This window comes from Rattus rattus, chromosome 11 (assembly GCF_011064425.1).
Source record: "Rattus rattus isolate New Zealand chromosome 11, Rrattus_CSIRO_v1, whole genome shotgun sequence".
Lineage (NCBI taxonomy): Eukaryota > Metazoa > Chordata > Mammalia > Rodentia > Muridae > Rattus > Rattus rattus.
This window is the reverse complement of record NC_046164.1, coordinates 29,045,524-29,189,702: the sequence shown is the minus strand read 5'-3', so window position 1 is coordinate 29,189,702 and position 144,179 is coordinate 29,045,524. Positions and strand designations below refer to the sequence as shown.

The 144,179-nt window shown below is 41.9% G+C and overlaps 2 protein-coding genes across 3 annotated transcripts in view; one reads left to right on the top strand and one right to left on the bottom strand.

The window, feature by feature from the left end:
- Window positions 1-73,039, top strand: part of Corin (corin, serine peptidase) — a 227,266-nt gene extending 154,227 nt beyond the window's left edge. The window contains exons 6-22 of one of the 2 annotated variants that reach the window (XM_032916299.1): window positions 2,694-2,807; window positions 13,894-14,001; window positions 16,193-16,303; window positions 18,232-18,348; window positions 21,853-21,960; window positions 30,454-30,685; window positions 33,525-33,670; window positions 34,388-34,495; window positions 41,224-41,337; window positions 43,040-43,150; window positions 44,160-44,289; window positions 54,368-54,481; window positions 57,190-57,239; window positions 57,386-57,560; window positions 69,407-69,678; window positions 71,334-71,467; window positions 72,562-73,039. In XM_032916299.1, coding sequence (XP_032772190.1) covers window positions 2,694-2,807; window positions 13,894-14,001; window positions 16,193-16,303; window positions 18,232-18,348; window positions 21,853-21,960; window positions 30,454-30,685; window positions 33,525-33,670; window positions 34,388-34,495; window positions 41,224-41,337; window positions 43,040-43,150; window positions 44,160-44,289; window positions 54,368-54,481; window positions 57,190-57,239; window positions 57,386-57,560; window positions 69,407-69,678; window positions 71,334-71,467; window positions 72,562-72,756 — 2,339 coding nt within the window. In that variant the 3' untranslated portion in view covers window positions 72,757-73,039. The remainder of the gene's footprint in view (window positions 1-2,693; window positions 2,808-13,893; window positions 14,002-16,192; window positions 16,304-18,231; window positions 18,349-21,852; window positions 21,961-30,453; window positions 30,686-33,524; window positions 33,671-34,387; window positions 34,496-41,223; window positions 41,338-43,039; window positions 43,151-44,159; window positions 44,290-54,367; window positions 54,482-57,189; window positions 57,240-57,385; window positions 57,561-69,406; window positions 69,679-71,333; window positions 71,468-72,561) is intronic. The other variant, XM_032916300.1, reaches the window with a different exon arrangement.
- A 2,224-nt stretch (window positions 73,040-75,263) lies between these two features.
- Atp10d (ATPase phospholipid transporting 10D (putative)) lies at window positions 75,264-137,446 on the bottom strand. The gene is made up of 22 exons (XM_032916654.1): window positions 137,120-137,446; window positions 134,730-134,924; window positions 129,233-129,437; window positions 126,706-126,791; window positions 123,602-123,708; window positions 123,202-123,333; window positions 122,554-122,681; window positions 122,192-122,444; window positions 114,009-114,244; window positions 109,450-109,638; window positions 106,113-106,722; window positions 105,496-105,602; window positions 103,711-103,837; window positions 101,846-102,030; window positions 94,416-94,722; window positions 93,167-93,243; window positions 92,285-92,410; window positions 89,918-90,118; window positions 82,804-82,884; window positions 81,396-81,500; window positions 78,042-78,229; window positions 75,264-76,967 (listed from the first exon to the last, which is right to left on the bottom strand). Exons 1-22 carry the CDS (start codon window positions 137,407-137,409, stop codon window positions 76,649-76,651), a joined length of 4,254 nt encoding a protein of 1,417 aa, XP_032772545.1. The 5' UTR covers window positions 137,410-137,446; the 3' UTR covers window positions 75,264-76,648.
- Window positions 137,447-144,179: the final 6,733 nt, after the last annotated feature.

Here is a 144,179-nt window from a genome sequence, read left to right as displayed (position 1 = left end):
CTCTCTAGACAAATCTGCCTTTACTTTCATATCGGATATGCACACATTACTCTACATATTAATGTAAATTGTATCAGATATACACACGTTACTCTATGTATTAATATAAATCATGTAAGCCACAAATGAGAGGCAATGGGCACTATTTGTCTTTTTGAGACTGACTCAAGCATGCACTTTCAAAGAAAGAAGGGCAGGGTTTTCAGTGTCTCAAAACCTTCTTGACTGTCCCACCCCTTTCGAATGTGGTGCCATTCAGAAGTCACCTTCTGCTGAATCAGCCATGACAAGAGAGGTCAATAACAAGGCAGCACCGGCAGTGCTAGGGTTTAAATTTGATCAAGATTTGAGATGCCCACATCCAAGTAACGGCTTCACTAAAGCCATATTTACATGAGGTCTGGAGATGTGCTCTGGACGTCGGGAACTAGTTCTTGTTGAGCTTTCAGCTCCATTTCCTGAGGACTCGTCAGAGCCATAGGTGGGAATACAGTGCTCACCAAGACGCCACAGAAAGGCGGGCATGGACTTTCCGCACTCCGTGGTTTTGTACTCCCACAGTGGGGAACCAATCTCAGAGTAGGATAGGCACCCCTTAACAATTTTGTCTCATCTCTGGAGGGAAGATATTGCATAGACCAGCTGGGAAACTCCTAGCATATTGTTTCATTTTATATCTGGTTCCCTGTGTGCCCATTAGGAGTCTGTACTTATAGTTATAGGACTACAGGCACATGCTCAATCCTCCCACCCTGTACACATCAGACATGTTGAGTACTTTGGCCGTTGAGATTCACTATGTAGTTAATTAGATTGATTCTGAAACTATAAGATGCAGTGAAAACCATATTTTTATTATTGATATTGTGAGATTATCAGATCATCTAGGACTTCGCTTCCAGCAAATCAAAACACCGATTTTCCATGAGAGCTTTGGGGGAAAATCATGGATATGACGTTACTTCTTTCCTTTGGGCTTTGTGATGTTGTATGGCCCTGTTGGAGATTTATGTGACTTTTCCCATCAAATGCTAATCTAGAACCCTCTGAGTGCTGGCCACTGAACATCTGGGGACCGTGACAGTGGGATTCCCCAACTGCAGCTCTCTCTGTGTGCCTTTCTTCATTTCCATTTTTGCATCAAAGAGTTATCCAGTTCTCAAGTCTCATTATTAAGGGTTCCAGAGTCACGTGATCAGGGAAGACGAACTTCAGGAGAACGGGAGCAGGCAACCATCCCTGTGACTGGCATGCACAGTCGCTTAGATGACTTTATTTTCTACTATTCTAAAACTGGAGCACCCCCTCCAAAGCATAGCATTTTCCTCTGGCTAGAGAAATAGACATGATCACTATATTTGTAAAATTCAGAGTAAAACAAAATAAAGATTGCCCTTATCCTTTTGACTGAGGATAATTACAGTAGCTGACCTTGATCTGTGCTGAGTTGGAATATGCCTTTTAGCACCAATTGCTGTCTTTTCACTTGAAGTACCTTGAACTTCTCCCCAGGATGTTGAGATTTTTCTGTGGTGTGCATTTTCAGTGACAATAACAGTACTCTTTACTACGGAGTTACCAAATTGATTCAGGCAGCCCCTGTGTTTTATGTAATTGCTACCTTATGGTTTCCTCATCATAAACAAGATGGTATGAATAGCCTTAAAGTTAAGCTTGTCTGTATTAATATTAATTTCCTCTGCACGAAGTCCAAGAAATCAGATTTTTTTTTTAGCCAAAAGCTCTCTAGTTTAAAGGGTACCCAGTACACATAAGCACATATGGAAGATTATTTGTATCTGCTTTGCTGAAGTTTCCTTTTTATTAATGACCCTTTTGGATCATATTTCTGACTTCCTATCTGAAATTTGTTACATATTGTAATTCTCAAGTCGTCAAATAGCTGTTGAAATTTAAAGAAGGGAATATCATGATAACAGCAAAAGAGTAATCAAACCCAACTGTTCACAGGCAGTGACAAAATGATAGAAAATATTATTAGTTAATAATTAGTTTCATGTTTCCTATGCCCAAACAGACCCTTACACTTTAACTGGCCAATTGTTAAGGCAAACAAATATATTTCAAATGCAGGGCATCGGGTCTCTGCTCCAGTATCCCAGAGCACATCAACTGGCGGACTCTGTTTTTTTTTTTTTTTTTTTCCGGGGCTGGGAATCGAACCCAGGACCTTGCGCTTCCTAGGCAAGCGCTCTACCACTGAGCCAAATCCTCAACCCCGGACTCTGTTTTTATAGGAACCGTCTCTGGGCTGCACACAGTAGCACTTTAAGAGGGATCTGTTTGTTCAGTCAATAATACTCCACTTTCACATTGTTTGCAGTCGCTTAGAAAAACATCTTCCCGTTGGGCGTTTTCTCCACATAAACTGTACAGTTGTTGGGGCTGAGTGCTCTATTGTTTCCGAACACACAAACCCCCTGGGCAAGCCGGCTGGTAAATTGTAACCTGGCTGTCTCCAGCAAGCACTGTTTGGGTGACTTCTAGATAATTCTACCGTAAGCGTTCCCAAGTCTGAAGGGAAGCTGGTGACAATTGACAACGAGGGGACCTGGGAGCAAATCTGTCAAATCTCAAAGGAACTTTTTGTTATTATTTTTTATTTGTTTTCACTCTCTGACATTTAAAAGAATAGAGAAACATATTCTGATCCCGCCCGCTTTCTTTTCCAGCGCTCTGTGGAGGGGGTGAGAGCTTCCTGTGTACCAGCGGGCTCTGCATCTCCAAGAAGCTGCAGTGTAACGGCTACAATGACTGTGATGACTGGAGCGACGAAGCTCACTGCAGTAGGTGACAGGCCCGGTGGGGCTTGTCTGGGTGGGAAGGGATTCTACGCAAGAGCCTAGACACCTAAGCCCCTGCACTGTCGGATACTGACTGCCAGCTAGGCCATTAGTAGACAGCCATTGGTTTGCCATTCTTTTTTCTTCTTCTTTTTTTCCCCCCATTTTTTCTTTTATTGGATATTTTCTTTATTTAGGTTTCAAATGCTATCCCCTTTCCCGTTTCCCTTCTTGAAACCCTCTATCTCATCCCTCCTCCCCCTGCTTCTATGAGGGTGCCCCCCCACTCTGTTCTGCCTCCCCACCCTGGCATTCCCCTATAGCGGGGCATCGAGCCTTCACATGACCAAGGGCCTCTCCTCCCATTGATGCCGGACAAGGCCATCCTCTGCTACATGTGCGGTTGGAGCCATGGGTCGCTCCATGTATATTCTTCGGTTGGTGGGGCTCCCTGGGAGCCCTGGGGCATCTGGTTGGTTGATATTGCTGTTCTTCCTATGGGGTTGCAAACCCCTTCAGCTCCTTCAGTCCTTTCTCTAACTCCTCCATTGGCGACGCCATGCTCAGTCCAGTGGTTGGCTGTGAGCATCCACATCTGTATTTGTCATACTCTTAAGTGAGCCAGTAGGTTTTTCTCCCCCAGAGCTACCATGCTGGGTTTGCGCCCTGCTCAAAGGCTTGGGTTTATAAGTACTCCTGCAGCTAGGTGCACAAAGGAACAGCTCAGAAAGTAAACGATCTGTCGAGCGGTCCTACCGTTGGGAGGAGGGGCTGAGTTTATTTTCTTTGGGTGAGGAATTTTGTTTTTGTTTTGGAAACATTATGAGTATAACGCTTAACTGTTTAAAGGTGGTTTTTTGTTTTTTGTTTTAAAGAAAATAAGAAAGCCTTTTACATTAGTGATCGTTTGCACTCGTGGCTCGGCAGAGTCCAAGCCTCTTGCTGGTTTATGGTTCCCCTTCGCTGGAGAAAGAGTGGTGCTGATAGTTTTTGGCCCTCTAGTCAGCATAATAACCCTTCTACTGCTTGGTTTAATTTATTTGGCCAATTTGACTCGAGAAGCCGGTGGTTTGTCCAATGTAGATTCCGATTTCGGATTGTTTGCCCTTACCAAGCAGAAGGGAGGCACGAACCTTGAGCATTACACTGCGTCCTCTAGACTCAGGGCAGAGCTTAGCCGCTGTGTTCCGGCTGCTGTTACCCATGTACAATTAATCACAACCAGCACGGGTAGAGTTGTGTTTCCTTCCCAGGAGGTTCATCCAGCCATGGTGGGAGCTTGAGGTTGCCGCCTCAGTTGAGAGAGTCCTGTTTCCCAGGTACCAACCGTTCAACCTGTGGGGAGGATGGTTAGGATGCTCATCTGCTGGAAGTCTGGGCAGGCGGCATATCGTAGGATCAGCAAAATGTGGTTTCATCGTGCACAAGCTTTTAAAAAAAATGGCTGACAGCAGCAAACCACTGAACTGAGAATAGGACCCCCGTTGAAGGAATCAGAGAAAGAACTGGAAGAGCTTGAAGGGGCTCGTGACCCCATATGTACAACAATGCCAAGCAACCAGAGCTTCCAGGGACTAAGCCACTACCTAAAGACTATACATGGACTGACCCTGGACTCTGACCTCATAGGTAGCAATGAATAACCTAGTAAGAGCACCAGGGGAAGGGGAAGCCCTGGGTCCTGCTAAGACTGAACCCCCGGTGAACTAGACTGTGGTGGGGAGGGCGGCAATGGGGGGGGGTGGGAGGGGAACACCCATAAGGAAGGGGGGGGGGGGGATGTTTGCCCGGAAACCGGAAAGGAAGAACACTGAAATGTATATAAGAAATACTCAAGTTAATAAAAAAAAAAAAATGGCTGAGTGAAAAAAAAGATAAATGGTTAGGAGAGGCTTTGTGTCAACTTCTTAGAGTGTTCCAACACATGTTGATATATTAAAGGTTTGAGAAATATTGCGGTTTAAATCAATCAATGCTATTTGTCTTCAAACTTTTTCTCCCGCGAACTCTCACCCTTATTTATTTGTAGATTTATTTATTTTGTATATTACATACCAGTAGGCAGGAATTAAGTAGTGTTACATACATGTATTTTGAAAACTGTTATTTTTAGTAAAGTGTTGATTTTTTTTTTTTTTTTTACAACACGAAAAACTCTTCTCAGCCTGTAGTTACATTGAGGACTAGGGCTGTTACATCAGCAGAAAACACTATTCAAAATGGCTGCCGGAAGGAATTCTGAAAGGTTCAATTGGATTATGTCCATCTTATGGGGGTGCAGTAGAATCTCTCGTTTACTTCCTGCTGCTGTGGCCAGTACTGGGGCATTATTTGGGGTCAGCTCGTGCCTTTAGCCCTGCGCAGCCAGCTCTGGCTTCCTCATTTTGTTCTCTGTGATGCTGAGCACTGATTGTCAATGCCGTTAGTGCTTTGCACGACAGTCTTTAAGATATAATCTGAAGGAGTCGATTTTTCTAGTTACCAGCTGAATAAGGAGGTCTTACTGTTCTGGGAGGTGCATATCAATGTCTTGGGAGCCATTTATTAAAGAAGATGGCTACTAGCTGGCATTATATTCATACCCCAAAATGACATGATCTGGCCCATTGAAAAAAATGCATCCCTATGAAACCCCATAGTGAAACATGTAAACCTTGGTATACTATTGTTTCTGATCATTGGAGGGCATCTCCTGAGCCTGAACATTCATTCAATGTGTGCAGCATTCCAACAGGAGCTTCTCTCGGCTGGCCTCTACTCTCCTATTGTTACTGCCCTGCCGTGAGAACCATGTGTGTCTGAAGTAGGGTTTGTGTGCAGATCGGAGTGTCACCACAATCCCAGGTACAGAGGAGGAGAGAAGCTTGGTTGAACATTCCCTGTGGAAGGCAGGAGAAAATACCCAGCTCCTCTCACCTAGCAAGACCATGGTGGCCAGAAGAGACAGGAAGCTAAACCTTCCTCTTACCCTGCACTCATTTTCCTTTTAAAAGCAAGTTGGGTCGTTTGTGGAGTTTCTTGCATTGTTCAATTCAGTGGAAGCAGGGAAAAGGACTTCCCTCTGGTGAATTATCCATCAGCTGTGCTAGAAATGTTTACCTTCAGGATTTGATGGAACTCTCCTTTCTTCAAAGGCAGCAAAGGCTTGGGGCAATGAAGACATTTACCAGTAATCAAATTGATGGATTTGCCGTCAGTTGCGAAACGTTTCAAATTTAACATGTTTTCGTCCTATGTGCTGCTTCTGAGTTGGCCTTATCCACACAAGTTCAGATTTGGTGAATTACATGATGGTCTCATCACTCAGGTGACAAGAAAATGGTTTGTTCTGGTTGCTCTAGCACTCCCTGGGTGGTAACTGACCATCATGGCGGCATTGTGAATACCCCTGGCTGCTCGCTGCTTTCCTTCTCTACTAACTAATCTGGTCTTATATGTCAGCTATTCTTCAGAATTTATTGGATAAAATTATTCCCAACCTCTTGGAGCAATCTTAGTTTCACAACAGAAAGGTTTTTGTAAAAGTGAGGAAAACTTAAAAAACATTATTTTTCATTCTGGTATCAAGGAAGGCTGTGTCTATAACCTGGGCTTTCCTCAGCATGTGCGGACTGTGTTAGCATCTCCAGGAAGCAACCCCTCTCTCTGAAGTGATGGTCATATGCTTGGCTTGGAGATGAGTTTAGGTGGGAGGGCTTTTGCACTACTGCCTGGTAATCTGATTCGTAGACCCTGGACCAGAAGTAGCGCATCTCTTCTGATGCTAATGTACTGTAGACTTTTGACTGGGTAACCATCCCAAGAGCAGTTCAAGCAGGGGTGCTAATACTGCCACACAACAGGTGTTTATAGGAACATATTGTTTAAAAGCCCCTCAGCTCTGAGGAGGTGACTTAGCAGTAGAGAGTACTTGCTGTTCTTGGAGAGGACCCAGATTTCATTCCCATCATGCACATGGCTCACGAACACCCATCACTTTAGTTCCAGGGGATTTCATGCCCTTTCCTGAGTTCCAAGGCACCAAACATGCACGTGCTACACAGACACACGTGTAAACGGACCACTCAGACCCATAAAATAAGAGAAGCAAATCTAAAAACAAAAACAAGTCCCAAAGAAAATAGTTCACATACTTTGGTTCAAAAAGTTCTCCCATCCAAAAACTAATCAGCTAAAACTAATCCACTAGCTTCCAAGACCGGATTCGATTGGGCTTGTTCACGGTGTGCGACTTTATACTTGTTGGCACACAAAATCGACCAAATACTTTTGGAAACCATTTGCTCTGAACTTCGGGTAAAATGGGTGAACTTGTTTTTGTTTATTTTTGTTGTGGCTGTTTGTTTTTGACGAGAGTGTTTACCCAATGTAAAGAGCGCCATACAACATGGCGACCAATACTGGAAGTACTCAATTCAGGCTGTCTAGCTTCCTATATTTCTATTACCTTCCCTGTTTCTGGATACAACTCTGCCTCTCTTTGCCTCCATTTCCTCATGAGTGGAAATAGGACCCTCTCTCGGGTTGAGTTTTGGACATATAACCTATAGGATTGAGTTGTTGGATTTAAACCCAAGTAGGCATGGCACAACTGCGTAAGAACACTGAGGTTTATGGCCATGGTGCTGGTTGTCACTAAGGTTAGGTTAATCTCTGCCACCTCCATTGTGTCATTCAGGACCGAGACAAATACCCTAGAGAGAGACAATTTTAAAGGAGGAAGGATTTTGTTTCTATGTGGTGGGTGGTGGGTGGTGGGTGGTGGGTGGTGGGTGGTGGGTGGTGGGTGGGTGGGTGGGGAGTGTTGTGCTTTGTTTGGGTGTTGGTTTCTTTGTCTCAGAGGCGACAGCATATGATTGGTTGCTGGTGTCTTTTTGGGCCTGAGGTAAGGCAGAATAGCAAGGAGGGGAGAGTGCAGTGGAGCACAGTGGCTCCCCATCATGGCCAAGGAGATAATGAGGAGATAATGAGGAGATAATGATGAAAGGCCCACTACCACCACATCTCTCATAACCTCTTTTCTGGAAGCCTAATCCCCTAAAATAAGGATGCATGTAAATACTAGAAATGTTCCAACTGATTAATAAGTGTCTCATTTGACAAGTAACGAAAGAGTCTCAGATGTTTGCAGAAATTCCCTTAGTGTAGTGGCTCTGGGAAAATGCTGACACAGTCAAACGGTTGCAGATTCTTGGATTTCATCTATGTGTGAACCAGTAGTTGATACGTTTTTGTAGAAACCCAATGAGTAGATACATTATATTTTGATTGCTTTCCGTATAGCTTTTTTTTTTAGTCTAATCAGAGGAGTAACACACAAACACAACCTTCTTTTTCCTTTTAATTAGTGAAATTGCCTTTGGCATTCCTTTCATGTATAAAACGCAATCTAATTACCCTCATCTTCTGCCCCTGTCAAACCCCTCCCTCTCACAAGTCCCCCTTTCACATTATTGACTCTTTGCTTGGTCTTGTAATGCACTGAGTGGAACTGGTGGCATCTGTGTGACCATAGCTTTTGGCACTGTCCATCAGAATTTGGCAAGATCGACGTTGGAAACACAACTGAAGACAATGACTGCCACCCTTCCAGAACCTTTTAGCACTCAGTCATTTGTCAGGGATGAGTGGAACTCTATGATTCCCCTCCCTCATTCATGACTGATTGTTGACAGACCCAGTGCAGGCAATTGATGTGATTTCTTTGCTATTTTTGTCTTTTTTTTCTGGGGTAGAGGACCAAACCCAGGGTGCTAGGCAATCATTCTACCACTGAGCTGAATTCCCAACCCCTGATGTGATTTCAAGATTACAGTTGCTGCACCAAACCTAGAAGAGAACATTTATAGTCTTTCTCCAACGCCATTAAACCTTAGCGATTAAATCAGGTACTAAATATGACATTTCGAATATGTTATTTGAAAAGAATACTGTAAGAGGTATAATAAAAAACAAACAAGATGGTGTAAACGCAGTGACAACTTAGAAAACAGGGTCACTTTGAACAAAGATATGGAGAGAGGCTGATGGGAAAAGGAAGGTTTGGGCTAGGCCTAGAGGGCTAGACCCATAGACTGTGTTTATGAGCTAGGATGGTGGTTCTCTAACCAGTGGGTGACATTTGCAATATGTGGACACATTGTCATTGCTACAGCTGAGAGCATGATGGGAATTCTACCCATGTCTAGATTGTCATGTCTAGATGTCAAACCCATGGTTTGCAATCAAGGCCACTGTTTAACAGCCATTCCTGAGCAACTGTGAATTACTCCAGCTGAAGCTCCAGTAGGATGGCAGGGAGGACTCTCCTCCAGGGGGAGTCAGTGGGAGAAAAAAAATCCAGGTATTCACCAAGGCCAGCCTCTTCTTACAGGTCTGTTAAGAGATGAGGCGGTGCCATGGTAAGTCTTTTAACCTCCCTGGTCATCTCACAGTGAGAAGATTGTGTGAAAATAACCTTTACTCTCTAAAATTCTATGAATGTAACCTCAGCTTCTCGAATTGAGGCAAATCAGCTTGTGTTTATAGAGTGGGGCACTGGACGAACTAAAGGAAGTCCTTGTTAAAAAGGCTTTCTGTTTCTTAGCGTTAAGCTTTAATTTAATGGTAATTTTGAGGGACAAAGGTCTATAGTGTATTTATCAGATGCCAACCTGAAGTAAATATTTACGTGAAAGAACTTCAGAAGAAACATTTTTCCATCAAGTTCTCTGTTAATAAAAAAAAAAAAAAAAGAGAGAGCTGGAGGTACAAAACACCTAACTTAAGTCCAGGCAAAAATTATGCTTGAACTAAGAAAATAGCACCAAGCACCTTTTGAAAATTATGATTCCTTGGCCCCAAATTACGATGACCACATCTCCTTTCAGCACAAATAAACATTTACTCAAATAAAAGGAACCACTGTGATCTTTGCTGTTTGCCGTGGGTTCCTGGCTGCCTGAGGTGTTGGTTTAGGTTTTGAGTGATTCCTGATTCCTGAGGCAGTACGGAAGTAACAGCCCCGTTTTCTAAGTGCAGCTGATTTGGTATCTAACTTCTGAAAAGGTCCTTCTCACCAGCAGGTCCTGACAATGGAAGCTGAACTTGGAACTCTGTAAATCTTAATTTAAAAAAGAACCCTATGGTCTCTCCATTTCTGAAGTAGTTTAGGCGACCCAAAGCTAATCTTAAAAATATCTCTGATAAGGTGCTTTAGTATGGATTACCAAACATCCAGAATGGGTTTCAAAGAACTCACAGAAACTTCTGGAAATTTTTGGTGTGCTCTTAGGTCAATGAGATTCTAAATGGAGTATTTGATTCCCTAATGTTCCTACCATCAGAAAAACAAAAACATGCTGTAGAAAAGAATTTTATTCATGATTTCTAATTTTTCCCTCTTCTCTCTGGGGAATGCATGGATTCATACACTTGATTGTTAAACGGAAAAGCCTATTTCCCTGGCTAATGCGTGTTCTTCTAAATTAATTCAAGACTTCCTAAGAACAATTGATTAAAACAAAAGAAAAATGAAAAGTCCCTTGAAACGTTTTCAAAGAACTATATGCATCTAAGAGCCCACTCTCTCATGTGCCCTGTGGATATCAAAGGCAAGGTCTTAGCTTCCTGTGCTCAGTTGTCCTACACCTCACTCAGCAGAGGGGTGCATGTGGATAGGGGATGCCCTCTGTCACACAGTATGAAGCAGGACTGTCCTTCTGTCACACAGTACGAAGCAGGACTATCCATTGAAGACTGGCACCTCTTCTTAGTTCTTGTATTTATTTTCCTTTATTATTCCATCCTTCTTTGAAAATTATTCAGGCTGGAAGAAATGAAAGTATGCAATACACACACACACACACATACACACACACATACTTAAAATTGCTATAGAGGATCTTCAAGACCCATATTATTCTTGAAATGAGGTGATTCTAAAAGTTAAGATGCTTCTGCACAGAAGAAAATTTTCTTGAAATAGATGTGTATGAACTGTTTAGCTCAATGGCAAAGACCTCCTTTTTGATTGACATAGGAGTGACAAATACTTATTGAATATGTGTGTAACTCAATAATGAATGTACTATATAATGATCAATGTTACTATTTGATACCATTTCATAATGTTTATTCTTCCGTCTCCTTTATGGTTTTCATAGACTCTAGTTATCCTCTTTGGCTTTAGAACTCAGAGAGAGATTGGAAATCAGGTGGCAAAGACTTTGGGTAATAATTATTGTTATCAAGCTTAGCCTGTGATACTAAAGACATGCTTGCTCCTCACATCCTGTATGAGGTGAAGGGTTCTAGGCGATCATGTGGAGTTCAGAGGACTTGGGGTCTGAGCACTGAGTCCCTAACCTTCATCGGCTCCTCTCACTGCTTCCGTTTGTTCTGTATTTCCTTTACTTGAAGTATGCTAAATTTACCGTTGTAGCCACTCCTCTGAGATCCTGTTCATGTACCACAGGCCTTCTCAACAACCTGAGGAAACCTAATTTTGTTCTTTTATTTTGAATTTTAAATGGGGGGGGAAGACAACCTTCCTATCATAACCTATTTTTACACTTAATTTAGTCTTAGTAAGGAAAAAACGATGATACATGCCTGGAACCCGGTTATTAAACATGGGATGGAATGTTTCACAGAGGTTGTTTGAGGTATAATGTATATACTGTAAATTTTACCCACTGGAATCTAGTGAACTTACATACTTTACAAACATCATCACAATTCAGTCATTAAGTTCTTCAGCTTGTTCCAATCTTCCCTCCCACCCATCTTCTGTCGGTCCCCACTCTAAGCCTCCAGACACTGGAAACCACTGCTCTGAAATCCATCTTTATAAATGTGCTATCTCCTGGGAATTCTATAGATGGGTCATGTAGTATGAAGACTTTGATTCTGTTTTCTTTCGCTAAGTAGAACATTATGAGGCTAATCAACTTAGTCATATATGTCAGGTATTTGGTTTCTCTAACCTCTGGATAGCGTTCCATGGTAATCATGCGCTCTATTTTGTTGTCCGTTCATCAGTTGGTGAACATTTGGACTTCTTCCAGCTGTGGGCTATGATGAATAAGGCTGCTGTGAGTATTCACATGCAAGTCTTTGTATGAATCACGTTTAAATGCTCTTGGGTAAAAATCTTATGAATAGAAAATATGAATTAGTTGTATGACAGGTTGCAGTTTCTTCATAAGAAGGTACCAAACTCTTAGAATAGTGGAGTCCTTTTATATCTTCTCCAACAATGTGTGAGAGTTTCTGTTTTACAAAATCTTTACCATTATTTGGATTTCCTCATTGAATGTATCATAGAATCCTTTTGTGGTTCCAATTTGCCTTTCTTTGACACCTAGGAATGTTGGGCTCCTTTAATGTACTTAGACACTTGTTTATATGCAAAGGCTTTTAATTCAAGTCTTCTTCCTTCAATGGAGTTGTTGGATTACACTGGTGTGTGTGTGTGTGTGTGTGTGTGTGTGTGTGTGTGTGTGTGTTCATGCTGGATGTGAAACCTAAGGATGGTTTACAGCTACTTTTTTATAATTTTGCTTGTCTCTTCATTTTGTCAGTGATATCTTTGAATAACTTACACTTTTGATGTCTTATCTAAGCACTATTTGCCTACTCTAAATCACAAAGACTTCCCCTTATGTTTTCTTTTAGAAGCTTTATAATATTTACTCATTCCCTTAGGTATGTGATTTATTTTGAGTTAATGTTTACATATGGTTTAAGATGGTGGTCAGAGATCATAAATTCTACATTGGTTTCTGATATTCCAGTGCTAGGCTTGACACAAGCACCCCTTTCCTTTTTGAATTGGCTTGGTATCTTTCACACTTCGTTTTTATTGAACTATCCTCCAAAACATTATTTATTATTATTTTATCCCAGTTTCAGAGACCAACTTAGAGATTTGTTGAGTTGGATGACAGAACTAATATAAGAGTTCTAGACCACCCAAGGGCAAATCTTGTGTTCCTAGTAATATTGATAAACTGTCAACAAAAGAATCAGCTTTCACCTTAAAGTGTCACAAGAGATGTTTTGTTCTATAGCCAAATATCAAGAAACACAGACTCGCTTTACTGAAGTACTATGTTCCAGAATGGTAGCAGTTCCATGAAGTTTTATAGTAACAAAAGATTAAAAATTTAAGTAAAGACACTTCAAATACATTGATGGAAAACATCAGACAGTTGGGTTACAGAAAAGCAGGGGAACTTCAGTTATAGGTCTTAGATGCTAACTGACAACGTTTGGTTGGTGGAAACTAATAGTCTATTTGAACATTCCAAAAGATTTTTCTAGTGGTCACCAAGATGCTAGGTCACATGAAGAGGGTAATAAGTATCAAGTAATGGTGCTAAAGGTGGCCCAAGGGAGCCTGGCTCTGGGCTTTTGACATTCAACTTCCTCACATCTTTGAGGTCTAATCAGCCAGTCTTACTAGTCAGAGCTCACAAAATCCTTTCCGTGCATGCATTTTATTTCCATATTAACTCTAAGCTTCCTAAGTTTTCCATGTTATCTAGTCTCATTTTGCCACCATGATCTTGGGAACGTGCTTACTTACTTGACGATGGTGGTATAAGACAGCCACTGACAGAGGCAATGGTATTTGTGTGGTAAGAAATGTCAACCCTCCCATGCCTATGGCTTATGGCCACTGCATTTACACCAGCCTAGACTTTCCCTGTAAAGGAGATGTGTATAGAGAAGAACTACATTCCTTCCACCAAAGCCCACCATTCCAGGTAAACGTGAACTACATTACTTACTATGGTGTCCCAAGAAGGTCTTTTTTTGTCATTTTTATTTGTCAAAGTAAATTAAGTTCAAGCAACATGAAGTAAAAGTCAGATGAAGACTTTTAGAAAGAGACAAGAGTACTTGACCTGGGAACCGGTGGCTTGGTCCTGGTTCTCGGCGACTCTGCCAGCTGGTGAGCGTCTCTAACTCCTTACCTGTAAGACAACAGGCATGGGTCAGGTCAACATCAAGGTTTCCCTCACATCCTAGCCTGTGTTCAGTTAGATACTCCTGTGTATCTACTCTGCTCTGATGACACATCTGTAGCTTCCCTTGTTTGCAGACTGCAGCGAGGATCTGTTTCACTGTGGAACAGGCAAGTGCCTCCACCATAGCCTTGTGTGCGATGGGTATGATGACTGTGGGGACCTGAGCGACGAGCAAAACTGTGGTAAGTGATTTTGAGTTCTTAAGGGTTTCACTAAAAACCACATATGACCAAGAATGAATATCTGTCTGATTCTTGAATGACTAGAAGGTTCAGTTGTAAAATTAAGCAAAACAAAACAAAATAAAACAAAACAAAATAACAACAACAAACCTCCTCCTTATTTAGAAAGAAAAGTGTCCAAACACTGCTCTCAGTTGTGCCTTATGGACCAGCATCCTCCTTGCTTAACAGTCACACAAGGGCAGATTAAGGAAGTATAGTAGAGGGGTTGGGGATTTAGCTCAGCGGTAGAGCGCTTGCCTAGCAGGCGCAAGGCCCTGGGTTCGAACCCCAACTACAAAAAAAAAAAAAGAAAAGAAAAGAAAAAAAAAAAAGGAAGTATAGTAGAAAGATAATATGGTTGTTACAGTGCTGGTGTTTTTTTGTGTTGTGTTCTGTTTCTCTTCTGGCTAGAGCTATCTCATATTTGGATTTTGAGCTCCTGAGCAAAACTGTGCTCAGAGAAATTATAAAGCCCAGCACGTGACCGAAGACTCCCACCCCCCAGAGCAGCTGACTTCCAGGCACTGTAGCAACTTCTTGCACAGTATGGTCACCAAGGATTAGGATGACAGATTGGCTTTATGTCCAAATGCTGGTTTCTTGCCTTCCCAAGCACAAACCTTCCTCTGAAGCAACATACTCAATTCTGCATCATGTCTTTTGAATCTAAAGCAGAAAAAATAACTCGTGCCGATTGATCTTTATAGCTTCTCGATAAGCTTTATATTTTATGCATCGTATTGTTGACAGTAGGAACTTGGCAGTGGGTACCAGAGAGCAAGCTTGAATGAAGACAGACGCTGAACAGGGACCAGCATTGGTGACTCTCAAGAGGGATGCTAGAAAGAATAGAAATGTGAGGCAAACGAAGTCTTGGAGTGGAGATGGTCATACAAGAGCCCAAGCTAGGAAATTTGGTAGTTTCTACACGTATTGTCTAACTTCCCCTCACCAAATCCATAAAATATTGAAAATTCTAGGTGTACAAACCACCCTCTAGTGATTCGTAGAGACGGGACTGTCTATATTTGGGGCAAAAGATGTGAGACTACTGGAATCTTGTTTATCACAGAATCTAGTGTGAAGAATGCTTACAGGCCATCTAATCCACACCCTCCATTGTCCTGAGGACAAGCAGATGTCAGAGAGTCTATGCTTTCAAGATGCCTTCATTAAATAGCAGAAATTATAGTTTTCTTTGAACCAGTCATTGCCCTGCTCTGCCTTTGGTGGACCAAACATGGCTAGGTTTCTTCTGGTTCTGCCTGAGCTCCTCTCTACTTCATTTCTACTTCTTTTCTTTCTATGGAAGCACCATGGCTTCCATAATTTCTACTTTATTTATCTAAAATATGCTTTATGGTCCATTGTTGCTCAGGAGATTGTGACCAAGGCCGTGTTCATGGATACACATGAAACTTTCTCATTTTTCCATCTGCTATTTGTAGATCCACACCTTTTACGGAGCCGTTCTATTTATGTCACAACATCCATCAGAATAAAGCAGTGTATAAATTCTTCCCTTTAAGACAAGAAACTTGTCACTTAGTGAACCCCTCACTTGCCAAATTCCAGGAATGGGTGGGTTGGGACAGAGTATGTATCCGGATGCAAAGAAATCATAAAAACAATAATGGTTTGCCTTTCTTGCTTAGCAATTCTTTCAAACATGAGCTATAGATTAAGATAATCCAGTAGAAACCCTGGGCTTAGCATCAGGAGGGATGACGCAAGAAGACGCTCATCTTTCCAGCTTGCCAGAGAGATGCTGTCATTCTTAGGAACACAGCAGACTTGGGTCAGACGCATCGTTCAGCCATCTGCATCTTGAAGCTCAAAGATTCACTCTGTTCACTTGACTCAGTGTAAAAGTCATAGATTTATTTTTTTCCTTAAATAAAGGAAACAAGACATTCAATATTAGAGCACCTGTCCTGGGAAACAGGTGACTCTTTGCCCTCAGGGATGTAGCAGTGGAGCCTGACCCTGATGGAAGGTAGCATTTGAACTTAGTCAGATCTATCTGTCCTAGGAACATTAGCGATGGAGCTGAATGAGAGTGAGTGTCTTCAGCTAGAACTGAGCAGCACAAATCTAGGGGTTTCCTGTACATTTTTTCCCCATCTTCATGATATATCCTTTTCTCCAGATTGCAATCTCACAAAAGAGCATCGCTGTGGAGACGGGCACTGCATCATGGCTGAGTGGGTGTGTGATGGGGACCATGACTGTGTGGACAAGTCTGACGAGGTCAACTGCTGTGAGTTCCCCCGAGATGTGTCATTTTGCTTGTTTTTCTCTTTTCTTTCTCTCTTCAGACTGTACATTGAAATCAAAGTCCATTATGTAAACAGCACTGTGGGAGGAGGGTTCTTAGGCCATCGCTCTATCTGATTCTGTCTTCTGTCTATGAGTAGAGCATCCAAGAGGTGTGAGAACAGTAAGCTTGTAGCTGTGACTTCAAGCCCCTCCCCTCCAAAGTCCACGGTTAAATTGGCTGATCTGGCCCAGCAGAGTCTGCTTTTTGTCTGTCTACTCATGGATTCTTCAAACATCTGTGACTTTTCCAAGAACAATTCTCTTCCCAGAGACCAAGCAGCCCCCAGCCCTTTCTCTGAAAATCATATATGAGCAGCTTAGCCTCATGCTCTCAGGGGCCATTTGTGGGAGAACATGGGAGGAGTGCAGAGAGAAGGGAGCCTGTTACAGTCCTGTGTAACACAGAAAGTGTGTGAGAGCAATTATCATTTTATATCAGGCTATGTTTCTGGATAAACAAGAACTTGTTTTGGCCTCAATCATGACAAGTATGACTGTTAACCATGTTTTTCCCCTTGGGAGATTTGCTATCCCTTCAGAAAACAGAAATGGGAAAAAACGTTAATACTGCCAGTTACATATTGAAATAGTATAACTGACCTGAAATGATTAAAATGACGTATCTCACATATTTTAGCACTAAACCTTTTAGTACAATAGGTAGAAAGGGTTGGTACACAGTTTCCCTGTCGTATCTGCATGGATTACAGAGATCTGGGTGGATATCACCATCTAAGGATGCTCGAGTTTTTTATAGGAAAAGGCGTATGTTTGATCTCACTTCTCCTGTACACTTTAAAATCATCTCTAGTTCCCTTGTACTCCACAATGCAATGTAAATGCTCTGTGGACAGTTTTTATACTGAGTTGTTTAAGAAATAATAATGAGAAAATACTCTGCCCGTGTTTAGTATGAATATCTTGCCTCAACATTTCTGATTTGTTATTAGATGAATCTGTAAGCCCAGAACCCATAGAAGTTGCATATGAAGTTGAATGTTTACTTGGCTTATACTTTGAGGCTTTGAAGTGTCAATAGCGTAGTTTGTATTTTGACATAAAAGCTGTATAAATGTCCCATAAATATGATAGTTGACTTTCTCTTTCCCTACATAATTTGAAGTCCTTACTTTTTCGCCGTATTAAAGTTCTGGGGAGAGCAAGCCCATGATAGCCAAATAAAACACATCTGGTGAGGAGCCTCGATTCAAGAAGTGGGTCTTAATGTTAGAGGCCAATTCAGTGAAGACTGAGACCACGTGAAACTTGGGTTTTTGATGCTTCCAAACATGGGAAGTATAAAACTTTGAGAAATCGCAAGAATCAGAACTCTAAAGGTAATCAGGCACTCTCCTTTTAAATACTAGTCATAAATACGTCAGACAATAAAGTGTTCACTGTGTAGTAGGTACTATGGGAGTTCTTTAAAGCACAGTATCTCATTAGCTCATTAGATTAGGAAGCCATGGAGTGGAAAGCTTGGGTGTAAAGTCAGACAAGGTTGTTTTCATATTCTTGCTCTCCCTCAGTTCCCTCATTTTTAAAAAAATTGAGGGCTATAACATCTGTCATTCATATATATGACACACACCCCAGTTCTTGCCACAAAACATACCCCTCATAAGTGCAGATTTATCATTGCTGATGTCACTGAAAAGCACTCAGTTCTTCATAAGTGTTCTTTCACAGTGAAGAGGAATTCTTAGAAGGAGGGAAACTGTCCACTCCAGAAATTCTTGGAATTAAAAAAGAAAAGTAGCGCTACCTCCATTTGTGTATGTACAGCACATCCTTGGCTGGTGATGGTGATTTGTATGAACGGTAAGAAGAACCAATGACTAAGGTGACTATTCTCCTGGCCTCCCCTAGCTTGTCCCAGCCAGGGCCTGGTGGAATGCAGAAGTGGACAGTGCATCCCTAGCACCTTCCAGTGTGATGGGGACGAAGACTGTAAGGACGGGAGTGATGAGGAGAACTGCAGTGACCGTGAGTGTCCCCAGTGTCCCCAGTGACCTCAGTGTCCCCAGTGTCCCCAGTGTCCCCAGTGACCTCAGTGTCCCCAGTGACCTCAGTGTCCCCAGTGACCTCAGTGTCCCCAGTGTCCTCAGTGTCCCCAGTGTCCCAGTCAGTGTCCCCAGTGTCCTCAGTGACCTCAGTGTCCCCAGTGTTCCCAGTGTCCCCAGTGAGTGTGTGTCCCCAGTGTCCCCAGTGACCTCAGTGTCCCCACCTCAGTGTCCCCAGTGTCCTCAGTGTCCTCAGTGTCCCCAGTGTCCCCAGTGTGTGTCCCCAGTGTCCCCAGTGTCCCCAGTGTCCTCAGTGTCCCCAGTGTCCCCAGTGTCCCCAGTGTCCCCAGTGGCCCCAGTGTCCCCAGTGTCCCCAGTGTCCCCAGTGTCCTCAGTGTCCCCAGTGTCCCCAGTGTCCCCAGTGACCTCAGTGTCCCCAGTGTCCCCAGTGTCCACAGTGTCCCCAGTGACCCCAGTGTCCCCAGTGTCCCCAGTGTCCCCAGTGTCCCCAGTGTCCCCAGTGTCCCCAGTGGCCCCAGTGTCCCCAGTGTCCCCAGTGTCCCCAGTGTCCCAGTGTCCCAGTGTCCCCAGTGTGTCCTCAGTGTCCTCAGTGTGTCCCCAGTGACCTCGGTGTCCCAGTGTCCTCAGTGTCCCAGTGTGTGTCCCCAGTGTCCCCCCTCAGTGACCTCAGTGTCCCCAGTGTTCCCAGTGGTCTCAGTGACCTCAGTGTCCCCAGTGTCCCCAGTGACCTCAGTGTCCCCAGTGTCCCCAGTGTCCTCAGTGTCCCCAGTGTCCCCAGTGACCTCAGTGTCCCCAGTGTCCTCAGTGTCCCCAGTGTCCTCAGTGTCCCCAGTGTCCCCAGTGTCCTCAGTGTCCCCAGTGTCCCCAGTGTCCTCAGTGTCCTCAGTGACCCCAGTCCCCAGAGCACTCCTGTATTGGTGGATCTCTTTGGGGAACCAACCAGATCATTTGGGAGTTGCTTAAGCAGGATTTCTGTACACACGAGTCCATCTTTCTCTAGTCACCTTTTCTCTTGGTAAATATATAATGCCTCAACAGCACAGGCTGGAAACCCGTTCCCAAGGACACAGGTTTGAGATGACACCACACGCTCAGACTCTGAGGTGACGTCACAGGCTCAGACTCTGAGGTGACGCCACACGCTCAGACTCTGAGGTGACGCCACAGGCTCAGACTCTGAGGTGACGTCACAGGCTCAGACTCTGAGGTGACGTCACAGGCTCAGACTCTGAGGTGATGCCACAGGCTTAGACTGTTGCACTGCTATGGAACCTTCTCTTCACTAGGCTTAATAAAGAGAAAACTTCAGCTTGTAGCATGCAGCTAAATGTGATTAGATTCCAAATAGAAGGAATTGGCTCATGAAATTAAATGTAACTGCATCAGGATTTGGCCACATTCAGAGAAACAGTTTAATGTTTCACATTGCCAAGCAACAGATTTAAATATACTTTAAAAGGGACACAATATCTATGCATGAAACTTAAACAGAAAGGAGAAATTAAAACATGTTGGGTCTTAAACGTGATCATCTCTGTTTTTTTTTTTTTTTTTTAAAGTTCCGCACTGATTATTTTAAGACCTAATTTCTATAAAAACCTTCTAGCATGGGTCTTGTGGAATATCCCCCAACTTAATAACCCCCCATGTGGGTTCATATAGCATCAGCATTGCACAGTGGGAATGCACGTGGCCATTACATGCTTGGCGCTGAGCTTCAAGCCCTGTGCTACTACTACTTGCTATCTGGGTGGCTGTAGGTGAGTCACCCTACTTTCTAGGTCACAGTTTGCACATCAGCTCAGATGACAATGACTGCTGTGCCGGGCAAGTGCCTGGGGAAAGCTGAATAAATAGTTCCTGTTGTTAAACAGCTAATATGGGGTCATTTTCTCCTCCTGGGAAATCAGTCTAACAAAACAACTGATGGGGCTCTCTGTCTCATGAGAGAGAGCTTACATTCAATGTCCAGCCATGCAGCTCAGGCTGCAAAGAGTTCAGGATGCTGTGCACACCTGGCAAAGAGCTCTTGTCAAAAGCTTATGATGGAGATGTTCTAAAACATCTGGCTGAAGATTGAGACAAGCTCTTTCAGAAGTGGGGAGTTTAGATGAGCATGGCAGACCCACGCACCACATGGCCAAGGTTTTGAGATAGGAAGGGAAGGTGTTATAAGCTACATACAGAGCAAAGACCATGATGTGTCATATACAGACCTTTTCCTGTTGCTTTTCTGCCTAGAAAGCCGTTCTCCCCTTCTCCTGAGAATTTACTCCATCTGTCTGGAACACTTCCTTGGGCAGCTCTGCCCTCCAGCCCTAGTCTGCTTGAGCTGTTCTTGATAAACACCTCTGGTAAAGTCGTGTTTTCATAGCCTCATGAGGTGTAGGTCAGGACTGTGTTAGACTTAGAGATGCTGCACAGAGAGGGTGTGGCCTTTGCCATTCAGAATTCACAAAGCAGGTACTTCATATTTGCTGAACTATTGAATACATGATGTCTGAAAATGTCATGAAGAGCTTACAATTATTAAAAATGTTTAAGGTTGCCTTGAGGGAGGAAAAAATAAATCTGATGGCTTTGAATGACAATGGTGACATCTTTTATGCAAGATGACACAAGAGGGGCTGGAAGGAGGATTCCAGTATAATATCCATTGGCTTAGAATTGTGGAGAAGCATGATTTAGTATGTACATATATGGCTATGGTGCCTTGCAAGATATTCTGGATCCCATATGGCATGTCTGAAAATAATTGACCATAGTAATGGGGGAGACATGGAAAGAGAATAGCTAGCAATTTAATACTGTATCCACTTAATCTACAAATAACCGGGAATCCACATACCTTAAGAAAAAGCTATCAGGGCAAAGACTTCTGCTGCTGCTATTCATTTTGGAAAGAAGAAACCCCAATGTTAGGTCGTCAGAGATTAGTGATACTATCTAGGGATACTGGAAGTCTGGGTAGCAGCAGTGAAAGACTTACACTATGATAGAGGATCCTTAAAATAGGGCCTTTGCCTTGATGCCCTGTTGGTTACCAGGGAAAGTATTCTCCTTAAACTGGAGAGTTGGAAGGTGGGGGCAAACCAGAATGGCAATGTCTTTGTATGACCCTCTTGGCCTCACATCACTTGCATTTTATTTTGTTAAAAATACACAACTATGTAAAAACCAGTATAGTTTTCCCCATTGGAAGCAACCGTCTGTCTTTTTCCTTTAGTGTGGTTTGCCTTGGTTTTGTTCATTTGTACGGAGTTCTTTTGGATGCTCGCCTGCACTTAGTGGATAGGAAGATGAACCCAGAGCATATCGATTCCATATGTGTTCAATATTGGGAGGGAGATTGGAAGGGAATTAAAGCTGTGTCATCCTTCAGCTTCAGCAGACATTCTTAGACCTTCAGATGGAGGGTTGGGGACTGGCAGGTGATGAAAGCTAACGGGCTTTTCCCCTTCCACAGGTCCGACACCGTGTCCTGGAGGAGATCGGGGCTGCCTTGACAGTTCCTGTGTCGAATCCTGTGGTGGTAGCTCTCTGTGTGATTCAGACAGCAGCCTGAGTAACTGCAGTAAGTACAACAGTCGACACGGGCAATTTCTGCGACAGACCGAACATCCAGCCTCTTCCTACCCCACTGCCATAAACTCCTGAAGTTGGAGATTCTCTGAAAGAGCACATATATTTGCTTTTGCTTTTGTCCAGAGTTTGCATGTGGTAGCGGAAAGGAACCAAAATGGTCTTCATTAACTAAATAAGAAGCAAATGTGTGGTTGTCGATGGGTCATCCATCCACATTGCTCAATGCCATTACCACTGCATTCTCCTCAACATCAGCTCCTATAAATTATTCCCGTGCACTCGTCTGCAGGCAGATGTTATCTTCCTTCTTTTTTTTAAAGCACAGCTTCTAAACTGGAGACTTCATCCAAGAAACAGATAGGAGATTCATCCCAACTGTCACATAAAATCTGGTCATTTTATGCTTCTGATAGATGCCTCCTTATCATTCCAAACATGATGGTGGACTATTATGGTCTGGGAGTCATTGCATTAATTTGTCTCATTGACAGTGTGGTGGCTCCAATGGTGAGAGCAGGTGGCTGTCTCTAAATTAGTTTTCAGTAGATTAGCTGAGGGGAGACAGAATGGCCAGGAGTGGAGAATATCAAATAAACTCCTGTGGGAAATTTTAACTGAACTAGAAAATTTCCAAAGACTGACTTTTAGAAATGATTTGTTCCTCCCAGATTCAGTTATTATATCATTTCTCTCATTTGGAGTAATTAATTGTTCCATTCTCAGCTTTGGATTAAGAGTTACTCCCTACTACATACCCTCTCCCTCAAGGCTTTGGCTAGTAGACTAAGTGGGGAAGGACTTTCAGTGGCCTTGTAACGTTTGAGGTGAATTATATCCCAGGATATCAATGCTCACAGACGCTAAGAAACTCTTTTCCATATACCACAAACATTGAAAGATCATAGCCCCTGGGTGTTTGACATTGGCTTATGCATTGGTCCTTCCATTATTGAAAGCAGTTTCCATACCTGACTTCCAGCCGTCTCTCAAGGAGTCTCTGGGTAGATATCTGTGCCTGATTCTCTACATAGATGGCTAATAGCATATCCCCTTGTCAGTCTGTTCCTATACATGGGAATGTGATTATTTTATAATGCTTAACACCATTAGCATCGATAGTGTTTAGCTTCTTGACCTCCACCCCCTCTATGATATTTGTTTTTTCCAATTGGAATTCACAGAGAGAACAGGTAAGAAGTTATTTAAGGAAAAGTCACTCATTTGTTCCTCTTTTCACCTTCACATCCTCATACTCTCTCTCTCTCTTTCTTTCTTTCTTCCTTTCTTCCTTTCTTTCTTTCTTTCTTCCTTCCTTCCTTCCTTCCTTCCTTCCTTCCTTCCTTCTTTCCTTCATTTCTTCTTTCCTTCTCTCCCTTCCTCTTTCCCCTTAACTCCTCCTCCTCCTCCTCTTCCTCCTCTTCCTCCTTCTCCTCCTTCTGTAACAGGGTTTCACTATGTTTCTCCAACTGGGCTGGAACTCTATGTACACCTGGCTGGCCTTGCACTCATAGAGATATGCTGGGTTTTGCCTCCTGAGTCCTGGGATTAAAGACACGTGTCAACCATATTTCTTTCTCTTCTTCAGTGCAAAATTAAACAGAATACAGAGGGAAAATGAATGAATAAACACATAGACTGTGGAATATATTAGTAAAGCTGCTTACTTAGCACAAGTTAACAGTACTGTGTCTGGTTTGATGCCCTTGACATTGTGAATGAAGAAAGTTGATATTCATTGGGCTGAGCCAGCACTTCACCAAACCTCCTTGGATGCTAGTCTCTGAAGACACTAGTTCTTGCCATCTCATAAAAATTACACCATTTCCTGTGCTCTCTGAAGATGCACTGAGTAGGACTCAGGTCTCAGGATGTCTTATATGTCCTCGGTGACTCCTGTGTGAAGCCATGGTTGACAAAGCCATGGTCTGCTTGTGACTACATGAATGTGTGTCGCCTTTGATACTGGATGAAGACAGTTTTCGTATTTCTCTATAATTTTTATTTTCACTAGAACAGTGGTTTTCAATATTCCTAATGCTGTGACCCTTTAATACAGTTTCTCACATTGGGGTGACCCCAACCATAAAACTATTTTTATTGCTACTTGATAACTCAATTTTGTTGCTGTTATGGGTTGTAATATAAATATCTGAGTTTTCTGATGGTCTTAGGTGACTCCTGTGAATGGATCATTTGACTCCCAAAGGAGTTGTGGCCCACTGATTGAGAATCACTAATCTAGCGATAGTCCATAGTTTACTTTCCATTACTACAAATGGAAGAAAGGAGCAAGCACCATTCCAACCCAAAACCTCGTGTTTACATCTCCGCAAGTGAGAGAATGTACTAAAATGCTTACAGCATCACAGGGGAGGCTTTGAATAGCCTTGGCTATTCTGTCCAGTGCCTGCCTGGCATCTTGACATCTCCATGCCTTGCAGGGAGCAAATTTCAGACATAGCCTTGCACTAGGGGTTAGAGGTCAAGATGATGTTCTCGTGGCACAGAGAAACCTATCACTTTTCTCTCAGAGGAGACAGCACAGGCAATGGGGGAGGGGGGACAAGTTGGAAAGAGTTATTCCCACATTTCCTCTTTCTCACATTCATTGAGACCCTATGAAGCCTGGGTGGCTGTCATGTGTGTTCCCGGTGTTCTATTTGCCTAGACTTCAATATGGCACCTCACCTGTTCTCTTACTCCACTTTCTAAGGCTCTAATTGAACAGCGAGGAAGAGAAAGGGATGAATAACTTTGCACTAGTTATAACTCCTTTCTCACCTACCATTTCCTATCTGATCTTTACCAACTCCACTTGGAAGAAACAAATAGCCAGGGTGGTTGGGGGGGCATGATCAAAGCATCAAAATAGTGAAACACTTCAGTTCCTGGTAGAAAACCAGTAGATAGGTAGAAAATGCTGTTCTACAAGTATTCTCATCTGCTGAGTGAGATGTAGATGGCATATTAGTGCTGGGTGACAATTGATTGATGAATCAAGGCATAGGACATCTACAGCTCTTGACATCACAACAAGGAAGAATCAGATCTCATGTGGCTGCTGAAGAGAAAACACAGCAGCTGTCCACAGTCCTGTCAAGGCACGAAAAGCCTAGGCAACCCTCCTGGTTCTGTTGCCAAAGTTCAGGTAGCTCACAGACTATGCTCAATAATAGTGATAGATAGGGGTCTAGAACCTGCAGCAGAGAGTGTCTGGTCGGTGTGACTAGATGTTGAAAGTGTCACCTTTTCCTGTAAATGGTCATCACTTTAGAACCCAGTTTCCAGTGGCTTTGAAAATATGTACCATGTATAGCTCATAATCCCATCTTCAGGTGGAATATACCCACTCTTGTTGCAGACTTTGAAAATGAGATGCTGTTGACAGAAACCAGGCTTTTAAAAACAGGCATTTTATTAAACCCGATCTACAGGACACAGTGAGCACATGTACAGAGCTTGACCAGTCGATCTACATTAAGCATCCTTGCATTTGTGACATGATCGCCCTCTAGTGACTATTTCACACTCAGTTCGATGTTCATGCTTAAGCTGTAAAAGAGAAAGGAGGGCCCAGGGAGTTTAGAGGTCTGGTGGGTTGGGGGGTGGGCTGTGAGGGGTGGAGTGGGGAGATCCTCGTGGAGACAGGGGTGGGGAGGAAGTATGGGATGTGGGATAGTTAGAAGGTAGACTGGGAGGGGAATAAAATCTGGAGTGTAAAAAAAAAGGATTAAATAAAAAGGATATTACATATATATGAAACTTACTGATCAAAGCCACCAAATTTGGATTGGATGAGTATCTAAGAGTTTAACTTATTCAGCAATGTGTAAAGAATGTCTTTTAAGAGGAAAAAGCCCATAAGCTCCAATCCTTACTTTATTCAATAAAGATCTCCAGGATAATGCATGCTCATTGAATAATGTTTCCATCACCCTTGGCTTCGAAACACTGAACGTTAGGCTTTGACAAATCAGAAATGACTCTTTCTCTATATGTCAGAACAGAAAGGAATTATCTATATGCTACTATCTGTCAACCACCTAATTGGAACACATTGATAAAAGTTAAACCCTGGTAGTGCGGTAAAGGAAGAGAGGGAAAGAAAAGATGTGTAGGAAAGAAGGATTGCCTCAAACATCTCTGTAAATAACTCCATTTTGTAAAATTATAGGTATATTAGGAGCAGAGGAAAAAGGCCTCTTTTCCTCCCCGTCTCTGGCATTGAAGGTGCTTGTGATAAGCCAAGAAGCCTGTTACGAAAGCAACAGGGAGAATAGTGGTTCTGTCTTATACTTCATTGGCAAACACATTTCTGGCAATGTCTGTGTGTATCAGTGTGAGTAGGGAAAGGCATGGGAGTGGCTTTAAAGTCTTCTAAAGACTCTGGGAGAGGAAGAGAGAAAAAAGTATGGGAGAAAATGAACTACTTATGAATTTTTGTATTATTTCTAGAAAGGGAAATCTTTTAACAATCTGACCTCAAAATTTGAAAGTTCTTATTGGTTTCACTCTCAGCAGATATAAGTTACTATTAATTAGGTGGCTTAAATAGTAGACATTTATGTCATAGTCTTGGAGTCTAGAAACTTGAGGTCAGTGGTGTCAGAATAGCCCATATAATGCCCCTTCTCAGCCACAGAAAACCAACTTCTTTTTGTATCTGATATGTAATGAGAGAGGGAGATTTCTCTGGGGTCCCATGTGTAGGGACAATGACCTAATTCTCAAAGACTGCTCTCATGACCTAGTCACCTCATGCAGGCCCTATCCCCCAATACCATTACACAGAAGGGGAGGAGTTAAGCTTATGACCTTGAGAGAATACAAAGGGTCCTTCACACCCTTTCTTCATAAGTACAAGAGACAATAAGGACAAAACGTTTACTTTCTCTGCCCTCTTGTTTTTCCACCTGTATTTGCCCCACTATGACGCCAGTTCCCTGGTGTCATAGCTTCCCCAGGAAACAGAGTATGTCTTGTTGATGACATCTTTAATCTAGTCAATTCCTTATGAATATTGTATCATGAAGCTCTCATCATCTCTAGATTAATAAGTGTCCTGAGGCTTATTTCGCCCCAGTCCATAATACTCATTTATTTGTATCATACTGTAACCTTTCAGACAAACAAGAATTATTTCAGTACCTGCTTACAATAGGGCATGGAATCGTCAGTGCACCTAGGTCGATTTTATAACACGTCTGATTGACTCTATTACTCTGGGTGTCAATGATCCCCTTCTGGGATCACTAAGGGAACAGAAACTCTCTACTCCCTTCTCTCAAACCTGCCCAAACTCACCAGAGGCTTGGATTGCCCTGGGTTATTTTATGCTGTCCCTTTGAGCTCCCAGCATTTTGATCAATGTCCCCATGTTAGGTAATCCAGGCTACAATGGCAGAGAACCATAGGCTTCAAGGTATGAACAACAAATATGTGTGCCTCACAGTTCAAGAGGTTGGAAATCCAGAATCGAGGTCCTGGAAGATTCCTCTCTAGGAAGGGCTTGCTCCCTGCATAGCTGCCAAGAGCTGCAGTCTTGCTATGTTTTCATACGATAGCTTTAAGAATGCTAGTCTACAACGAGTTTTCTCTTGTCTTTTACACTGTATCTAATTACCTTCCAAAGCCCCGCCTCCAGATGCAATACCAATGGGGGTTAAAGGTCCTGCCTATGATTTTGACGGTGAGTGAGACACGGTCCATGCAAACTTCACCCTAGCCTGTTTACATGCTCTGCAGTCAGTGCATGTGTTTTTTCTTCCAGTTTGAAAACGAGTTTGAAAACGGCAGGGACATGATTTCTTTTTCAGTGCTTAGAATAGTCCCTGACACACTGCCCCTCTTTTTCTTCTTCCATTCTATCAGGTGTAGAGCTAAGGGTCATTTCTTTAAAATCTCTGGCTGATGTGGAGCGGGCAGGAGTAGGAGCTCCGCGTGCCTAGAACACAAGCGCCCTCGCACTCTTCAGTAGGCAGAGGAAGAGCCCTCAGTCAGGAGGTGGTGTTGTGCTAAGATCACATGCTGAAGAGGAGATGATTTACTGAGGAAGATGGAAAAGGCTTAGGCCGGGACTAAGTTCTAGAAGCAGCTGGAGGCATGGTCCACTTGAGTGAATGATGTCAGGGAAAGAAGAGGGAAGAGAGCAAACAGGCTGCGTGAGGACAGATCCTTCTGGAAATACTGTTGTTTCTGACCACAGCACAGTTGATGCCATAGATGGGAACATTAGGCTGTTGTTCAAGAGTAAAGTAGCCTTAGACTCCAAGGTAGCATTTGCATTAGCAAGAAGCATCCAGGAGATCACAGCCTCTTCTTAGGCTAATATATTATAGCCTTATCTTTAACTCCATTGGTCAGTAAGAGAGCATAGGCTCAGAAATTGTCTAATTACCCATTTAATAAGCCTCATTGATTTTTTTTAAATGTCTGTTGAAGATAATAGGGCCTATGCTATTTTAGAAGCAAAAAATAAATGAGAAGAAAAAAGGGACTGACTGAACAAAAGCATGATAAAAAGAGTCATTTTCAGATAAAGTTGAGTCAACTTCTAAAAAATGAGGAAGGGCTTTTTAAAATGCATGTGCTGGCCACAGCACACATGGAAATGAACACGGGTTTGTCATGGCTCTTCTGGAGCAGGGTCTCAGGTTTTGACGTCCATAGACAAATGTCATGTACTATTAGCAGTCTAGTTTTTGCCTCCCAGTCTCCAGGCTTCTTAAAATTTGCCCTCCCAATCCCTTTTTGTTCTAATTCCAGCTTCAGGGACACAGGTGTAGAAAATAGTGTTACCATGTGGCCCATGCATATACAGCCATCCAATTAGACAAGATGGATGAAGCAAAGAAGTGCAGGCCGATAGGAGCTGGATGTAGATCTCTCCCGAGAGACACAGCCAGAATACAGCAAACACAGAGGCGTATGCCAGCAGCAAACCACTGATTTGAGAATAGGACCCCCGTTGAAGGAATCAGAGAAAGAACTGGAAGAGCTTGAAGGGGCTCGTGACCCCATATGTACAACAATGCCAAGCAACCAGAGCTTTAGGGACTAAGCCACTACCTAAAGACTATACATGGACTGACCCTGGACTCTGACCTCATAGGTAGCAAATGAATATCCTAGTAAGATCACCAGTGGAAGGGGAAGCCCTGGGTCCTGCTAAGACTGAACCCCAGTGAACTAGATTGTTGGGGGAGGGCGGCAAGGGGGGGAGGATGGGGATGGGAACACCCATAAGGAAGGGGAGGGGGGAGGGGGATGTTTGCCTGGAAACCGGGAAAGGGAATAACACTCGAAATGTATATAAGAAATACTCAAGTTAATAAAAAAATATATATCAAATAAAGAAAAAAAAAGAAAGAAAAAGAAAGAAAGAAAAAAGAAAATAGTGTTACAACTGCTTACCAATAACAACTCATAAAGTAATTTACTTTCAAACAAATCTTTGGCATACACATAATTTTACCATTTATTAGAGATAAAGAGCAAATTTGCATACTAATGAGATGAATGGGTTTATTTTTTTACATAAAAATTAAATACTCATTGAATATTTGATATGAAACTGGGTGTTGTACCTCATACTTGTAATTCCAGAACTTAGAATGCTAAGGCATAAAGATAGCCTTGGCTTTCTGTCTAACCTGAGCTATACAGTGACTTCCAGGGCAACCTCAGCTAGAACAGAAACAAAAATAAACAGCGGCAAAACACGGAACCAAAACCCAAAACCACAATAATCACAATAATCAATGCTGTAAGACACGATGTCATTAACGGTTTCCAAAGTTGGTCTAAGTTTAATTCTGTAATTCTCTACCTGGGGAATGCTGCCTTCACTCATGTAAATACATAGTTTAGGACTCTCAGAAACTGTGGGAAATACTGTCCTGATCTCAAGACAGATTTCATAGAACCAGTTTTCATTAAAACTCGTCATCCATTCAAGCATTCTAATACAGTATGATCTGAAAATATACTAATTTGATACATGCTGAAGAAAGGTGGAAAATATTGTCTTTATCTCCTGCAATTAAATCAGTTCGTTTCTATAGGAGCTGAAAACGTATTATACACTGGAAAAACACGGTAACTCATAATAGGCCATAGTCTGGGACCTGAGTGGAGGCGTTTCGTGTTTCATGCAGGGTTTGTTGCTGCCACACAGGATGTGATGGGATGTATACTGCAGAATGCATATGTCCTGTGATCAAAGCTACAGTGATGTCACATGATGCAGCATTGCAAGTGTCAGAGATATCTCTGACACACGACACACTTTGTTTTGAATTCAGCTTTCGCTGCTGTACGCTCAGACGCTGTTGTGTCTTGCCAGTTATTTCACAGGCCGTAGGCATGATTGTGTAACTGGGACCCAGAGTTGTGGAAGCTGTGATCTAAATAGAGTAGACTTTGAGAGTGGGAAGCTTAAAGAGGCCGTTTCTAATATTCAGATCTGTGTGTTTTTTGTTAGGTCACTGTGAGCCCATCACTTTGGAACTCTGCATGAATTTGCCCTACAACCTTACACATTATCCAAATTACCTTGGCCACAGAACTCAAAAGGAAGCGTCCATCAGCTGGGAGTCAGCTCTCTTCCCTGCCCTTGTACAAACCAACTGTTACAAATACCTCATGTTTTTCGCTTGCACCATTTTGGTTCCAAAGTGTGATGTGAATACAGGCCAGCGCGTCCCGCCTTGCAGGTAAAATAGTGGGCTCTGTGCCAGGGATCCTCGTGCTACCTCAGAAAGAACTAAAGGAACACACAAAGTTGAGTTTACCCAAGTAAATATTGCCAAGGATTCTGAAAAGTTAATAAATTCCAGAGATAAGGAAGCGGGAATAAAAGGAGTGCTTGAGAAAGCATTCATCGTTCAAGCACCAGGTGGGGAAGGGCATGGATTTCCTTCCGTCACAGGCCATGCACTTTCATCTGTGTTCCATGTTGGTGGATTGTGAAGCATCCTTTGGAATGTAAGTTAGGGATGGGATGCTGTTCAGTGGTAGCGCATCTTTGAGAATGCGTGAGGCCCTGGGTTGGACAACTAGCATCCCAAAGCAAAGCAAGGCAAAGCAGAAGAGAGGGGGAAGAGCGGAGGAAGGGCTGTGTCTGCCATTTGTTTGATATGCTTGCTCTTTTGACATTAATTAAAGGCGCTCTTCACCAGTGTGTTGAAGATGCTGTACTTGGATAGTGTTTCTGGGTTAGTGCGATTACACAGGGAGACAGGAAAGCTGTCCACGGTGGAACAGCCATACACGTCATGACATCTTGCTGCCTGTCTGAATGAAAGAAAGACATCTCAGGAGCAGAGCGTGGACCTTGAGTCTCAGTAATATCCTGAGGGCCAGGACCGTCACGTCTTCTCTAGCCACTTTGTGCTCTTGAGACAAATGACTCTGTCTCTTTGGACCTCAAGTCCTTTGAATGGTGAAATAAGTATTTTGTTTGTTGAGTTTTGTTGTATCGAGAACTCAAGAAGGGATTGTGGACTTAAATAAATTCCAGGGCCCCTGCATTGGCTGCATGCTCTATGGTAACTGACAGATTAATGAAGAAAACACATGCTTCAGTTGTGGCAGCTGTGTCCCCTTCTGGGCCACACAGAAGAGGCTGTAGTTAGAGAATGTGCATATCTGAGATGACTGTCCCAGAAGTCACTGTTCCTACTGTCTGCAATGCTGTCTCGCAACCAAGGCTATGCAGATGCGCTTGGCCTGACTGTGAGTGGTAACTATAGAAACCATATGTTGGGATCAGAAGTCACACAGAGCTTTAAGAAAAAGAAATGATACCAATATAGGGGGCAGATGGGAAAACGATAAATTTAAGGCTGTATATCAAGTGGAAGATGAAGTAGGGGCAGGAAACAATAAGGTTTCAGAATGGCTTGGGCAGCTGAACAAGTCATACGCCATGAGGAGAGTAAAGTTTAGTGTCTGTTTGGGCTACGGTAATTCTGAAAGTTTTATTCTATGCCCTTTGGGGGTATTGTTGGGGTATCTACTCATTTCATATTGAAATTATTTGTGAATTTTATTCTCTTTTGGCTAAGGAAGGTTGATGATGGTAGTGAATTGTTACTTTGATTAAGACCTCCCCAACTGTGTCTGACTTTCTTTTTATATCTACATAAAATTCCCCCAATGCATCAACTTGCTGTAGTTATAAGTATATATCCGCACTGAATCACGTGGTTTAAGGTTTATAACCTAAAGGGACTAGATCATAAACAGTTCCAAGGTGCTGTGGAGTGGACATGTTGACGAACCTGTCTGGGTGACTTTAACTCTGTTCCTTAGCTTTAATAATGCCTTTCAATTTCAGTGCCAGCAATAGGAACATTCTGTTATTTAGGCATAAAGCTATCTTATTATACCATCCTAATATGCTCCTGAACTTATGGATTAATGCATAGCTGGTTCTACTGAGTCCGTTTACTAACCTTAACCTTTATTTTGTTTTAGAGAACCAGCTCTAATTTTTATTGATTTACATAAAAATACTATTCACAATTATCAAATTGGATTCCCTCCAGGAATGCGAGGGTGCTTAAACATGAACAAAACAACAAACGTAATATATCGCATTGACATTTATTTTTTTTAAGTTGCACATCAGAAGTTAACCAGCCTTACTGAGCCTCCCAATGTGGAAAAAAGTTGAGGATTATTACGTCTCGTGTTAAAAATCCCCTTTGACCGAAGTTGCACCATCATGGCAAGCGCCTACCACTGAGCCCCACACAGATCTTGACAAGAGCTAACTTCCTTAAGCTTTTGGTGGGGCTGTTAGTACTATTTACATTTTATGGTAAAGTTCCAAAGTGATAGAGAAAATGGTTTCTTTAAGAGCACAGCTATGACTGAGTTCCTATACTCGTTGTAATATCCACAGCAGAACTCGAATGCAGCAGTAGCGATGGAATAATATTGAACCTACCACTTCTTCAAGCTGAACGTGAGAACGGCCCACATTCATCTTTGTTGAAAATTCCAAACCTAAGCTAGAAACTGAGTTTTATCTTTAGAACAAACAAATAAGCAATATTGATGACAGCTGAAGAGGGGGAAACAGAGGCAGGGCCCCAGATAAGCCAGCATAACATGTGGCCCTCCCCCTCATCAGAGGACATTCGGCTGGAGTCTCTTGTCCTTAGTCCATGGTGACAGACTGTGGGGAATGCTGGGCATTCCTTCGCTTAGAACCAAAGGCTAGAGAATGTTTACCCAAAAGACAGATAAGTAGAGAGCCAAAGGGAAGGGGGTCTGAGCTTGGAGAATATTTAATTTTGTGTCTGCCGTATTCTATTGTAGTGAAGGCAGCTGGGTCCTCTTGTCAAGATATTGTGTGTGTGTATATATATATATATATATACATATATATATATATACACATTGTGTGTATTACATATATATATATATATATATGTGTGTAATGCTCATGCCTGTATGTTTCTACATGCAGTCCTGCATAGAATTTAAACCGAAATGCATGCTGAGCATACATTGGCTTCTGACACATTCTCTTTCTGCTCGCAGAGTCCTGTGTGAGCACTCCAAAGAGCGCTGTGAGTCTGTTCTGGGGATCGTAGGCCTCCAGTGGCCTGAAGACACAGATTGCAGTCAATTTCCAGAGCAAAGTTCAGACAATCAAACTTGCCTCCTGCCCAATGAAGACGTGGAAGGTTAATGTTCTGGTTTATTCCAGTAGGGCATCTAGCATTGTGTCAGCCGCTCTTTGCAGTCTGCGTTGGGGAGGGCTGATGTTGGTTTTCTATGTAGTTGTCAATTAGACCGTGTAGGGGAATGAGGTTAAAAACTACTTGATTGTTCTAGAAGGCTCTGGCGCCTACTGGTTTGCTGCTGTCATTACTATCATGTGTAAAATAATTTTAAGCAATAAAAATGAACTCTGAGGTGAGCTTAGTCATACCTCACCGGCTAGTTGTGGATGCTGCTTGTTTTAGGGGCCAGGAAGCTAATGATGAGCACCAACCCTTGGTTCTTCTAAGTGAGACGGCAGTGAATTATTAGCAGGAGGATTATTAATAGAAAAGTAGACTTTAGGACTGATCCATCAAGGGAAAGGCTAGAACTTCCAGGAAATTAGGATCATGGATTGCACAAGGAATTTTTTAGTTGGGGCTGTTGTTTAGTGTCTATTTAGAAAGGTGCTTAGTTTTATAAGGCACAGATATTTTGAAGAGATAGCACCGAGAATGAAGGAGAAGGGTGGAGATTAGCAGAGAGACGAAAGCCGCGTGAACTTCAGGCATTTCCGCTGTGAGGAGAACCGTTCTTTCTTTAGTACTTGCCCATAGGCAACACCCCAAATGCAAACACGGGTGTAGGCTGACCCCTTTACAATTCTGTCCACTGAGGGAAGCACTTCTTTTTGACAGAATGCTCTCCCAGTCACTTCAAGTGCCGCTCGGGACGATGCGTTCTGGGTTCCAGAAGATGCGACGGCCAGGCTGACTGTGATGACGACAGTGACGAAGAGAACTGTGGTACGTGTGTGAGGTGGCATTGTCTTTAATGTGCAGTAGTGACTGTCAAGAATAAGGGACTATGTTGGAATATGTAACTCTTTGCTTCCTCTCGGAAGCGGTGTCCGACCTCACGCTAATGCATTTACCTCTGAAGGCAGCAGACCATAAGGCATGACTTGATGTGACTTTTCTCTGAAATTACATTTTAATTTATAATAAAATTACATTTCAGTTTATAGCCTTAAATATATAAATAGTAAAAGGAAAAGGAAACAGTTCATGCATGTGAGGAACCATTTTTGTTATTACACTGCAAAGCAGTGCTTATCTGGTTTATGGGAAGATGCTGATGTCTCGGCAGAGCCTTCCTCGGCCACTAATCAGGCATCTCCATCCATGAAGATGGTTCAGGCATCCGCGCTCACACTTAATTCATTCTCATGAATTCTCATGCCCCTCTCCCCTTGCCTCTGTTGAGAAGGATAAACTCCCCTTGATACTTGTGCCATTGAGCCCCGACATCACCAGTGGGAAGGCTGGAGAGTTCAGTGCCAACTTGAACACAGCCATTCTCAGTTTATTTCCCTGAAAACTGTAGTTCTTGTATGCTGAGATGTGCCAGGGAGCATAAAACAGACAACGCTTTTCAACAGACCATGGCTGGCATAGAGAGGAATGATTGAAGTGCTATCTAAAAGCTAGCTTGCCTGTGATTAGTTAGCTTGTCATACCCCAAAATAAGATTGGCACCTTATTTCGCTGGGAACACATAAGGCAATATACATCTTGAGATCATTTTATTCTGTTGGCCTTTGAAGTATGAAATATTGCCTTCCCCCTCAAAATGAATTTTTGTAGTAAACACTGTCCTCCTGGTCAAGACAAAATGCCATAAGCAATCAACTGAACCACTATCAGCTACTATAAAAAGGACACACGCATCTTCTAGAAGATTACATCTGTCAGGGTGATGGTACAGAGGTCAGTGTAATTTTGCTGTGGAACAATATTTAATAATTTGAGAACTTACTATAGTTTGCCTGTTCCTTTTGGCAGTTTTTTGTAAAATAAAAATAAAAAAATAAAAATAATCACTCACTGTCATTTGAGTGGTGTGTCCAGAACATACTAGATTGTTTATGCAAGAACATTGGTATGCTAAGGTACGGTAGTTTAAGGTCTGATTTAAAATGGATTAACTTAAGAGTATTCAAATGGTCCTATGACTCTATCGAGGAGACTAGCTCTAGATTTTTGGCAGGTGACAAAATATTTGGCAAGTTCTCAGTTGTAAAAAAAAAAATAACGGCTTGTGATGCTTGGGGGTACACACATGAGATCCCAGCACTTGGAGGTAGATATAAGAAGTTGAGAATTCAAGGTCACCTTCAATCAACTACACAAGGAGATTGAAGCTAACCTGGGCTGCTACTTGAGGCTTTGAGTCAAGAAAACCACAACAAAACTAATAAAATACATCTTGCCAAGAATAAATGGTCTTCATTCTAAAGTACATTATGAGGCATTAATTCATAGTACTGTTATAAAGTCCTTAAATGGACCTGAAATATCAAAATTATAGTTAGATAATGAGTTTTCATTAAAGCTTTTCTCTTAGAAGAGAAAAGATAAAATAAATGTCCTAGTCAGGGTTTCTATTCCTGTACAAACATCATGGCCAAGAAGCAAGTTGGGGAGGAAAGGGTTTATTCAGCTTACACTTCCACATTGCTGTTCATCACCAAAGGAAGTCAGGACAGGAATTCAAGCAGGTCAGGTAGCAAGAGTGATGCAGAGGCCATGGAGGGATGCTGCTTACTGGCTTGCTTCCCCTGGCTTGCTCAGCTTGCTTTCTTATAGAACCCACCAGCCCAGGGATGGCACCACCCACAATGGGCCGTGCCCCCTTGATCACTAGTTGAGAAAAAGCCTTACAGCTGGATCTCATGGAGGCATTTCCCCAAGGGAGGCCCCTTTCTGTAATAACCCCAGCTTGTGACACATCAACACAAAACCAGCCACTACAATAAACTAACCTTTATTTCATTTTCAAAATATCGTGTCCACCATTTTTTTATTTATTTATTTTTTTATTAACTTGAATATTTCTTATATACATTTCGAGTGTTATTCCTTTCCGGTTTCGGGCAAACATCCCTTCCTCCCCCCTTCCTTATGGGTGTTCCCTCCCCACCCCTCCCCCATTGCTGCCCTCCCCGACAGTCTAGTTCACTGGGGGTTCAGTCTTAGCAGGACCCAGGGCTTCCCCCTTCCACTGGTGCTCTTACTAGGATATTCATTGCTACCTATGAGGTCAGAGTCCAGGGTCAGTCCATGTATAGTCTTTAGGTAGTGGCTTAGTCCCTGGAAGCTCTGGTGGCTTGGCATTGTTGTACATATAGGGTCTCGAGGCCCCTTCAAGCTCTTCCAGTTCTTTTTCTCTGATTCCTTCAACGGGGGGTCCTATTCTCAGTTCAGAGGTTTGCTGCTGACATTCGCCTCTGTATTTGCTGTATTCTGGCTGTGTCTCTCAGGAGCGATCTACACTTCTGCACTTCTTTGCTTCATCCATCTTGTCTAATTGGGTGGCTGTATATATATGGGCCACATGTGGGGCAGGCTCTGAATGGATGTTCCTTCAGTCTCTGTTTTAATCTTTGCCTCTCTCTTCCCTGCCAAGGGTAGTGTCCACCATTAATAGCTTGGATGTAGGAAGTTAAGAATTGATAAGAAATTAGTTTATTTGGAGTTAAACCGATTGCTTTAATAGTAATAATTTACATGAGAATTTTGCACTGAGTTTTCCAAAGTGACCAGTGATGGACAAGTTCTCCTTTGGCATGCATGAATGTACTCAGATGGGCTGTCCACTGTGCTGGGAAGACACATTGCTGGTGAATAGATACAGGAGTGAGGTTGACAGGCTGCACTCTGGGTAGATCATTCAGTTCATGCTCTGCCGTTGTCTTTTGTTGTCATGTGCATCAATGCCTATGTGGCAATGGAGACAGGGAGGCTGGTGCATTCCACCTTTCTCGTCACTCTGAGGAATTCTATGTCCCCTGCATTGAAGGCACTCAGTGCTTGGGGCTGCCTGTCATGAATCTACAGCTCACATAGAAGTTTTAACAACACACTTAGGGGTTCCCTTCAAAACAACACTTACTTCAGTTAGGAAGCATTCGATGTGTTGGAAATTAAATTGATCGTGTACTTCTTTAGCCATTTAGTATCTGGAAACGGGATTACCAAAGCACATTAAGTTATAGATGTGCTTTCAAAATGAAAGCGGGCTCCTGCTCTTGTGATAAATTTCTCACTGATGCAATTGCTAATGTAAGCAAGCATTTTAAGGTTTGTTAATAGTATGTTTTCAACAAATGCTTAGAACTATGCAAGCCTGAAGGCAGGACTGAAGAACTCACTCGCCAGCAGGAAGCCTTGGAGACGTGGGAGGGATTAGCAGAGTCAGCACTTCCTCATCTTACACATTGATAGCTGTCACTGACAAAGCATCTGACATTCCCATATACAGTTAAACTAGCAACTTGATAAAATCAGTTTATCTCCAGCATAGCACTGTGTGGAGAAGCAAACATGAGAGACATAAAGAAGACAGCAGCAGGATTCTATATCTGATTTTTGCTGCCAAGCTTTAACATGGACTGTGTAAGACTGAAGTTTTGTGACCACAGTCTGGGCGAGCTGGTATATAAATGCGGTGATACCTGTGCTCTGATGCGGACAGTAGGTCTTCTCAGTGGGACCATTAAATAAAAATATGGTTTAAGCAAATTCTTTATATCGAATGTAAAAATAGAATCCCTAATTACCTGAATACAGCATCCACAATCAATAACAGATCACTCTTCTGAGTATTGAACAATGAAATCCCCTTGTGCAGAGAAAGATTGACAGCAGTACAAACCGTTGCATAGCTTTTCAATCACCTTCACTCTAACAAACAGCACATTTCTCAACTATGCTTGGTCCTTTATAAAACTCAGGTAAAAAACAAAAAAACAAAAAAAACAAAAACCTTTAGATGTTAATGAGCATTGGTTCTCAGAGTCTGATCCTCTGGGGATCCTCAGAGGTTGATTGCTGCGATCCTTTGAAGTTTTATGGAAGGCTTTCTGTATTTATGTCCTCTTTAAGAGCACTGAGATAACTTACCACACAAAAGCTTTGCTTGTGGATGGGACCATTCTGCTTGGTGGCCATCAGAAAAGAAACTCATTGTGACTATACGGGGAGCATACCCCTAACCGTGCTTTTGGGATGAATCTGTGGGCTTGATTTGTGGTCTCTGAACAGACTCCCACTGAAGGAGTTCCCTTTGGTACACTGCTGCTCGGTTCACTGGTCACCGTCTTATATTGAGTATTGGATTGGCTTCTCAGAATGGTAGAGTGCTGGGTGGAGACTTAAGTTTGGCGTCCGGACTCTACATTTAGAGGACCTGTCATTATTAGCTTGCTGTTACGTGATCGAGCTAGGAGAGTTCTGGGCAGATCAGGACTTGATACCCTGCTTAGCATTGCCCTCCTTTGGCATGCCTTGCTGATTTTTCCCACGCTGGAGGCTTGTTCTACCAACCACTGCTATTTGGTCTCATTATCGAAAGCTGCATGGAGTATCCTATCTCATCCATATTTGTTTGAACACCCACTTACATGAGAAATGTCACTTTATAGACGAAGTGAGTTATTCATAAATAATACTGCCTTCCACAAATGCCATGACCTCCCCTCGCTTTATTTCATCTGTTCTTACCCTCCTTATTTCCAAGAGATGTTTACTTGTACAGACTTTTCTAACAAAAAAATACATAAAGGAAATATTAATGTCCCAGAATACTCATTTAAGGTAGGTGACTGCAGGTACACAGTGGATAACGAGCGCCATTGCCTCTTGTTCTTAGTATGAGTATACACTGCAGAATGCCTTACGTCGTGACCTGTTCCTCTTTTTGTTTTTGTATCAGTCTCTTCCAAGTGTACAAATTCTTCATTGTTTCAAGGGCCTCCTGTCACTGGGCCTCTTTCTCTCATTTCCCCACTAACGTAGTGGTTTTTTATCGCTACCACCACCACCACCACTGCACTGACACCACCATCACCGCCACCACCACCGCACTGATACCACCACCACCGCCACCACCACCGCACTGACACCACCACCACCACCACCACCATCAACAACAACAACAACAATTTTCTGCGTTTGCACTGCTTTCTGACGGGATGAGAAAGTTAGGCTGTTGGACAGGAACTGGCACACATGGGAAGACTTCAGGGTTCCTTTCCAGTCTCTAGAAGACATCACCATCATGGCATTGTAGTTAGGGCTGGCAGCCTCTGCCAGCTGGAAACTCTGACTTCCACTCAATGATCTCATTCATTGAATCAATGTCTAGACCTAAGGTCACTCCAGGTGAATGGCCAGCGCAGGTCTCTCACCATTTATCTCTCACATATTTGGGTGATAAAACACTGTAAACCTAATTTTAGCTCGGTAAAATTTCTATTCTGGGGAAGAATTTTGATCCTTGTTTTGAATAACCATTTTTAACAGCGAGATGTTTTTCCAATAAATTCCAAGAATCCTGAGTTAATCATCCGTGAGAGCTCTCTGAATTCTTTGGGGTAGGTCTGAGGAGACATAGCTTTTAAGAGGATCCTTGTTTGGTCACTGCTTTGAGATTTAGATATCTTAAATTATATTTTCCTGAGAGCCAGAGATTTTTGTTCCTCAGGTGAAGTGAAGTTGTTGCCTTCGAGTTAACTGTGTATTGAGGGTCTAGCCTGAGCTAATCACTATCTCAAGAGAAATTACTGACATCAGAAAGGTCAAGGGAGCACTTGACTATAATCAGATAGGCGGGTCTTGAGGTCAAGGACAGCCTAGACTACAGGTGAAACCATCTCAAAACCTAAAGGTAAAAATGTAAAGCTATGAAATCTTTTCTTTCATACCCTCACAGTATGGTCAGGACCCTGGATCTTCTGGGGCATCTAGTTAGAGGAGAATCTTGGCATATTTCAGAAGACCTTCGAACACACTGCACTTAACCAGACGATGTGTAGTAAATGTAGTCTAAGTGCTTGCTCCTCAAAGGGAAATTGAAGTTCAAGTTGTAAACCCACAATCCTTATCTTTTCCAAATCATTTCCATTTTCCATACTAACTGATGAGGTTTCCAACCTTGGATCTCTGCCCCAGAAAAAGTAATGAATTTTGCACCTGGCTCTTAAGCGAATTTTGTAAGTGCTTAACATATGAGGGGCCTCTTTCATGAACACAGATGGTCCCTCGGTTTGTGGACTGAAATTACATTTTAAGATTGCACGGATACACATCTCTAGATTTTGGCATCTGTGCTTAAAAGCATGACTCGCTTTACAGATGAGCTGTGCATGCTGGCATGCATACTCAGAAGGCAAAAGGGACAGCTCAGGAAGGATGCTAATGCGTCGCTGCCTTCTCACTTTTTTCCATTTTCCGTATGTCGATTTGGATCTTCTGTTAGGCGTGCTGTTCTGTTCACAGGGCAGAATGGGGACTACTGTTTGTGCCTACTTTCAGAATCACGTGATTAATAGTAATCATAGATTCCCAAAGTCTCCAAGAAGAAACCAGGCCTTTACGCTGGAGGGTTTCTTTTTTTAACCTTAATTCAATTAAATTCCTCCATCATTTTCAACTGTGCATATATCACTAATAGCTTTTTCTTCTGTTTCCAGGTTGTAAAGAGAGAGATCTTTGGGAATGTCCACTCAATAAGCAATGTCTGAAGCATACATTAATCTGTGATGGGTTTCCAGACTGTCCAGATAGTATGGATGAAAAAAACTGCTGTAAGTGCCTTTATGAATTTGCTAACAGTGTTTTATATTTTAAATACCCATTGCTTCTCTTTAAATGTAAGCTAGAAATTTGGAAATACATATGAAAAGCTTTTAGTTTGTTTAGTTCTTTTGACCAAACTAATTTTTAAAAAATATATACAAATATTATCTAGCAATATGAAAACATTAAAGTACCTCCTGTCAGTATCCAGAATGGAAGGCATAAAATATAGCCATAAGGTGAAGCACATTGTCAACATTAAACTCACACTACTGAATTATTTGGCCTGGGTTTGTCATATGTCTTTGGTTGATGTGTTAGTTGGTTTCCCATTAGTCAACAGGATTCCGAAGAGAATCAATGGAAGAAGTTGGGTTTATTTTGCTTAGAGTTTGGGATTTTCCAGTCCATGATTTAGAGAAGAAACAACAGAGAAGCATATTAACTTCAAGGCTGTGCATTAGAAAAGAAAAGGAAAAGGTTGTGGTCCCACCATGTCCTTCAAGGATTCGCCTTCATGGCTGCAAGATGTTCCTTACATCTTCCCTTTATAAAAAACAGTTCTTCAGTTTTCCAATACTATTGTGGGCTTGAGACTAAACCCCTAAGAAATGGACTTCAAAGAACACTTATCTCAAAGACAGCAGTTGAATAATAGGAACTATAGAGGAGTATGTACACTGTTGTCCTGAGTTTCAGAAGTAAATATACATCGGTTAAGAAAAACATCAGAAGGTCATGAAAGGTCACTTACCTATGGTGGTGGTTTTAAGTTTTGTGTGCTTTTGAAATCTTTTCTGTCTAAATGCTATACAGCCGTCATCTTTAGTACTGGTTTAAAAATGTCTTAAGGTATTTTACTTACAACGAACAGAAAGCTCAACTCAAATCTAACAAAAAAATGAAGACATTTATTATTATGTATATTATACATGTCTTATATTATTACAGCAAAAGCCATGGTAGGATGAATTCACAAAGCTACGGTGAAGTAGAGAAATACATCGTCTTATCTGTGACTCCTTCATTTCAACTTGACCTAAGGGAGATGAGCTGCCTTGATCATATTCAGCAGGAAGAAGGGAGGATGCTGCCCCATTCTCTGGAATATCAATCACTAAGGGATTCCCCATGGGTCAACACTGGGCAGAGGGACAGCCTGTAGCAAGGGGCTTCTGTGTGGATTAGAAAAGACATTTTTTACAAACACTCAAAGCACAGCTCCAGGCAGGGATTAGGAAAAGCTGCCTGTTCCAGTCTGGTCTGGTTCCAGGCTAAGGCTCAGTAGAGTTTAGGTGCACGCTCTTTTGCAATGCATAAACCATAAAATAATAGAGCAAGGGTCTTCTGTGGAATTGCATTTAATCCTGCACTGATAATTACTCTCAGATAAGAATAGTCAGAAAAATGCCATGCCAATGTTAAACTAATCAACGTCTTCCTCTGGGATGTGGGTTGGTATGAAGCCCTGGACCAAATCAGGTTTCCTTTTCATGGAAGGAAGAAGGGAAATGGATGCTAAGTAGGCAATCAAGGAGATTTACTATAATTTTAAAAACCAAAACGAGATTTATATGTGACTCAGAGAGTTAGTAGTAGGATCCCTAAAAAGCGATCTGTCTACACGAACAGAGCTTGCTTTCTTCCTGCGCTGTCTTCAGTCTGCTTTCTCAAACATTTCCATCTTCTTGCTCTTGGTCTCCCTGCCAGCATTTTGCCAGGACGATGAGCTGGAATGTGCCAACCATGAGTGTGTGCCACGTGACCTATGGTGTGATGGATGGACAGATTGCTCAGACAGTTCAGATGAATGGGGCTGTGGTAAGTTTCTGGTCCTTGCCACCTGCCCTGCCTCCACATGCCTGTCAGTCATCTAAGCCAATGAATCCTAAATTACTTCCTGGGTTTTACCAATCAAGTTCGTCTATTTCGTTTTACTGCTATAAAAGCTGACAGTGGTGATTCATGAGTGTTATTTCTAAGTAACAGAAAATCCCCCTCCCCAAGTTACTTCTTGATTTTAAATATCTATATTATATATACACATTATTTATGCATTCAAATGTTTGGAGGCATGCCATTTTTGGACTTAAGTTTTATTTATCACCCAAGTTCGAGAGTGGTGAATAATCAGTCATTCTTGGATTGTTTACATCCTCAAGAAGAGGATGCAGAAGTGACTTCTTCATCTGACCTATGCCCTGCTCCTCATCCTAATGAGATTTCTAACTGTCTAGTTCCTGCCATGGGCAGGACTCGAAGGCATCTCAGACAATGCGACAGTCTGCCATCTTGATTATCTGATGAATTCCCTCATTGTGCACACATCACTCCCCCAACTCACTCAGCCCCTACCTTAGTCTTCTGCATCCTCTGGCCACATAAGGAGTTTACTGGTCCACAAATGACCTGTGGCTGATCTAGTGCGGAGACTGGGGATTTGCACATACACCAATCATAAATGTCCACCACCCTCATGTACCCCCACTTTCAAATGCTGGGAAAAAAAAGGGTGGAATTTCAAAGCTTGCAATAATTTGGCTAATCCCTGTGTAAGTTCAAGTTCTCATAAAGAAAAGTCAAGATCTGCCTGTCTCTTTCGTAAGAATCTGCAGTGTTTTGAAAGCACTGCACATAACTAATTTGGTTTTTTTTCAGTCTCCTGTCACATTGAGAGAGCACTGATTTTCACATAAAGGGTCGACCCCAAATGGTTCCCAACTAAAATAAATACGAATGAATGTATGCAGGCAGAGCAAAGACTTACAAACTTATGGTCTCTGGAGAAGAAGTGTTTTTAATTAGGCTTTCTCGAATTTTTCCCCCTCAGTGACCCTCTCTAAAAATGGGAACTCCTCCTCATTCCTGACTGTTCACAGATCTGCAAGAGATCACCACGTGTGTGCTGATGGCTGGCAGGAGACGTTGAGTCAGCTGGCCTGCAGGCAGATGGGTTTAGGGTAAGGTCAGTAGTGTGTAGTACTGATGAGGTTTTCAGAGGGCTCTGTGGATGTTAACAGTAATATCTTCCTTGTGAATGATGGAGAACTGGAAAATAAGAGCTCTCCAAAGCCCTTGAAATAAATCCTGTGTGAGGAACTTAATTTAATTCTAGGCACCTGCTCTAAAGAGTGTGGGCTGCAAACCTGTTATGACGAAGTCTCAAAAGTAAAGGAACTAATTGTATTTTTAGGCACTTGTGAAATGGAATACGTTCACTATTTATAAATGCATTAAGATGGTCTCCTTTGCGAGACCTGGATGAAACACTCTTCATACCCCTTCCCTGGGGTTGTTGGGAATTTCTTTTTAAGCAATATACATTAATTAAAAATAAGACAAATTGGGGTTGGGGATTTAGCTCAGTGGTGTAGCGCTTGCCTAACAAGCAAAAGGCCCTGGGTTCGGTCCTCAGCTAAAAAAAAAAAAAAAAAAAAAGAAAGAAAGAAAGAAAGAAAGAAAGAAAATGAAAAAAATAAAACCAGTTGAGAAACAGAAGTCAAAGCTGCTGGTATTTCTATTTATCCTAAGTAACACAGGAAATACACACCAAGGAGTAGCTCAGCGTTTTGCTTTTTAGTGGAATTAGACCCACCCATTTACATACCCAGAATGGAATGGAGCGTACACACGCTGTTTTGTGAGGTGTTCTGTTTCAGGTCATCGGACCATAGAGAGTAATCCACACACAGGATGATGTATACACATGTATCTGTTACATTATTATAGGGCATTTTGATTTATTATGCTAATGGTATATGTGAGAATGGAGTATACGTATAGAAATGAGAAAAAGAAGAGATCAGGGAGCCATGCGATTCTAAAACCCAGAGCTGATGGCATTCCCAGGGTCCACTGAGCAAATGAAGATGTTTACAATAACGAGCCATTTGACTCAGCAACAAGCTGCATATTTTTGTTGCCCAAGTTTGAAGAATCATATCACCGTTAGCATCTTGTGCCCTTTACTTCCGTGTAAAGACCCTCATCTTTAGAAATTTGAGTAACTCCTACTAATTTATAGTAGAAGAACTTTAATCTTTTCCAGCATTAGAAAAAAATTGTAACTGTCATGATCCATTAAATTATTGTCCATTTTCATAATTTCTCTATTGTGTCTAAATGAAAGGGGATATGATTTTGATTCAATAAATGAAAACCCCTTGAAAGTGCTTATCTTGGTTCTCTCACCAAGACATAGGGGCATTGCTTAATAGGAGAATTCAATTACATACTGAGACTTCGCTCTGTCGAGGGTTCTGAGGGTAAGTCAGACCTGAAAAGATTTACAAGGACAAAAGTTTGGACAAGCCACCTAAAATATAATTGTTGAACCACAAATAGAAGACCTCTTGTCTTAAATGTCTTACTTTGTTTTTCTGTACTTCTTGCATATTAGATTTTTATTGAGCTAAAATACATGGAATGAATTTGACTATTTCAGTGACACTGAGCACAGTCGCAATGTTTGCAGCTATTGTCTGGTTCCATAACATTTCTAGCACCACAAAAGGAAACTTTGTGGTCATACATAGTGACTGTCACTTGCCTTCCAGATGCAGTAAACCATTCATTTTCTCTCCACCTCTACACATTTCACTTCTACTCTGGATGTTTTAATAAGGAAGCTTATAGCATGTGATCTTTTTGTCTAGATAATATTCTCAACTCTCTGTGTTACAGTATGCACAATGTTTGTAGCTAAATATTTCATTGAATTGTTATACCCCATTTAGATCACGTGGTACACTTCCAGTGTTATACCACATTCAATTATCCCCTCGGATATTTGGGTTGTTTGCATTTTTTATTGCATATGAGATTTATAAATAATTCCTTTAACTATATGTGGCAACGAATACCTGCAGTCCCAACACTCAGGATGTAGAGACAGGAGGATTGCTTCAAGTTTGAAGTCATCCTGCTGTGAGCTTCAAGGGCAGTTAGATCAACAGAGGTGCTCTGAAACACAAGCTCGCTTATTCTGTTTTCTCTCTTTCAACGACTCTGAGGGTGATATGTTAGTATTTAGGACTAAAAGGAATGTCTTCACTTTTGATAACTCTTATTTCACTGACAGGCCAGGAGAATATGAGGTAGAAATATAGTCCATGGGCGATAATTACTGACTGAATTCTTGGATAAATGAGTAAATAACATCAGGTCGTCTGAGACTAGCTTCAGGTATACTTGTCAATTTATTTTGGTGGCTCGTGGGCTGAGAGAAACATAGAGAGGCAGAAGAGGGAAAAATGAAGATAATGGGAAGGCGAGACTGCATTCTTGGTATGAGGATGGGCGTCTGGGAGAGCTTCTGTTTCCTGGGTCGCCAGACTGGAGGTGTTGTATAAGCTCATACTTCTGTTACTGATGCCGCAAACAAGCTCCACCCAACCTTTTAATCTTCCAGTCAAAGTCCTTGATTGTGGAATCTTTCTGACCATGATTGGTCTACACTCCAGGTAGGAGGGGAAAGAAACTGGCTTTCCTTCTTGCTTTTCCAACTGGAGTGCCCCATATTGGCTGACCTTTAACTTTCAGGCATATACTACTTCAAAAGTCGAATCTTAGAAGCAACCCTTAGCTAGTTCTGCTTACCCTCCATATTCTACTTCGTTTTGTAGAGTATGTGCTTATGAGTGTTGATCTAAACAAGACATTGTGTAGAGGATGCATCACTGGGCTCGATGGTGTAGTAAGAGAGACATATGGGAGACCAACAAAGGACATAGGTTTCATTTTATTATTTGACAATGACACAGACTTAGAGCAGAGCTTACAAATTTCCTATTTAAAGTACATAAGAAAAATTATATTCAGCTCTAATCCTTGGGAGGATTCATTCTGTAAGCACAGTTTGAAAAAAGGGAATATTTAGTATTCAGAAGTAAGTCACCCTTCCTCTAAAAGGGCAGAGGACTTCATTGACTTCACTGGGTGGTTTATAAACTACTTTTTATTAAAAAAAAAAAGCCTCACTTCTATGCCAAATTGTGTGTTTTCCGGGATTATACAGCAATATTTCTGGTAGAGGCAGCTGATTAAAAAGATGGTCATGGGCTTTATTTTCCAGACATGGATTCTATTATCCATGTTTTAGAGCAAAAATGGCAGACCCGTAATTAAGTGTTTGTCCAGGTGAAAAGATCTGGTGTTTTTGTTAAAACTGGAGACTTACTTTCACCTGTAGGTTGTTCCAGAGTTCACCCCAGCCTAGAAACACAATGCTTTGCTGGTTGGACAAAGGCATAAATCAAGTCCCCGGATTCTTTTGACAGCACAATGTCTTCTACTTGCAGTATCAGAAACATATGCACATGCATTTAATGAACAATAAAATCAGGACTTATTCAGCCCTCTAATTCTTGCCAAGTGCAGGGTTGAGACATCTGGCATTTGAGGATAAGTTTAGTGGGACAGGAACTTCTCTGTCTCCTGACTCCACAAGTTCTACCTCTACCAAATGTGAGTTCATCTGGAAAGCCACGTCTTGGATCTATTTGATTGGCAGAGTTTCTTTATGGAGTTAGCTGTAATCTGATTTCTCCCCCTTAACCTTTTAAAGTTAGTCAAAAGGAAAAAATATGTCTTTGGAGAATGTTTCTATATTTTGGGCAAAACCACAGTCAAAGACACCAGGTAGTATGTGACCTAGTAGTCCCTAATATTCCCTGTAAGGTTTATGTTGTCACTGCCTCCCCCTGGGTTTACTGGGAAAGAACTGTTTACTTCAAGATGGTGGCCTTATTCACATGAAACTTGGAAGCTCTCTGTTCCTTACACTGGAAAGTCTAGCCCAGGATGCTGCTCTCATGCATATGAACCTTGAGTAAGCATCTCCTGATAGTTACAAAGCTTCAAAGGTTGGGATAAACTTGCTAATCACAGAATTAACCCTTCCCATTAGCACTATTGTGGTGCTTTTTACCAGACTCACAGAGTTACAAAATCGGCACCATCTGACTCCAAGATTCTTTTATCAGCCTCACTCCACTCCCCCCCAACCCCCAAAACACATGGCTACTAGCAGCCAATTTGCTTACAGCCCCTGAGGACTATTAATGCATTTCTGCATCTGTGGAGTTTTCTACAGAGTACATTTCCCATAAGGAGAATCATATAATATCTGCTTTTGTGTCTCCTTTTTCCCATTTAGCATAGAGTTTCATTATAAATAGTCAACTGTAAGCTTTTGTATGAATGTACAATTTCAAGTTTCTTGGGCATTAAATACTGAGAAATACAATTGCTACAGCCAATAGTAATTTATATTTAATTTTTCTGAAGTACTGCCAAACTCTTTTCCAAAAGGGCTATCTCATTTTATACTCCCACCATCAATATATGAGTTATAATTCCTTTATATTCTTGTCAGCTCTGACTGTTAAGTACTTTTCTGATAGCTGGCCTAGTGGGAATGGGATGATATTTTCACTGTGAAATGTTATGGGTTTGCATTTCCATAATTGCTAGTGATATCCAACACATTTTAAAAAAAAATTAGTCTTCTGTTTCTACTTTAGATTTCCAGAAAAAGGTAGAAGAACTCTTTATACTTAAAGATTCATTTATTTTCATTTTGTGTGAATTATGCTTGCTTGCTTAAATGTCTGTGTACCATGTCTGTGCTTGGTGCCTTGGAAACCAGAACAGGGCATTGGCCCTGGAATTGGAGTTAATAGAAGTCTTGACCACCACTTGGGTTCTGGGAACTAAACTGGGTCCTCTGCAAAAGCAACTAGGGCTCTTAACCACTGAACTGTCTCTCCAGCCCGATAATTCTTTTTTATTAATTTTCTGAAAAATTCATGCATGTGTATAATATATTTTTATCACATTTACTCTTCATTCCCGTTTTTGTGTTTATGGACTGGGGAAAACCACCCTATATAACATAATCCAAGTTTTTCGTTGTTGTTGTTGTTGTTGTCTTTGTTTTGTTTTTTACTTCTTGGTGAAAATGCCTACAGTACTGAGTAGATGTTTGCTTGTCTAAGGGAGAAGCCACATGAAGCAATCCCATGGAGTACCATGGCCTTCACAGAGCACGTTTACAGCATTTCTGGTACTCTTGTGTTGTACACATAGGGGATTAATTTCTTATACAGTCCTAAGAGGTTTGTGGTTCAACATCAAGGTGGAAAGAAAATCTAGAGTACAATGTGTGTATTTATAGTGTTCGCTAGAATGTTGTATTCTGAGTAAAAGAGAATCATTTTCCTGAAAATGTATACATAGGAAGAGGATTTTTTTTGTTTGTTGTTTAAGTTCTTCCATGAATCTACGTGATAGCAACTTTGAAAACAAGGAATTTTGAGATCTATGAGCAAACTGAGTTTCAAAGCATGTCAGTTGAGTCTGTGAATAATTTAGGAAGTGGAACTTCTCAGTGAGGTAGAGAAAGTCTCCATTCTTAACTGCAGTGGAATGAGGCAGGATCTGGTCAATCAGATTTGTTTCCTCTCACATTACACTGGGTTGTAAACAAGTCATAGTTAAAATAGATCGCCACCATGAAATGGTGGTCATGCTCATCATGAAAACCAACTTCCCTGAGGTCTCCAAAACCAAGTAGGATCCAGTGCTAGTTTTCACCCTTTTAGTCTTAACCCCCGTAACAACAAGACCAACCATGAACCATGAAATTCAGGAGCAGGAATGACCCTGGCTCACACAAATCCACTGGGATAGTAGATTCCCAGGGCATTCCAGTGGTTAGAGCATTGATTCGGACATGCACATAGATGAAACCTGAGAAAATGGTGCAAGTTAAGTGACCTTCAACATTTGGCCCAAGAGGACTTGAATCCTTCCTTCCTTCCTTCCTTCCTTCCTTCCTTCCTTCCTTCCTTCCTTCCTTCCTTCTCTTTTTCTTTCTTTCTTTCTCTCTCTTTTTTGAAATTTTTATTGGATTTTTTTATTTATATTTCAAATGTATGACCTTTCCTGATTTCCTGTCCATAAGCTCTCTATCCCATCCCCCCCTTCCTTGTTCTATGAGGGTATTCCCCCACCCATTCCCCCACCCCTTCCCACTTCCTCACCTTGACATTCCCCTACCCTGGGGGGTCAAGCCTTGGCAGGACCAAGGGCTTCTCCTCCCATTGGTGTTCAACTATAGAAAGCTGTTACATACCAGCATCCTTTTGAAATGGTAGTGGGCACTCCCAGTGATGGCTGAGTTTCTGATCTTAGGTCTTCTTCCTGTTGTCTTTAAAAAATACCTCCAAGTCAGCACCTGTATACTATCTTATCTCAAAACCATGTGTCTTTATTATATTACAATCTGGACAGAAAGACCAGTTCTTTTATTCTAGCATTGTATACCCTGTTATACCTTGCCCACCTTCAAGTTTTTTCTTTGCTAACTAAGTATTAGACAAACTTACCTGCTTACTGCTGCTCTAACACTCCAAATTCCTTCCAGTGAGGCAGCTTTCCATCCTGGTCTTCCTGCCTGCAATTCTGATCACTCACCCCTAACCCCACATCATCATGCCTCCTACATGGATGAATCAGAGAATCTTTGAGGCTGGGGCAGCCTCCACTCTACCCTATTTCTTGACTGCATCTTTTTTGAAGCCCTTATCCAGTACCTCAAATAGCTTTTGTAAAAGAATTGTTTGTCTGTTTCTCTCACTGAAATAATAGCTATTAATTTCTTGTTTCAATTTCCATTTTTCTTTATTAACTCAGTTATCCATTTTGATGTCTGCCTGAGTGCACCATTCATTTAAATTCTCTTGAAGTAACATTTGTTTTGGGGTCCCAAACCATCTGATAGCTAGTACTACTTGTTTGAACATGACTGGTTAATCCCATTTCATAAACATAAATCAAGTTTAATTTTCATGTCCTCTTTTAACTTTTTTACATTACTCAAAAGCTAGCATACAAAGGGCCGTGTAAATTCCTAATCCCAGGGCTCAGGAATCTTTTAAAATAAAATATTTCACTTAATGTCCCTGGTATCAGGCAAACCATTTATCTGCGTTCTCCTGCTTTGGAACACACGGCTCTTCCTTTTCACGAACCTGTTTACTTTCCATCTATCCCTGGAAGACAAATGAGGTCGCGTCTTTGAACATGACCTTCTCTTCTTGGCTGAGATGAAGGTACATTAATCAAAACCAGATGAAAGTTCCGCACTCCCAGGTCCTTAGGAGTGGTCGGAGATACCTAAGGTTCTTCAGCAAGATGTGTGTCAGTTGGTCCAAGGGGAAATGTCCTTTCCTTTTGGTCATAGTGTTGATTGAATGCTTACTTTTTATTGCTATTCGAGGCCAGTGTCCCAGCTTGTAGGAAAGTCAGCCGAGGACAGGAAGACCATTGCTCATCTTCCTCCCTCCCGCGATGCAGAAAGGAGTGGAGATCAGAGCTGCAGAGTCGAGGGCATTAGTTCCCCAGCACCAGCCCTCTGAAAGATGAGCACATCCCTCTGTAGGCTGAGGTCACCCCTACTCTGACACTCAGGTACTACAGTGCTGGCATCCACACTCAGCTGCTGTGTTGTTCTGTGGTGGCGGTGGTTTTTGATACAGTACTATATCAGTCCATTACAATGTAAAGTTTTCTCAATTTCGAATTCTTTATCTAGAGAGCCCCATGTTGTTTAGATTTCCTACTCGAATCAAGTTGTGTGCATGTTTAGAAGCATTTTCTATGCTCCCAAAGTCCCTAAAGAAGGAAGGAAAGAGCATGTGACAAGACAAAGCACTTCCATTACAGGGTCAGCTTTAACTCTTGTTTCCAGGCTCCTAAAGAAAGGAATAGCCCATTGAAATGAAAACTGGTTATCTCCAGCCTTACACAACAATAAGAATAAGCCTAAAAGTCATCAGCGTTTACTTTAACACCAAAATCAAGGTGCTGTTCATAAAATGCTTGAGTCTTTATTTGCTAAAAAGTAAAAGTGATGCCCCAAAAGGTATCAAAAGAGAAATGGGTTTTTTCCAACAAAATATCCTGAGAGACAAAGAATATAGTTACACGAAAATATACCTATCACTTGACACAACTTATTCAGTTATTTAAAACAGGTTAAAAATTAAAATTAAATTAAATTAAAAATTAAATTAAAAATGGTATTTTAATTTATAACATTTATAGTTGACTGCTATTTGTAACTTAAATGTTATAAATACTGTTATTAATGTTCTAATAATGTTCAATATATTTAATTGATAGTTATGATTGGTAAACATTTTACTTCACTTATAATTTTGTAACTTTTTATACTGAAATTGATCACTCTGCTTTTAATATTTATGAGATGTGAATACCTCTCTTCTCTGTCCTTAAAAGTGATTTTGTCATTGTACCTGTAGATCATGCCCAATATAATTATTATATTCCACCTCTGACATAGACAAATAGATTGTAAGATAAGAAAACTGTCCATTTTCGGTTGGAATTTCACTAGTATATTTTTAAATTTTGGTTTACTAGAAAGATAGACTTAGACGTCATGCCTACTTGAAACATTTATAGTGAAGAGAGTTGTGCTGTAGCAAGTGTAAGCTGAGATGTCCGAATAGGAATGACTCAATAGTAGTGTTCATTTATGTTTGTCTGAAACCAATTAATGCCATTTTGTCAAAATCTTAGCTTGTTCTTTAGTTTGATAAGTAGCTTAATCAGCCTTCAATTGCTTGTCTTGTAGTAGGCCTGGAGTCATATAAATTTTATCTATAAAATTTTATCTTATTATCAATAAGATAACGATATGATAGGGTTCAAATAATATTTGGGAATCTGGGTTCTGAGGATTCTCATGAAACGGTTCTATATTCTCAACAGGATACGTGTACATTTCCTACACAAGCATTTGCACTGAGAACAAACACTAGGGTTCTTTTCCCCCAGCAACAGATGCACTGGGACAGAGTTTATTGTTGTGGGTGTGTGTAAGCCATTGCTGCTCTCTTGTTGCCTAGGGACAGGGTCCCTATCTTTTGGAGACTTGTGCACATTGGCGTGTTTAAAGTAAGCAAGTCCAGTTAAAACTGAATCGTGGGTTATCTGCTATCATTTACACACAAAGCGCACTGATGAAGATGGACCTAGAATGGGCTGTCGTCTAGTGATCTGATGACTGTTCCTGTCAGAGTACTATGGGATGGAACTGGGAGATATGGCTCAGCAGTCAAACGCTTGACTAGCATGAGACCTGGGATTGATGGCTTCCCCAGAACAAAACAGAATGTCATTTAGAACTCTTGAGTAAACTTCGTCATCTCATTTCAACAGCGGGAACAATGACACATTTGTGGATGTCTTCTACAGCTGCACAAACCCCAAAAGGCAGATTCTTAGGTGGAATACAGTTGGCTTGCTTTCTACAGGAGATTGATTCTAGTCCCATGGATTCACTGTGTTTACTAGTGAGTCCCGTGGATTCACTGTGTTTACTAGTGAGTCCCGTGGATTCACTGCATTTACTAGTGAGTCCTGTGGATTCACTGTGTTTACTACTGAGTCCTGTGGATTCACTGTGTTTACTACTGAGTCCTGTGGATTCACTGTGTTTACTACTGAGTCCTGTGGATTCACTGTGTTTACTACTGAGTCCTGTGGATTCACTGATTCTGTCTAGTAATGAGCCATAGGATAGGACAGCATCACCAGTGTTGAAGGATTTAGTTTTGTGCACAAGGAACATCAGAATGCAAGGAAAGCTATTTTTTTTTTTAAATAACAAGCACTCTCTTTTGCCTAATGATGAGCTTCTCCAACTTTCCATTTGATGTAACTGAGGTATAAGCTAGTTGCGTTTCTTCTTGGAAGCTTGTGAGGGAATGGTGAAGCACACAGTGCTTCATGGGACCTTTCCCCAAAGTAACTAAAGGGCCTGGCCCTTTTCCTAACTCCCCCCACCCACTAATCATGCTCCAGCCAAATCCTCCTGAATAAAATTCTTTTCTTGAAATATTGATTTACGATGTGATATATTTTTATGAAATCAATCCTAAGTAATGATAACACCTGTTCAAAGATCATTATACTTTGAAGATTTACCCAGCATCTCTCTTATATCAGAGAACCATCTGTGACTGAGCTGATCCAAGGGCAGGAAGGCCAGCAGTGGCTGAGGTTGCACTCCAGCTGGGAGCATCTCAATGGAAGCGCCCTGCAGGAGCTGCTGGTGCACAGGTAAGAAACCCCCACGGCAGCCATGTGTGTGCACATTAGAGTCAGGGATGACCAAGGGGTGTTCCCTCTATTTCAAACATGAAAACACATGCCACACCAGTAAATAACTTTCACAGAATATCTGTTACCTTTTACATTTCAACATTAGTAATGACTCTTTAGAGACATTAATTTTATTTTGACAAATTTCATATTTCGTCAGAACGACAGGATCCATTATGTTAGAAGAATGTCTCATTTTGAGGTGAACTCTCACATCTGTAGTTTCTACAAATACTGTGTGGGACTGGTTAATGGGAAATTAAGTTAGAGTCTGAGAAGATAATAAACACAAATCAAAACGAAAGTCAGGTAGCTTTGACTTCTCTTAAATGATAGTGTATTAAACAAGTTCGTCTCCTTTATGAATGGGCTGAAAGAGGAATGTAAGGAAGGAATGGATTTTTTTTTAAGATTTGTTTTAATTTACATATGCACGTGAGAACAGATACTTTGTGGTTCTTGAGATATAATCCACCCATCACTTCCATTTTGTAGTCTGATAAATTAGCTCGCCTTTTCTATCACTCACCATCGCTAGGCCTTTGAGATCATTGTTTAAATATTCTTGAATCTAACCCTTCATTTCCTTGACTGTTAGAATAAAATAGTTATAATTAAGGAGTTTATTTTAAGGAATTAATGGGTCATGAGGCCAGAGGGGTCCCAGAACTCTGAGGGACAGGCCTCCTGATGTGAATTCTGAGTATATAAGCCAGGTCTTCAGCAAGAGTTCTGCATGCCTTGAACGGCTGAAGCTCCTTATTTTTATTCTTAATGAGAGCATTTTTGTGGCCCGTCCTCTGGCTCAAAGTTAAGGCTTCATGCATGCTAGACAAGCACTTTACCACTGAGCTTTTCTCCCTGCCCACGGAATGGCTTCTTATTTGACACATTACATTACAGATACTAGCCAAGTGGTCTTAGCTGGATTGACTCATTACACTTTAAGAATCACAAAGAAGAAGAGAAAAGGTGATCCTTCACCCCTCAGGAAATCTGAAGACTTCCTCTTGGTCAAAATCCGCCCCCAAATTTCTAATAACTTTGTCAAATGAAGTACTTGCTCTAAACCAATGACTAAGTCTTTCAACACAATAATGTTCCTCTAAGCTGGGATGGGAAAAGCCTTTCCCAGTCAAACAAATGAATAAACGAACCATTCTCCTTTGGGGATTTGTAGACCTGGCTCACTAACTAAATGAGATGCTATGTAACAAGTTTGCTACAAAGAGTTGGGTAGCTAATCTTTATGACTATCTACACAAAAAGTGTAATTCTTTTAAATGTAATAATTAAATTTACCACTAATTTTTGAATGTCATTTTTATACTAGGTCTGGGGTTAATCTCAGAAGGAGTATAAAATTTAATGAAAGTAAAGAAAGACATAATCCCAAACAACTTAAATCATTTGAGTACAATCAGAGATTAGAAGGAAGTATAAACCATAATTTCAGATATCAAGGGTTAGAGAGAGAGCTCAGTTGATAAAGTGTCTGCTATCTAAACATAAACATAATAAACCCTTGTTAGTCACACTAGGAATAACAAAACCAAGGGTATAGGGAAATATGACTTTAGGTTGCAGGAGGTAGAAAGAAAACTAGACTTTTATGTGTTGTATAATTAATCTTTTGCCAGTATTTACAGATGACCAAAAACAAATTCATTTTTAAAAATGAAAATACAGTACATTTTCAAAAGGGAAGATTTATGGTGCATGGAAGTGGTATATATATAAAGGTTGATTTCTTTTGCTAGGAGAAATAAAGGATTAATAGTATATTTTTACAAGTTCCAACAAGCCTTATGTGTTTGTAATTTACATGATGAAGAAAACTTTTTTTTTTTTTTGGTTCTTTTTTTCGGAGCTGGGGACTGAACCCATGGCCTTGCGCTTCCTAGGCAAGCGCTCTACCACTGAGCTAAATCCCCAACCCCTGAAGAAAACTTTTGATGGATGGAAAATTGTTTGCTGACTACCATTTAACTTAGCCTAAACTGAATTCTTTTGTTCATCCACACACACGAAAGAGAGAGAGAGAGAGAGAGAGAGAGAGAGAAAGAAAGTTTGCCTACAGTTTCATACTTAGGGAGGCCAGTAAGGCCACTTCCAATTATGAGTACCTACTAGTTCTAGCCGTGCCCCCTGGGATTATAGATAATAAATTCAAGCTCACTTTGTCCTGTCATCTCTTCCTATAACCACAGTTTAACTTTGATAGTCTGGGCAAGATTTTTTTTTCAGTTTACATATCTTTTGTCCTTGACCTTCTATTTTAAAATGCAGAGTAATATTTTCTACCTCTCAGTCTACATCTCAGGATTTTTGGAGGATGGAGGTGGGGAGGTATTTGGCCTTTTCATCCTTCACCATAGATTCTATCAACTAAGATGATGTAAGAAGTTTCATGATAAGAATTTCTCTTTCCACAAATGTGATATCTTGTTATGATATCAAATAACATGAAACAGGTAGTGTATATGCTTCCAAAGTGGTCTCTGACCACACTTGTGCCCCGAGACGTCTTGCTATAAGACAACTGTACTCAGAGAGTATGAACTCCTCTGACGGTGGACCCTATGCTTCATAACATGGATAACGTGCTTCAGGTAAACAGTAAGCATATAACTTAACATTATAACATTTTATGTTTCCAAACCTAGGCGGTCCTGCCCAAGTGGAAGTGAGATTTCCCTTCTGTGTACCAAGCAAGGTGAGATTGCTGGTGTTGCATGGGATAAGACGTATATAACTGTGCTGGCTCCTGGGAAACAGGAGCAGTTACGCAAGACAGCCAGAGCTCAGCATCTACTTGGATTTGCAAACGATTCATGGACTATGATTTCTGATCCTTGTTAGACTGTGGTCGCCGCCCTGCTGCCCGGATGAACAAGAGGATCCTTGGGGGTCGGACTAGTCGTCCTGGGAGGTGGCCGTGGCAGTGTTCTCTGCAGAGTGAACCCAGTGGACATATCTGTGGCTGTGTCCTCATTGCCAAGAAGTGGGTCCTGACAGTTGCCCATTGCTTTGAAGGGTAGGTTGCAACGATTCATTTTACAATTGCCTGGGTTTTACCACTTGGCACTTGGGAATTCTCAGTGGTGTATGTAACTTCTTGAAGTCATTTGAACTCAATTATCATAGCCATTCTTATTCCCAGGAGAATGAAAAGAGTCTATCAGTGGAGCTCTTTCTGCTCTTCTGGTCTTCCACTCACTGATGACCAATAGCTATATGGTGCTTAGAATGTATGTGCTAAGGAGGGAGGTCAGAAGTCTGATTTCTCAGCCACTGCAGTTCAGCCCCTGTTCTGCACATCTTAAGTGTTTTACAGACATGTGAATATACATGGAAATGGTTTGTTTTAAAGCTACACATTGAAGTTCAGATGAACAGCTTGCAGGTGGTTGGGAAGAAGAACTAAAGGTACAATATTTGTGTTAGGTTTCTCAAAGATCCAGAACCAAGTCTTTGTCCTAACAATATCTACCCCTCAGATTTGTGTGTGCAGGAAGGGAGTCTATTTAAAGTCGTAGGAACCATGCTTGGCAGCAACTAGGAAAACTGAGAAAGGTGTATGTATCTTTAAAAACAATATTGCCGCAAGTGTGCCCTGTGCAATGCCCATTAGCATTATGGTCTGTATATACTCGCACTTTGCTGGCTTTATCCAGTTCCTCTGTGCTTCCTTTCTGTCACTTCCCCATCGTTCTGGACGTAACCCCTGTTCCAACCTGATGACCATCTCTCCATGACGCCAAACACATCCAACTGTTCACATGTTGTCACTGTTGAATTTTACTACTTGAAATCATACTTTGTACATCATCGATTCTTTTCCCTTTTGGTAATATGCCATGGCCATCCCTCTAGGCCATCCCATTTTTAAAGTGCTAATACATGTTTTGGAGGCTAAGTACTATTCTGTATAGACTTGTATATATTTTCTATTGGTCATCAGTTGATGAACATTTGAGATTCAATTTATGTTATTATAACAATGCTGGGGTGAAACTCTCTCCTGTAATTCTAGCATCCTATGGGCGCTATTGCTTCTAGAGGAGGCTGAGGAAACACTGAGCTCTACACAGGGGTCACAGACATGGATGCTACCTGTGGTCCTTGAGGAGCTTGGTAGGAAGACAGACTTTTTTCAGTCATTTTATTTGAGATTGTAATATAGTTAAATCATCCCCCCTCCCTTTCCTGCCTCTAGAGTCACTCATGTACCAATCTTGCTCTTTCAAATTCATGGCTTCTTTTTCTTTAGATGTTATTACACATATATGTGTATATTCTTAAATACATAAATACTATGCGTTCATTCTACAGCATTATTTGTATTTTGATGTTTTCAGGGTTGACAGTTTAATATTAGATAACCAACTGGTATGCTCTTCCCTGGGGAAGACTGTTTCTTCCATTCTCAGCATTCCTTAGTTGCCTGTAGTTCCTTGTCTAGGGTTGAGGTCACCTAGACTTTTCTTACTTTATCCACATTAGCATGTCTATTAGTGTTGCCACTGTTCAGGACATGTTTAGTCAACCATATTAGTGAGTCTTCATGGGTCTGACTTCTCTGACATTTCTAGGAGACCCAATTTCATAGAAAACTCCTTGATTCTCTTATAATCTTTCTATCACCCATTCTGCAATGATCCCTGACCCTTAGGTGAATGTGATGTGTTATAGATGTATCATTGGAGGCCGAGCTCCACAACTCTGCACTTGATTGATTGTAGTTTTCTGTAATGGTCCCTGTCAGTTGCAAAGAGAAGTTTCTTTTATGAGGTTTGTGAGAAATAAACTTAAATGCAGGCACAAGAACAAATACTTAGAAGGTAGTTAGGGATTGTGCTGGTTTAGAAAAGAGGTGGCTATAAGTTCTCCAAGATCTATGACTTCACCAGTCCTAGCTAGTTGGCTAGGGTTCCAGCACTAGCCATAACTTTCTTTTTGTTGAATGGATTTTAAGACTAATTAGAGAGCTGTTGGGTACTGCTATTGTGTGTGGACTACTATAGTGTCCTTAAGGCTACTGTTCCAGACTGGTTATTGTTGTGGTTCACAGGGACAAAGTGCTTTTGGTTACGTCCCACCTTTAGAAGTTTGCATATTATTTTCTGATATTTTTAAAACTAATATTTCAAATCAGATCCAACTAGGAGACATGGAAGTATGTCTGAAGTGCAAGGCCCTCCACCTCTGGGAGTTACAAGGGCAACAGCAAGCCTACAATATTTGGGAAGTCTCTTGGACAATTCCAACCAACAAAGGAGACAGACATTTAAATGTATATTCAGAATATGTAGCAAATTATAACAAATGAAAAAATGTGATAACATTTGGTCACTCTATTGGGGAAAACTAGTATGTAAGTATAAAACCAATGCCTTTTCTTGAGAATTTTCATATGTGAGACCCAGAATGATCTAGAGTATGTCTAGAAATGCACTGTAATGTTCTTGCTGTAGAAGGGGCCAGATGTTTTCAGATGTCTTTTACATTTCTAGTTTGTAGTCCACAACAAACAGAAGATCACTCTAGCAAACTGCATTCATCAAAGGTGATTACCTAAATGAATCCACAGGTTTTTAAGGGAGCAACAGTGCTAATGTGCTTATTAATTCAAGTTTATGGGCTGCTCTTGCCGTCTCTACATGTGGTATCAAAGTTTCCTCCGGCACTGGAGGATCTATAGAGTAGGGAAGGAAGCTTTAAGAAGGAATAAGTGTGTGTGTTTATAGTTCGTGACATGGAAAGATACCAAAGATCTTCAAGAGATTTTGTAGAATCCCAAATTTAACAGTGCTGTCAAGAAGGGCCTGCTCACCCAAATGAGGTTAGAAATTGCCCAACTTTTAAAAAGTCCATTTTGATTGCATAGTCATAACCTAATTTTGTTTTATGGTCTCACAAGTGGCACGGCCAGCTTTTCAGAACTTTTCATTTTCACGCCTGTTCTCTGCTGGGGCCATCAATTGCTGCAATGATTGGGATTTACTTCCTATCCTGATCCGTACTTTGGCCAGGCAAAATACGAGCCATCTGTGAGCCTTTTCATCCTGTCTCTTTTAATTATATTGGTGGGAAAGGAAAGACAATTTGCCTTCATTTCCATGGAGAGGTATTTAAAGATACCAAACAAAAATTAAAACCATGAGATACTAAGTTGACCAGATAGAGCTCCATATTCCTCAATACCAATTCAACTTCAAAGGTTCTAGGGAGGAAAAGACTTTCACATGCAGTGGTAATTTAACAGGCAATTACCTCACTCCCTTCACCCTTGAAGAACTGAAGGATGAACTTCCTGGGCCAGGCCACAGTGAGCGGCTATCAAAGCATCTAATTCCTTTCCAGGAAGCGTGTATGGAAAGCTGACATCCTGCCCATCTCTTTAATCCCGTTCTGTCACCCGTGTCTTGAGTTCTACCACACCAGTCAGTCTAGAATGTTGGCTGTGTGTCTGCATTTCTGTCTATATTACCTAGCTTCCTTTCTCTTTCCACAATGTTTAGAGTCCTATAGGTGTATCACATCTGTTCTTTGACAAGAACACCAACACTCTCATCTTCTAGTCAGACTTGTAGTCACAATGTTGTCTCCTTGTACTTAAGAACAGAGAACAGAGTCACACAAATAAATAAATAAATAAATAAATATTTGTGTTATGTCTGACTTCCAACATCAACTGGATATTTAATAACCCCTGAGAATCTTTCCATCTAAGTTGAGAAAGTTCCTTCTCTTATTTGTCACAGAACAAAGCGTGCTCTTAATGTCTTGACTCTGCTGATCTGACAGTTTTATAATTCACTCAGGAAGGGAATTACCAAGACCTGTGTTATATCCTTAGGATTACCCCTTCATCTTGGTGCTTATGAACAAGGTCAGCCATTCATAGTTTATTTTTCTAGCTCATGTTCTAGCAGGATTTGGTACATTCCCATGAGTAATAATGTTTATGAACACAGAACTCATGTTTGGAACCACACTTCCTTTATGGTATTCTCGATGTTATTAAAGTGTAAGCTAATGTGGTTTTAAAAACTCCCAGGTGCCTGGAACCTGGCTTCACGCTCACCACTGTTCTGCAACCTCTAAAATACTCTTGTCCATTAAAGAAAATGTTTATAATATAGATAGTAGTTGGTCTGAATTACCAATCAATCTCCATAGTTTCTGGAACTTCTAATACTAAATGCTCCTCTTATGCTTTTCGATTAAAAGAAAACTCTAGGCCAGTTAAATTTGTCAATGTTGAAATGGGAAAAGAATGGCTGTGCAGTGAGAAGCCTTCAGAACAGAAGAGGCAGACTTACTGCTTCCGGTGTTATCATTTGCTGTTCTGGTACAGTACCCCTGGGATAGAAAGGTTGACCGTTGTTACAGGATATCATGCACCCAATTGCTAACCGAGCTCATGTCAAATGCACGATTGTGAACCTCAAACGAGCATCTAACTCATGCAATGGACACTCAGAGTGAAGCCAGTTTTCACCCTAAGAGACAGTTAATTATTTGACAGTTTTTGTCTCAGCAAATCATCACCCTCTTCTGATCTCATTCCACGTATCATGATATAGATACAGTCTTATGATTCATCACGTTTTTTTTTTTTTTTTCGGAGCTGGGGACCGAACAGGGCCTGCGCTTCCCTAGGCAAGCGCTCTACCACTGAGCTAAATCCCAACCCCGATTCGTCACGTCTTAACCCCTTGTTCCTAAATTTACTTTGTGTCTTTGGTCATATTTCTTATTTTGCCTTTCATTGTGGTGGGTGATGTGCCCCTCCCACTAAGAACAATCATGTCCCTCACAGACTTCACTCCTCAAAGCATCATTTCTGCTCTGCATCACTTACTCCCTGGGAGCTGAATGGATCCTCTCACATCGGTGCCTTAATATCACCGCCATAGAACACCCTCTCCTTACTTCACTTCCGTCTTCAACTCTTGCTCCATGTTGATCGCTGTTCCCCGGGAGACACCTAAGATGTCTGCAATAGTTGCCCTCTCCATGCCTATCTCAGGGTCTCCTTAGCCAGTGGTGGCTGGGCTGTCACCAAGGCCAGCAAAGAACGATGCCGACTGGAGTCTGGTAATGACTTCCCCCTTGCCAAGGCCAGAGGTGAGTTTTCACGGATGCCCCTTACCATCGAATCACTGCGTCTTTCTTGGAATAACGGTCTCTATTTTCCCTCTAGAATAGTGGAAGAGCCTTCAGCCTTCATCTTGTTTCCATGACCTACCATTTTCTCTTTTCTTGTCTTCACCTATCTTGGGAAACTGAGTGCTCCAGGGCCACCGGTTGGCTTTCTTGTCTTAAGTTACTGATCTGATTAAATGCCATGTTTGAGCAAATATAAATTTCCTGTCCCTCTTACCTTTCCTTCCAATCAATTATCATTGCTACTACTAACACACACACACACACACACACACACACACACACACACACACACACACGCATGTGCGCACACATACACACTTTACTGCTTAGAAAAGATATTCATTTAATTATTCTAATTTACATGGCTATTGATTGATTGCTCCTGTCTTTCAGTGATCAGCTAGATGATCAGTGGTCTCTCGTGGGCTCCTCCTGTGTTTTGAACTGTCCATCAGTTTGGTACTTCAGTGTTTTAAACACACATATATTAATCCCATAGAAGATCAATTTCATTGATGCTGGCTGCATGTCGTTGTTGAATGGAGGCGTGGAGTGGGGTGGGTTTGTAGACAGAATGTTCTGCTTGGCTCTAGTTATCTATTAAGTTATCTATTTAGATGGAACGATCTAGAACAGAGAGCACTTTCCCTCCTTTCACGGGAGCCCTCTCCATTTCCCATGCTTTTTCTTTGAAACAAACTCCAACTCATTTTATGGATAAGACTTTTGATAATTGCTGTAGTTTCGTGACACTCTGTGACAGACTCCAATTTCGCCATACTCAGATCCATCTGTGGTCACATAAATGTGCAGATGATTCTTTTCCCAAATTACTGTGATCATTTGTGGTGGCAGAATATATACAGTGAATGCTACTATTTCTGCTTAATGTTACTAGCTATGGGACTATGTGACTTTATGATGCCTGTTTTCCTTCCTTCCTTCCTTCCTTCTTCCTTCCTTCCTTCTTTCTTCCTTTCTCCATCCATCCCTTGTCAAAACCCTCTCAAGTCTAACTGCAAAGTCTAGGACATATATACAAATACATATATATGTATTTACACAAATATATGTAATATGTGTGTTTGTGTGTGTATGTATGTATGTATGTATGTATGTATGTATGTGTTTAGGCCTTTCTGTTTTAGATTTCTGGATCCTTGTCTTACAAAGCTCTCCAATTTCTATAGTTTTACCCTACTGACTGACTTCTACCACACTCCATATGACAGTATTTCCCTTGTCATCTGCCATCGTATTACCTACAAATGACTTTCCATTCACCTGACAAGTTTTTCTTTCCTCAGCACCTCAGCTGATATCTATGGATGCTTTTCATTGCCTCAAGGCTTACCAGAAACTGTGTGGTGTAGGTGTTCAAAGGACTGCCTTTCTGACCCCACTAATTAGATTACTGTCTCTATGACTTATGGGACTCACCATTAAATAAGCGATGCACCTCTCATAGCAAATAAGACGAGGAGTTCTTGAATTAATGTGTGAAAATGCTCAGAAAATTACAGGGCTCATAAACAGATGAGTAAGCTAGACTGTGGATCTAATTTGCTTTTAACCCTTTATCCAACCTTTGAACCTGGATGTTTTGCATCAAATCTACATATTTGGTCTTCCATTTCATCCGGACAGTGATTAGCTGACAGCAAGAGGTGGAAGGTGGGGGCTGGAGAGATGGCTCAGCGGTTAAGAGCACTGACTGCTCTTCCAGAGGTCGCGAGTTCAATTCCCAGCAACCACATGGTGGCTCACAACCATCTGTAATGAGAGCTGATGCCCTCTTCTGGTGCGTCTGTAGACAGTGACAGTGTATTCATATAAATAATAAATAAATCTTAAAAAAAAAAGAGGTGGAAGGTGGCTGCCTGTCACACTTTCCTCAATAACTTACACCTGCCTCTTCCTGCATTTACTTTGCAACCATCCTAGTCTAAATTCTGGGCACCCTTTCTGCAGACAACAATTTTAAAATACTAAGACACAATATGTTCATGTAGCCTTATTTATAATAGCCAGAAGCTGGAAAAGAACAGATGCCCTTCAACAGAGGAAATAAGAAAAGTTACATCTACACAGTGGAATATTTCCAGCTATCAAAAAACAATGGACAGGCAAATGGTTGAACTGAAACTATCATCCTGTGAGCTAACCCAATCACAGAAAGACATACATGTATGTACTCATTGATAAGTGGCTATTAGCCCAAATGCTTGAATTACCCTTTAGAACAAATTCAAGACAGATGATTTGAATGCAGATCGCTTCCTGAGGCCAGAATACAGCAAATACAGATCAGCAGGAAACCACTGAACTGAGAACAGGACCCTGTTGAAGGAATCAGAGAAAGAACTGGAAGAGCTTGAAGGAGCTCGAGACCCCATATGTACAGCAATACTAGGGATGCCACTACCCAAAGATTTGGACTGACCCTGGACTCTGACCTAGAGGTTGCAATGAATATCATAGTAAGAGCACCAGTGGAAGGGGAAGCCCTGGGTCCTGCTAAGACTGAACCCCCAGTGAACTAGACTGTTGGGGAGAGGGCAGCAATGGGGGGGAGGGTTGGGAGGAACACCATAAGGAAGGGGAGGGAGGGGATGTTGCCCGAAACCGGGAAAGGGAATAACATTGAAATGTATATAAGAAATACTCAAGTTAATAAAAAAAAAATAGAGTTTCCTAAGATTTGTAGGACAGCAGTATGTGTCTTTCCTGAGTGCAAATTTTGTTACTTTCAGAATGGCCTCCAGATCACCAGGCAGCTAGCTGTGCTGGGTAAGTCATGTAATGCGGGATGGATTTTATTATACCTGTTATTTATATGTATTGATTTGCTTTTGATAAGTAGGCAAAGTAGAGTTCATATAAAATAGTCAAACCCAAACTAGAAACAGCAGAGGGTTGGACATTTTGTGTCTTAAAGAGTATAAAGATGACAAACAGTTATAAATCTGAGTAGATAAGACGGAGGGGCATGGCCATTGGTAGAGTGATTGCTAGCATGCCCAAAGCCCTGGGCTCAACCTCCAACACCATAAAGAATAAAAACTTCAAGGTGCATTTGACTAGCAGAATTAAGTCATATTTTCATGTCTAAATACTAGAGTTGAATTTTGTGACTAGCAAACCAAAGTGACGGGTTACTCTGCCCAGAGGCAGGTGCTACAGTTCATATGACACATGCAAGTCACTAGATTTCCCTATAGAGTTCATAGCTGGAGACTTGAACGTCGAAATTACATCACCTCATCTGTCTCATTTGTAACATGTATTCATATGAAATAACAGTATAGGCATGGATACATTTGACTTTAAATGTGAGCTGTACAAAATGTATGTGCAGGAAGAATGAAAGGAGAAAAATGTCAGCTAACAGATTCCTGGCATAATTTTCATTCCGGGTCATTGGAGCCATTGGCTCGACTTGAGCCTGAGCACTCAATGGTAGAACAAAAGCTGTGTGTGTGTGTGTGTGTGTGTGTGTGTGTGTGTGTGTGTGTGTGTGTGTGTGTGTATGTGTGTGTGTGTGCGCGCGCGCGCGCATGTGCGCAGTCATGTACGTGTCAGGAGGGGGCAGAGGTTAACTTCTGGCATCATTCCTCAAGTGGCATGTATCTTTGCTTGAATGGTCTCTCAGTGGTCTGGAATTTGTCAAGTAGAGTAGGTTAGCTCATCATCAAACCCAGAGACCTGTCTTTCTATTGTCCCCTTCCCGGATGAGTTAACAGATGCACATGACCATATTTTTGCTAGTGTGAGTTCTGGGGATCTAATTCAGGTCCTTGTGCTTACAGAGTGAGCACTTTGCATCAGAGCAATCCCCTTGGCTCTTAGAACCAAAGAGGATCTGCACAAGGATCCCTAAGTATGCTGACCTTCTCTTTGATGCTGTTTCGAGGTTTGGCATACAAACAGAAAGTTCTCTTCCTTATGTTGTGGATTTTATATTCATATACTTGGCTCGTTGTGTCCTGATTTTCCCTTTTAATTTTATTAGCACGTCCTGCTCCTGTGCTTGTCAATGAGTACTTTTTTTACTGATAGTAGATTCATGTGGCATCCATGTAGCCTAGAACTCTTCCCCTGTGTCTTCTCCAGCCAAAAGCCTGAGCCTATCTCTGCTGTCTCTGCCCTCATCCCTGACTCATTTTTCCAATGCATGCTCAGTATGTCTCAAGCCATGTTTACCACATGAAAGGTGACTGGTTTACACAGTGGGGTCAATCTGCCATTCCCACACCTCTCCTTCACTTCCGAAGCCCTTTCTACTCTCTCGGTTCTCTTTTCCACAGCAGTGGAAGGAAAACCTGAAGAAGCACTTGGTATTTCATATCATGTGAACAAAACAGAAAAGACAAATTCTATCTACTCTTCCCCCTTCTTGTTCTTGATGGCTATTAACGCTGTAAGGATGCTAGGCTGTGTAGCAAGACTTAATGTAACTTAGTAACAGTTTTTGGTTTTACGGACCCCTGTGTTTTACAGACGTTGGACTTAAACTAACCCCACTATAATTGACTAAATGCTGACTTTTGGTGTTGTTGCATTTTATTACAAATAATTAAGAATGTTTAATTACTTTAAATATTGCTTATGACTGAAGCAGAGGGCAAATTGTTGCAGTGACTAAAGCTAAGTTGTGGTTCCGGGGTAAGAAGCTTCTAACGAGGCATTTAATAAATCAATTGGAAAAATATTGTTGATTTCAGATGTCTTAAACAATAAAATCCCATGTGAATATTACATTTCCTCAATGGACATGCAGACTTATTCCTGTAGACCAGGAAGGGGTGGGGAGGAGCACACAGATGGAGAAAGGGAGAAGACGGGGGGGGGGGGGAGCATGCACTTTGAGTGACCGCATCGTGTAATGAAACATCATTTTGTAACATTATCTTGTCATGCCCAGGACATAACACTTCCTCCAACTTATTATAGTCATTTCATGCATTGGCCAGCTTCACTTAGTCGTCCAATTTATATAGGCAGAGGTCATACCTTTCTTGTTTGTCATCTCTAGCACAATGCTTGGCCTAGAAAATTTGTAATTTATCTGTATCCATTGTGTCCAATCCATGACATCATTCTTGAAGGTTTGACATCATTTTCTTTAAAACAAATTGCAAATGTACAGTAAAGTAACTGTCGAGTAACTAAACTAAGACACCCCCTAGACTTGTATTTTGGACATTTGTATCCCAGAACATAGTGCTGTACTGGAAGGCTGTGGACTCATTAGGAGTTAGGATCTAGAAGTGGGTGGGGCTTTGAACATTACAGCTGGGCCTCTAGTTCCACCCTTGCTCTCTGCTTTCTGTGCCACAATATTGTGAAGAGCCTTCACCACACACACTTGCCACCATGGCTTCCTTATGGCAGTGGACTGAAATCCTCTGGGACTATGAACCAAAAGGAATCTCTCCTCATTTAAGCTGTGCTTGTAGTATGGCCACAGCAATGTGAAAAGTAACTAACACAGTTCTTGTTTTCACTGATAATAAAACTCAGTGAGGGTGGGAGAGGCAAGATGGAGAGGAGACAAAGAGATCGATTAACATCAAATATCCCTGGTATCAGTGAAAACCATGAGAAGGAAATTAAAGCAGGTTCATAAGCAGAGAACAATGAAGAAGGTGGGATGGCCAGGTTCAGGATACACATTGAAAGCAGGAGTGAAGAGGCCTTTCTGTTGCCCCCAGTACTGGGTTTGAGAAAAATTATTCAGTTAGTCACTGGTAATTGAAGGTCCTTGACTTCCAAAATTTCTGAACATCACTAATCATATGGACTGCCCTTGACAAATCTTGGCTGTTACCCAACATGCACATGACTGTGTTTAATAGACAAGTGGATCAAGTTTGTGACTCAAGTCAGAGAATAGAGCTTGTGATATACTTTCAAGACTCATCAGGGGAGTGTGGCATGCATAGAGAATGCTGGGGAGGGGGTCTCAGAGCATGTCAACATTGACACCAGGAGGGTGGGAGAAGGACCCAGGCGAAAAGATGGGCAAAGGGCAAGGAGCAACCCATGAGATTGTAGGAAGTTCCTAAGACTGATAAGACTTGTAAACTTGGAGAAGAAAGCTAATTTGAAGGTGAAAATTGCCTAAAATATTGAAGACAAATGCTCTTCCAAAATGGGACCTGAGATTGACTGCTGGGTTTGTAAGTAGGCATTTAAAACCTCGCAAATAGCTGCCCTGAGAACCTGATGCTTCCCTGAAGGATTCGTTCTCTCTTGGGAGAAACTCTTAGTCTTGGCACATTTTTCTTGCTTCTCTCTCTTTCTCTTAACTTCTAATTATCATTCTTATGTCATCAGACAGCTGTCTGCCCCTAAGGCCAAACAAGTTCTATTTTCAAGAATGTCCTATTCAGGACAGCTGAGTGCTTGCTACTAGAATTGGGAGACTATCACAGCTCTGCAAAAGGACGGCATGAAAATTTATGAAGCATCCATATTTTTTAAAAAAATAATTAAAGAAATGACAGAAGTCTGAGCTTTGCTTCCGCATATAATAATACTCAGTTAATCATTCCTCAGGCCACTTCGGGGGCACTTTTCATGTGAACGTGTTAGGAGGCAGCATGGGAACAGCCATTTAAACAAAATTTATACAAAAGTTACTTGTAAAAGCATGTACAATCAAAGCAGATAGAGTTGAAGGTACTCTTGGTTTGTTTCTAGGAGAGAGGATGCTGATGTCTGGAAAGTAGTATTTGGCATAAACAACCTGGACCATCCGTCAGGCTTCATGCAGACCCGCTTTGTGAAGACCATCCTGCTACATCCCCGTTACAGTCGAGCGGTGGTAGACTATGACATCAGCGTGGTGGAGCTGAGTGATGATATCAATGAGACAAGCTACGTCAGACCTGTTTGCCTACCCAGCCCCAGGGAGTTCCTAGAACCAGATACATACTGCTACATCACAGGCTGGGGCCACATGGGCAATAAAAGTAAGTGAGTGTCACCAGCCACGATTGCCCACTCAGCAACGAAAAGCACTGGGGTTGCTTTTAGACTTTGGCTACCGTTTCCCATTTCACACGTAAAAACACAGCCACATGGTGTTCGCTCGTCTAAGCCAATTGCAAACATGAACAATCCATCATAACATATAAACCTGCCCTCCTGAGATGCACACTCAAGCATCCTTCCACACAGCTCTGACTCTTTCTCCAGAGAGCTACTACCAAGGTTTGGGAGCTGTCACGCAAGGTGAGACCTGCCAGACATCCCTGCTAGAGAGAACAGTGGTTTGGGCTACCTCTTGGCAGAATTTCTCTGAGTCTGTGTGGAATCATTAGGCGACTCCATTTCTGCAGTCCAGCGACACAGTCACACTTTCAATTGTGCAGTTGATTTGTTCTTATCTACAGATGCAGCACATCCTTCTACGAAGAAGTGTGATACATATCTAGCTATTTAAAATGCTTACATTGGGCTTTATGCATAGTGATTTAGACACAAAACACATAGAAACAGTTCGGCTTATTTAAAGTTTATAATAAGAGCCGAGAACAAAACGGTTGCGTCAGCTGTGGGGGCAAGCCATGCTTCTCTGAATGGTGGTATATATTGGCCTCCTAGCATCTTGATATTAGCCCCAAGAACACCAATTTAAAGGAACTTGCCACCATTCCTATACATGTTGCTTTTTTAAAAACCATGATTAGCATTGTAATGAAATGAGCAGAATATACTTCATGGTGTCTCTAGTTGTGTTCTCACAAAATATCTATCTATATATGCTCATAGCAATAGGTTAGGTATCATGGCACATATGCTGCAGTCAGGGATAGCATGAAGAGCAGGAAGATGAATTCATCCCAGAAGATCAGACTGATCCTGGCCATTCCAGTTCCTTGCCTTCTACAGAAGGAATGAGATGATCCTAGAACACATAAGACTGTTACGCAAGGAATCAGCAGTACTGTGGCCCAAAAGATGCTGATGGTCTGAGCCTTGCCTCCTCTAGTGTGCAGCACACTGTTGACTGCTACGCTCTCTGTCATCCTCTGATATCCTCTGGTTTGTAGCACTTGTACTACAACACATTTGTTTTCCCCAAATCATTATCATTAGCAATGCTTCCCCATCATGGCTTCCAATGTGTATGGCTTTTAGGATAAGATTTATAAGGTTTTGCTTGAAGACAGCCACTGTTATTCTTAAAAGACTTTAGGCAAGACAGAAGCCATATATTCTATCTATTGTAAGCAAGTGATGATATTGTCGCTTTCAAATCTGTCACAACCTCTAGGATGAAAGGTTCCACATCAGAACAAAGGTCAAAGGAGCACATGTGAGGTGGGCCCGTCCCCGTGAGGGTCAGCAGGTTTTCTCTAATCCTAGAGCAGGACGGATATACTGAGCTAAAACTCTCCCTTGTAGTCCTCTTTTCCACACCACGTGACAAGGGGTCAAGCCCTAAGTAGAAAATTTGGGTTTCAAGTAAGTCTTCCCTTTGAGACGATATTTAAGGGAAATGGTATGGTTCTGTAGGTGTTAGGAAAATATTCCTGCAATATTGTTTATATTGTATTTTGCTGGCCAGGCCTTTGCCAGTCTTATGCTCTTGTGTGTTTCTCTTTCTTCTTTTTGAATGCAGTGCCCTTTAAGCTGCAGGAGGGGGAAGTCCGCATTATTCCTCTGGAGCAGTGCCAGTCCTATTTTGACATGAAGACCATCACCAATCGGATGATATGTGCTGGCTATGAGTCCGGCACTGTGGACTCATGTATGGTAAGCTGCCGTCTGACTATGCCAGCAGTCAGGATCCTCCATGATTTTGATGAGCTTGCATAGTTCATCACAAGTCATGGTGGCCTCTCAGGAACCTTTGTGAATACTGTTCATTGCCGGGAGGCGGTTGGGTCAGCCCATCTCCTTTGATCAACTTGGTACCTAAGGCAAGCCTAATTATGAGGGGCAAGTAGAAATCACAGCTTCAAATCCACTGTCTTAAGCAGTGGAGGGACACCAGAGGGTATTGCCAGGTATAACCATGACGACATTAGAATATACATTGACAGCCCAGCTCCCACAGTGTGTGAAAGGACTTCCGTCTGCAATTGCTTGATATTACGTCATGGCCCTCATTTTGATTACCAGCCTGTCATTGCCTCCAACCTCAGGATCATGGCCATAGTAATCTTCAAAGTGTGCCTCATAGGCAGTGCTGGGGTGGGGGTTCATACGTTTACTCAGTCATCAGCTATTGTGCTGCGACTTTCTGGGGTTCAAATGGACAGGAGCACAAAGTAGCAGGCAAGCGAGGAGCAGGTTGTGGGTTTTCTACATTGCTGTTCCTTTGCTCCAGAGGATCAAACTGCTCCTCAGATTTCCGTAGTCAGCGGAGAGAAACCATGCTCATCATAAGCCCAATTGCATGGTATTTGGGATGGTTCATTTTAGAACATTATGTACAACTAATTAATTGGGGATGTTTTAATTTTCCATTTTTGGGTACTTCCCACGTTTATAAGACCAATCCAACTTAAACAATAAAATTGTCGAGGCAATTAGGTTTGATGCATAAAGATTTTTTAAAAAAATGTATGACATTTTGTGGTGTGTTATATAAGTCTTCTGACCTCACAACAAGACAGAACGGACTCTCTTCACTCAGTGCATCAATTCCTTTAAAACTCAGAATCCGTTGTGCTTATTGGAAAGTTTTGTTTACACAGATGCCCTCCCAGGCTAACCATGGAAAACTTTGTTGAAATTTTCAAATTCAATTAAGCTGATTTGGGTTTTATTGTACCCTTAGGATGATAGCCCCACCACTAGACCTCTGAACTCCCATGGCTAACATCAGTTGCTATTTCTTGCAGGGAGACAGTGGTGGTCCTCTGGTTTGTGAACGACCCGGAGGACAGTGGACATTATTTGGTTTAACTTCATGGGGCTCAGTCTGCTTTTCCAAAGTCCTAGGACCTGGAGTGTACAGCAATGTGTCTTACTTTGTTGACTGGATTGAAAGACAAATTTATATCCAGACCTTTCTCCAAAAGAAATCCCAAGGATAATCAGAGACTTTGTGGGAAACCTACACGGAGAATGACCCTCTTGAACGGGAAGCTGTCAAGAGCTGTACAAACAGGCGTGTCACGGACATGACGCTCAACACGCACTACAAGGTCTCTCCTGTTTGTTAGAGGAGTTTTCCTCAGGCTTCAATCCTTTTCAACGTTATCATTCATTAATTTCATGGATTCTTTTCAAAGCACAGAGCAAAGTAGGTTTTGTTCTTTTGCTAGGCTAACCTTGAATGTAGTGTGGAATTATCAGCCCACAGAGACATCTGGAGCTGATGGTAACAAGTTATAGAAAGTGCCTTTTCGTTCTCTTACAAAACACACGCGGAGATGCACGCTCACTGATCTCCAGTTTCTGCTCAAGCACAGTGGCTTAGGGGGCACATTTCAGAACTGATCTTGGAGCTGGCTTTTCATTTATAAAAAGCCAAGATAATATACATGCTTTTATTACTTAATATACTCTTCTAATTAATTTGACGAAATTATGAAAGACAGAGAAAAGACCCACAGTGTTAATCTAGACAGTTGAAGTTGCAAGAATGTAAAATTCTCTAGCCAACAAAACTAACACTCAGAAGTGAGTATAATTCTACGCTTTCTGTATTCAAATTAAGATTGTCATAGACAATCTCCATAGGACTTTCCCCATTCCTGGGGATTTTTGATGTATATCACTTAGATAACTGTGCTGTCAACAACCAGGTCAATCCTTGAGGAAATAATTTGTTTGCCTGTGTGGAAATGAATGAGAACCTTTTCCATTCTGTAAACCACACAAGTTAAAAAAGAGAAGAAAATTAAATGGTATACCATCCCCAATTAAATCTGAAAATTAGTCTGCTTGTGTTTACCCTAACCAGAAAAGTTACAGAACTAAACTTCAAAGTGTAGCAAAATGTTGCATGGACTATAACATTTTGCAATTTCCCCCTCCTGGTGTCTAACATCTGGTATTGCCATTTTGCCTCATTGGTAATTAAAACAAAATTTTAGAGATGCTTTTAAGCACTAGGTCACTTTATGGGGATCAATTTCCAAAGCAATTAGTGGTTAAAAGTATTTTTCCCACTAAAAAGCTTCAAAACAGAAACCTTCATATGTACTTAATTTAATTAGCCAGCCATCAGCGATGTAACATCCAGACGTCTTTTGAACATACAGTAGGATGCACTGCTAAACTTCACCAGCAACCAAACTGCCTCAGTGTTCCAAACAGGGACGACCCGCAATTTTATATGTGTATTTTGTACTCTTTTTCTAGCTAGTTCAAATGCAAAAATTGTTTCAACCTTTATTCTCTATGTTTTTCACCTCTTGTCCTGGAACTTGTTACAAAGAGTGTGTAGCAAGTGGTTGTACTGTGGTCATGACTGTATGAAGGTTTAAGACCGTCGGTTGGTTTTGTTGTAATTGTTGGCACATAATTAATAAAATATATTTTAGCACTGGTGAACTTATATTCAGTAAAATGTACCTATTGGACTTATTTTAAATAATTCTAAATACAAATGAACTGGTAGGATCTTTTTTATTTTTTCTGGAGGACTATGGATAGAATACAGAGACCAACTTCTAGGAAGGTGGTTATCCCTCTCATAGCACAGTGCTACCTGGTGTTGTACAGCCCACTCTCACAGGAACCTGCTCCTCTAAAGTAGCAACACTTTCGTGGTTAGTCTGATGAGTTGTAATAATATTAATTGTTCATGGCGTATTCACAGAACATCAACTCTGCTAAGAGAACTAGTAGTCCATTTTTGCAAGTGTTCCTATGCTTTAGAAACCTTTTATAGCAAAATCATAATCCCAAATTCTTCATTACATGTTTTCTTAGAGTCCTCAAAATTCACTGAATTATTCTAAATATAAAGATACAACACACCACACTAGGTTTGCTAGTTTTGCATAAAATTGTTGTTCTCTTGTAAATTCAATCTTAAAAGCTTTACAGAGATCTGAAAATCTCCTCAGCGTAGGACAAAGTGTGTTTCAGAAGTTATTTTTTTTAATGAAAAAATTAATTAGTAAGTAATTAGATGTTGCCATACTTTTTAGCAAGACACACAAATAATTGCATGAAGTATATAAATAGCTTCATATTTATCCAACACATTGAGTGTGGATTTAATTTATGAGCAAAGTTAGGAGGATTTTGGAGCTGTAGGTACAAGATTATAGCCCCATGACATAAACATTAATTCCTTCCTACATTCTTATGCAGAGATAATTCACATTTTGAAAATGACCTGCTTCTTATTCCCTTTTGTCATATTCCTTTAATCTTTCTATTAAAACCTTTCATTGCATATGAGTATCGCTTTAAGGTTTATTTGGGAAGTGACTCAAGGACTGAATTCCCGGTGCTACGGGATTTTCCCCTCATAGACAAAAAGGCCCAAACAGCGTTCTCACAAAGGCACACCTTGGTGTTTTCCCTCTCAGCTCTAGCATCCATTACAGCCAGATTCAGAGAGTAGTTACAGGAACGAGGACAGTTTTCAGTGAACATCATTTATTAAATAATTTATTTTTAAAAAAAAATCTCAAGGAAGCAGAAGGCAGCTTCATTTAGACACATAGTTTTGTAACAGTTCCAGAAATCAGTCTATGGGAAAAGACCATTTGACAATGATACCAGGAAGGTACAGAAAGTGACTGGGACGGTACACAGCGGGTAACAGTTAGGCCCTGAGAAAAAGTTTTAAGACTTTGATGTAGACACTGACCTTTAGCATAGAGGTTCATGAAGAGAATTCTAGACAACGGGAGGTGGCAGCTGTCAGGTGGATACGGAAGCTTTGAAAAACTTCAACAAGAGTGCATGACTTCACAGTAGCAAACTGACTCTACTCGGGTACTAGCTTCTAGACACTAAATGAGGCCAGCATCCATCCATGATTTGTCACAGCAGAGACTTGCTACAAACATCTCTACCCTTCAATATGTTTATTTTTCTAAGAGCCTCAGAGATTCCCACTGAGGATAACCTGTATCAATTTCCACCCATATCTCATTCTGTAGCGGCACAACAGACAAGCTGTTGAGCACTTTTACCACTATGAATTCTCAAGCTGTCTCTGGAAGACTTTCGAAGATGATTGTCTCATTTTAACATGAGTGCTATCAATTTCAGAACCCAGGAGTTGCCCACAGCCTGTAGGCCCAGCTGATTGTGTTTCGTGGCCATTTGTCTGTTTCCTGGTTGACAACATCTGCACATAGGTAGTCTCTGCATCTACTCATAACAGTATACAGGGCCAAAGGCAGCCTGGTACTGTTGAAACACTGGCCTTCTTTGCCCTTCCCTACAAAGGCTCTACTCAGCACAATGCTGAAATGACAGGGAGTGATGATAAACATCTTCAGTCAGGAACCAAAGCCTCCTCTCATGGGAAATAAAAGGCTCATGGGAATTTATCTTCAAATTAACGAGTTTTCCTGATGAACAATTTTTAAAAGTATTTTTTTTCATAAAGAGAATTTAGGTTGGATCTCACCTAAAGTATTTTCCAAATGCATGAGACTTATGTATAAAATAAATATATTTCAAATAAGTTTCTTTGAAAACGTTGGTATTTATAAGACAATTAACATTCCTTTACAAAAATCAAAAAGTTTCACAAAAAAAAAAACCCAATATATTATCCTGAATTAAATATTCCATTTCCCAAACTCTGCTCAGGTAAAACGCTGTCCCTTGTTCACAAATGTGTCGTGGGTATACAGTTGTAGACAGGTTCTTGGTTCTTCCATGCCCAGCAAAATGCTGACATCCCTTGTACAAAGCCTCCTCCTTGTACGAGTAATCCTCACTTCTGAGAGGGGCCTCCTTCCTAACTAGAAAGATTATCTGCAACTCGAAGCAGGGTATCCCGTGTTTTTAACTTGCTAAGGGTTCAGTCATCGTTGATGCCCCAGGTTTAGAATAGCCAAGGTCCAGCACAGTCTCACGTGTGCTCTGCTCAATGGTACACACTGTCGCTGACTTCATTGCAAGGGCAGCAGAAGGGCCAGGCATGGGTCTTCCTGACTTAGCAGCTGATTGGCTGGCATACTTAGACGCCACGTGATTGACCTTTGCAGCCCCTCTCCACCTCTTGAGAGCTTCTGCTCTCTCCTCCGGAGAGAGTCTGTCAAAGTACTTGGCTCTGAGAATTGGAGATGGAAACACGGATCCCTGAAGAACTCGGTATACAAACCTAGGTCACAAAAAATAGAATTACATTCACTTCCATTGCATCGGGGACTCGTGGAGAATACAGATCAGTTAACAGAAAAAAAAACCCAGTAGATGTCACTTGGCTTCTGAGAGAGAGGAAGGTAAGTCGGCTATAAAATGGCAATTAAAAATAATATTAAAGTGGGCGGGGTGGTAAGCCTCTATAATTAGAGGTTAAATTAGAGGGACAGTGATGAGTTCAGGGCCAGCTTAAGCTTGACGGTGAGTTTCAGGCCAGTCTGGGCTACTGGGCAAAGCCCTGATTTAAAAACTCAAAATCATTAAAAATACGAAGCAGACGAATATTTGTTTAGCATTAGCAAATAGTAAGCAGCCTCTAAACCCCTGCCAAATAAGCATAAAGACTCCCTTCCTCTACTGTCACCATGGTAACAAATGTCAACAGAAACATCTGAAGCACGGAAGTCTTCCGAGCGAAGAAGGTGCCTGCTAGCAGCTCCACACCCGTGGCCCACAGGAAGTTTCTTTCTTTTTGGCACTCGGAAGACATTGTATACTATAGTAATATATAGGGAGTCTTTATGAAGTGGCAAGGCTATGAGAGATCTGCTCTTCCACCCCTGCCATGGGCGGACGCAGCGTTAAAGGCTTCATCCTTGAATGAGAGTCATCAGACCTGCAGTGCCTTGACGTGGAGTTTCTCAACCTCCCGAGCTCTGAGCTCAGACTTTTCTGTTTGCAAGTTACCCAGTTTGAATATTCTGTGGAAGCTGGAAAACAGAGCAAGCCAAGAACTCAGGGGATGGCAGAGCAAACCATAGGACATGATAAATCCTCAGATAGTCCCATGAGGCAGAGTTTCTTTATTCCTGGGAGCTTTCCATCAAACTGGATCTTTCCATGACAGAGTCATTTATGTCTTTACTCAGTTAATCTAGGCTGGCTTATGGTATAACTGAGACTGATATTCTAGCTAGCATGTAGGCTGACTTTCTCACTGCTGAACATGGTGCTCTGCCATTCATTCCTAATACTTACTTGAAGCCTCTGATTCTGTGTACTTACTGTCTTGAGGAGCAAACAAATTACATACCTGGGCAGAAGCGCTACGCAGGTCGTGAGAACACAGACTAAGTAGAACACGGGGTCCAGCATGTGCTTCTGCATAATCCCGTATGGGTTGGAGGGTGGGTTGCAAGTTACACACAAGGCTCCAAAAGCCAAGGCAAAGAAAAAGTAGGACAAGATGCTCCCAACAATGACCAGCATGTGGATCCAAGTCTGCAAGACAGAAAGGGCCCAGAAAGGAATGCCTATGGTGGCATATTGTGACCTCGCCAAACCCTCTGTTAAAGGAACAAGTACATCCGAGCTCTGAGTGGCTGATTTTACAGACCTTACCACATGAGACACAAGGGCATAGGGGAAGAACATCCATCAAGAGTGGCTCATACGAGTGTTTGAATTCTACAAAATTAAATCAAAAGTCAATGGGCAATCCCATTGGCTGGTTTAGTTGTACCGTCCATGTACCAGGAGGTGCTTGAATTTCCTTCTTTTTTATATACTTCCTCGTTGGTTGTTTTATACGGTCACTCACTGATGTGATTAAGGTGTTATCTTATTTCAGTAGTCTTCAAATCTTCAGCCATTCATGTATACAGTAGAAACTGCATTTGCTCACCCATACTCTTATTCTCTTCCCTTAGTTAGCATTCAAGTGGCTTACAGCTCTCTACTCCCTTTCAATGAAGAAAGGGTCAATGAATGAGGACTTAAGACTCGAGGGGTAGAAGCTTGTAAGAGCTGCTGTGCCTTCTTCCATGGCACTTAGGGCAGCCTTCGTCACACCCAACAGTGTGCCTACTGTTGGTGTCAGGAGGTTGGGCTTTCCTCCTAAGCAAAACACTGTCGTTATAAATCTCTTCCCTAGGACTGCAATTTTCAAACACGGTGCAATTCACTTTTACTTTGTTTTCCATTAAGAAAAGTACTTCCCCAAAGTATGTATCTTGTCAGAAGTCACGAAGATTGCTCATATTTTATAAAATGTAGCTCAGAAAATGTTGGCTAATTCCTTGATTAACAATGTCATGCTCTAGAACAATGGGTCTATTCTTTATTTATGCTTGCTTTCTTTATTCTTTTCTTTTCCCTCCTTCCCTCTCTTCCTCCTCTCCTCCCCCCCCCCTCTCTCTTGTTCAAATGCCCTCCATTGGATTTGGATTTGAGCACTATTCTTGTTTTTTTTCCTCTCACCTTATGTGCTTTTGCAAGGGACATGGCATCCCATAAATGAGTTGACATAAGGAAGTGAATGTGAAGAACACTGGGTAAAACCGCCAAGGAAGTGGGAGGTGGCCAAAATAGAGTGAGCAAGAGTTTGAAGAACATGTGATTCATCAACTCAAAATGGCTGACTCTTCTAGAAAAGGCACTGCAAAGTCCATGAGCTCTAGTTGGACATCCTCTGGCAGGAGAGACACTTCTCCAAGATATAACTCCTAACAGAGACACTTCTGCAATTTTAGCTTTCTTTCTCTTTCTTGGAGACAACACTCAACACAGAGTATAGTGTTGGCAACAACTGCTCTTAGGATCTATTGGCTCCTCAACATAATTTTCAGAACATTTCTACTTGCTTGGGTTATCTAGAATAGACTGTTGTTGCTTTGAATGAGTGAACCCCAACTGGTAAATATGATGTGTCAGTTCCTCTGGAGCACACAAAGCCTGTGGCACGTTTTTTTGGCGGAACTAAAAGTATGGCTGACAATTGTTTAAAAGTTAAACAGATGTTCAAAGGAGACCAAATGTTACAGATTTTGGATTTCCTTCAGCCAACCTGCTATTTGCATGTTAACATTTTATCACATTTGGGGTTTATAAGATCACTCTGCATAAGAAAAGCAAAAGATACCAAAAATATATTCATTCCTACTTTATAACTTGTTAAAATAATTTGACAATATAGCATCGTATATTTTAAACCATAACCTCATTCAGTGAGTTCCTGTCTGAAATCCATTTATTTTCCCTGATGGTAAATACACACTCCAAATGGTGAGGTATCTACCTCCTCACTCAAATGGATTTTGTGACATTTACTCTCAGTCTTCTTTGACACTGGTTTACGTGGTGAACTAGACTGGTCTGAACCCTGACCTAACAGATATTGTAATTAGATGAGGAAGATGAACATGAATCAGATAATCCCATCACTAAACAAACAATATAAATTATTTTTACGCTTTTGAATAAAATCAAGAGAGTAAGATGAGCTAATGATGAGTCAAGAAAAGTTGAAGGGAAAAAGAGTGAGTGCTGAGATACCCAATGATCTAAATTTTATATATATTTGAAGTTAGTAAAAGCCACAAATACAAGGTCTGGTGGTTTGAATAGGTTTGAATAGGTACGGCCCCCACAGACTCCTGTGTTTGAATGCTTGGCCATAGAGAGTGGCACTATTAAGAGGTGTGGCCTTTTGGAATAGATGTGGCCTTGTTGGAGGAATTGTGTCATTGTGTAGGCAAGCTTCAAGGTCTCATTATATATATATATATATAGATATAGATATAGATATAGATATATATAGATAGATATAGATGTATATAGATATATATAGATAGATATAGATATAGATATATAGATATATATATGCTATACTCAATATCCTTGCTGCCTTAGATCAAGATGTAGAACTCTCAGCTCCTTCCTTCTCCAGCACCATGTCTGCCTGCAGACCGCCATGCTTCCTGCCATGATGACAATGGACTGAACTTCTGAAAGTGTAAGCCAGCCCCATTTCAATGATTTCCTTTATGAGTTGCCTTGGTCACGGTGTCTTTTCATAGCATTGCAACCCTAACTAAGACACAAGGAGAATCTAAAAGCATCTCCACTAATAGATATGGTAAATATTGAGGTTCTGATGTGATAATGAACTCAAAGCATCTGAGAGGCTTGAAGAGGAATACCATTGTGCTATCCCTTGAACAATGAAATGAAGCTAGGCATTGGTTAAGAGTCTCACTGCATTAGTTCTGATGAGCTGTATTAGGGTTTTCAAGTTCATTCCAAGTGCAATAAGAAAATGTAAGAAATCTTTGCCCAAAGAAATTAAAAATATTTTATATTGTCTCACGGGCATAAAGTCCTCATTTAGAAAAGTCAACAGAATGGGGTCACGGCACAGGATGTCGTTGACTGTAGTCCAAAGCCATCAGCTTGACCTCAAAGCCTATTGGGCACAGATAGTGATTCCTCGTCCACTGACTCACACTGCTATGAAGTGCCTACCAGTGACTGAACTCAGCATCATGGCACCTGGTGACCCTGAGTTTTTCCCTGAACGACCCTTTTCCCAGTCTCATTGCTCTTCTGAGGGCTCGGCAGGTCCACTGCTAACAGAAGACTTGCCACCAAGCACAAAGAACGCACTCACCAAACTCTTGCTTTCAATCACCAGGTGGAGGAGAATAATGAATAGAGCGGCTGTGTTCAGGGGATTGCCAAAGGTAAAGATGTCGATGTCAGAGCCCTGGTAGGTCTGCAAGGAGAGAGCAGGGGGCGAGCGTGAGGAACTGCACACACTTGTTGGTGTAACACCATTTTATCTATGGCTCAAATGTGCCTTGGGTATTTCTGCAATAGTTCTACTAACTGGTCACTTAGGGAAAAGGACCATTTTCACAGAAGAGGCTGACTCTCCCAGATAGACTATCCATGTATATTGTGAGCTTTTAGGTGGAATTCCTCTTCATTCTGAATTGTAACTCTGGAAGCTTTCATTCATAGTTTTATTATAGCTCCTAAAGACACACATCAAATTCGTCCTATCTAATACACCATTGAAACAACAGTTACAACCACCTTAGGCTTATACTTCTGGGTAGACACCGCCCTCCCTGACCCACACATCTTGAAGTCCTTACACCATTCCTCAGATGATATGATTCTTTGCTTTCTCCGTTCCCACTTCTGAATACACTCTCAGTTGCTTTGTATAAATTCCTCTTCGGGAGTAAGATACCTGGGGGCTAGAAAGATGGCTCAGTGGTTAAGAGCACTGACTGCTCTTCCAGAGGTCCTGAGTTCAATTCCCAGCAACCACATGGTGGCTCACAACCATTTATAATGAGATCTCATGCCCTCTTCTGGTGTGTCTGAAGAGAGCTACAGTGTACTTATATATAGTAAATAAATACTTCTATTTTTTAAAAAAAGAGTGAGATAGTCATAATATTCAAGGAAGCCTAATTCAAATGCTTTAATTTGAACAGGGCAGAGAAACTGACAGCCTAGTTAGCATCATTGGTGTTTACTCTAATGGTGTGTTCTGCCACCCTACTTCATGGTTTCACACATTTCTTTCTGGAATAAGGTGCAGACAGATACCTGCAACCATGTCTATTGGGCTCAGGGCCAGCGTAAACATCTAAAGTGAATTTTTCCACACTCTTTGCCTACTTCTGTTACTTCCTTCCCAAATCATCTGTAAAAAGTGGTTCCTATTAAATTTTGAAGATATTTTAATATTCTGGGTATAAGACTGATAGAATTAGCCTTCTAATAGGCGCTCTTATGTTTCTTATGATAGGCTTTGGCTAATTTATTTATATGGCCAAAATTTAAATTTTATTTAAGCCACTGAAAAAAAAAATCAGTAGACAGTTTAGTGTTAACAAGAGGCCCAAGAGAACTCAACTAGGTACTTGATTAAATCCATAAGCTAGCATATTGTGAGAGGTTATAAGTCAGTCAATTGAGAGTCAACCAGAGACCATAAGCAAAGTACATAGAAACATCATTGGTTCATTAATAGCAAACACAGCGAGCAAACAATGACTTACAAAGTAAGGCACAAAGAAGCAGACCAGGCTTTGATAAAAGGCATCCAACAAGGTGATCCAGAAGGTGAGAGGCAAGTATTCCTGGAAATGAAGTACAAATAAGAAAGAAGTAAAAATTAGCAAGGGCCAGAGCAAAATAATAATCTGTTCCTTCTTTCTCTATGTCACGATGCATGGTAGGAGAAGATTTGTTCAGTGTCGTACCTGTATGGTTGGAAACGTAACACCCAGAAAGGAATTCTGATCCATTTAAAGAGTGGCTGGACCAGTTTACAACCCCATAAACAGTGGCTGAAGGTTTCTTTTTCCTCCAATCCTTTTCAGCTTGTCAGCTGTTTTGTTGCTCTTAGGCATCCTGCACTGGGTAAGATGTATGAAAGTGTGTGTGTGTGTGTGTGTGTGTGTGTGTGTGTGTGTGTTTATATATACATATAAATGTAACAATAATAACTGAAGAAAAAGAGGTCATGATTTTGAGAGACGACAGGGTGAGAGGGGGAGATGGGGAGAAGTTAGAAGGAGGAAAAGGAAGGAGAAAATAATGTAATTATATTCTAATTAAAAAATAAAATAAGATGTAGTTTATTGTGCTCAACATGTATTGCTCATGCTTGTGTGTATTTGTGTGTGTGCGTATGAACATGTGTGTGTGTATGAACGTGTGTGTGTGTGTGTGTGTGTGTGTGTGTGTGTGTGTGTGTGTGTTGTGTTTCTGCTTGGGACTGACTAAACTACAGGCCACACATGTTAAACATGAACTCTACCACTGAACTATATCCCTAAGCCCTTGTGGATCTATGCAATACTGGAAGCAGGGATAGCTAGTTGTAGTAATTTTCCATGCCTATTGATCAGAAAGCATTACTGCAAAACTTATCCAAACCCATCACTGATCTTGTACACACTGTTCCTCCAATTACCATCAGCTCTGTCTATGATCAACTAGACAGCCATCTTTTTTTTTCTCTTGTATTCTTTTTTTTCTTTTTTCTTTTTTTTTTATTATTATTATTAACTTGAATTTTTTTTATATACATTTCGAGTGTTATTCCCTTTCCCGGTTTCCGGGCAACATCTCCTCCCCCTTCCCTTCCTTATGGGTGTTCCCTCCCAACCCTCCCTCCTTGCTTCCCTCTCCCAACAGTCTAGTTCACTGGGGGTTCAGTCTTAGCAGGACCCAGGGCTTCCCCCTTCCACTGGTGCTCTTACTAGGATATTCATTGCTACCTATGAGGTCAGAGTCCAGGGTCAGTCCATGTATAGTCTTTGGGTAGTGGCTTAGTCCCTGGAAGCTCTGTTTGGTTGGCAGCTGTACATATGGGGTCTCGAGCTCCTTCAAGCTCTTCCAGTTCTTTCTCTGATTCCTTCAACGGGGGTCCTGTTCTCAGTTCAGTGGTTTCCTGCTGGCATACGCCTCTGTATTTGCTGTATTCTGGCTGTGTCTCTCAGGAGCGATATGCATTCACAGTTTGATCATCCGTCTTGAGTTTCATTTGTTCTAGGCATCTAGGGTAATTCAAGCATTTGGGCTAATAGCCACTTATCAATGAGTACATACCATGTATGTCTTTCTGTGATTGGGTTAGCTCACTCAGGATGATATTTTCCAGTTCCAACCATTTGCATTTAATTTCATAAAGTCATTGTTTTTGATAGCTGAGTAATATTCCATTGTGTAGATGTACCACATTTTCTGTATCCATTCCTCTGTTGAAGGGCATCTGGGTTCTTTCCAGCTTCTGGCTATTATAAATAAGGCTGCGATGAACATAGTGGAGCACGTGTCTTTTTTATATGTTGGGGCATCTTTTGGGTATATGCCCAGGAGAGGTATAGCTGGATCCTCAGGCAGTTCAATGTCCAATTTTCTGAGGAACCTCCAGACTGATTTCCAGAATGGTTGTAGCAGTCTGCAACCCCACCAACAATGGAGGAGTGTTCCTCTTTCTCCACATCCTCGCCAGCATCTGCTGTCACCTGAGTTTTTGATCTTAGCCATTCTCACTGGTGTGAGGTGAAATCTCAGGGTTGTTTTGATTTGCATTTCCCTTATGACTAACGATGTTGAACATTTCTTTAGGTGTTTCTCGGCCATTCGGTATTCCTCAGCTGTGAATTCTTTGTTTAGCTCTGAACCCCATTTTTTAATAGGGTTATTTGTCTCCCTGCGGTCTAACTTCTTGAGTTCTTTGTATATTTTGGATATAAGGCCTCTATCTGTTGTAGGATTGGTAAAGATCTTTTCCCAATCTGTTGGTTGCCGTTTTGTCCTAACCACAGTGTCCTTTGCCTTACAGAAGCTTTGCAGTTTTATGAGATCCCATTTGTCCATTCTTGATCGTAGAGCATAAGCCATTGGTGTTTTGTTCAGGAAATTTTTTCCAGTGCCCATGTGTTCCAAATGCTTCCCTAGTTTTTCTTCTATTAGTTTGAGTGTATCTGGTTTGATGTGGAGGTCCTTTATCCACTTGGACTTAAGCTTTGTACAGGGTGATAAGCATGGATCGATCTGCATTCTTCTACATGTTGACCTCCAGTTGAACCAGCACCATTTGCTGAAAATGCTATCTTTTTTCCATTGGATGGTTTTGGCTCCTTTGTCAAAGATCAAGTGCCCATAGGTGTGTGGGTTCATTTCTGGGTCTTCAATTCTGTTCCATTGCTAGACAGCCATCTTAACCACCTCCTATGCTCCCCTCTGTCCCCTCCACACAGTCTCTCAGGCTATAATGTGAATATAAAATGTCCTCCAATCATCTTATGTCTTCCAAGCTTGGTCCCAGCTCAGTACTGTTTTGAGGTTTGGGACCGTAAGTGTGAGGCCTGGCAGGCAGAAGTAGGTCAGCCTAACTCTAGTTTTAGCCGCCTAGTCTTTAAATCACTCTTTGCACTGCCTTCAATCTTCTCTCCTCCCGTCCCTCCTAACATGACCAGCCACAAACAAAACAAAACAAAATAGAAAAGGAAAAGAACCCGGTAAGGTAAAATAAATCTTTCCTCACAAAATAGGCTATGCCAAGTATTTGGTTATAATAATGAGAAAAGTGAAATAATATAAAAAGAGCTATAGACGTAAGCAGGAGGTTCTCAAAACTAGAAATAAAATGGCTAGTAAATAATTTAAGAACAGTCAACACCCTTTGGCTATCAGGAAGTATAGATTAAAACCAATTTATGATCTTATTTTACATTTGTGAGAATGGCCAGGGTCAGGAATACAAATGGCGAGAATCGGAGGTACTGATGTGGGGAGAGGGGCATCCTTGTCCACTCTTGGTTGGATTAGTGCAGCCACTCTGGAAATCATTCTGGAGCTTTTTCAAAAAACCAGAATTAAAACAAGTATATGATCCAGTGTTAGCACTTCTGGCTAGTCCCGAAGGACTTTACATCCTACTTCAGAAATACTTAGGAGTCCATGTTCATTGCTGCTGTAGTCAAGATACCTAGAAAACGGAGCCAACCTAGATGTCCATCAACTGACAAATGGATAATGAAAACACAGTACACAACCATGGGGAAATATTGCTCAGCTGTAAAGAGAGACAAGATCACAATTGCTGGTAAATGGGAGATCTTCAAGAAATTATACTCAGAGAGGCCACGCATGCTCAGAAAGATGACAGTCACATGCTCTTTCTCATGTAGATTCTAGTGTTGACTCTGATTTGTTTAATTTGGAAGGCATGGAAAATCTACTGGTTTATAAGATAATTTAAAAATATAATAGATTTTTTTAAAGGAATTTGAACAAAAGTATCCTGTGGGGGCACAGAGACCATGCTGCTCCCAGAAGGCATGGTAAACTACCTGGAAATCTCAGTGCTGGGCGCAGGATGCTTCTCTGTGAGTTCTTAGTTATACAGGCCCCAGGGACAACCAAAACAACAAAAGCTATCACCATTGCTCTTGGCTGTCACCATAATTAAATGGTAAGACTTTACTGCTGAAGAGACCATGCCTTACATACAGAATGTCACAAGACTTAAGGGAAAATTCAAACATGAAGCAAAGCCAGAACAAAGGAAGACCAGATGGATGTTGAGTGGATGAAAGACCGTGTGAATGCTGAGTGAATGGAGACCATGTGGATGATGAGTAGATGGAGACCATGTGGATGTTGAGTAAATGGAGACCATGTGGATGGTGAGTGGATGAAGACCATGTGGATGGTGAGTGGATGGAGACCATGTGGATGGAAGGAGACCATGTGGATGGTGAGTGGATGGGAAGGGGTGACTGCTTTTGAAATTGGAATCCTCTGACTGTACCTTTCCACATTTATATCCTTTGTGGGAGAGAGAGTCTGAAGGGAGCTGTAGAAAGCCAGGACAAGACCCTCACACACATAGAACTTCTCTGGAGGCCATGTTCAAAGAAAGGACAGACCCTGGGAAAGAAATTCAATGGAACCGCCTTTTCCCTGTATGTATGTGCTGGGACTCTGTCCACTAGATTGTATTTTATCAAACAGGACAGATTAACAAAATGCTGTGCACAAAGAAATGATCATAGGATTCAAGGGCTGGATGTAATTGGGCTCAATTCTACTAAGAATAAGAATGAATTAGATTATAGAAAGGAGTTCTTAAGTCACTCCTATAATGCTTGCCATTGAAAGCTTCCTTTCCCAGGAACATGGGACTTAGCAGGGGCCTGGGTGCAGAACAGTGTGCAGTGACACAGTCCAGCACGGGCCTTGAACTAAAGGCAGACTGGACGGCTCTAGGGAAGCTCATTGCTTGGTTCAAGGGGACAGCGTGCTACTAAAGGCTTATGCAGATCTCTTCCTCCTGGAAGCTGAAGGTGTAGCTCCTAGCTGTGTCTGTCAGGTGCGGTCACGAATCATTAACTCTGAGAAATAATGTTCAAGTCGAAATAAAGTCTGAGAAAGTAAAAGCATCGTTTAAAATCCCTTACGTCGAATTTATGCTTATGCCTGATCGTTTGAAATAAAAATATTGAATTCTTAATGTGCCAAGGAATGGTGCATATGTTATCTTCGTTAATTCTACACCATTTCCAGACAGTAAACAGACTGGAGCGTGGGCAAGGTAAAGAACTTGACAAGGCCACACACCAGAGAATCAGAAAGTTAACTCTTTGAAAACTCTGTAATTCCCAACCCATGCTGATCTATGCCAGTGTCTTCAAGGCAGCCCTTGGGGAGCAGCACACAGATTTCCGTTGTCTAATCTTACTGTGCTCTGCCTAGGGCTTCCCTAGATGAACTTCCCAACCTCACCCATCTGCTTCAGCTCTGTCTCTGGGAATGACACATGCCACAGAACTGGGCAACACGGAGACAGTTCTACCCTTGGTAATAAACACCAGAGAAGGCTCATGACAGGCTCTGGACTAAAGCATCAAAGCTAAACATTTATAATTGCTTAGAGGAAAAGATGCTGCCCCCATTTCCCTGGAGTATGCAACCTATGAGTTTATGCATTTCTCTTTTTCAGTAGGTTAGCCCAAGGAATTTCTTTTCTTCTTTCTTTTTTCTCTTCGTTTTTTTACCCCTCCCCCCTTTCCTTGCTCCTTTTTTTTCCCCCTTGTCCGTTACAAATGTGAGAACTCTGGCAATCCTCCTTCTCAGTAGTGGAACATGTGATCACTTGGGGTTGCTCAGTTTTGCCCACACATAGGTACCTAAGGCTCCTTGCTCACCTCTGTTGGGATCCTCACAATGCTCACAAAACACTTTACATTCTGGCTTCAACACCACAGTGGGAAACCAAAGGACTAAACGGACCATCAGAGCTCTTTGTGCAGCACAGCACAAAGGCACACTGCTTGGGCCTGGAGATCAGATCCAACTGTAACACTCACTAGCTCAGCACCCAAAGCAAGTTACTAAAGCCAACACCTTATGCTTGTATTACGCCACCTACAAAGTAGAGGCAGCGCCTCTCTTGAGGGATACTTGGGGGATTAAATTACACTAAGCACTTAGAACAATGTCTTCTGTTGTGTACATTTCCTGTTACAACCATGTTGGCCATATTAATCTTGAGAAGGATGAATCAGAAACAGAGTATTTACATGACCACCTTAGGTGATAGGCTATCCTACCTACTATCCATAATCCTTCAGGGGAGAGATAAGGGAGCAGCAAATGCAGGGAAGCAGGAGAGGAGCCAATGCTGAGTGGCTAGGACCTAGAGATCAGTAGAGTGGCGATGGGAGCCTGTCAGGAGTCATCTAGGCTAGACTAAGGCTAGCAGGTGGCCTTCCTGGAGGTGACCCACCATTTTTGCATGGTCTATGATGCTGAGCTCTATGAGGTAAAGTCCCAAAGAGACTTCACCTCAGGATTGTTTCTTGCAGCTGATTAATATATTATATAAATTAATATAATAATCCCTGGGCATTAGCCCGCCCTATTGACAGATTTCCTGCAGATCAGCATAAAGATGAACTTTCATGAAGTAATGCTATTTAGATGAACTAAAGAGTTTAGAGAATTCCTGATTTGATCTTAGGAAGAAGGTTTTAAGAAATGGCTTTGGTTGTTCTGCTAGAAAGATGTAATAAAGTTAGGATCAAGAATAGAATGTGCCCACTCCTCATAATAGTAAGCAAAGGCTGCATAATAAGAAATACAATGAGCTTTCATAACTACACTCAAAGGAGAAATAGGCTTGGAACAAATTTGTGTTTAAGGAAAAGCATTCAGGTCCAAGGATGAAGCCACAGACGTACACTATGATAAGACAGGCCATGTGAAAACTGTTGCTTTGAACTTATAATGAGCATATAGAATGAAACATTGCTTTGAATTTAATATCAACTTCCTTTCGTTACTCCCATTTTATGTAACATTTATTCTCTGAGGTAATTTTCTAAAGAACTTTTGTCTATAAAAAGGCCAGAGAAAAGAAATAAATGTGATGGTTTGGCTTTGGGGACTCAGCGCCATCCATCCATCCATCCATCCATCCATCCATCCATCCATCCATCCATCCATCCATCCAAATGTAGTGGCATAGCCATTCTCCCATGTCACCTGGTGTGTATGTGTCTGTGTGAGTGACTTTTCCTCTATGGTAGTGCTAGCAATAAACCCTTTACCTCATCCCCTGCTGCTATACAGCAAGAATTAATCAACACTTACCTCGGATCGCTGGCCGCTCTGGTAAAGTTCAGGCAGCTGCAGAAGGGTCTCTGCTGAAACATCTTTCTCCAAAACTCCATAAATGATGGGGGGGACAGAAGTGAAGAGGAGGTTGAAGAAGATCAGAACCCAATAGTCAGTCATAGATGTTCCTGAAAACCCACAAAAGAACTGGTACCAGAAAAGGAGATTCACATAGGCCTGGGGAGACAAAAAAACACGTCCAGATCTTAAAGACATCAGTACACACTCTGAATGGGTGTCCTACGTGCTGCACTGCTGAGTCCCGGACCTTTAGTCTTCCGTGGCTTTGCCCACAGACATAGATGGAAGACTACAACTTCTCATGTAGTTCTTTAATTTTGTTTTGTTTCTAACCGATATCTCATTAAATTATACACATGCACACACCAGTACTACGTGGTGCTGCTGGCACAATTCTAAATGATTTACAACTAATTCTTTTAGTTTTCGTAACAACTTGGGAATTACTGTTGCTCCCATTTGACAGGTGATGAACTAAACTATTTCTGATTGATTAAAACATATACATGCATTTCTGATTCATCAAAATATATGCATGCAAACCTTAGCCTCCATTGCAATGGTGATAGGAGCAGAGGTCAATGCTAAACTTATTAGGGCATCATGGTACCGCCGTGGGAATGGGATTACCGTTTCTATAAAATGGACCACTGGTGGCTTTCCTCAACCCTGAGAAGATGTAGCCAGAAAGGCCTATTACCAAAGCCCAACCACACCCAGTCCCAGATTTCAGACTTCTGGCTCCTAGACTGCAGGAGATTCCCATCGTTATTACTTTGGTACTCCGTCATTGCATGCTGAATTATCTAAGCCACTGAGGGGCAAAGTGAATAGGACATTTGCACAAAGCTACCCGGACATTTATGTGCCATGTAAGTGGCAGAGTTGCAGATATGTTCACTCTAGATGAAGAAGACAAAGGTGAAGACACCTGGCTTGGAGAAGACACACCACACACGCATTGTTTTCCTACTCCTGCCCAGTTATTTCTTAGTAGTTACGAGGAATGGAGCCAACAGAATGGGCAACATTCAGTGCTAATATTGGACAGTCTCTTTGGAAGAAGCACGGGGGAAATGGCTGCCCTGGAGGTTGGTCTTTCCCCCAGCATTGTATCTTTCATTTTTTATTAAAAGAAGAATCCTTTTATATTACTGTTTTACATTTTCTGTTTCCATCAATATTACACTTAGGGAAGGGTGGTTATCTTTTGCAATTGCCTTCATGACCTATAACTGCATCCTGAAAAAAAAAATACTAACAGTAATGGTTTTCATGTGGTGGCATGCATCAGGATAGTGTAGGCTGGGGAAGCACCGACGTTTTCTCAGTGTTCCACATCAAAAGAGGTCATAAGAACAACTCTTCAAATGGCCCAGCATCATATCTTAGATAAGGCCAGCACAGCAAAAATCCTACTTTTAAGGATCAAGAGAAAATGTAGTCTAAAGACCATAATGTAATTATAGTCCACCTTGAATAAGCAAATGAATCAACATGAATGTGTAAGAAAGAAAACTGAAGTCCAGTATGTTGCTATATGTCCGTAATCCTAGCACTAGGATGCTGAAGCAGGAGGATTACTACAAGTTTGAGGTGCTCCTGGACTATGTAGTGAATTCCAGACAACCTAGGGCTGGACACTGCCTGAAAAAAAATAATTAAAGAAAAAGAAGGAAGGAAGAGAGGGAGGAAGGAAGGAACATAGGTAAGTATAATTTAAATGGAACACTAAAGATTAGACACCAGGATTTCCAAACAACTTCTGATTATTCCAAGGAATAATTATACCATGATCACAAAATATCTACCAAGTATTAATAGATTTTTATGGGCTGGGTAGACAATCCTTGCAATTAGATTTTCCTCTCTCACTCTCTTTGATATATTACAGGAGCCATTTTTTTGGAGCAGAAGGTTTACTTATTTATTTATTTACTCATTTATTTATTTATTTGCCTCCCCAAATATGATTTCATTTTCTCCTGACAACATCACTTTGTAATCCTGCCTGTCACTATCTCTTTATAGAAGGTCAAAAATTGGAGTCTAAATGAACCCGTCAGGACTTAATGGGATGTAAACGCAGAGGGAGCAGAGCGTGCCGGCAGATGGACAGGCCCAGCAATTTGCTGTCAATAGTTCAAACATACACAGTCCCAGATTATCTCTGGAAAGACATTTAGAACAGCTTCCCGCTGTCCTCCAGACACTAATGAACACAGCAAGTTAGCACCGTGGTACTCCTCTTCATCCCTGAGGCAGCCAGCAGTAGAAGGTTGGACTGGAGAGGCGGGTGGCAAATTCTCAGCAGGTACATACCACATTCTTGTAGAAAAAATAGAGAATCATGTTGGAGAGCCGTGTGTAACACCAGTGCCCGTGCACGAGAAGCAGCTTGCTGAGATGTCTGAACTGGGAAATGGCAAAGTCACTGGCCATCACAGCCTGCAGAGGAGACAGGAAGGGAGGACTGGGCAAAGGAACATGCTAGAACGCACACAGTCTAGCAGGTGTAGCCTGAGCAGCAGAAAACCCCAAATCAGTTCACTTACCTTACAAGCAGATCCAGAGAGACAACACATATGTACACACACACACATACATACATATACACATGCATACATATACACATGCACACGCAGAGACAGACAGACAGACAGACACATCTTCCTCATCCTTACTCTCTCATGTCTCCTTTCCCTTCCCCCACCCCAGTCCTCTACATTTTTCATGTCGTGTATTCAAATAGGAGTAGATATTTTTCAGTGAGAATTTAAGCAAAGCCGTCACATGCTTACAGAGTGAGATCTTGCAGTGTATATGAGCTTTGTAAAAAGAGAACTCGGGGCTGGAGAGATGGCTCAGCAGTTAAGAGCACTGACTGCTCTTCCAGAGGTCCTGAATTTAAATCCAAGCAACCACATGGTGGCTCACAATCATCTGTAATGGGGACCCGATGCTCTCTTCTGGTATGTACATGACATAAACAAATAAATCTTTTAAAAAAGGAGAGAGAACTCATGAATACAGCAGAGACTAGCCAGAAACCTAATAGTCACAAGTGACCAATGGTGAACTGGGAGAAGGTCCTGCCTTCTTCAGTCCCTACACCATAGCTTCACTGCCCCACTACAATTATATCATGAAGAAGGTTTTCTTCTGTAGATAGATTATGGTCATGGTACTTGGGTGTGTACTCACCTGCATGCCTTCTTGACCTGAAACACCGATCCCAATGTCGGCCACTTGTATCATGCTAACATCATTGGCACCATCACCTTCAAGAGGTAGAAGAAAACATGAGACACATGAGAGGACTAAAATTCAAACAGGAAACCTAGCGCTATTCAAGTGAACAAGTTGGTCCTATGAGCTTTAGCCCATGTCCCAGAGTTACTTGAACAGTCTCTAAGCCACATACTACCATTCTTCTCCTTTGAAAACTCTGAGCCAGCCCCCCACAGTTCAAATCCTGCTCAGCACCAAAGTCTCCATATTCTTACTGGGACGGCCCATCAAGCACCATTTAAAGCATGTCGCCATTTTGGAAATCCAAAGTCCCCAAGTCCACATTTGTCCAATGAAAGATATGGCCAGGCTGATCACAACAATACCCCAGTGCCAGGTCCCAACTTCTGTCTTAGGCTTTTACTACTGCCCACTTTTAGGTTCCAGAGCTACCCAGCATGCCCCATCACATGGTTTTACAGTGGTGACCAAAGACACTAGTCTCCTTCAACACCAGAAGCCACTTGCAGATATGACACTACAGAGGGATGGCCCCTCTGCCATCTCTGTTGTCTTTACTCACGCACAGCTGAAGCAGCTGCCACTGCTCGGAGAACTGAACTTAAAATGGCAAATCTTTTCCCTATTTTTCTCAATAGCATTTGTTAACTGGTATTTGCCATATTTACATTTAGCTGCTCATTCATTTGTGCTAGCTCTATGCACTGTAAGAAAGGTATCAGTTACTGCCTAAGGGGTAGGGGGAAGGCTGTCACAGACATGTCACTCAAATATATGCATTGAATGGATAACTGTTTTGTATAACTAAATTTAACTTTCCTGAAGGAAGAACGCCTGAGGTTTTCAGTTCCATGGTTCGATACTGAGCTCTAGGTAATTAAGTTAATTTGGGGTCTAAGATATAACCAACAGAATATTATCACACTGTTCTCTGTGCCCCATGCCTAACATCAGGTTCACAGTAAAAATCAGAGAGACAGGAAGGGAGTAAGTAGTACAGACAGAGATGGAGGGGAGGAAAGAAAGTGCATCTGGAAAAGAAAATACAGAATTATAAGGAGATGGATGGATGGATGGATGGATGGATGGATGGATGGATGGATATATTCAGTATATTATATACAGAAGAAAGGAGAGACAAAGGATCAGCCCCTGGGACATACAAAGGAGACAGGGTCCCCACCCTCCTACCTCCACTCACCAATGGCCAGGGTCATCACATGGAGATGGTTTCGAACCAATTTGACCACCTCACTTTTTTGAAGGGGGGTGGCTCGGCAGCAGATCACAGCTTGGCACCATGCAGTGAGCTCAAGGAACTGCTTTCGCAGACTCTCCTGTAGGGCAAACTCCAGGGTCTTCCCAGTGATAACAAGTCCCGCACGTCCTGGGACCTGAGGGTCAGGAGGCTGAGGAAAGTTCTTTCTCGGTGATGCCAGCTCGGGCGACACTTGAGTTCTCTTCTGCAGTTCTTCCAAAATTGCGCTCATCAGCATCCCACAGGCATCCTTGAATAAAGGGGAAGAGGCTGTTAGCCTCAGGGCACCACTGGAGAGCTGGCTCAATTTTTCATTCTCCTTCCCTAGCAATTGCTGGATCACGGCTGCTTTGGGTAGTGAACCATAAGCTACTGTCAAAGAGACCACTTCATATCTTTTCAGTTTTGCAGCGCTCATGGGCTTCTGTGGACTTGAGGCCAGGGAAGATGGGGGCACCACAGACATAATTTTTACAGCTTAAAATGCCTACATTGGATGCAAAATTCCACCGTATCAGCCGCATCTCTTCCCCAGAAATGGATCTGGAGAAATGGATCTGGAGAATCCTCAGGTCTCGCGCCACCCACTACGAGCCGTTTGGCATTAAGCAAACACATCATCTCCCTCATCTGCAAAAGGCACGAGTTGCCTCCATCCCAACACTGTTGTGAAGACCAACTGAGACATAGAGATGTTTAAGGCAGTGACTAACGCCTGCATCTTCTTTTTATTTGATACATTGATCCTCTCAGACGCATTTGCTGAGGAAGCGTATGAGAAAATATTCTGGGCTTGGGACGCCTGTCTTCAGGGAGCTTCTACTCTGGTCAGGATGGTCTTAGTGGAGTTTATCACACCAGCTTTGTATGCGTGTGCACTCCACCAGACACAGGAAATGCTATAAAGGCAGTCTTCCCTTCTAATCTGTTTGGGTTTGGTTGTTGTTGTTTCAGAGACTGTAGCTCTGGCCTAACATATGCTAAGCTTGTACCTAACTCACTTTTTAATCCCTGTAGGGAAGAAAGGGGGGAAAAAGGCACTTCCTGGCTCATCAGTGCAGAGCGTTTCCTGCTCTTGCAGAGGATCAGAGTTCAGCTCCCAGCACTGACTAGAGCAGCAGTTCTTAACCTGTGAGTCATGACCCCCTGGGGGATCTAAGGACCCTTTCATAAGGGCGGCCTAAGACCATCAGAAGACAGACATTGTAAATTACAATTCATAAAAGTAGCAAAATTACAGTTATAAAGAGGCAACTGAAATAAGTTTATGGTTGGGGTTGCAGCCTTAGTAAGGTTGAGAACCACTGCTCTAGAAGCTCACAAACACTGGTAACTGAGGTTTCAGTGGGATCCAACGTGCTCTTCTGAATTCTGGGGGCACTCCAGATTCTGCGCTCACACATGCGTAAACCCATGCCCTCGCAAACACGTACGGGTACTCAACTTCAAATATTTGCTGAGCACACTCTATTCACAAAGACTAACTAACCATAAACTTACTCAAAAAGTACTGCATTGATGACCACTAAGTCTAGGTCTCAGATCTAGAACTGGGAGACTGAAACTCATCTTGAAATAATTTATTGATGTAAGTTCATGAGTGACTTTTTTTTTAAAAAAAAAACTTTTAAGTGCTAATTTACCAAGCATTTCCTAACCCACAATAAAATACAAGGGACAAAGAAAAGGTAGGAACAGATACAAAATCATGATGCAACAGACTTGATGACCATACTATGAATAATCATTGCGAATGAGTTTGCACAGGGCTGGGCCCTTTAAGAGGTGGAGCCCTGTGGATGGTCATGGAGGAATGGGTGCTGGCCTTTCACAAGGAGTTAGTTAGTCTACTAGGAACAGACTAGTTCCTCCAGGAACAGACAAGGAAAGAGGCTAGCCTGGCCCCGCCTTACCCTTGTGCTTCCTCTCGTCCCAACTGAGCTTTCTACCACTCACCATCGGTGCACATAGCCCCGTGGGATGCTCTCCATCATGGGACACCCACCAGAAGCTATAGCTCGCACCATGCTTATGAGCCTTCAATCTGTGGGCTACAATAAACTTCTTATCTTCTCTACAGTACTCAGCTCACAGAGTCTGTTACAGCCTCAAAATAGGCAGTCTACATCCAGCTATGAAATGGAGCTACCCAACTACCTTAACCTTAGAACGAACTTGAGCCTACGTACCTCTAAAGCCATGAAGGAAAAGTCACATGTGCCTATTGTAGACACAAAATATAACAGGAAAACCATTTATACAAATGTTTCTGAGTTTGATGAAATTAATATGGCATAATTTAGAAATCAGAGTACTTAATAGTCTTTGAAAGTCAAACTGTTCCATAAGAGGTGATGTTTACAGTGGAACATGTATATTAATATAAAATTCCTGGAAGCACTGACATTATATGGTAGAGTTTACAGTCTAGATAGTCTTCATAATATAGTTGTGAAACACTTGTAGCTTTATGAGTATACAAAAGGTGCTGACCTTTTTAGCAGTATGTACACACATGTATATACACGTACACACATACATTCACATACACACACACACATATAGTCTTGATTATCAATTCTAGATTTGTGAGTTCGGGTACTTGTTACCATTTATTTTCAATCTATACTCTCAGGATTTTGGAGCCCTTATACTGCCAGGAAAAGTGATAACTGGGTCACATGATATTTCCACCAACTGTAGGAAGTAGTTGTTTATATATAATCTATCAATCACAATATAATATACAAATATCTTAAAGTAGGAGATAACAACTTCAATGTTTGTTGTTACTTAACACGGTAAGAAATCACCATATTTTGGTGTCTCTACCTATAAAACGAGTTAATATGTACTTGTCATAATTGTTCAATGAGATCATGCGTGGAACGTCTTTTAGAGCTTCTAATAAAGACTGTAAATACTAGGTTATTATTTTCAGAAGAAAAATGTTATAAGCATATAACTTAAACCGAACAATCCTGAGCTGGCTCTGTACGTCTGAACAACCAATGTTAGGATTTGATAACGTGAATAGTAAAGGAAAAAAACCTTCCTATGGATGGAACTGATGAAGGCTTCTAAGTGGATAAAGTTATGCCCACAGTGGAGTTCATAGAAATTTGTAAAGTTACCACACATGACTTTAGATATCTCGGAACCCACACAGGACAGCTTGGGCTTTGTGATACGAGTCTTTTTGACTTTTAGGGACTCCTGAGGAATGGAGACTGGGAAAGGGATATTTACAGAGTAGTTACTAAACCCAGACTCACGAAATGAAAATTAAACTACCTCTATTGTCTTGAGCTGCATAGAAAATTCACACATATAAAGTTATCAGTAGCAACTAACATCAACTAGATATGCACTAATTATTTCTTGAACTGGTAGTTTTAAATGTCTTCCAACATAAATTGTGTATGTGTGCGCGCGCGCGCGCGCGTGTATATATATATATTCGTGATAATTTTTAACCAATCAATAAAGATCTAATTCAATAAATAAAAAATATATTTACTGTGCTTCTAAAAACAAAATCTAGAAGAAAGGGTTTTATATGTTTTTGTTTTTGTTTTCCCTGGAGTTATCTGTATTTTGATGCTAATTCCACTGCCCCAAGGATGGTTGCCTAGTCACGCACTCAGGACTCAGGTGACTTCACCAGAAACCTTCTCCCCCATTTAATTTGTAAAATACAGGTGAGGCAGGTACAGGATAGAAGGAGGCCTGTTGTTGGAGGAGAAGGAAGGATGGGCAGGAGAGAAGTTTGGAGGAAGAGGAGGAGACTGGGAGAAGCCTCGGCAGAGAGAACGTGGAAGCTGACGTTAAGATTCCGCTCTGTGTATTTACAGGTTGTTATGAATATTCTTGAGGGATGGATGTGAACCGGGCTTTGTATGTTTAGGTGGGCAATTATATCTTATCAACTGGATCAAAGGTTATTGTGTTGTGTGTCCTTTCGTGTATCAATTTAAGTGTAAGAAAGTGTGGAGCGGCTAGAGACACTGGGCAGTTGCGGAATTGGGATGTGTGTTTCTGACATGGAAACCCGCCTTGGGAACTAGATAGGTAGAGAGATTGTCGCCAGGCTCAGAGAGAGGCCTTCGGCAGTGTGATATGGGATGGAGCAAAGCAGGTGAGACGCTTTGCTGACTGAGACTTAAGATGTCTAGCAGATATCTTGGGGCACTGTGATGTAGACCTAGTGGGGATGAAAGATACTCATTTATTTTATATATATTTTACAACAACATGTTTTTGTCATAAAGAAATGAGAAATGAGTTTAGAGGTAGTGGTGCAGGCTTTAATCTCAGGACTCCGGAGTCAGAGGCAGGTGGATCTCCATGAGTTTGAGGCCAGCTTAATCTACAGAGCTAGTTCCAGGACAGTCGGGGCTACACAGAAACCCTGTCTCCCTGTCTCAAAACCAAACCAAACCAAACCAAACCAAACCAAACCAAACCAAACCAAACCAAACCAAACCACCACCACCAACAACAACAACCACAAAAGACTGTGATGAAAATAAGGAGGTCAATTTGTTAAATCTAATCTAGACATTACAGGGTCTACAGCTGGATTGAAACATCACATAACATCACACTAATATAATTTTTATTTCCATGTATCTGCTAAAAATAAGTTTTGTTGAGATGGAGAGATGACTCAGTCGGCAAAGTGTTTGCAAGTGTGAGGACCTGAGTTTAACATCCAGAAGCCCTGGGGGAAGGCTGAGCATGGTGGTACTGCTGGCAAACCCAGCAACTGGGAGGCAGACAGCAGACACAGATGGAAACAGGCAGATTCTTGGAGCTTGCTGGCTGCCCTCTGTAGTCCAATCAGCAAGCCCCAAGGCAATAGGAGACCCTGATTCAAATGAACAAACAAACAAAAAGACAGAGAGACAGACAAAAATTAAAATAAAAAAAAATAGCCCCTGAGGAACAAGACTAGAAATCGACCTCTGGCTTTTACATGTACATGCACACTCATATATATACATACACACACATACAGACACACACACACACACATAACAGACACACATACACACACATACAGACATACACACATACAGACACATACACACACATACATACACACGGACATAAATATACACATACATACAGATACATACACACATGCATACACACACATACATACACATACACAGACACATACACACTTGCACACACACACGTACACACATATACAGGCACACACACATATCAACACATACATGCACACATTCAGATACACACACACAGATATAGACATAAATAATACACACATATACAAACATACATACACAGAGACACATACATACACACATACACAGACATAAATATACACACACATACAAACACCTACATACAGATTTATTTAAATCTTTTAAAGAGAAACCGGTGCAGAATGTCAGAAGCTTAACGGCATGCCAGGTAGTGCACTAGCTGACTGACCGACTTGCATTCATTATTTCCTAGAAACAAAGTACTCTGCTTCACTCTTGGCAGCATTGATATTTGAAATAAAAAAAATCTTTGTGTGTGGTGCTGTTCTGGGAGGTACAAGACACTTGGCAGTTACCACTAGCCTTTGATAACCACAGACCAAAAGCATCCATCCTACCCCAAGTGTGCCAGTCAAAACATCTCCACGTCTTGACGAATGTCCCCTTTGAAGCAAAGCTCCCTTTGGATGCACAGAGTGACTGACACACCCGACCTGAGCGATGCTCTGCCTGCTTCTCATGATGACACAGATCACCATGTCTGTTCTCACAGACACAGGGAGCACTTCCCCTGACAAATGCATGGGGCCCCACGTCCGAGAAGCATGCAACGCTATGCTTGGCTTCCCATGTATGCAGACTGGGAGCCATCCGGAGGGATGCCTGACTGGTCAGTAGGCTCTCTCTGAGGGGATGATGTTACTATTTTAGCTTTTCTAAAAGGTTTCCACATTGTTTGAATGTTTAATAATGGCCATGAGCTACGATCTCAAGATAAAAGTTTTGAATGTCTAAAAAGCTCTAAGTCAAATTAAGAGCACCAATAGTTAATTACTTTCCCTTCATTTTTGTTTGTTTATGCATTTGGTGTGTGTTCGTCTACTGGCATACCCATTTTGTGGTGTGCGTGTGCTCAAGTTGGTTCCAGGAATCGAACCCAGGTCCCAGGCTTGGCGGCAGCATTTCCACGGCACTGATTACTTCTCTGTTTTTCATTTTATGCTTGCCATTCTCTCTATAGAGGCTGAGACATCTACAGCATTGTTAGGTGCTGCTGGCGTTGCCAACCATCTGAAGAGGGAGGTGGTCTTTCCCCAGAAACCCTTCACTAAACTAATGCTGAAGAAGGCTTTTCCTCATTTTAACTACCGTCCGTGACAGGCAAGGAAGAAGAGGCCACGTGGGGCAGGTAACTCCCCAAGGACAGATAGTTGGTCAGTAGTGGTAAATATTTCATATGTCACTCAAGCCACATCCACTTGAGACACTGAAATGATCCTGCACCTTAATGGCACTGCCAGTTAGAAGTATGGCCATAAAACATCACCCAGTCAGTGTTAAATAAGGACAACTCTCTCTCCTCGAAACATATCACGGAGCTGAGTAGCAACCAGGGTTGAGCCATAAAACCACTAGCTAGCCAAAGGTGACAGCCTGTGACACTGGCTCAGAACCTGATCCTGCAAGGTGGCTACTGCAGACATCACCAAGTCAGGCCACGGTGACAGCATCATGTTACTGCCTGACTTTCACAACAGTATGCACACGTCTGGGACACAGCATGTCACTCCTCTAGGAGCCTTCTACCTACGTAACTTATTCAAATGTCTGTCCTGGTGCCTAACATTGGGGGGGGGGAGGTGGTTCAAAATCTTTCCAAGTCCTGCTTTAACACCTCCATCCATCCCCTTTATTTCTACAAAAGCTGGGAGCACCACCTAAATTCACCACTAGAGGGCAGGGTTGTGCCGAGAGCCTAATTTTAAAATTTATCATTAAAAATATCTTAGTTACTAACAGAAACTACTACTTCCCTTCAACTTGAAAGGGAAGTAAGTTCCAGTCTCAGGATTTTACATGTATTCTCATTTTTGTTCTGTTTTGACAAATCCCTGCTCGCGCAGTAGGGTGTGCCAAATAAGAAAAGGGAGTTTCTTTTAATGCTTGCATTCATTCATGATGCCTCTGAGTCGGGCTTTTAGAAAAATTGTGGCACCCTCCCAAAGCAAGCAAGGTCATTCAGCAGCATAACAGCAAGGAGCTACAGATGGCTGGCTTTCCCTTTTCCTTACACCCGTCCATCTCCTAACGCCCTAGGGGCTGGGAGTTGAGAGACCGGCTCAGTCTCGTCGAGCATACCTCACTCTGCGTGTTGAGGATGAAGAGCTTGTCGTCCGGCTCCAGGAGTCTGCATGCATAAGCTATGTTGACGGCTGTCTCCTGCTTGTCCCCTGTCAGCATCCAGATCTTGATGCCAGCTTTCTGAAGGGCTTCTATAGACTCGGGGACCCCCTCCTGCAGACGATCCTCAATGCCGGTAGCACCTGAAAAGCAGTCGAAATGAAAAACAAGGTTTCCTAGAAGCCAGAGCCAGAGAGAACTCACTTGGCCATCAAATGAATCCTCTCTGTGGGGCATTCATTTCTGACCTACGTAAACTGCGGACGAGACATAAAATACAAAGAACCATGGGATTTATCAAACACACATTCTCCTTCTGGCTAGTGTTCATATCAACAAATTCAAAAGCCGATTCAATTTTACCATTCTATGACACTCCCAGGGTTAAAGGCAAGCTCTTAAAGAACACTTGGCCACAGGATACAATGTCCATTAGGGGTGCTCTTTCATAGTGTCAGTCCATGATGTCCTTTTCTGGAACAACTGGATAGAACCAGATGTGCTTCAGAACCCAAGTTTTCCCACCGGTCATGTGCTGATACATCTTCTATTTTGTAATACCCATTAGTCACGCATATTTATACGTCATAGAAAAGCTTGCATATTTTCATGCTAATTTGGGTATTGATGCTAAAAATAGCGCCACCTCAAATCAGGTTTGACTTTGCTGCCAAATGAGTTTTGGCACTAAGCCCACAGGGGCTCTGCTTCGGGCATGCAGGTGAAGAAGCATGCATGTGAGCTCCTTACACTGTCATGAGGAAATGATCAGTATTTAAAGGGGAACACGACTATTGTTCCCGACAGACAGGAGAGGAGATTGTTTTCCCCTACAGAGAGGAACGGAACTCAGAGGCAGCTCTCTTGGTGTGATAGTGAGGCTTCCGTCAGAATCCACACCTCCGTGCTCCAAGGCATGGCTTCTGAACTTGCCAGCTCCCCACCATCCCTCTGGAGGCTTTCAGAAATTCCAGTGCCAAGGTCATGCACTAGACCCTCAGCCCTGGGATTCCTGGGGACATGGTTCTGGCATGAGGACAGTTTAGAGTTCTGTGAGTAATTCCGAGGTGCCGATCAGCCTGACACGAGGAGTGTTGGCTGTGTTTGTGTAGTTTAGATTAGAATCAGGAGAGAGGAGAAGATCACTTGCGGGTGCAGAAGAAAGGACATGGCCCTATATTTGGGGACACTGGAGTTTCTTGCTTTTTAGTTCATGTCTAAGTCTTTGAGCATGATCAAGCTACTGCACGACTCTGTGATCTATTTCTTCTAAATAAGATGTATGTTTGTTATAAAGATTTTAGACGACAACACAAATTTAAGGCTTTCTCCAATTCTTTGCAACATAGTTGCAAAATCCTTCTCTTGGACCAGGGTGTTTGTTTGACTCTGTATCAGGCCTTGGGTGTTTCAGTTTTACATCTTCCCAAGAATGCCCACTCTGTTCCCATCACAGAGGAACTCTAGTTCACTAAGAGGAACTAGGATCTGAATGCACTTGAATGTGGGAAGAGGTCAGAATGGACAGAGAGGGAGAACCACATACACTTAATAGATCAGCGTGGCTAGCTGGGTGCTGGTGACACTTGCCTTGAATCCCCGCCCTTGGGGGCAGAGGCAGGTGGATCTCTGTGAGTTTGCGGCCAACCTGGTCTACATAGCTAGTTATAGAATAGTCAAACCCTATCTCAAACCAAAACAACAATAAAATAAAGTAAAGGTAATTGAGTTTAAAAAAAACATCAAAGTGGCCAAAAGGGACAGAAAAATAATGGATTTAGAGACAAATTCTCTGCTCAGACAATACAGCACAATTTACCTACCAAGTAACGTGAGTTTGTTCTCTAGCCTCATGGCAGATTCAACTAACAATTCTTCCCTGTTGTCGATGCTGGTTTCTGCTAGAAAGTGATTCCTCAACCACTCTGCGTATTCCGTGTCACTCATGACCTAAGAGAGGAAGAAAAGAGGCTAGGAGTCTGGCCATTTAACCTTGCAATACCCTACCAGGACTGACTCTGGGCAAAATTCCATGCAACAACTTCATTTCTAGATTTCACCCTATGGGCACAATTGTTTTTGATCCATACTCCTTCACTTCACGAACACAGGATTCCCCAAACTCTGATCACGTGGATATGACCCTGCTGATAGACAGACACCACAGCTTAGTATCTCTGGGAACTTTTAAGCATTATCTTTGGTGAAAGTGAGTTCACCTATTAAACTGGGACAGAAGGTGGAATAGCCAGTTAAATCTGGGAGCGCTCTAATGATGCAGCTAAGACAATTCCCTTAGGAATGTTTGCTTGGCCACAGCCAACAGCACTCCAGATGCCTTCTGAAGATTAACTCCTAAGGTGAAGCTTCAGGAAAGGTAACAAGAAAGTCGCCATGTTAAAAAACACAGGAGGGCCATCGTTCTAACAAAACTTATAAACACAACTCCTGGAGAAGGAGCCAATGTCTTTCTGTCTTTCATTGCCATATTGGATGAATCTGTATTTCAGGTCTTAAAACCAGGGTCGAGTGGAGGAAGCTAAGCAATTCTTCTCTTACACACTCATTTTTGCCTGCAGTAATTTGATTTGGGAAACAAAACATCTATTGGAATACGTTCAAGTGAGAAGCCAGAGTTGGTTCGACCTTGAATCCCCTGTGCTTCCTACAATTGTATCAAAGAGACATTTGATCCTTTCTGGTTGACTGGGCTCTTGGAAGTCCACAACAGAGCCAGCCCCACTTTGCCTTCCACAATAATTAATAACTATAACAGGGGTGCTCAGGGACAGGTGTTGGCAATAACAGCCCCCAAAGCCCTTCTGGGGCTCTGATTATTTCTTGCTACTTAACTTTTTGTTTAAAAAGGACCTATCATGCAGCAAGACTGTTTTTCTCCATAAAGAATAATCAAAACTGGCTTAAAAATAATTTGGTAAGTTTACTTGGATTGAAGGATCAGTTTACAGGCACATAAAAAAAACAGGCCAAGGCTGGAGAGATGGCTCAGTGGTTAAGAGCACTGACTGCTCTTCCAGAGGTCCTGAGTTCAATTCCCAGAAACCACATGGTGGCTCACAACCATCTGTAATGGGATCTGGTGCCCTCTTCTGGTGCGTCTGAAGGCAGCTACAGTGTACTCATATATAATAAATGAATAAATCTTTTAAAACAAGGAAAAAAAGAAAAGAAAAGAAAAAGGAAGCAGGCCAAACAAAATTTCCAAGACTTCACAAGAGGAACAGGAAGGCTGCTCTCAGGTCAATTGTTTTTTTCAAATCTCATTTAATGCTGACGAGCTGGGAGGATGTTGATGCTGCGCTTTTTACTTCTAGAGAAACCGCTGCTTACATTCAAGGCCACTTGGTCACATGCAGAATGGAGAGGCTGTAAAAAGGGACTCTGGGGGGTTGGGGGGGACCTCCCTGGTAGCTGGGTTTGGATTGAGGTCCGGTACACACACACACACACACACACACACACACACACACACACACACACACACACACACACACACATACACTCACACACACTCACACACACTCATTTTCAGTAATGATGGGTAACCAGGAGAAGACGCAAGCCTGGGGTGCACTGGGCAGTCTCACCTTCTTTGCTACACACAGAGTGCGCAGGCCTCGTTTGGCATACTCGTCCAGGTGCCTCTGTGTTCTCTCCCTTATTACCATCTGTTGATCTTCCAGATTTGTCCCATCTGAAACCAGGAACAGAAAATCATTATTCCTGCCAGCCTGTGCAACTAGACCTTTTTTCTCCTCTAAAAATGACAGTTTAATCCATAAGAAACAAAAAGCATCTAGCTGTGTGTCTCAGATGTGTGCCTAGGAAAGGATCAGCTGCATAATTCTTCACTCTGATTCTTTTCCTCCTGCGCAGAGGAAGCACTGAAGCTTTGAAACAGACGCTGCTGGGAAGGGCTAGCGCTATCTAGCCTCTCCAGGGCTCTCCTCCCTTTTTAGGCAATAGATGCTTCCTGAAGTTCATACAGATTGATATTATTGTGATGCCCATTTTCCCCCAGAAGACCAAATAGGTAACTGCAGAGACACCGCTAAGGATGGGTTTCAGATGTAAACAAGCCAAGATCTCAGCGCCAGCTCTTCTGTCTTCCCAGCAACTCAAGCAGTTTTTCTTTCCAAGTGTGGGCGTGGCCCCAAACTCCCCAGTCCGTCTGACCATCACCATGACAACTGTGTAAACCTACCTGAGGAAGCCACGGACAGCAGCTCCATGATCACCGAATCAGCGCCTTTTGTATACACCACGACTTGTTTGGAAAGAGGATGCCGGACCACAACCGACATTCTTTTCCTTACCGAGTCAAAGGGCAGGATGTGTAGGAGTTGAAATGTTAATGAACCCAAAGCAGCAAAGTCCACCACGACCTGCTCTGGGGTCCGAGACCGTAAAGTGCAATGGTAAGCTCTGGCGGCATACACCAAGGCTGCTTCATCTGGACTCTCCGCCTCATAACACAGGTTGGAAGCCAAGGGCGGTGGGCCATCTAGGGCTTCAGCTGAGGCAATGGGGAGTCCAATGTCACTGTTTTCTGCCTCAGTTTCTGTACAGCAAGCTGAGTTACTGGCCTGGGGAATTTCATCCATCTGAGAAGACTCGTCCTCCATAGGAGGTGACAGTTTTGTTCGACTAAAGAAAGAGATTCTGCTCACAAAGGCACAGGGAGTCCCAGAGGTTGAATCCTTCCCGCTGGCAAGGGACGGTGAACTTGATCTCCGGACAGACAATTTCTGGAAGATGTTTTTAATCTCTTCCAAGGACTTGATGGGCATTCCACCCAGTGAGGAGAGCCCAATCTAGGAAGGACAATGGAACAAGTTCTTAATAACAGGTCCAAAATGAGGTCATTACAATCCTGAAAGTGTTCCCACTGTCTTAACTGCCAACCTGCCTCCTCCCCAGAAATTCCATAGCAAACAGGAAGACAAATAAAATGCCACCAGGAAAAACGACGTTACACATTGTGATGACGCTGTATATTTCTGTAACTATTTAGGTACAAAATGCTAATATTGGATTTCCTTATAGAATTGTTTCTAAAGCTGGGGGGTGGTGATGCATGCTTTTAATCCCAGTACCTGGAAGGAAAAGTTGATGTCTGAGTTCAAAGCTAACCTGATCTACAGAGTGAGTTCCAGGGCAGTGAGAACTATACAGAGAAATCCTGTCTCAAAAAACAAAACAAAACAAAACAGAAGAAAGGAAGAAAGGAAGGAAGGAAAGGAAGGAAAGGAAGGAAAGAAAGATAGAAGAATTTTACATATATACAATAACGATTATAAGCAGATTGAATGAGGCATAGTAGTGCTTGCACATAATCTCAGCTCTTGAAAGACAGAAGCAGAAGGACCCCCAAATTCAAAGCCAGGTTGGGTTACCTAATGAGACCCTGCCTCAAAGAATCAATTATGAAACAATTAATCACCATTAAAATAAAAATTCAAATTAGCTAAATTTCAATATTAAAACAAAGACCTCTTCTTGATATGTATTTTAAAATGAAGTTTATAGAGCATGGGTAAATTATTTCAAAAGTTCAGGGCCTTTAGAGTCTATAAAAGGTTATAACCAAACAGGGCAGTGTGTGGAAATTAGTGAAGAGGAACTTAACCACATCATCACATGATTTTAACTATTATTAGTATGCAGTTTGTTCTTATTCACACTTTGCCTTCTTTTATTCTTTTAATATCAGGGATTAAGCTTATAATTTCATGCCTATCACGAAAGATCACCCAGTAGATTGTAAAGTTTATTCATTCAAAAGTATGTGGCGAATTTAAACGTTTTCCTCGGTAACTGACAGCATGGCTTTCGAGGGGCTGCTGCTGGACACTCTTTGCTTTATCAGAGACTCAGACATAAAGCAAAATCTGCACCTTGTCACTGGGAAGTCTTTGTATCATTCCGTACGCTTCCTTTCTCTCGCTACCCTACGAATCTGGGAGAAGCAGGGGTCTTCAAGCCCACCAAGAGTTTATTCTAAGCAATATAGCCTTATTCCCTCTACGAATAAATCTACAATACTTCGTAGAGAGAAAAATGCCAAAAAAATCACCAACTTGAAAAACAGGTGTAAAATACCGTGTAGTACATTTTCTTCAAAATCTCATTTATTCTCTAATTACATAATCGCTTTTTTTAGAGCATCGTCTCAGGCAGCACTGTGTTAAATACAGTCTCTGATCAGGTGCGGCTTCAGTGAAAGTGAATTACTTTTATGTTCAAGTTCCCACCTCTGAAGTTGCCAAAAGAAAATGATCGGTTGGAGCATTAACATTTAATTGGATTTTGCTGCAAATTGAATTTTAAGTGGCTGTGTGGGAAAGGCAAGCTATACCAGGACGCTAGTATACTGCGATAGATCACCAGTGGTTTTTCCTCGTAACTAGAAGTAAATTTTCCATGACCTCTTAGGCACAGCTACACTAAAGAAATTCTGAATCCTGGCAGGTCGAACTCAAATTGGTTTATAGATAGATTGAGCCAAAGGAAATCTGGCTGGCACTTGAAGAAACTTTGTCACCATCATGACGATTAAACTAATGCTTCACTATGTCATGCCTATGATGTCGTAGGACTCAGAAGCCTCATGGGAAGCTCTAATTTAGTGGGGCAAGGAAGGCAAAGCAAATGTTCAGAGTAAGCCCAGGGTAAGCCTACGCCTTAGGCTCGCCCCCACCCTCAGCCCCAGCCCTGCACACTGGTTTTGTAACGCTGGTGAAATCCTTCCAAGGCGTCTTTATGATGCAGAGGGACATTTTTGATTATGAGCCTAGCCTTTAACAGCTCTCCAGCCCCAGCAACTGATGGAAACACATGCAGAGACCCACAACCAAATATTAGGGAGGAAGGATTGTGAGAGCCAGAGAGGTTAAGGACAGAAAGAAAACCTACAGAATCAATGAACGTGGGCCCATAGGGGCTCATAGAGGCTGGACCACCAACGGGAGAACACACCTAAGACTGACCTACGCCCTCTGAACATATGTAACAGATGTGCCACTTGGTCTTCACGTGGGACTCCCGACAGTGAGAGCAGGGGCTCCCTCTGACTCTGCAGCCTGCCTTTGGGACCCTTTCCCCTTAGTGATCTGCCTCTTCTAGACTCAATAGAAGATGTATCTACTCTTACTGAGACCTGATATGCTAAGGGTGGTTGATATCTATGGGAGACCTCCCCTCTTCTGAAGAGAAAGGGAGGAGAGGATGGGGAGGGGCGGGGGAGACTGGAGGGAAAACTGCAGTCAGGATGCAAAGCTAATCAGTTAACTAACTAATCAATGATTTTGAAATACAGAAGAACAGAGCAAGAGCTCCTAGCTTTCAAGGCTCTGAGAGGACTGAGCACGTTAGGACCAATAACTGTGGTAAGTGCAGAGGCAAGAACAAATCCTGAGGAAATGGTATACACCTGCTCTTCCTGCTGCTTTCGGACTTATCAGCATCCCATAACGAACCCAATATGGATGCATGTAAACCCCCATAGCATCCCCAGCTGAGAAAACCCCATTTAACTTCACCTTCTGGCGAGGCTGGTTCGGAGCAGAAACCACCACCGTGTTGCAAATTGCCAGTGCAATAAAGAAGTCCATGATGTACAAAGTCTCCAGGGGTGCGCTCTGCGCGGCACCATCCAGGCGGGTGAACAGCTGAGGGGTAATCTGGCCAAATTTGTCTAAAAGTCTGGTATCTGGTACCACGTCTGTTTCCTGAAGAGACAATATGAGAAAGTATGCCGTGAACATCAAAGGCTTCTATAATAGGAGTTTAAGTGAAGCATGCGATGGTAAACTAAATTTTCATTTTTCCCGTATTTATTTATTTCTGTGTGTGTGTGTGTGCGCGCGTGCATGCGTGCGCACGTGTGTGTGTGTGTGTGTGTGTGTGAATGTGTATGTGTATGTGTGAATGTGTGTGTGTGAATGTGTGTGTGAATGTGTGTGTGTGAATGTGTATGTATGTGTGAATGCATATGTGTGTGTGTATGTGTGAATGTGTGTGTGAATGTGTGTGTGTGAATGTGTGTGTGTGAATGTGTGTGTGTGAATGTGTGTGTGAATGTGTGTGTGAATGTGTGTGTGTGTAAATGTGTGTGAATGTATATGTGTGTGAATGTGTGTGTGTGTGTGTGTGCGCGTGCGCGTGTGTGTGCTCTTGCGTGTTCTAAAGCACACGTGGAGATCAGAAACCAGTGTAAGGTGGTTGGTTTTCTCCTTCCACCCTGTGGGCTCAGAGATCGAATCTAGACAGCCAGGCTTGGCAGCAAGCACCTTATCCCACTGAACCATCTCACCAGCCCAATAAGTGTAATTTGTGAAGTTTACTGCATATGGTATCTTGAGAAACGAAACAATAAAATGAAGCACATGTAAATCTATATTTAGATGTTAGAAATGGAGAATATTTTGACTATTCAGTTAAATAGGACATAGAAACAATTATTTCAAAAGTGAAATTTAATTCCTATCAGAGTATTGAACAAATTATTTTTTTTGCTCAAGTCATTCATTCATATTATAAAAACAACTTTCTATAAGAAAAAAAACATAAACAGGCTAGGAGACTAGTGGACATTTCACAGCCAGGATACTTATGCCAGTTTTCTCACTAGCAAATACGTTTGGCGACTGTGCCGTCCTCTCCTTGTAAGGATGTTCTCTAAGAAGTTCTGTCACCAGAGTGGGGTGCGGGAACCCCGTTTCATCTGGCAGAGTGCATCTCAGACTCAGTCGAGAGTACTAAAACATGTCATCCTACAAACCTTGTCTTCACACTGCACCATTTAGTCTGCTTAGACAGTACTACCTAGAATCACAGCCCTGAAGAAGCACCACTGTGTTACAGGGAGTCTGGGATGCTGATTAGCAAAGCACACTGCGGCAGAGAGGCCCGGAGAAGCACCTGACAGAAGAAAGTGCCACAAGGTCATGTGATACTGTACTCACATGACCATGTCGGGGATCCTGTTCATTCTCAACTCAGCTGGATTTAGAATCACCTAAGGAAATGGGTGTGTCTGAGAGGGGGTGTCCAGGAAGGCTTAATTAAAGAGGAAAGACAAATTATAAATGCCGGTGGCACATCCCATTTGACCTGTTCCTAGACAGAATAAAGGACGAGGACCAGCCGAGCATCGGCTCTGCCTCCTGGCTGAGTGCAATGTGGCTGGGTGCAATGTGGCTGGCTGCCTCAGGGCCTTGCCAGGCCCTCCTTGTCATGTGGGCCTGTATTCTCTCAAACTCAACGTTGCTCTTGTCATGAATTTTATTTTAAAAGCAAGGAAAAAACTGGGGTATCATGTCTAGTGTCTCAGCTCTGGCATTTGGTGAGAGTGATCACGGGTTCGATGAGAGAAGTACAGTGCTGGCAATTACACGTTCTACCCTCAGGTCTCGGCTCGACTCTGCTGACAGCCAACCCTGGAATGAGGGCTTCCTTGGCCTGCCTATCTTTCTTCTTTCTTTCCTTTCAAGTGACACACACTCTCCTTTCAGATTACCAGGGCCGTGACAGGTTTAAAATTCACATGCTATGAGCTGTCACAACGTAGTCTTAAATTCTATCTAAATTCAGCAAGTAGAGGACTACAGAGCTGAAATCCTGTTCTGTGAGCGCAACAACAGAAGCAATACTAAAGCTAGGGAAAGTCCTGCATGTGTATTTAGTCACGTAAGAGATACTCCTGTCAACAGGACTCTGCAGACAAGAACTGTCAAAGTAAAGCTGGGTCTTTCTAGATAGTTGGCCCCACAGAAGACACACCGAAACCACCATAAAGGAATATAAACAGAAGAGCCCACAGGAAGATGTAGGGAGGCATCCACACCAAAAGGAAGCTCCAGAAACAAATACTCCACTGAGATTGACAAAATAACTCAATCCCTCATGACTGAGAGAGCTCTTGAGTTGAGGAGAGAGTGCAAAATGGCCGTGTACGGTTTTCATCTAAATGACTATGTCTGTGTAATTATTTTCCCAAGACCAGAGAGATCCATCTTTGTCCTGGCCTTGGTATATGAGAGATCATTTGTTCCCTTGCTGTGCTAGACAAACGTTGCCATCTTGCATGAAACCATGTCTGAAGTAGCTGTCTTTAAACAGTGCCCTCTGCAGAGGTTAGAAGTCCCTTTAAGGCAAGGACCACATTCTAGCGATCTTTAAATCCCTAACCCAGTACTTGGCACATAAGGAGCCCAAGTTTATTGCACACTACTACCAAACACTCGCTGGCCTTATATTCTATACAGGAAGAGTAGAGAAACTAACAAGACAGAGTCATTGCCCTTGGAAAATAAACACGTGCTCCCACTGGCTCTCAACGAGGCATTCTACTTCAGGCCTTTTTACCTTCTGTTATTTTTCTCTCTATTAGATCCAAGTTAAATACGAAAAAGCTGGCCCCCTTTACTCTCCCTGCTGTTTGCTGAAGCTTTTGTATGGCTTCACACCGATGACTTTTCCTGTATTTGAACTTCCATGTACACATGACACTGGGGTAGAGGGCAAGTGGAAACAAACAAACTATGGAAAGGTCAGGTCTGGTGATCAGATTCGATCAACGACCTTCCAAAATACTGTTCTGAAAATGAATGTGGCAGGCGCTGTGCTACATGTTAGGATTCAAAGGTTAAAAAAAAAATCTTTGCTCTCAAGGTTGTCATGGTACAGTGTCAGGTACAGAAATAAAGCCAATGTTATGCAGACAAACGGACAATGGAAAAGCACTCACTCAGAAAACCTGGAGGTTGACAACAAAGAATCAGAGAACTCTTCAGTACAGCCCTCCCTTTGTGTTGCATCAGATTTGATAGAGGGAAGGAGGTCTTGGATGGAGGAGATGGCTTCCAGAAGTAACTGTTCCCACAGAAGAGTGAGGCCTAGTCAGAAAACGGAGGAGGGGCAAGCCAGCACTGGGCTACCAGGAACTAGATGTGAGTTAGCACTTGTTTTCTTTCAAATGTGCAGAAAATGTACTAGTGCAGTGGATGACTAGTAAAGACAGAGAACAGAGTATATATATATATTCTGGCATATGGTTAAAATGACTATAGAAAATAAAAGCTGTGTGTGGTGAGGGAAAAATTAAACCTAGGCCTTTCAAAACAGATTGCTAAATAAGAGGTTGTTCTGTTAGGGGTGTCGCCTCCTGAGTGCCACGGAACTGAGTTGGCGGTGGCCACGCCATTACTTACAGCTGCACATTTCAGGGCAGGTTTGCAAATCTCCTAGAGATGCCCTGAAGGCTTTCTCAAGTCAAAAGACATGGACACCTGGGGTCTGCTTATGCAATGCATCTGCCGTGAAAATGAGGCAATGACCATGCCATAGCAATGGTTCTGGTAGCTGCTCTTTTCTTATTGTGGTGTCTGCCTGAGTTATTACTGACCTCACAGTGGGAAATCTCCATCTTGGTTAAGTGTAGGTGTTAATGAAATATGAAAGGCTGAGAAGGCAGTGAACCTTTCTGAGAGGAAATTTTAAATTCAGTGGAAGTATTGATTTCTAACTTGTTTACACAATCGTCTTTTCTGTTTCCCATGTTCTCCATGACCTACTACTTCTGCAGGAATACGGGTTTGTTCACAGGGGATGACTAAGAGTTGTCACTATGACACAAACCACTTGTTGAGCTCTGGAATAAAAATCCCGGAAAGTGCCCTTTGTGGAGTTAGACATGAGGAAGGAGAGCTAGTTTTCGTGGAATGCAGAGAAAGATTAGAAGGTAATAAAAAGACACCAAAAGACCTATTAGTTAGACAAACATACACGTCTCCAAGACAATTCTGGTTGCCTTGGTGGTTCTTAGAGTTAGCTGTTACCGTTATGTCAAGATAGCCTTCTCCAGGCTCGGATATAATCAGTTCTAAGCAGAAATATTTTATTTTTCAGAAATAATACCCAACTTCTCAACAGTAAATTATCTCAAATCTCAATTTTGTATTTTTTTTTTAACTTACGTGTCACCATCGTATTGAACTATAACAACATCACCCATTTTACTAAGAAAAGCAGTGGGTTTTTTTGGTTATTACAGCAGGCAGTCACTCTGTCCAGGGCGTGGTGATGACGTCACACTTACAATGGGACTACTGAATGCAGCCTGTCTGGAATGAAGCACTTCTCCAGATCCTTCTCCATTTCCTACAGCAGAGGTGCTCCCGGAGAGCTGAGCCGAGGGCTTTCCCGGAAGCCTACTGTGAGCTGTCCTGCAGCTCTGGGTTCTGGGTCTCGCCACGCTGCCGAGGGAGCCGCGGAGAGTATCTGTGCATTCCTCCTCTTCAGAGACAGCATCCTGATAGGATTCAAGCCTCTTGGCTGCAGGAGAAAATTCACCATCTGAGTATTGCAGGCTGGACACGGTAGCTCCTAAGCTATGCACACCACCTCCTTTCTGCCCCGGCCTCCACATTCTCCCCATGAGAATCCACAGTCAATAAACTTACCCCATCCTATTAAGGAGAAAGGACACGGTGGATTAGGAAGCACCTTCCTTTTCCACCTCTAGGTCTAGTTTTGTCTGCATCTCTGTCCACTCTCTTAGTCAGCTACCCTATGGTGAGGCACAACTCAGCCTTCCTTGTTTTAAATGCCAAGCCCCCCACTTGTGATCCGGATCCTGTCCTCTGGGTCCTCAAGCAGTTCCTCTTCGCATCTGAATTTCAGTACACCAGTCACCCCTCAACCAATTTCAGGGCTTCCTCTCCTAACTCTCCACTGACCTCTTTTCAAGGTCACCTACATGTTCCATCTTTGCACAGCAGAGTGACTGTGTGTGTGTGTGTGTGTGTGTGTGTGTGTGTGTGTGTGTGTGTGTGTGTGTGTGTGTGTATGAGAGAGAGAGAGATCTGAACCTTTAGTAATAGTCAACTCCTCTGGAAATACCCTTTAGGGCTTCTGGTATCATTCTTACCTGTTTTCTCATCTACATTAATGGTATTCACTGTTCAGTTTTCCTGTCTTTCATACATGTTTATTTATTTGTGTGTGTGTGTGTGTGTGTGTGTGTGTGTGTATTCACACATATGAGGGTGTGTAGAGATACAGATACATATGTATGTATATGCATGTGATGGTCAGAGAACCTTGGGTGTTACTTCTCAGGATTCATTGTTTTGTTTTGTTTAGTTTTGTGTTTTGAGACAGGGACCCCTACTGGTTTAGAATTCACTGTGGAAGGTAGAATGCCTGACCAGCAAGCTCCAGGATCTGCCTGTTGTCTCCACCTCCTCAGTGGTGGGATGTGGGTTCTGGTTTAAACTGAGGTCCTCATGCTTGCAAAGCAAGGGTTTTTACAGACTACGCTGTATGTATGTATGTATGTATGTATGTATGTATGTATGTATGTATGTATGCATGTATGTATGTATGTATGTACTATGTGATTGTCTTTTTGTTACATTAGGTATTGAGTTTAGAGCCTCAAGCACCTAGTCAAGCACTCTGACACTACGTTATACCCCGTCTCCAGTTACCTTCCTCCCATCCCTCAGTTATTTGCAAGCTTCTGGGCTGCCTGCCCATCTTCATCTACACGCCTCTCCCTGGTGTTCTCACACAGTCTGATCTTTGAAACAAAATGTCTCTGTGCTCAGCCTACAAACCTGAGTACTGGTTTTATGTCAGCTGACACAAGCCGGAGTCACAAGAGAGGAGAAAATGCCTCCATAGGATCTGGCTGTAGGCAAGCCTGGAAGGCATTTTCTTTTTTCTTTTTCCATCTTTATTAAGTTGGGTATTTCTTATTTACAATTCAAATGTTATTCCCTTTCCCGGTTTAGAGCTTGACAGGAGAGGGCCCAGCCCATTGTGGGTGGTGCCATTCCTAGGCTGGTGGTCTTGGGTTCTATAAGAAAGCAGGCTGAGCAAGACAGTAAGCAGCATCCTCCATGACCTCTGTACCAGCTCCTACTTCCAGGTCACTGCATGGATGGAGTTCCTGTCCCAAATTCTTTAATGATGAACTGTGATGTGGATGTGTGAGCAGATTAAACCCTTTCCTCCCTTTGGTCATCATGTTTCGTCACAGCGACAGTAACCCTAACAACGGGAACAACCTGCATCTTTAACTCTGACCTCCTCTTGGAATCGATACTCATCCATGCACCTCTCCACAGACTCTTGCCATTGTCTGGCCATAGGCTCTTGTATAAGACAGACATGGCTCACACTTTGACCTCCCTCAGGTCTCTTCTCTTTGATCAGTGAAGATTCCTCAGGTAGGGCCCCATTAATTTGCCACTGATCCTATTCTTGCCATTACCACACAATTTTTATTTTATACCATCCTGTAAAACATACAGTTTAAATGCCCAGAGACACTCGTGTTTCATTAATATGTTCTCCGAGTCCAGTGTAGGTTATCATAGGTTACTCAAGAAATACTTGAGGAATAAATGAGTAAATAAATAACAGTAACCTTAGATTCCGCCTGGTTACAGTTGGGCTATTTCTGATTCCTCTTCAACCTTTTCTCTGGGCTTCCTCATCTTTTTATTGCCTAAGTGGTTAGCAAAAACCTAGACTCTGGACCGGTCCTTCACTGCCTTCTCACATCCAGACACTCATCAGCACATGTCCGTTACCCATCAAATACGTGCCCTGAGTGTCCAGATCCATTTCCATTATCTCAGTCAAGTTGCCAACATCTTTAAGTGAACTAATTCAGGGCCTCAAAACTAGTCTCTTTCCTCATCTGAAATCTGTTCATCAAATGGCAGCCGAGAGTGCCCTTCCTTAAAGCTAAATCGGATAAGATCACTTCATGATTGCCTCAGGATCCCCTCAGAATAAACTCAGGCTCTTCTTCCTAGCTTAAATAGCTCCGTATAGTCTGAAACTCCCTCTTTCTTCTACATCAGTGGTTCACAACCTGTGGGTCACAAGCCCCAAAAGATCACTGGAAAACACAGATGTTTACATTACAAGTCATAATAATAGCAAAATTACAGTTATAGCAGAACAATGTAAATAATTTTATGGTCAGGGTCACCACAACATGAAGAACTATATTTAAGAGTCACAGCATTGGAAGGTTGAGAGCCACTGCTCAATATCCTTCGTGTCATTCAGATTCGGTGGCCTTATTTACTTTCTTTCAAAGTGTGAAAGCTCACAACATCATGAGGGCCTGAAGAGTAGTTGGTCCTTTGGCCTGGAAGTCCTTCGTCATTCAGATCTAGACTCTAATGTCCATTTGAAAAGGTCATGCTTAGCCACACAGTCCAAACTAATCATCCAATCTTCCTATGTCACACCATTTTATTCTAACTCTTTGTCGTGTCCTGATCACTACTTATCTATTTATTTATCTGTGATGACTTTCTCCAATAGAATTCCTGTGAGAGTAGCTGTGTGTGTGTGTGTGTGTGTGTGTGTGTGTGTGTTCTTACCTATTATTAAAATATTCCTCAGAGGAAAATGAGAACATGCTTGTTGGGTCGGTGGTTGTGTCTATTTAACCGAAGACCTACTGAATAAGATATATTTGGAGCAAATTGCTTCATAAAGTGTAAAAAAGTTTACATTTTATTCATTGTAATAACTTTGCCATGTTTTTAAGGGAATGAAAAGCCTACGAAGCAATATGCTAGCTTATTTTTTCTTTGTGTCTTTCTGTTATTTGTTTGATAAGACAGTCTCATGAAACCCAAGATATTCAGCCTGCAGCCAAGGGTAGCCTTGAACTCTTGCTCCTCCTACCTCCACTTCCAAAGTGCTAAGATTATAGGCATGATTTAAGTGGCTTTCAATAAACATTCATTCTCTCTGAAGACCTCTAATTCTGATGACCTCAAGTCTTATACTTTTAATTTTTTTCCAAATGATACAATTTCATATCTTGGGCTTTCTCTGCATTGATATAGATGGTCATGCCATATTTTTTGTCTTAATTCTCTTTATATACTGTATTAAATGCAGAAACATCCTAGCATCCCTGAAATGCAACCCTCTAATGTAGCTATCAGACTACTCATTAGGCATTTACAGTTTTCCTGGACTGAATGATACCATACACCAGACCTTTGCTTTATTGAATCGTTATGGCATTCCTCCGAGCGGGAACTATTTTATAACTAAAGAAATAAACTTTATTAATTTGTCATCTTACAAAAACAAACTAGATTTAGTCTTAAGGCCAGATTTATTGGACGTAAGAGTCATGATTCTGTGACTTAATGCTGGAGTGTTTCTAAATATAGCCACATGCACAAGTATGGCCAATTACATGTCAATCTCCCCTGTTATATTTCTATGAGCCCAATTTTTTTTATTTTATATAAGTATTTGGCAAACAAATAATGGATGAATAGGTATGTAAACAAAATATCTCTAGAATTAAGGGAAGGCTGTGGGTAAGGACTTACAGCTATTACAGGTTTTTACTTTCATCCAAAGTCATATATTTATTGTACACACACACACACACACACACACACACACACACACACACACACACACACACACTTTCATCTTCAAAAAACTTTCATCTGGCAAGAACTATTGTTTCTCTTTGCACCTGAGGAAACTAACAGAGACTGAATATTCTAATTTTTATAAACAGCGGACTAGAGAGAGAGCTGGGATTTAAATTTAGTCTTCCTGCTTCTAAAGCCCATACTCATACCTCTACATCATAGGTCCTTAACTCGACACAGTTCTAAGAGGTTCAATAATTGTTTGTTGCTTTGTTGTAGCATGGGTGGAACTGTAACTTTTGGCAATGGCTACCGGCATTCAGTAGGTAGACATCAGGTATGCTTGTCAACATCTTTCTTGACTGAACATCTCAACAAAGAATGACCCAATCCAATGAGGGAATACTGCTACGGTTGATAAAATCTTTGAATAGCTCAAGAAATTTATTGGTAATGAAATGTCATTTCTAAGACAACTAAAATGCCTCAAAACCCATATAAATGAGTTCATGAAATTTCTCTGAGCCATCACTGAGGGAATTAGGATCACACAGTTGTGTAGATTATTATGGCATCAAGTAGCTCAGATATCACTGTAGGACAAGCTTGCTCAATAAGTGGAACTTCAAGATGAAAATGAAATGGAATGACTCAACCTTTACTCACATCGTGGAAAGTTCTACCAACATATAGGTCAAGAGAATTACAGTGTGATTCAGAAAACAGAGTGACTCAGACTAAACTTCAAGGCCCAGAGAAAACTGTATCAAAGATGTCTGTGAAAAGCCAAGGTTGATATCACATTGCAAACAAACAGGGATGATAAAAGCCTTTAATTCTCCTAGAGGAGCTTCTGTTTTAATTCTGTGAAAGTCTTGGAAAGGGCAAGGAAACACAGTCTGTTGTTGTTCTCTGTATCTAAAGGTAGGTCGTGAGTTAAACAAATTATCTTTCCTATTTCCTTTCCTCCTTTAATCTCTAAAGTGTTCTTTTGTCACTTTCTTCTCAGATATTCTGAAACTCTTTCATGGCCTACGACTTGCATTGGTTTCAAATCTGAAAGACGTAGTTCTGAGACAAAGGGAAAATTAGCTTACTGTAATTTACAGTGTGCTCTCCATAGGGCTGACACCAGGACAAACATGGAGCTTCCTTCTGCACATCATCCACACAGCTTCCTTCAAACCATCCACAACACCCTTGGCATCCCACGTTCCACCTACTTGTAAACAGCACACTCAGCCCACCTTCCTCCAATCATACCATCCAGACACCCAAACCTCTGCTCTGAACTAATTCCCCATATACTTCATGCAGTCCAAGAATGCCTGATGTCCTGTCTTTAAAATACCAAATTGCATCAGTGCAAGACGCATATCCAAAACTATCTGGCTGCCTGACAGTCAAACCAAATTTGGAACAAGTATTTCCATGTGTGTACATGTATGCGTGTGTACATATTCATGTGCGTGTGTATATATGAATATGCATGTGTGTGCACATGCACGTGTGCGTTCACTAGTGGAAGCCAGATGAAGCTGCTTTAATTTTTGAGACAGTGTGTCCCACTGAATCTGATTGGTTTGGATAGCTTGGTTAGCCAATGAACTCCACGGGTCCAGGGAAGCCATCTTTGTGCCCTAGCAGTGACTTAACAGATGAATGACGTCACATGGGGTTTTTTTAATGGGTGCTGGGGATTTGAACTTGGGTCCCCATGCAGGCATTTTACCAAATGGGTCATCCCCCAACCCTAGGAATATCAGCGTTAATATTACAACTAACATGCTATTTTTATAATTAAACATGGGTCTCACAGTGGATCACGAGCTACTTAAATGGCAGGCCTGGTTCTTCTTTACAAAACAATAGTTGAAAGCAGCAATAGTAGCTACTCATATATGAGGACTCTCTCTGTGCCCTGCTCTGTGCATCTCTGCACAGACTGTCTCAGTGGAGTGGATACCACAATGGCCGTTTCCTCTCTCTGATGCTCAGAGAATTATGTGCCTTGCTGAAGCACACAGACTTTGCAGATGGCGGGAGATGAGACTCAGGCTTAAGAGGCTCTACTGCATAGGGCTTCTTCTTAGTGCTCCCCAATACCTCCAAGGATCAACAGACTTACAAGCTGTGCATTATAAAGGCACTTGCCAGACCATCCTAGAACAGTGCCTGTCAGAACTGATAAGTTCACCCAAAGAGAAGTTCCGAGAAACTGTCAAGGGTACAGGAGCCTGTGTGACGGTGCTTATGGGCATTCCAGGTGTCACCCGGAGACAGCCAGAGACATAAGAGAAAACAAAGGGTACTCTTAGAACATGAGTTCAAGTAATGATGATGTATTGATACGTCATCAATTCATCAATTACCAAAGGTATGTCATGACACATTCACAGGAGAAATGGCATGAGGACACACTGAACCCTCTATGACGTCACTGCAACTGTTCTGCAATCTATAACTACCCTAATGTGAAAAGTTTATTTCTTAAATGACATCTTTCTTTGCTTTTCTTTTTTTAAGGATTTACTTATTTTATGTACTCGAGTACACTGTCGCTGTCTTCAGACACACCAGAAGACAGCATCAGATCCCATTACAGATGGTTGTGAGCCACCATGTGGTTGCTGGGAATTGAACTCGGGACCTCTGGAAGAGCAGTCAGTGCTCTTAACCACTGAGCCATCTCTCCAGCTAAATAACATTTTTCAATAGTCTCTCTCTGTCTCTCTGCCCCTCTCTGTCTCTGTCTCTGTCTCTGTTTCTCTCTCTCTCTCTCTTTTAAAATGAGTGGCATATTTACTTTCATTTTATTTCCTTTTTTTTTAAAGTGGCTTTTTGGACAGCCATGGTGGCACACACCTTTAGTCCCAGCACTTGGTAGGCAGAAGCTGGTGATTCCTGTAAGCCTGGTCTACAGAGTGACATCCAGGATGGTCAGCCAGGGCTGTTACACAGAAAAAACAAAATCCTGTCTCAAAAAAGTGGCTTTTACATTTTGATATGCATGCTAATCATGTCAGGATTCTGTTAGATGAGATTTTAATCACAGCTCCATAATTTCCAATACAGCCCAGGTGCTCTGGTGACGCTGATGATGCCAGGACATGGGTTACACTTCCAAGTTGGCAGGTTTTAAACACATAATAGTATTGCCAAGTGCGCTTAAATCATTTGTATGTGTGAGGAGGTTACTGTCATGCAGCAGTAGTCTTTCTAGAATTCTTTCCAAGGTAGAAAATCCTGAAACACTGGCCATAGAAACCCAGATACTGTTAATAGCTTTTATTTCAGTGCAAATATTATGTCTCAAACTACATTCTGGGAAGAATCTAGCTTTATCCCAAACCCATTGATCCCCCACAGCTCCGTGTATACAGCTGTGAGGAAGACAGTGTTAACCAAAACAGACTGAGCATCGCAGTACTCACCACCTGGTACCCTTCATCATCCAGTGATGTAGTGTGAAGTAGTAGGTCCCTCAGCGTCCACTGACCTCTAGAGCACTGGTCCTCAACTTCCTAATGCTGCACCCCTTTAATACACTTCCTCATGTTGTGGTGACTCCCAAGTACGATATTATTTTTGTTGCTACCTCATAACTAATTTCGCTACTGTTATGGATCAAAGTGTAAACATCTGTGTTTTCTGATTGTCTTAGGTGCTCCCTATGAAAGGGGTTGTCAATCACAGGCTGAATACCACTATCCTAAAGGAACAATAATATAACACAAAGCCCACTGGGCTGAGTTAATGATTCAATACTGCAACCTGAAAAGCATATCAGGGAGGTAAGCAGTTGGGAGAAAGTTACAGGTGGTTTGGGTAGGGACCCCTCACTCACCATTTTCTTCATGGCAGTAGTCAAACCCTGCTACACTGCACCTCCGAAACACCATTTTATTCTCGGTGAGAGTTCCTGTCTTATCGGAAAAGAGGTACTGAATCTGCCCAAGGTCCTCAGTGATGTTCAGAGCTCGGCACTGAATGGTAGAGTCCATCTTCTCATTGTAGAACTCTACATCACTCTGGATGAAATAGATCTGTCCCAGCTTCACGATTTCAATGGACACGTAGAGAGAAATGGGAATCAAGACCTAATCAAGGGGCAAACAGTTTTCAAAGGGTAAAGCCAGGGCGATCAGGTGAGCACAGCTAGATAATAAGTTAAGGTCAACATTCTCTGCTAAGCGTGGCAGGGATTACCTGTAACAAGATGATCATGGTCCAGAACACATAGAATGCTGTCAGCACCGGGGATAGGACGCGTCCATCCGGCTCAGGGATGTTAAAAAAGAGCATGTTTTCATACCTGCTCAGCCATATTCCATGACCTTTAAAAAGCACACAGACGCCAAAAGGATGCTACAGGGAGCAGAGCATGCACATAGAGAACCACACCCCTTAAGGATGCTACAGGGAGAGCATGTAAATAGAGAACCACGCCCCTCAAGGATGCTACAGGGAGAGCATGCAAATAGAGAACCACGCCCCTCGAGAAAAAAACACATGAGTGTTTACTTTGAACACTAATTGTTTGTTCTTTAAAACAAGCTCAAAATCATAGGAATACTCAGTCTCTTGTCCTTGATATTCTCTCTCTCTCTCTCTCTCTCTCTCTCTCTCTCTCTCTCTCTCTCTCTCTCTCTCTCCCCCTCTCCCTCTGTCTGTCTGTCTGTCTCTTCTCAGGTCTCTTTGGCTTCATGAACACTGTTGTAAAGGACAAGACAAGAAAACATTCAGGAAAAATTAACAAACTAAAACTCTCTTACGAAAACCAAACCTGGATGTTATTTTGGGAAAAATAGTAGAAAATAAAACTGACAAGGTATTAGGTGATTGAACTTTACCCACCCAGTGCTCCCGTTAAGCACATGACAATCAGAAGCAGGACACACCAGAGGACGTCCGTGTTTGCTCTCCTCTCTAACTTACTGCGCTTATACCGCGGCCCACTGTTGTTCAGCATCGCTTTGGTCTCGTGACCTGCAGAGAAAGCGCCGAGTCTGAGGACGTACGACGCACACGCAGGCAGCGAGCATCCCTGCTGCTAACCCATCCCATCAAACGCGGTCGCAGAACGTTTTGCCAGTTTGATCTGTCCATGCGGTTCGCTTGGGGGAACCAGGATTCTGGGAGGTTAAGTTCACCGAGACACAGTTTACCTTCTGTAGATTCCATTCTGAGGAAACGAGGAATGCTAACACATAGGAGGCACCGAGGAGATCTCAGTAAAGGGAGGAGCAGAACGAACCTGCATAGACCACAATGCCCACAACAGCCTCTGTGTTTCTGATCGTGCACCCTCGGAGCAATAAGTTCTCTTTGCTGAGGCCCACACGTTCTTTGTTGGCGTGTTCCCTGGAAGAAAGGCAGCATGTAGATTTTTAAATGGCAAAAGTGGGGAGGTAAGGTGAGAGTCTGGAATATTCTATACCCTATATGGTGAGTGTGACGGCTCACGGGGAAGGCTTCACGTCTCTGGCCCATTTGCTTCTGCTGTTGTAATTACCTGCTGTGCAGAGGGGAAAGCTGCAACAAGTTGCAAATTCCCGTTCTTTCTAGAAGTTACTGTTTGTCGCATTCCATTACTGCAAGAACTCAAAAGCACTCTAAACGAAGAGCCCGCCTTGACAGAACACACTGTATTCAGAGAACTTAGTTGATGGAGGAGACGGTCTTGATTTAGAAAAGTAGGATTTTTGATTTGGCTGAAATTAAAAACCCTGCTGGGCACTGACAACTGGTGTTGGCTCTGCACATTGAATCAAAGACCGATGGGAAACTGCGTAATCAGAGGTGAAGGCCGACACCACCCGTCTGAGAACAGGACAGGGGGCATCACAGGCCTCCTGATTTACAGGAAAGGGGGGCAGGCCCCCAGATTCTTATCAGGGAATGACAACCTGAAGTCTGTGGCAGAATTCTGAGGCTCCGTGACGCTCCGGAATCACAAGCAATGTTTTGTGTGTATGTAGGTAGGATATATGTGTACATTTTGCTATTTTTAGAGACAGAATCTGATTCATTCAACGGATTCTGCCTAAGGACAGCTGGCAAAGAGGAGCCAGAGAAACAAGGTAAACCTCACCAGAAGGAGGCAGGGGGCTAAGTAGACGCGGCCTGGCTCACTCAAAGAATGAAGAGAAGGGGAGGGCTGGGCTCTGCACAAAGAAAAGGCAATCCATCCTCTCCATCTGGAATTGGGGAAAGGACCTTATTTCTTGGGACAGGATAATTAGAAATTGATTAGCTAAATGCAATGTCAAACTTATTGTGTGGCCCTGTTTTGATGAAGACAATTATCATAAAATATTTTTTTCCCATCGGGTAGAAAAATGTGAACCAATTCCTGGTCCTAGATGAGATCAAGGAATGGTTTTGCTTCTTCTCCAGTGTGATGATGGCTGTGTGTTTTTTATTCTGTCCTCATCTGCTCTGAGTATATGATGATGAAGTTATGTGTCACGGGGCAGGGGAGGAAGTGGGAGAGAAGGCTCAGCGTTAGCACCACTGTGAGATGGCACGGCTGTGGGGAGAACCTGAGTGTTCCTCACACTTTTCCTTCCACTTTTACACACTTGGAAACCTGGGTAAGAACCCGTTTCAAAATTACCGAAGCAGTTACTTGACTAAACTATGACAAGAGCACAGGGTAAAATCAGTGAAAGAGTTACAAAAACCAGCAAGAATGACCTTTCACACAGTGGGAAAAGGTCATCTCAATTTTGTCATTAAATTTTGATGGCTTTCTAAGCAATAATCACTAATCTGTAAGCAGCTGTTGTTTCTTACTTGAGTGAAATTCATCAATAAATCTACCACCCTGACTCTCGGAATCTGCAAAGAAAATAAAGTAAAAACCCACAGAAGTTTGCTTTTGAGAAGAAAAAGGAAGCAAATGGGAATGGATCCTGGACTGCCCACAATGAGAACATTTAAAGATAGCTATTGTCATTCCTCAATGTTTTATAGTCATGAATAATAATTTTTACAATCATAAAAAGGAATGGCTTCGTTCATTAATCTCTATTTGTATAAAATTTTCAAGAAATAAAAAAACAAACTATTAAAATTTCAAAAAGGCAAAAGAAAAAGGGAAGGAAAAGGGAAGAGGTCGGGCATTTTACTCCCAGTCTTACTGACTTTATTCTAGCTGAATTTATTCTAAACTTCTGTGTAGAGAGATGTCACTTCAAGAGGCATCCCTGACCTTAGTCTAACTTCATTCATGTTACTTCGTTGGTTTGGCTAAGAGTCTGAGCTTATTCTTCAGCTCAAGCTGACCACACACTCACTATCAAACCTAGCTTGGCTTTGAACCTGTGGCAATCCTCTAGTCACAGCCTCCAAAGCCATGGGTTTACAATGCTGGCTTTATAGATGAGAAATCGAAGACAAAGAATTCAGAGTTACAAGTGTCATATGTAGGTAAGCACCAGCCAGTTCTCACTGTAGCATTCACTGCAGAATCCTTACAGCGGTGAGTTAAAACCTAAAACCACCATTCCTCAAGTCATTCAGCTAGGATCAGTCTTCCTCCCTAGAAGCCTCGTTTTCATCCTTAGTTCACGAGAAACATTAGTGTTTCCTTGAATCTCCTGGCATGCTTTAAATGACCAGGTAACGGAATCAGGACAATTTTAGTCTTTAAAAATGGGAAATTAGGTGGGAAAATTTCTCTTCCTAAGTTTTTTTTCCCTTGTAAAAATAAAGTTAATGAGCATAAGTTGGCAGAGTCATAAAATATCTAAGTATCAGAAGTCAAGTTTGGGATTACAAAACACCCCACACTATAGGCACCCTGCGGAGAGGTGGGGATGGTGTCCTAAGTGTAGACTAAATGCTACTATGGCTTCCCACACTCTAAGGTAAGCTCCCAAGTCGGTGACTAACCCTTTCCAACCAGAATTGCATTCCTGCTACTCTGATTCCCATAAAAGAAACAGACTATCCTATTATGCCTGCACAAATCCCTCCTTCCAAACTTTCCCATCTTCTGAGCCTACCATGGAGCCTGGCGATCCTGTCTGTCATCCAAGGTGAGACGGAAGAACAAATTCAAGGCAAGCCTGGGTTGCTTAGTAAAGTCAAGGCTGGTCTATGCTATACTGTCCTGTAATATATTCTTATACCACAGGAAGCAGTGATTCTAGGAACGCCTTACGAGGGTTTTATTGTTTAGATTATTTTATGATACAAGCAGATGACCGTTTATTAAATTCTAAGGTATACCAAATTACAGGGGGCCAAACATGCAGCCTCTAGTGAGTTGTACTGGGTACGAATCCAGAAAATCATTACTGAACTACGAACTCTTTCTTTCAGACCCACAAAACCAAGTTCCGCGTCACTCACAGGAAGCCTCGGAATCTGCTGAGGTCATTATTTGGACTTTCACATTCTATCCTACTGGAAAACTTCTCAGGATCAACTTCAGAGTCCTAAAAATATTTTTAAAAAAATCACAGAAGAAAAAAATTTAAGATGGCATCTTGGTATTTAAACACTGCATCATTTTGACCAATTCTTAATACATTCAGTAATTAAAGCACAGACACACACACACACACACACACACACACACACACACACACACATACACACGCATTGCCTCAGAGCTCAGAGTGTATGCTGTGACTGCCTTAGGATGAAGAGGGACCCGTAACAGGGGCCGGAAGGACCTTAGAGTGTGATACAGATTCCACAGAATCAGAAGGAGCATTTTGTTTGTTTGTTTTGTTTTTTCATATTAATCACATGATGCAAGTTTCAATTTGATATGCTCGCAGGATTCTGCATCAGTTTCCACTCATGGAGCAAACATTAGTGTCATAAGCCATGGAACTATTTTGTTGTGGTTGCCTATAACCTACGTTCAGAGCATGTGGAAAAACCTTCGAAAACGTAAGTATTCAATCTCATACAAAGTTCATGAATACAATACCCAAGTAAGCAGGACATCACCATCTCTCAAAACTCTCTCGCGGAGCACACAGATACTCTTATAATTCTGTTATGAAACCAATGGTGATTGTAGGCAAAATGTCTTTAAAAACATTGTCTGGGGCTGGAGAGATGGCTCGGTGGTTAGGAGCACTGGCTGTTCTTCCAAAGGCCAAAGTTCAATTCCCAGCACCCATGTGGCAGCTCCCAGCTTCTGGAACTCTAGATCCAGGAGATCCAACACCCACACATAGGCACACATGCAGGCAAGACACCAACGCACATAAAAACACCAAAACACTGTCTGTAGGACGTGGCTTCCTTAAAAACAAAACACCAGCTGGGACATGGGTGGCTCATGCACATGATTTCAGCACCTAGTAAGCTTGTTATGAGTTTAGAGCCAGCCAGTGCTATTGTGTGGTGAAGTTCAGGCTGGCCTGGGTTACAGAAAACCTTGTCTGGGAAGTGTGACGAGCAACAGAGAAAACAAGTTTGGTTATGGCTATTTGAGTAATATTTTTATATTACTGTAGCAAATCCAGAAAACATGAACTATATGACAATATGATTTGATTTGTTATTAATCCCTATTGAATTCTTTTGATGTACTAGAGTCTACACTATGTACTTTAACTCTATTAAACAATTTCTTTTTCCCAATCCACTGAGGCTGGCACTACAATCCAGCTGCAAATACACAGAGGATCAAGAGTTTGCCCAAGTTCTCAATACAAACTGCAAATGACAAGGGAGTGACTGTGCTCGTGTGGAACTGAACCCAAAGTGTGCCTGTTAGCCAACTGACAGCAGCGTAATGTGCACTTAGTGCTGTGATGCAACTCTATTGGAGATGTTGTCAGAATCCCAGAAGTAGGGCTGCTTATGAAAGGGGCAAAGACACTGAGCTCAGAAGCAGCTGAACCACAGGACAATCTGCATGAAGAGCCATAGGTAGAAAAGGATAAGGAAGAAATGCTAAGCTGCCAGGAGGCTGCATATACGATGAAGAGAGGGCTGGAGAGATGGCTCAGCGGTTAAGAGCACTGACTGCTCTTCCAGAGGTCCTGAGTTCAAATCCCAGCAACCACATGGTGGCTCACAACCATCTGTAATGAGATCTGGTTCCCTCTTCTGGTGTGTCTGAAGACAGCTACAGTGTGCTCATATAAATAAATAAATAAATCTTAAAAAAAAAAAAGATGAAGAGATTTCAACTTACTGATACTTCAGGTTAAAAAAAAAAAAAAAAACGACAATTACATTTAAAATTTTTTATCTCAAGTGTTTCCAGACAGAGGGAAAGCGATGTTCAGCTCTGAGCACGGTGTTTCACCCGATTCAAACAACAATGCCAAGAAAGAGACACGACTTCCATGTCACTATGAGGAAACTCAGTCATCATGTACCCAAATAACGTCACGGGATCATCACTTTGTGAGTAAAAAACACAAAGCAACCAGTGGCAGATCGAAGATTTACTTACTAGAATTCCTGCCGGCCTCATTTCCCTTACCACAGCAAGATGGGCAGCCAGAGGGCTATGGCATGGGAAAGTGTTTTTGAAAGCTTTGGAATATAAGTAATTAGACATTTTAGGAACAATGATGAAACCTCAAAATATAAGCCCCCAAGAGTAAGAAAATGAAATTATGCCATGATGACGTCTACTGCAGATGAACTTGGCTGGGCTCCCCTAAGGCTGTGACAAACAGTCTGCTGGCAGGACAGAGAGTGTGAACTCCCAAGTCCATCCTCTTATCTATAAAATATAACGTGCGTCCACTGAAAGCTGAAAGTTCTATTTAGTCGGTGGTAAAAATTAAACTAAAAATCTCTCTAATCAGTAAAAAAAAAAAAAAAGCCCAGACCTTTCCTGAGGAGGAAGGAGCGTCCTGAACCCTCCAGCTAAGAAGACAGACAGACAGACACTGCTCACCTGCTCGGCATAGCCGCGTACCACTTGCCTCTGCTTTAAATTGCTCTCTCCATCAAGGCCGGAAGTCTCGATGTGGCAGATTCCATCTGGGTCTGTGGAAAAGAGTAAGACCATGTCTGCAGGAATGATCTCGTTGCAGGACAGGCGGATGAAGTCCCCGACAGTGACGTTTTTCCAGCAACAGTCAATGTACTTTTTTTCTTTCCTAAAATTGAACAAAAAAATATTTAAAAAAAAAAAAAGTAGACTTGGAGAGATGGCTCAGTGGTTAAGAGCACTGGTGGCTCTTCCCAAGGTCCCGAGTTCAATTCCCAGGAACCACGTGGTGGCTCACAACCATCTGTAATGGGATTTGATGCCTTCTTCTGGTGTGTCTGAAGACAGCTACTTATACATAAAATAATTTTTTTAAAAGTAGTAATCATTTGATCATTTCTTAAAATCTTAGTCTGTAATTATGAATATTTTGTGTATTAAATTCTAAAGGAGACACTACAGAATTGGTAAAAGCAAAGGCTTCATTTGGAAAACTTAGTTATTAAGTCACTTAAACATAACTTAGTTATTAAGTCGCTAAAACATGAAGCTGACACTTTAAAGTCAGCTTTTCTCTCCCACTGTGGGATTTTTTTAGCCCTTATGCTGTTTGAACGCATGTCTAAGACAGAATTATAATTAACATTACATGGATATATTCATATGTAAAACAGTTCTTGCACGTGATTCTGTGATGACGTAAGAAGGACCTGAAAATGCCACACACATTATCTGATCTCAGAGAGCCCTGTGACACACACTAGACAGATAATGAAGGAAAGCCCACGCCCACCATTGTATTCAGTATTGTAAGTATGTGAAGATTAGCTAAAGTGCACAGGAAAACAGGCCTAAGAAAAACGCCGGTGCACGCGGGCTTCTCTGCGAGTCTCCTGCACCCCTCCCCCATCTTCCCCAACACTGCAGATGCGATTACTCCTGACTGCAGCATCTGATACCTGCATCATCTATACATCTTATCCCTTTTAAAAACACTGTTTCGCATTCTATCCTTTCTATAGTATTTTATTGTGTGTTACATTTTTAGTTAGCGTCTGTATACATGCATACTGGACGCAGTGGCACACACTTGCAACCCCAACATTCAACAGGCTAAGGTCTCAAAAATAAATACATACATACATACATACATACATACATACATACATACATAAGTTGCAAAGCTACTTATTTTATAGTTGTAAAGATGGAATTTATACTCACTCCAAAGAATCCTGAAAGTTACTTAAAACTAATCTAGGTTGTATAATATGTTAAAAGTCATTAATTCCTCAGGCTAACCGGAAATTCTGTCCTAGACTACTTAAATAGCTTCTGCCATGCAAACTGCATGAGCAACACAAGGAACTACTTAGTTTGAAGGGATAAATATGTGGACATAAGCATACAGCTTTACGAATGCCTAGTGCATAATGTCCAATCTATCTAGGAGAGGGAGAAGTCTCATTATGTTAAGGATTTGTCAGTCTACAGAGAAAGGTAAATCAATAATTTACTTTGGTTTTTCCAAAAATTCTCTCTAGTGTCTATGCATACTACTGAATTTTTCCATGGAGAGAAGTAGCAGAAAATTCTCACAAAAGGTAGAGGTTCTACTTGGAACGTTCAGTTCTATGTGCCATGCATACCTAGGAAAAAGGAATTTATTCTACAGAAAATGGAGTCACTACAGTTTACAAAAAAGGTGTGTCCCTGTCATTTCTGTAGCACAGTAAAGGACCACTGAGCAGCCGTCTAGTTAGTGGTTGGAATAGACAAGAGACCAATGGAGAGTTACTGAGATAATTCAAAGGAGGGATGAGAAGGCTCAGAATTAAAGCTGTAGCAGGAAGGATGAATAAAAGATTAAATGGAGACAGATTTAGGTACTAGAGAAAGCCATTTCCTGACTAGTTACATGTAAGCAACTTGAAAGATGCCAGGGGGCTGGAGAGATGGCTCAGCGGTTAAGAGCACTGACTGATCTTCCAGAGGTCCTGAGTTCAATTCCCAGCAACCACATGGTGGCTCACAACCATCTGTTATGGGGTCATATGCCTTCTTCTGGTGTGTCTGAAGACAGCTACAGTGTACTTACAGATAACAAATAAATAAACCTTTAAAAGAAATAAAAAGTCAACTGGCTGACAGGCAAAGATACAAGAGTCCTTAGGGGTTAGAAACTTTAAGAAGACAAAGTGAAAGGACAGGCAAAGGGAAATGGCGCCATACAAACCAAAGGAGAAGAACATTTCAAAGAGGGAGCGATGCCACACCTACAAAGGGACCCTGTTTAACAAGCACCAACATGCCTATGGCCTTTGCTCATCAGGGGGTCTGATGGCCTTCTAGAAAGGGTGATCACATGAACTTTGTTGAGAGGAAGAATGAAGGAGTAACTACCATCACCAACATAGAGATGTTTAAAGGTCGGAAAAGACTTCACAGATACTGCGGACCTTCTGTGTATCCACTATTCGTTCGCACCTTTTCTATTGTATGGGTAACAGCCTTCCTAAAGCCCAGAGATGGACGGACTGCTCCCCGGTTCATGATGCTACTGCAAGGTGATTTAAACTTATGAGCTGGTCCTCCTGGGAAAAGGTATGTCATTTGGAAGGTGTGCTTGGAGGGGTTGTTGGGACTCTAGCCCTTTGCCTCCTTTCTTGGCTTCCTGGCTGTTGTAAGGTGAGCAGTTTTCTCTGTCGTGTGAGCTTGTCATGACAAGCTGCACCATCAAAAGCAATGAGAAGAGCAGACCGTGGAGAGACCCTTTCCAATTGTAACTCAAAAGAACCCTCCATCTTTTTTTTTTTTTTTTTTTTTTCGGAGCTGGGGACCGAACCCAGGGCCTTGCGCTTGCTAGGCAAGCGCTCTACCCCTGAGCTAAATCCCCAACCCCAAACCCTCCATCTTTTAAAGAAGACCCTATCAGGCATTTTATTATAGTAAGACAAACCTGACCCGAAGTGAAGGCTGACCATGTCAATCCCATAGAAGATACCCGTTTGTTTAATAACTGTGTCTTAGGACGTCTCTAGTGTCATGAAAACTTTATGAACAGCCCTTACCTTAAAGGCGAGCTGAAGAAAATCACATTTCTGTATTAGTTCATTCTAACTTAATTGGGGTATTATAGGGCTTAAATGTTCAATTTCTACAGTACTGTTTGTTATTTTTATATGATATTTACCCATAGAATTTAGCTACTTTGAGACAAGCCAGATATTATGAATATGAAACAAATTTTCTGCATAGAAATGTCAACCCTCTTCTTCCAAACATTAGCTCCATTTAATAGCTCCATACTTTCACCCTAAATTTTCTGAGAAATATTTTTCTTCCATAACCCTTTTAATATTCCACGGGCATTTAAATTAGCATATGTAAATCAACATGGTGTGGCTTCATAGCCTATTTTTATTTCTTTTTATCTTTATTGTTCCAAGGACAATTTGGAAGACGAAATATAATAAACATTATTTCTTCCATAGCTCTGAGCAAAAATAAATTGCCTGGAATATTGGTAAAATGATATAAAGTTACCCAGTCTCTTATAAAATGCAGTCAGGGGTTATAAAATGGATATTAATAGACTAGAATAGTGTATTTCATCAATAAATGTATAAGAAAACTATCTAAACGTACCCCAGAGAGGTTCTACCAAGCTTCCCATTGGGCAGTTAACATCTAGGAAACAGAACAGTGCTATTATAAAGTCTCATGTGCTAATTAAATGACTTGCCCATGTCCCAAGAAACCCTCTTGCTAACTGCCATTAGCCTGCCATTGTAATGCTGGTGGTTAACCTGTGCTTAGCACTTAAAACACACTCAGCATGGTGCTTGAGTTATTTTCACGAGGATAAACTGGACATAAGCTATCTTATACAATCTGCCCAAGGCTACAGAGATAGTAAGTGGGGGAAAAATCAAGATGATAACGTTTTAGAAAAATACAGAAATCAAAGACACATTGTTGCCAGTAAACTAGTGGTAAAGGCAACAAGTCTTTACACATATGACAATCTGTATGCAAAGTGCATGTGCATATACATATTACACACAGATACACACAGATACTGCCCTTCCTTTCTGCTGAGTTTGGGATTACAAGGGTCTAAATATCTAAGTCTGGATTTTGTCACTATGTGAATATTGTGATATTTGATTTCTTCCAGATAGGGTCCAAAGGTCAGTACAGTTTAGCCTGCCACCATCCCTGGCACTTTCTAAGTACTCAAGGGCTATTGCATGACTTGTGGAAATGGTGCATGCATGCTCTGCGGTTTTCAACTGCAAATTAGAAACTGTTACTCTCAAAGTATCTTAAGATTTGTGTGTGTGTGTGTGTGTGTGTGTGTGTGTGTGTGCGTGCGCGCGCGCGCGCGCGCGCATGCGTGTGTATGTGTTGGTTTGGTTTCCTTCATAAATAGCATAAGAATTAAAACTATTTTTCACCATTCAGGTTAATCTCACATCCTCTTATGATGATGAGAAATAAATTATTTTCCTTGTTTCTCAATGGGTCCCTAAAGAAAACCATGTTGCGAAAGCTATCAAAGACGTCTAATTATGAACAGAGTTCACAACCCTGCAGTCTTTAGCTTGAATGCCACATCTTCAAACAAGTTTCCCTTAACCTTTTTCTCTATGATTCTCCTAAGGGAGAGGACAAGTTGCTGTGAGCCATGCAGTTTACTAAGTATTAATTTACATCTAAAAGGAAGCAGCCAGGAGCTGCATATCGTGAATATACCCGTTCAAACTCACCTTTCTTGAGTTCACTCAGGTCTCTGTCTTTACATACTGTGAATGAAAGCATTCGACAGAGCAGACAGGTTCCCGCATAAACCCCTCCTACGATGCCTTGGGTATTGTTGCAATAGGATGTCTTGGGTTTTATGCACAAAAAGAATTCTATTCTGTTTTCACAACCCTTTTCTCCATAAATGACTCTACTTCTCATGTACCACACAACTTTTTGTGTCTATTCAAGTTGTTTGTCCTTCTTTTGACTCTCCGCTTGGTTCTCGTACCAAGGCCAGCAACTATCTTGCTGAGACTATATCGAGTGTCACTGTGCCCAGCTCTCAATCCAGGTCAAATCGTTTCAGGTCCTCTATGAGTGAGTCAGAAGGGTTTGCTTTTGTTTTTGTCAAGTCCTTGATTGACAATGGCTTTTGGTTCCCCTCCATGACTTTGATTAAATCCACTGGAGGATTTTAAGAAATGTTAATTAAAATCAGTAATAACAACTGTGGACGTAGACCACTTGACTAATGTGTAAAAGACTATGAAGTCCTGAATTCAATCCCTGGTACCAGGATAGGTAAAACAAAACAGAAACAATAACAACCTCCGATCAGTACAAAAAGGGTCCTGATCATACCCAACAGTAGGAGGAATAACATGCTCATAAATCATATACTACACTCCTTGGCGACACCCCACCCACTTACCTACTGTAAACTTTGGTTATTAAGTTGTTGATCTGCTTGTCGATTTTGTATTTCCGGTAGTCTTCCAAGCCATCTTTAATTGCAATGATTGTGAGGACCACCACCAGAGGCAGCATGGTGATTTCCTTTTGGAAGGCTTCTACCAAAGGCACCCAGTTCAGGACCACGAGGAACAGGAAATATAGATTGGCGGCCCTGCAAGCCAAGCACACACAAGGGAGGTTTTCATGGAACACACAAGAGCTGAAATCAAAGAGGCAAGACATTGTTTTTCGTGCTTTGGGGAAAGTCAGTATTAACTGATTTTACAGGTCACAGAATAGAGAATTAACAGCATCTAGCAAATATGAAGTATTGATAGCTATCCGGGACATTTAGCTTGGATCTTATTTGAATAAATATAAGTTTTTATTCAGTAAGTATGTAAGAGTGAACATTTGAATGGGACGGTCTTGAGTCATATAATACATGATGAAAAAGGAATTACCATTTCTCTCTAAAAGTTAAAAAGAAAAGCAGACATTCTGAATCAACACAAGAGATTTAAACCAGGCTCAAAATGAGCAGGGATATCTGGAATTTTCTCTCCTTGAGACTTTTTCTTTCCACACTATTCAGAACCACGGTGCACAGGGAACTCTTCCATCCCCCAAACTTTGCTATTTTATATATTCAAATAAAAAAAAGATCACACAAAGGACAGGGCTCAGCCCTGCACAGTTATCAGGAATTTTTCTTTTGCCCTTGACAGCTCACACGCCTTAAAAGAAAAATCTGCCCAAATGTCTCCTCTGTCGTGCCCCATTCAGTTTGTTACGAACATTTATTTCTCGTAACTGTTTTGTTAGATCTCCAAATATTTCTATGTGGATCACATCCGGGTCCACAGCTCAAGGGAACACTGTGTGCTGTGGAGTTAACAGATTCCCAGGTATCCCTGCTCACTTTGAGCCTTGTTTAAATCTAACGTGTTCGTTCAGAATGTCTGTTTTTCTTTTTAACGTCTAAAAGTTACCTTTTTAACAGACATAAACGCCTGTAGCCCCTAGGGTTATTAATCTCACAAACGAGCACTTTAAACGGAACCGCTATTCAGGAAGTGTACATAGAGCCTACGAAGTACAGAGGAGAATCTCTGGACTCACAGTGGCTCAGCGTTTCCTGAACAAGGAACTGCGTGGCATGGCTGCTTTTTGGTCCTCGCTTCCCTTTTCCTGGGACGTTTTGTAATCATCGCACTCACCATGTTCATTTAATGTTCTTCCCTTCCACCTACCTCCCCAAGCCAGTCTGTAGCATCCGTACTCGCCTGTCTTCCCCTTCATCCCCACATTGTCAGAGCACAGGTCTCCATGACAACTCACCAGGACACATACAGCGGCTTCCGAAAAGCTCACTTTGTCTCCAGTTTGTCTCAAGTCCTCACCTCACTGCCTCCCAGCGTGCTTTTCTCCTCTTTAGAACCATGCTTGCTGTATTGCGTCTCAATTCTCTATCCTGACAGCAACACCCCTCGGGTGGGTTAGACCCTCCTGTCTAACATTACTTCCTACCGTTCTGCAACACAGACACTAGGTATCACAGAGAGGAAACCTCCCAGGCTTCACGTGAGTCTTCTATGCTGAGGTCTTTGTCTTCTCACTGCCCTTCCTTCCCCCACATGAAATATGCTTGCCCACTCCTGGACAGAAGATGCCCCGCCCTCCATAATTAAAATGAGCGCCGAACCCCCTTCTATTGTAACATCTCATAGTATGATTTCTCTTGTAGGCTTCCGCTCTGACGGACAGCACTTTATAATAACTGTCAGCCCACTGTGCCCTCCCACTGTTTCTACACACATCCTATAGATAACCTACGGAATCCGTGAGGAGAGGAGCAAGCTACACGTGAGTTTTCTTCACTGTCCGAGATCTCAGTAAGCTCTGGGATATACCTGCTAAATTGAACTACGCCACTGCTTTGCATAATAACATTACGTTTGCTTAAGGGTCCTGTTCTTTTTCTTATTGTCAAGTAAGAAAAATCTGCAATTAAAATGCAACATGGTTTAATAGAAAGAACACCGAAGCACAAAGGAGGAGGCCCAGGGTTATAGCATCTGCTCCGCCATTTATTATGGGTGTGGCATTGGCTGAGCCACAGACCAGGTTCCTATATGAGAATGAAATAGATAACAGCATCCTTCACAAACAGAAGACGTCCTTCCAACTGTACAGACCTGTGTGACCCTAAGGCACCCTCGCTCCAGCCTAGACCTGAATCTAACATGCCTTGTATGCTTACATGCATTAAGCTGATATATAAGAAAATGGGCATTCGGCGGGAGTATCAAGTAGAAGGATGAGGAACATTCTGAGACTTGACTTCCTCTGAAAGGACCACAGTACCTGTGAAACTGTTCAAATAAGTTTCTTGGCACAAAGTTCAGAAGCGTGTACTTGGTCGTCCGTATCCGGTTATTCACGTAGGTTCCAGAAAACCTTTCGTACTCATCTTTGAAGCCCTGAAGGTGAGGAATGACGACACGGTGCTTCCCCGCGGGTCTGGGGGTCTGGGGGGACTTGCCCCCGCAGGCGAGCAGTGAGGAGTAGTTGTATGACCTCTCATCGTCACCCTGGGTCCTCCCATTCATCAGCCGATGCCAGTGATGTCTGGCCCACCGGAGAAGCTCAGTCATGTCCAAGACGCAGGGAGACCTGGCTGGTATAGGTGACCTAGCAAACAAAAACACACTTCTTGTAAGTCTCTGAAAACTTTAAAGTTTACCCAGTCTTCTTTTTCTGTACCAGATGGCTATATGGCCTAGTTTGTCTATGTGTAATTGGAAATGTACAGATCACCGCTGTTACATCTTCTAAACTGAGTTCTTGTTAAAGCATGTACCTTCCTCCTCAGGGGCCAGGCATCTGATTAGCTAAGCAACAAAAGACAGAGCCTACAAGACAACCGCTTTGGCTTTAATGTGTGCAAGTCTCTTTGCTTCCCTGGATATCGGCTTTCTCCTTTTTGAAACCAGACTACGCACACATGTCAGGAAGTTGCCATGAAGCTACAATGGGTAGCATGCAAATGGTCCAGCCTACGGCCTGGTAGACAGTACGAAGTCTGTTGGGTCCTAAACATGGCTACAAGTCTTTCCCATCCCCTGTTCTTTTCCTTTGGCTGATAAATATCTTTTTTCACTATGACCGCATCCCTCACTCTGGCTAACGGAACACTAGGAAGCAAGACAGAGGCTGGAAAAGTGTTCTTCATCAGGTTGCCCATTCACACTGCTCACAACTCTTCCGCCACCGCCATGAGCACCCACGTGCTCCTGCTGCCCAATGGGATAAGCACAGCGGGTCCACTTATACACGTGTGGCTGCGGCCTCTGGCTGTCGGCTGACCAGCAACACGTTACTGCAGATGACAACTGAGAACAAAGAAGAGCTGGAGCGTCCCCCAGGTGAACTGAACTGGAAACAACCACCTACCAAACAGAGACAGTCGATGACGTCATGAGCCGAACACTAACTGATGCACCACCCCATCCTCATTTTTATTTTGTTTTGGTTTTTGGTTTTGGGAGATATTTTTGCTTTTAAGTGTTCCTTATTTTCCCAGAAATGTACTGTTAATGAGAAAGAACCTAGCATTTATTAGGAGTTTACTATACTCCCAACACACTGCAAAACCCTTTACGGGCATTATTTCAATATGTTATCAATTAGGGCTGGAGTGATGGCTTCAGCAGTTTAAGATCATTTGGTGACCTTTCAGAAGACCCCCATCCATGTATGCATACATACACACATACACATACATAAAAGTAAAATAAACATATTCTTAAATTACATCAATTCTGTAGCACGAGTAGACACAGCGGATGCAAAGCACATCTTTCTGATGTCTGCTCGTTGCTATTGTACCTCATTTGCCTGTGTATTTAGAGGACCTAACTAACACTAGGACCTACAGTTGGAAAATATCCCCCAAAAATTACACACTAGGTAATGAGCATACCGTTCAATGTGCTGCAGAAGAAGTCCAGGGCCTTGATTTCCGTCTTAGGTTATCAGTGTTATCATTTATATGCTGGTATAAATCGCCTAAGTTTCTCACTTACAAAATCTGTAATGTGTTGCCCTAGTCACATGACGAAATGAACTCTGAGGTGGGCATCTTTAGGTACGGAGAAAAAATGGTGTACATGCTGATACTGCACTGGACTAGAAATGTAGACTTGGTAAAGACCTAGACCCCATTCTCCAAGAGCTGAGGTTCTAAGTGACCAGCTAGGCATGTACATATTTAAACGCACTCCTGGTATGAATCATAATTACGGCAATATTGTTTTTAAGAAGAGTAAAGGGCTGGAGAGATGTCCCAGAGGCTCTTAATGAGCACTGACTGCTCTGAGGACCTCGGTTCAATTCCCAGCACCCACAGAGCAGCTCACAACTGTCTGTAACTCCAGTTCCAGGGGACCTGACACCCTCACCCAGACATATGAGCAGGGAAAACATAAAATAAAAATAAACTATTTTTTTTAAAAAGATTATTTAAGGTAGTTTTCCTTCCAAGCTTCCCTCTGAGTCTAGTATGAGTATGAATTCATTTTTCTGAAGTACTATACTAATCAGAAGTTAATCGTTCTCCCCGAAGGACACTGAAATTAGACTCAACTTTTATGATTCTTAAATCCTAAGTCATCATCCACTAACACAGGCAGCTCTGTTCTGACTCCCCTCGCTCTTGAGATCAATATTTGAACAACCCATTCTTGGAAGTACATTTGTTCACCATGCATTGGACTGTATACAATCCAGGATGGTACGGCTAGGTGACATCAGGTTGTTGTCATATTTACAGCAAATACACCGAATCACAGATAAATGACTTAAAATCTGTTAGATCTCTTTAAAAATTCACCTGGAACAAAGCTATGAAAATAAGTGAGAGTGAAAACATGCACACACTCATTCATTTAACTTGCACTCCTCGGGGTGGGGGTGGGGGTGTTGAGCCTGAGCTACGCATGGGCGGTACACATCCTAGGTAAGCATCCTACCTCTGTGCTATATCCCTATCTGTTTCTTTGTGATTTCATTTTGTAACAGAGTCTAAACAAGTTGCTGGGCTGCTTTAAATTCAACCTCAGCTGAGGCATGGCTTAACCTTGCTACACTCCTGCCTCAGTCCCCTGCATAGCCAAGACAACAAGCCTGCAACCTATGGCCTGGCTCAGAAAGCCACTTTTAACAATAGGAGCACAGCCTCAAAGGGCATGTCTTTGTCTCTGAATATTGAGTGCTGTTATAATATCTCCCCATTAGAAAAGCAGACTTATCGGTTTTGTACGTGCAGTAGGAGGAATGTTTTTGCTGTACTGGATCTGTCCTTGGGATCCTGTCCTCTAAGCCACCTACTCAAGAGAAGTAAGTCCACGAAGTAAGTTGACTATAACAATACTATTTTTCAACACAGCATTTAAAGGTCTGTACCTAGCTGGATGTGGTGACTCACACCTTTAATCCCAGCATTTGGAAGACAGAAGCGGATCTCTGTGAGTTTGAGGACAGCCAGGTCTACAATGTGAGTTCTAGAACAGCCAGGGCTGTTACAGAGAAATCCAGGGTGGGGAGAGGGAAGCTTAGGTTTTGTTATTTTTTTGTTTTTCATGCTGCAAAATGCATGAAGTGTACCCTGAATAACGAAAGTAGTTCACAGTGAAGCTAGAACTTCTCCATAGAATAAGGAAGTGAGACAAGGCTCTACAAATTATTCAACATTGCAGAGCAAGCTAGCTTAACACAACGCTGCTTTCCTGTAGGAGCATCAGGGGCTGCCCTGACAAATCTCATGCTTATCTTGAGAAAGCCGACGCTGGTACGACTTGCTACCACTTCTGCACTTTCCAGTGAGAAGTTTTCACTTGCAATTAAACTCTTAAGAGGCAACACGGCATATCTGTCTGGTGTCCACACCCTCGTGCAACAATGTAAATACCACTTGACCCTTTAAATTTCAGAGCAGTTTCCTGGTGCTGTAACATGAGATTAAAGAAACCTGGAACAAATGCGGGAGGTGTAACTTCTGGTAATTCGTGGTACGTCCGACTGACACCCTCACCCTGACAAAAATAAACACTTTGTTCATGCAGGCGGTCTGCTTTGTGTGGTGGTCAGCCAAGCAAGAACCGTATCTTCCCCTAAGTCACCCAGTTTCGGAGAAATAACGCCAAACTGACTGAAAAACATTTCACTGCCAATGTACGTCAGCACCAGCTTTTCTCTGTGCCTTCTCAGTATCCTTAAACCTCCATTCGAGGCTCTGCATCCACTCATGTATTGTATCCCTTCCTCCTCTTTCTCATGGGGTTTTCATGGATAGGGACCCACTGCTCCACACGGCCTCCCTCTGCCATTACTCTCTTGATAGTCCAGCAGCTCAGAACCAGAATAACTCCATCTCACCAGCACTGTTACCATTCCTCAAAACTGACAACTGGGAATTGTACCCGGTGCTACAGGCCTGGGACCTCAGCTACTTAGAAAGCTAAGGTAGGAGGATTACAAATTCAAGGTCAGCCTGAATAAATTAGCAAGCCCTTGTCTTATAATAAAATTGAAAACTGGATGGGGAGGGTCGATGGTTCAGTGGGTAAAAGACTGAAGTACGTGCCACCAAGACTGATGATCCAAGAGTTCAAGTCCAGGAAAGCTACACTGGGTGCAAGAAGAGAACTGAGAACTGAATTCCAGAATTTTCTGATCTTCACAAATGCACCTTGACATGCATTCTCTCTCTCTCTCTCTCTCTCTCTCTCTCTCTCTCTCTCTCTCTCTCTCTCTCTCTCTCATTTATATGTTATACACACACACACAAAATAAATAAAATAAATAAAATGTAAGAGTAATTGAGAATATCATTTCATATAGAGTACTTGCTAAGCATGTAAAAGACCCTACTATCCACTATTTATTTTTATTTATTTGTTTGTTATTTAAACAATAGACTTTTATTCCATAACTTGCAAATATATATTATTCGTTTTAAAAAGCATATAGGTTATATGCACATGTATGAGTTTCCTGTGGACATCAAAACATTGGAGTGCCCTGAAGTTAGACTTAAAGTTGGGTGTAAGCTATCCAATAGATGCTGCAAATGGAACTTTTAGAAGATGGTCTCTTAGACGAACAGTAAGCATGCTACACCACAAAGCCATCACTCCAGCCCCCAATACACTGTATTCTTCACAACTGAGCCTGAACACTTTTTTTTTCCAGCTGGGAGATTGATTGATTGGCTGATTGGTCGTTCTCTGAATCTCATTCCTTGTTACAGGTCTGTGTAAGTTGCCTGTCTCATCTTCTTTTAACCTGGTAGGCTATATACTTTGGGATATTCGCTCATTTCTTTCAGATTTTTCCAATTTAGTGTAATATGTCTTTAGTTTATGTTCTAAACTTTTTCTGAATTTTTTAGTGTCTACTGCCAACACATACCTTCTTGCCTTCAATTTTCCTAATTTGTCTCCTCTCTTTCTCTTCATTTGTTTGGCTAAATTTATTGTTCTAATGTATGTTTCAAAGAACCAATTATTTGATCCATTGATTCCTTATATTATTCTCTTCATTTCCATTTCATTAATTCTTAATCACTTTTTTCTATCTATTGTTTTGGATTTGGCTTTTTGTTTTGCTTTGTTATTCAAACCCCAAGCTATGTAAGCTAGCCGTCTGTGTGTGTGTGCGTGCATGGGTGTATGAGTGTGTGTGTGTGTGTGTGTGTGTGTGTGTGTGTGTGTGTGTAGGTGTGTATGCATGGGTGTGTGTGCGAGTGTGTGTGTTCGTGTGTGCCTGTGTGTCAGAGAGAGAGAGAGAGAGAGAGAGAGAGAGAGAGAGAGAGAGAGAGAGAGAGAGAGGCACTAAAGTACATGTGAGTGGAAGCCATAGAACATAGAGTCAAGGTCAACCAGTACTATTTTGTAAAAACACATGATAATTGGATCTGGCACTTAGGCACGATGGAGAGAAGCTATGCTTTCAGGAACTAAGGAGGAACAGTGTTTAGAACTAATTAGCAGACCCATAAGGGTGTTTTGAATTTCCAGTTTAAAAAGTCTTCCCCCACTGGGCAACTTTGAACCCTTATCGCCAATTTGTGGTTCTATTTGGAAAGGGTAGGGGGGTACTATGGAGGCTTTAGGAGATGAGGTCACCAGGAGTGGATTTGGAACTTTCTACCCTGGCTCCAGTGTCAGCTGCTCTCTGCTTCCCAGTCAGCGGCCATGGGACAAGCTCCTACTGCACCATAATGAATCAAGACGCCCCTTCCCTCCTTTCTCTGCCATGACTAAGACCGATGGAGACCCTGAGAATTAATCTACCCTCCTGTGGGTTGTTTCTCTCAGGTCTTTTGGCCACAGTGATGTAAAAATAACTGATATGGACAGAATGACCAGGAATCTGTCAAGTTTCTTCTGACTCTGTAGCTTTCAACATGTGTTCCCCACCAACTTTAGACAATGTGTTCTCTGAGCTGCAACCTAACATACACGCACACGTGGCTGCAGACAACGGCTTCTCCAGCCCTGCAGATGGACGGTCCCTGTCCTTTCATCATAACAGTTTTGGTTTCGACATTCACCAATGTGTTGAAATACATACTTTGCAGTCGCTCGCTCCACACTGAACTGTCAGTTTCTATGGGAGTGGGGAGATCCACATTCCCAGTCTGTTGGATACACACACTGGACTCACAGATGCTAAAGATGCCCCAGGGCCGGAGGGCACAGGCGTACACAACACTTTTCCCACCAGAGCCAAGACAGAGCCTTTTAGACTTTCTAATTCATCCAAGCAAAGGAATGTCAGTGCTCAGAAAAGAGTCTCACGTTGCTATTGTAGTATAAACATTCACGAACATTCCATTAAGTCATGCCTACCTCAAGAAGTAATGTCTACATTCTGGAGGTCACTTAATCTAAAGCAGGCCTTCCTAGACCTCCCATTCACAAATCTTTCTCCCTCAAGAAACTTTTTATGAGACCCCAGGTACACCAGTACATAAAACAGGTATGCAAATTGAACATTTACACGTAATAGATGCTAAGAAATCCATTTTAAAACAGGCAATTTGCATACTAATAAGATGAGTGTGCTTGCTTATTTTTATGTAAGGAATTAAATTTGGGATGAATATTTGACACTGCAGGGTATAGAGCATCTTTGATACTTTTCACTTATATCTCATAATTGTCGGTGCCAAGAACAATACAAAATCCCATTAAGAACGCTCTAGATACTCTTGGAAATTAATATTTTAAAAACGAGGCCATGAATTTTAAAAAGAGCAAGGAGGGATATATTTGAGTGTTTGGAGAGAGAAGGGGGAAGAAATGATATAATCATACTCTGATAGTAAAAATAATAATAATAATTTAAAAGAGAGGGGCTG

Bases quoted from the DNA above. Each gene is read 5' to 3' on its own strand.
- Atp10d (XM_032916654.1), bottom strand. From the start codon at position 137,409: ATGACTGAGCTTCTCCGGTGGGCCAGACATCACTGGCATCGGCTGATG. The intron at 94,723-101,845 runs GTATGCTCGACG...CCTTTATTCAAG, and splicing joins TCCTCAACACGCAGAGTGAG to GATGCCTGTGGGATGCTGAT. The intron at 81,501-82,803 runs GTAAGTCATTGT...CTCTCCTTGCAG, and splicing joins GCTTCTTTGTGCCTTACTTT to ACCTACCAGGGCTCTGACAT.